Genomic DNA, 144,179 nt, shown 5'->3' on the forward strand with positions numbered 1-144,179 from the left:
GGGAGGCCCCGGGGCACAGCACGTTCAGGGAGAGGCAGGCAGAGCCCTGGCTGCCCCCAACCACGTCGCCTGGGGGCCTGCATATCACACCCTGTGGAGGAGAACTTTTCAATAGGAGGTATTCCTTGTACATATAGCACTTCAGCACCTGCAGATTATCTAAACAGCTGATAGGAATTCCTACTAGAAATGTCAATACTTACCCATTATAAACCCAAATTAATCCATGGCCAGGGCCCCTGGTTGGCTCAGCGGTTGACTGTCTGCCTTAGGCCCAGGTCATGACCCCAGGCGTCCCGGGATTGAGTTCTGTGTCAGGCTTCCTGCAGGGAGCCTGCTTCTCCCTCTGCCTGTGTCTCTGCCTCTCTCTCTCTCTGTGTGTCTCATGAATAAATAAAATCTTTTTTAAAAAGTCCATGACTTAAAACAAGGCAGGGTTAATGAAATGAAAAGGAAAACAGTGATTTTTTCGAATATCTTTTTTATTTTTTTACAAAGATACTCATTTATTTGAGAGAGAGAGTATAATAAGCAGGGGGGTGGCAGGCAGAGGGAGACAGCGGCTCCCAGCTGAGTGGGGAGTCTGACCTAAGGCTCCATCCCAGGACCTGGGATCATGATCTGAGCCTAGGTCAGACCCTAATGCACTGAGCCACCCAGGTGCCCAAAAAGTGATTTTTTTCAAAGTTACAGCCTATCTAAAGCTTATTAAATTGTTTAAAATCTTGATCATGCCACCACTGTATAGTTTCATCCATGCAGTTACCCTCTAAATTTGTCATAGTAAACATTAAATTTTCATGTCATATTCAAGAAGATGCATGTCCTCATTAAAACTCTCTTTCAGTCAATTTCTGTTGTGTCAACTCATGATTAGCCACACTAATGAACAGAAGCAATGGCACAGAAGATCCTACGTGGGGAAATACAAAGAAGTCTATTTTTGGCTTCAGTATGCTTTCCTTTATTATAAAGCAGATTTTGTCACACCGAAACAGTTGTACTTGAATTTATTTGAAACTATTATATTTTCCTAAAACTCTTACCATTTTACTGGAAAAACAAAAAAACCAAAACAATGCTGATATATTGTGATTTATGAAAAGTAACTCAGAAGAGGAAAAACTCTTCACAGGTAAACCACACGGTAGATAAGCTATATATGAACAATCAGTTGGGTCCTAGTCAGATAGAAGAAAGTTTATAGAGGCAAAGACGTGTGTGTCTACACATGTGTAAATGATGTATATGCTTACGTATGTACACTTGTCCATATTTATGCATATATGCAGAAATGGTTTGGTGATGAGAAATTGCACCATTTGTCATGAAACATTATTTTTTCCATTAGTAATATTTTAATTTCTGCATATTTCGTGGGCCATTCTGTAGAAAAGGAAGATATAATTCACATTGTGGATGGTTAAAATGGTGTAAATATCGGCATTAAAAAATGTTATGCTAAAAAAACGTTATGCTAAGGCAATATTTTTTTCATTTCTTTCAGAAATATGCAAATAGTCCCCAAGGGACTGGAGAAAATCAACTGATATTGATATGAGATATGGATGTCCACATACCATGAGAGTATATTAAAAATTATAAATACTTCTAAAAAGTCATAAATTATTTTATGTCCAAAAGTTCAGATTTTGAAAATGGAACTTAGCAAGATTCTTTCATCATAAAAACACAAGAAACATTACAAATCAGCAAATCTCAAGCCTCTTCTATCCAAATGATGCCCACCATCTATCTTAGTCAGAGACAGATGAGAAGAGGACAATTTGTCTCACCCCTCAGGGAGTAACCCAGGGTCCACCAGTGGGTTAATATGACTCAAAACCAAAACAAATATATGTATATCAATCAATCTAGTTTTTTGCATTTTTCTTTTTCTTTTTTTTTTCTTTTGATACAAAAAAAATAAACCCACTTCCCCATATATGTTTATCAACTATGCATGTTCAATCAATCAGAACCCTGGGCCTGAAAATCCAAAAAATATTCTTTTAAAATATAGAAACACAGCTACTAGATCTATTTCTAATGTTCACTCAAGCAAATACTCATTTTCAAAGCATAAACGTCAAAGTACCAGCAGGATGTCATTATTTCATTTTAATGCTATCGTGGGAGTGGCAGTGACACACAGGAAGTAGGGCTATTTCCTAGTTAGGAAATTGGGTTCAGGGGTCAGGTTGCCTGGACCCAAATCCTGACTCTGCCACTTTGTGGGACTATGAACTTGAGCAGGAGCTTAAGCCTCTTAAGTGCCTCACTTTCCTCCTCTACTTGACAGGGTTACTGCAGAGATTCAATGGACTCATATACTGAGTACTCAGAATAACGCCTGTAACCATTAGCTATTATTATGTTGGGAGCTTTTCTCTGCCCAATAAATAGGATATTTTTGACGACTTAGTAGATTAAAATCATCTTTGAAAAATTAAAGTAGGGATCCCTGGGTGGCGCAGCAGTTTGGCGCCTGCCTTTGGCCCAGGGCGCGATCCTGGAGACCCGGGATCGAATCCCACGTCAGGCTCCCGGTGCATGGAGCCTGCTTCTCCCTCTGCCTATGTCTCTGCCTCTCTCTCTCTGTGTGACTATCATAAATAAATAAAAAAAATTAAAAAAAAATTAAAGTAAATCAATCTCACCAGGGTTTGGAAGCCTCCTTATAACAATCTTTTCTTTCCTCTTTTTTTTTTTTCTTTTTTAAACAGGAGATAAAGAGTAATTCAACAAATTATCACACATACACGCACGCACACACACACACCACAAACAATCTTTATTGTAATTGGATGCATCCAGTATGCCAATTTAAGTGTTAAGATCCATTTCATAGATAATTCTGGTTTTCCAAGGTTTATGATTCCATCATAAATATTCATTCCCCATGAAAGTTTGCAAATGTATCTCAGTCTATATCTCATTATTTCTTTATTACCTGTCTTTTAGTACATTTGGCTTGGTTTACATATTGTTAGCAAGATCAAAAATACTTTTCAGAAGTATAAAATGCAGATTCCACAAACACTCTAGATATTACTAGAGAAATCGGGTGAAGTATAGCAGAGAGAAACTAATATTAATGAGGGGACTGGATGTGAGCGACTCTTTGAGAGTGCACACCAACATCAGTGTTGATGGGCGTCCCTAGCTAGGGCCGCTCAGGTTGGTCTCACGCGAGGTTGGCTGTTGTAGCCGACCTTGCGCATGTGAAGTCAAAAATTGGGAGACACAGCAAAACCCCTAAGATTCCTTTAATAACTTACAAGTCATACTTAAAAACTTCTATTTTTAATTGGTCCCACTTCAGGAAGTCCTATCTTCTGTAAGGTTTACCATAGTTAACGTAAAGTAGAAAATTCTTTTGTACTAGACTCTAGAAGGAGTCCCTGGTCCTAATGCTGCAGAATTTCACAAACAAGTGTGCTTAATTGTCCTTATCATTATGATTGCATTGTGCTGGATGTTTCTATTCTCATGTGCATCTTCCTTTCCCAAGCATCTTTTCTGCTTTCCCTTCTCAAGGGCAAACCATGTGTGGAGGTGAGAGAACTTCAGTTTCATCCACGACTTCTTCTTTGGGGTCTTACTAAGACCCCGACTGAGTCTAATTACCAGTCTGCGCTGTTTTAAATGAAAGCTTTGATTAACTGAAACACAGACTGCAAAGGCATTTGTTTTGAAATTTTGCACAAATAAGTCTATTTCTTAGTGAATGCGCTTGAGTGTATTTGAGAACTGGATGAAGTGATTCGTATCAGCTAATAAAAATGGGCAGGATGAAGCTCAGAAGCCCGGATCAGGCAACATAAGATATGTATCTAAATATGAAAGACGTCCTAACATAATCAAGGCATCTAATTCGTTTATTCCTGACTACATATTCTAGTAATGAAATAATTGTTGTATGAACCTTTCCATGATCTAAGCTCTCCTATTTAGTATCGGAAGAATCTAAAAAACAATAAATATCAACTTAAAGTATGGTGATTATAAACATGTAAGGATTTTTATTTAAAATAGATTCTTACCCTGATCGAAGGCCTTTCCTGGACTCCAAGTGTGGAAATAATCATCCTAAGGAGGAAAATAATGTGAATTGAGTGGATGTGAGTAATTCAATTCTAAAGATTCATATAGGGATCCCTGGGTGGCGCAGCGGTTTGGCGCCTGCCTTTGGCCCAGGGCGCGATCCTGGAGACCCGGGATCGAATCCCACGTCGGGCTCCTTGTGCATGGAGCCTGCTTCTCCCTCTGCCTACGTCTCTGCCTCTCTCTCTCTCTCTCTCTCTCTGTGACTATCATAAATAAATAAAAAGATAAAATAAGAAAATAAAGATTCATATAAAATCTAGAATGAAATATGAAATACAGAAGCCAAATACAAACTTCTACTTCCTTCGATGGCAAGCAGCAAATAAATAAATAAATAAATAAATAAATAATAAAAAAGGAACAAGAGAAAAACAGTAGTTATCAAAAGGGAACACGTTGTTTACATGTCATAGAAATGTTTTTCAAAAATGTGTTCATTTTCATTGCAAGTCAAAGTTTACTATGATAATTCAATTATATTTGGTTGCCACGTCACATAAATATCATAATGCAACACCTTCAACTGCAAATCAATGTGCAATAGAATATGCAGATAATTACCCTAAGCTAATAAGCTACGAAAGTATGTCACCAGTGTCTAGTTACACAACTTCATTTTCCACTAGTATGACACAGCAGCGAAATACCAAGGGGTCTGCACTAGCTGGTACAGAATATATAGACTTTGCAAATCAGTTACATGATAATTGAATATGTAAGTTCATCAAAATGCAATTGGAAGCTTGAAAAGAAAATACACACCTAATTAAATCTTGCCTGAAGCTTAACTCCTTAATATGGAAAAAATCATTACAATATACTTACTATGTATACACTTAATAAATATGAGTATAGGACACTACGGAGGGGCCATGTAAACTGAAAAGATTTTTTAGAAAGCAAAAAAAGAAAAAAAAAGTTTACTGACTATTGTATTTGCTATTTTACCTGCCAGGCTCCACAGGGAGGCTGCTCTGTTTCCCCCTTTCCCTCTCCCCCCTCCCCACTCCCAGGCTCCAGCCCTCTCCCCTCTGTCTCTCTCAGTCCCACCTCTCTCAAATAAATAAGTAGAGTCTTAAAGAAAAATACAATTATGTAGGCCTCAGATCCTGGACTGAAGTTGGGAAAAGAATACCTGTGCCTGTGAGCAAGGTGCCTGCGGTTAGTTGCAGAGTGTAGATGTGGTCTGGCCCACGTATGCACGAAGGGGCGGCCAAGGCCTCCCTGCTCCACAGAGGCACTGGCCAGGGAACCGCCGGTCAGCAAGTGCCCCCCAAAATACCCAACAGCAGGCACGTGAGCTCCCCGAAAGCTGACCACTCATCACTGGGGTCACTGTGAGGAGGCCAGGCCTCCGCTTCCAGCCGAGCCTCTCATGCAGCACGGCCGCACCGTTGCCCCGGCATCGGGCTCCCCGCACTCAGGTGTCAGCGGGAGGACAAGGAGCAGCGCTGAGCTCCTGGCACCTTCAGCACTTACGCTCAGCCATGGCGAAGCAACATGCTTAGGGGTTGTTTAGGATTTTATTATTCACTCAGGGGAGACCCAGAGAGAGAGGCAGAGACCCAGGCAGAAGGAGAAGCAGGCTCCCTGTGGAGAGCCAGATGCAGGACTCGATCCAGGACCTGGGGGCATGCCCTGGGCCCAAGGCAGGTGCTCAACTGAGCCCCCTGGGCGCCCCTGAAAGCAACATGTCTCATGCAACACACAGTGGTTGAAACACCAGCCTCCCACGTGGAGGGGGCTATGCGTCCCGGGAGCTGCTCGGAGGGACTCGGACAGAGGCTCCACGGAGGGGGCTGGGCCGCCAGGAGCACGACTCCAACAGCGCAGGCCCGGGAGCACAGGGCGCCGGGACAGAGCCCAGGATCCGACCTCCCCCGGGACAGGCAGAGGCCGGGAGGCCCCAGGACAGCGAGGAGGCTCCTGCCCCGAGCTGAGCAGATCAGCGGCCCTGCCCCGGAGCCTCCAGGCCCTGCAGACGGAGAGCCCCGGAGTTACTGCGGGAGCTGACTCCAGGGCTCCAGAGCTGGCCTGCGCCACTGGGGTTGTTCCTCCTGGGGCTTCACAGGGTAAAGAACCCCCACTGAGCCTCACAGTGGCCTCACAGGGTAAACAGCTTAAACATCTTTCAGTGAGCCCTGCACCAGGCAGGAGGCTGAGCGGCTCCCCCAAGTGCTAACACCTGAGAACCAGCACAGCAGGCCCCTCCCCCAGAAGACCAGCTACATGGACAGGGGAGAAACAAATTATTGACCAAGCAGCACTGGAAAGTTCCAGGGGAAGTGGAGGGATTTACAGTATACAGAATCAGATGATAGTCCCCCTTGTTTTTTGTTTTTTGTTTTCTGTTTGCTTCCCCCCTTTTTCTTCCCCTTTTTTTCCCTTTTTATTTCTTTTTCTTTTCTTCTTTTTATTTTCACTTTTTCTCCTTTTCCCAATACAACTTGTTTTTGGCCACTCTGCACTGAGTGGAGAAGGAGAACCCCACCTCAAAAGAAAGAATCAGTCCTCTCTGCCACAGAGTTACAAAATTTGGATTACAATTCAATGTCAGAAAGCCAATTCAGAAGCACTATTATAAAGCTACTGGCTGCTCTAGGAAAAGGCATAAAGGACTCAAGAGACTTCATGACTGCAGAATTTAGATCTAATCAGGCAGAAATTAAAAATCAATATATGTTATCCAAATACCCATATATTTGGGATCCCTGGGTGGCACAGCGGTTTGGCGCCTGCCTTCAGCCCAGGGCGGGATCCTGGAGACCCCGGATCGAATCCCACGTCGGGCTCCCTGGATGGAGTCTGCTTCTCCTTCTGCCTGTGTTTCTGCCTCTCTCTTTCTCTCTCATGAATAAATAAATAAAATATTTAAAAAAAAAACAAATACCCATATATTTTCCCATAGAGTTAAGAAAAAATTCCACATAAGACATTTTGAACATAGTGGTTTCTAAGTTTCACACTGATGCAGATAAGGTACCTGTATAAGATCTGATACTAGCCATGTGTTTAGGATGGATGCATCTGGAGCTTGACTCTCCATTGCCAGGGATACCTAAAACTACTTTGAAATGTAAAGTGCATGATGCTAAGAAATTGGAAGAACCTCTAAGCTCTCTTTCTCTCCACTTTGGTAAATTATCCAAAGGAACGTTTTTCAGCATGTGTTACTTAAAATGTTAGGGTCATTGGGTGTTTGTAAAACAACTGGTTAATTTTAACAGGTTTCTTTATTGCAAGCTTTCCTAGAACATTTGCTAAACTAATGTGCAGGCTCCCTGCGGGAGATATATGAAATATGTCAGCTCTCTAGGCTTATTTTCCCATAGAAGAAAGGTATTGTTCTTTTTCCTGAGCCCATTGTCCCTCAGAACACTGACTTCAACCTACTGCCACCCCTCATTTAGGGCAAGAAAGGGTCAATATGTGCGCAGCATAAAAAAGAGGATGGGGGTGGGGAAATTAGTGAAGGTAATAAAGGCAGGAAGAGGAAAAAGAAAATTTCCACAGGGCTAAAATTAAAGCCCCAGAAAATCAGGGCCATGTCTTTATTCAAATTGTTCAATTTACAGTGTGAGATAAATAACTTTTCTGAGCTGAGACCAGACTTGTTACTATTAGCTAGACTCATTCTGTTATAGTGTATAGCAGTATTTTTTTTTAGCAGTATGGTTTTTTGATGCACTAACTGATCAGGCTGTCCTGCCTGCCACAGCCCTCCTCAGTCTATGTGGGCCTCCCCCACGCTGACCCACCTGGAGGATCCCCACAAATCCCCACCGTCTCAGCAGATGGTCTTTACATAGGAAGTGGGAAAGGTGCCAGTGATTCAAAGACTTGATTTTCCAATTTCAGAAAAAAAAATTCCAGTTTCAAAAAACTATTCTGACCTAAGATAGTATCCCTTCTCAGGGACTAGACAGTTGGAGAGGGAGGGGTGAATCAGAATGGACATAAGAGATTTAAATTCTGTTGAGTCCTTTAAGAGGGCCTGGTGCTCTACTCCCCTCTAGTTTCCAAGGTCACAAAAACATTTTATAGGTTTGGCATACAAAAGTAGGAAGTTTCTAGGTGGCTTCTCTCTCCTGAAAGGGACATAGGAAACATTTCCAGTGTTTTCAGCATGGAAGGATGTGAGGCAGTGGTGTGAAGGGGCCACAGGTGTTTGTGGGATGGAGCCTTGAGGTGGTCTTGCCCAGCTTCCTGGAACCCAGAGGCAAGAGGCTGCAGTTCACTGAGTCAGAAAAACCCCAAAGGGAGGCTGAGAAGGAAGCAACTGCTTGCACCAGAGCTGAAGCAGGGGGATGAAAACAGCTGTGGCAAGGGGCTGGATGACCACCCTGAGTCTTTTCCCTTTCTTCATCCTTGTCGTTCAGGATTATTTCATCTACTTGCAGAAGAGAGAATCAAGGAATACAGAGAGTAGGTGTCCTAGGAAGGTTCACATAGGTTAATAAATGGCCCAACTGGAGCTCTATGAATCCAGATTTGATGCTCCTTGAACTACTTCATGGCAAATGGAAACACAGTTGGCTTAGGGAGAAAACAATGAATTGCATTTTTAAAAATTGTTTTTGTTTGAAATCCCAGTTAGAAATTTATTAGTTGGAAATTAAAGGCTCAATACCAGAAAGGAAGGCTTAGGGAAAGAAGCCAAGGTCTTGGTCATGGAGTAAGAGAATATGGTGAAGGGGAATGTTAGTGGTGGAGATGAAATGGAGGGCAGGCCTGGGGGGGAGGCCTGCAGGTTGGCAGCCAAGGAGGGGAAGAGCCCAGTTAGAAATAGAGGGTGAGAATGTGAAGATGATCCCACAGTCAAAGAATGTGTTTCCTACTCTCAGTTAAAAAGTTAATGGAGAGCCAATCACAACTGTTCTGGAGGCCTCCTATCAGAAGGACAATAATTAAATTTTGAGCAATGAATCCACAGGAAAACAAGTCATTTTCTCAGTCACTTACTATACACCCAATTCCTATAAATGTAGTTATAGAATTTCCTAATACTACACAGACAATTTGGAGGAGTAAATCAGGAGGAGTAGGAAACATTCTAGAATGAAAAGAAAGCATAGAATAGAATACGCAACATATAAAATCACGTCTATGCTAAAGAATGCAGAAAATTATTCAAAGAAGATCTAATACCCCCTAAAAAACAGCAATGGCAATAAGGGTATGGTAAGCAGCTTTACAGACTTCCATACTTCTGAATCCATTACCTAGAACACAAAGTTAAAAAAATCAAAGATATTTTGATTGATGTTCCGGAATCTGCATAAAAAATTTGCAATTAATGAGCTCTGGCAAAGAAATCACAAACGTACACAGTTTCTTTTAGAATAAATACTCCTCAGAAGTATCAGCTAAAGGAACATGTTAAATTAAAAGGAAGATTTATTTATGTGGAACAGTTTAATCCTAAGGTAATTCTTCATTTCCCCAGGGCTTTGGTCAGTCAGGATTCTTCTTTAGGCGATAGCAACATGACATAAATGTGTTTGACAAAGTATCCATGCACTTTAGTGTCTCCAGAGCTTGCCCTCTGGAGTTAGGCAGTTGGAGTTAGAACCCTGGATCTGATGTTCAAACTGTATGACTTTGTGCAGGGTTTCTGTGTCTCTCTGCCTCGGTTTCTTCATCACAAAATGGGAATAATAAATACATTATTTTGTGGGAATTCATATAAAATAGTGCCTGGGACACTGCAAGTTAACATACTCTATAACTTTGCCATTATTGTTTCATGCCGTGTGATTTCATTAATTACAGCTTTTGCGAGGTTTTTGGAAAATGCAGAGAGCAGAATAACCTTGGATAAATTTGATGAAACTATCCAGTAATAATTTCCCTTTACTGTGACTTATTCTGTAGAATATCTTCTCATATGTTTCAGTGTAACTACTTTTACTTGGCCTTAAGAAAAATAATCCAGAATATTATCATGATTGAAGAAAAAGAAAAGACCGCAGTATTCTAAATACCATATATGATGATCTTAGAGAAATGTCTCTTAAACTCCCCTGTCAAATCTGGATGTCTGCCCTAGGGAAACCAAATGAATATTAGACTTTTCCGGTTTTTTGTAGATTTACCAAGTTACTGTGTGAATGTCTGGACACAGGTATACAAAGGCTTATAAATTTGAGCTGTCCTGTACATAGATCAAATAATCCTATTGTGGATGGAGGTGGAGACAGATGGAGAGCACAGCTACTGCCCATAGGTATTAGTGATTACCTTCCCTTTTTTTTTTTTAGATTTTATTTACCTATTCATGGGAGACACAGAGAGAGAGAGACAGAGAGAGAGAGAGAGAGAGAGGCAGAGACACAGGCAGAGAAAGAAGTAGGCTCCATGCAGGGAGCCTGACATGGGACTCGATCCCAGGTCTCCAGAATCACGCCCTGGGCCAAAGGCAGGTGCTAAACCACTGGGCCACCGGGGCTGCCCAGTGACTACACTCCTATCGGGGTAGGGGGACTGCCAAGCTTTCAGAAAATAGACCCAATAGGAATTTTTTAACAATGTACATCTTTCCTTCTGGAAATAATACACCAGTCTGCAAATAATCTTGTTTGTCTTTCAGTTGTTGGAATTTAGACTACTTTGAGTTTTTGTCTCTGACAAGGATTACTTCCCAATGGACATGCTTATTGGGAGTTTATTCCTTTCTTTCTTGATGGCTCTTCTTCTTGGAAATTCACACCTGCTTTATATATAGACAGACATAGTTATGGACATAAAAATAGATATAGATTAACAAATCATTTCTTTTTGATTTTTGCTAACATTCTTTCAATTTTATTCTCACTCAAATAAAATTCTTGAAAAGACTCTTTTCATCATTTCAAGATGAAAACGGGGCTGCAAATAACCAGGTGAAAAAGTACCAATTGGAAGGAGGGGCAAGATGGCGGGAGAGTAGGGTCTCCAAGTCACCTGTCCCCTCAAATTACCTAGATAACCTGCAAATCATCCTGAAAATCTACGAATTCGGCCTGAGATTTAAAGAGAGAACAGCTGAAACGCTACAGTGAGAAGAGTTCGCGCTTCTATCAAGGTAGGAAGACGGGGAAAAAGAAATAAAGAAACAAAAGGCCTCCAAGGGGGAGGGGCCCCGCGAGGACCTGGGCTGAGGCCGGGGCGAGTGTCCCCAGGACAGGAGAGCCCCGGCCCGGAGAAGCAGGAGCTGCACCAACCTTCCCGGGCGGAAAGGGGCCCGCAGGGAGTTAGAGCAGGACCCAGGAGGGCGGGGATGCCCTCGGGCTCCCCAGGACACTAACAGGCACCTGCGGCGAGCAGTGCGCCGAGCTCCCTAAGGGCTGCAGCGCGCACGGCGGGACCCGGAGCAGCTCGGAGGGGCTCGGGCGGCGGCTCCGCTGAGGGGGCTGCGGGGCGGGAGCACGAATCCAACAGCGAAGACCCGGAGCACAGGGCGCCGGGACACATCCCAAGATCCGGCCTCCACAGGGGACAGGCAGAGGCCGGGAGGGCACAGGACAGCAAGGACGCTCCTGCCCCGAGCTGAGCAGATCAGAGCCCCCGCCCCAGAGCCTCCAGACCCTGCAGACAGAGAGCCCCGGAGTTACTGCGGAGGCTGACTCCAGGGCTCCAGAGCTGCCGCAGCCACTATACTTGTTCCTCCAGGGGCCTCATGGGGTAGACAACCCCCACTGAGCCCTGCACCAGGCAGGGGGCTGAGCAGCTCCCCCACGTGCTAACACCTGAAAAGCAGCACAACAGGCCCCTCCCCACATAGACTAGCTAGACAGACAAGTTCCAGGGGAAGTCAAGGGAAGTAAAGTATACAGAATCAGAGAATACTCTCCTGTGTTTTTGTTTTTGTTTTGTCGTGTTTTGTTTTGCTTTTTGATTTCTGTTTGCTTCCCCCATCCTTTTTTTCTTTCTCTTTTTCTTCTTCCTTTCTTCTTTTTCTCTTTTCTTTCCTTCTTTCTCTCCTCTCTTTTCCTCCTTTTCCCAATACAACTTGTTTTTGGCCACTCTGCACTGAGCAAAATGACAAGAAGGAACACCTCACCTCAAAAGAAAGAATCAGAAACAGTCCTCTCTCCCACAGAGTAACAAAATCTGGATTACAATTCAATGTCAGAAAGCTAACTCAGAAGCACTATTATACAGTTACTGGTGGCTCTAGAAAAAAGCATAAAGGACTCAAGAGACTTCATGACTGCAGGATTTAGATCCAATCAGGCAGAAATTAAAAATCAATCGAATGAGATGCAAACCAAACTAGAAGTCCTAACAATGAGGGTTAACGAGGTGGAAGAACGAGTGAGTGACATAGAAGACAAGTTGATGGCAAAGAGGGAACCTGAGGAAAAAAGAGACAAATAATTAAAAGACCATGAGGATAGATTAAGGAAAATAAATAACAGCCGGAGGAAGAAAAACCTACGTTTAATTTGGGTTCCCCAGGGTGCCAAAAGGGACAGAGGTCCAGAATATGTATTTGAACAAATCCTAGCTGAAAACTTTCCGAATCTGGGAAGGGAAACAGGCATTCAGATCCAGGAAAGAGAGAGCTCTCCCACTCAAAATCAATAAAAAGCCCTCCACACCACGACATTTAATAGTGAAGCTTGCAAATTCCAAAGATAAAGAGAAGATCCTTAAAGCAGCAAAAGACAAGAGATACCTAACTTATATGGGGAGAAATTTCAGATTAACAGCAGATCTCTCCACAGAGACTGGCAGGCCAGAAAGAGCTGGCAGGATATATTTAGGGTCCTAAATGAGAAAAACATGCAGCCAAGAATACTTTATCCAGGAAAGCTCTCATTCAGAATGGAAGGAGAGATAAAGATCTTCCAAGACAGGCAGGAACTGAAAGAATATGTGACCTCCAAACCAGCTCTGCAAGAAATTTTAAGGGGCACTCTCAAAATTCCCTTTAAGAAGAAGTCCAGTGGAACAATCCACAAAAACAAGCACTGAATAAATATCGTGATGACACTAAACTCATATCTGTCAATAGTAACTCTGAACGTGAAGGGCTTAATGACCCCATCAAAAGATGCAGGGTGTCAGACTGGATAAAAAACCAGGACCCATCTATTTGCTGTCTACAAGAGACTCATTTTAGACAGAAGGACACCTACAGCATGAAAATGAAAGGTTGGAGAACCATTTACCATTCAAATGCTCCTCAAAAGAAAGCAGGGGTAGCCATCCTTATATCAGATAAACTAAAATCTACTCCGAAGACTGTAGTGAGAGATGAAGAGGGACACTATATCATACTTAAAGGATCTATCCAACAAGAGGACTTAACAATCCTCAATATATATGCCCTGAATGTGGGAGCTGCCAAATATATCAATCAATTAATAACCAAAGTTAAGACATACTAAGATAATTATACACTTATACTTCAATCTAGCGCTTTCTACACTCGATAGGTCTTCTAAACACAACATCTCCAAAGAAATGAGAGCTTTAAATGATACAGTGGACCAGATGGATTTCACAGATATCTACAGAACTTTACATCCAAACTCAACTGAATACACATTCTTCTCAAGTTCACGTGGAACTTTCTCCAGAAGAGACCACATACTGGATCAGAAATCGGGTCAGAACCGATACCAAAAGATTGGGATGGTCCCCTGTGTATTCTCAGACCATAGTGCCTTGAAATTAGAACTAAATCACAACAAGAAGTTTGGAAGGACTTCAAACACGTGGAGTTAAAGGACCATCCTGCTAAAAGATGAAAGGGTCAACCAGTAAATTAAGGAAAATTAAAAAGATTCATGGAAACTAATGAGAATGAAGATACAACCATTCAAAATCTTCGTGATGCAGCAAAAGCATTCCTGAGGGGGAAATACATTGCAATACAAGAATCCATTCAAAAACTGGAAAGGACTCAAATACAAAAGCTAACCTTACACATAAAGGAGCTAGAGAAAAAACAGCAAATAGATCCTACACCCAGCAGAAGAAGAGAGTTAATAAGGATTCGAGCAGAACTCAACGAATTTGAGATAAGAAGAACTGTGGAACAGATCAACAAAACCAGGAGTTGGTTCTTTGAAAGAATTAATAATACAGATAAACCATTAGCCAGCCTTTTTAAAAAGAAGAGAGAGAAGACTCAAATTAATAAAATCATGAATGAGAAAGGAGAGGTAGATCACTACCAACACCAAGGAAATGCCAACGATTTTAAAAACATATTATGAACAGCTATATGCCAATAAATTAGGTAATCTAGAGAACTGGACATATTTCTGGAAAGCCACAAACTACCAAAACTGGAACAGGAAGAAATAGCAAACCTGAACAGGCCAATAACCAGGGAGGAAATTGAAGCGTCATCAAAAACCTCCCAAGACACAAAAGTCCAGGGCCAGATGGCTTCCCAGGGGGATTCTATCAAACGTTTAAAGAAGAAACCATACATATTATACTAAAGCTGTTTGGAAAGATAGAAAGAGATGGAGTACTTCCAAATTCGTTCTATGAGGCCAGCATCACCTTAATACCAAAGACAGACAAAGACCCCACGAAAAAGGAGAATTGCAGACCAATATCCCTGATGAACATGGATGCAAAAATTCTCAACAAGATAGTAGCCAATAGGATCCAAGAGTATATTAAGAAGATTATTCACCATGACCATGTAGGATTTATTCCTAGGACACAAGGCTGGTTCAACACTCATAAAACAATCAATGTGACTCATCATATCAGCAAGAGAAAACCATGAACCATATGATCCTCTCAATAGATGCAGAGAAAGCATTTGACAAAATACAGCATCCATTCCTGATCAAAACTCTTCAGAGTGTAGGGATAGAGGGAACATTCCTCAGCATCTTAAAAGCCATCTATGAAAAGCCCACGGCAAATATCATTCTCAATGGGGAAGCACTGGGAGCCTTTCCCCTAAGATCAGGAACAAGACAGGGATGTCCACTCTCACCACTGCTACTCAACATAGTACTAGAAGTTCTAGCCTCAGCAATCAGACAACAAAAATACATAAAAGGCATTCAAATTGGCAAAAAAGTAGTGAAACTCTCCCTCTTCACCGATGACATGATACTCTACATAGAAAACCCAAAAGACACCACCCCAAGATTGCTAGAAATCATACAGCAATTTGGCAGTGTGGCAGGATACAAAATCAATGCCCAGAAGTTAGTGGCATTTCTATCCACCAACAATGAGACTGAAGAAAGAGAAATTAAGTTGTCAATCCCATTTACAATTGCACCCAAAAGCATAAGATACCTAGGAATTAACCTAACTAAAGAGGTAAAGGATCTATACCCTAAAAACTATAGAACACTTCTGAAAGACGTTGAGGAAGACACAAAGAGACAGAAAAATATTCCATGCTCATGGATTGGCAGAATTAATATTGTGAAAATGTCAATGTTACCCAGGGCAATTTACACGTTTAAAGCTATCCCTATCAAAATACCATGGACTTTCTTCAGAGAGTTAGAACAAATAATTTAAAATTTGTGTGGAATCAGAAAAGACCCCGAATAGCCCGGGGGAATATATTAAAAGAAAACCATAGCTGGGGGCAGCACAATGCCAGATGTCAGGTTGGACTACAAAGCTGTGGTCATCAAGACAGTGTGGGACTGGCACAAAAACAGACACATAGAACAATGGACCAGAATAGAGAACCCAGAAGGGGACCCTGAACTTTATGGTCAACTAATATTCGATAAGGAGGAAAGACTATCCACTGGAAGAAAGCCAGTCTCTTCAATAAATGGTGCTGGGAAAATTGGACATCCACATGCAGAAGAATGAAACTAGACCACTCTTTTTCACCACACACAAAGATAAACTCAAAATGGATGAAAGATCTAATTGTGAGACAAGATTCCATCAAAATCCTAGAGGAGAACACAGGCAACACCCTTTTTGAACTCGGCCACAGAAATTTTTTGCAAGATACATCCACGAAGGTAAAAGAAACAAAAGCAAAAATTAACTATTGGGACTTCATCAAGATAAGAAGCTTTTGTACAGCAAAGGATACAGTCAACAAAACAAAAGACAACCTAGAGAATGGAAGAAGATATTTGCAAATGACATTATCAGACAAAGGGCTAGTTTCCTAGATCTATAAAGAACTTATTACACTCAACACCAAAGAAACAAACAATCCAATCATGAAATGGGCAAAAGACATGAAGAGAAATCTCACAGAGGAAGACATAGACATGGCCAACATGCACATGAGAAAATGCTCTGCATCACTGGTAATCAGGGAAATACAAATCAAAACCACAATGAGATCCCACCTCACACCAGTGAGAATGGGGAAAATTAACAAGGCAGGATACAATGAATGTTGGAGAGGATGTGGAGAAATAGGAACCCTCTTGCCCTGTTGGTGGGAATGTGAACTGGTGAAGCCACTCTGGAAAACTGTGTGGAGGTTCCTCAAGGAGTTTTAAAAATGGACCTGCCCTATGACCCAGCAATTGCACTGCTGGGGATTTTTCCCAAAGATACAGATGCAATGAAACACCGGGACACCTGCACCCCGATGTTTCTAGCAGCAATGTCCACAATAGCCAAACAGTGGAAGGAGCCTCGTGTCCATCGAAAGATGAATGGATAAAGAAGATGTGGTCTATGTATACAATGGAATATTACTCAGCCATTAGAAATGACAAATACCCACCATTTGCTTCGACGTGAATGGAACTGGAGGGTATTATGCTGAGTGCAGTAAGTCAATCCGAGAAGGACAAACATTATATGGTCTCATTCATTTGGGGAATATAAATTATAGCGAAAGGGAATAGATGGGAAGGGAGAAGAAATGGGTGGGAAATATCAGAAAGGGAGACAGAACATGGAAGACTGCTAACTCTGGGAAATAAACTAAGGGTTGTGGAAGGGGAGGAGAGCGGGGGTGGGGGTGAATGGGTGACGTGCACTGAGGGGTGCACTTGACGGGATGAGCACTGGGTGTTATTCTGTATGTTGTCAAATTGAACACCAATTAAAAATAAATTTATTATTAAAAAGTAGAAGATGTGGTTTATGTATACAATGGAATATTACTCAGCCATTAGAAATGACAAATACCCACCATTTGCTTCGACGTGGATTGAACTGGAGGGTATTATGCTGAATGAAATAAGTCAATCGGAGAAGGACAAACATTTTATGGTCTCATTCATTTGGGGAATATAAATTATAGTGAAAGGGAATAGAGGGGAAGGGAGAAGAAATGGGTGGGAAATATCAGAAAGCGAGACAGAACATGGAAGACTCCTAACTCTGGGAAATGAACTAGGGGTGGTGGAAGGGGAGGAGGGCGGAGGGTGGGGGTAACTTGGTGGCGGGCACTAGAGGGGGGCACTTGACAGGATGAGCACTGGGTGTTATTCTGTATATTGTCAAATTGGACACCAATTAAAAATAAATTTATTATTAAAAAGTAGAAGATGTGGTTTATGTATACAATGGAATATTACTCAGCCATTAGAAATGACAAATACCCACCATTTGCTTCGACGTGGATTGAACTGGAGGGTATTATGCTGAATGAAATAAGTCAATCGGAGAAGGACAAACATTTTATGGTCTCATTCATTTGGGGAATATAAATTATAGTGAAAGGGAATAGAGGGGAAGGGAGAAGAAATGGGTGGGAAATATCAGAAAGCGAGACAGAACATGGAAGACTCCTAACTCTGGGAAATGAACTAGGGGTGGTGGAAGGGGAGGAGGGCGGAGGGTGGGGGTAACTTGGTGGCGGGCACTAGAGGGGGGCACTTGACAGGATGAGCACTGGGTGTTATTCTGTATATTGTCAAATTGGACACCAATTAAAAATAAATTTATTATTAAAAAGTAGAAGATGTGGTTTATGTATACAATGGAATATTACTCAGCCATTAGAAATGACAAATACCCACCATTTGCTTCGACGTGGATTGAACTGGAGGGTATTATGCTGAATGAAATAAGTCAATCGGAGAAGGACAAACATTTTATGGTCTCATTCATTTGGGGAATATAAATTATAGTGAAAGGGAATAGAGGGGAAGGGAGAAGAAATGGGTGGGAAATATCAGAAAGCGAGACAGAACATGGAAGACTCCTAACTCTGGGAAATGAACTAGGGGTGGTGGAAGGGGAGGAGGGCGGAGGGTGGGGGTAACTTGGTGGCGGGCACTAGAGGGGGGCACTTGACAGGATGAGCACTGGGTGTTATTCTGTATATTGTCAAATTGGACACCAATTAAAAATAAATTTATTATTAATAAAATAAAAATAAACAAAACAAAACAAAACAAACTTTAAAATTGAAAAAAGAAAAAAAGAGTTAGCTGTGAAGGGTGACCTAATGTGCATTTATATGATTCAAGTGCAAAGGAAATGGATGTTGCACGCATACATAGAAATGTGTGAGTTTTACAGGCTCTCTCCTTTTACCCACGATTTTTTAATTGAGCCACTTTTCATTCTGATCCCTTTGGTTAAAAAAAAAGCCTCCTGGGCACATCAAATTACCAGCTCAGTAGAACATCAGAATTAATCACTGAAGATGGAGGACACTGCATATCATTATTGCAAAGGACAAAAGCGAGGAGTGGGAGTGACTGGGAAATGGGAGACTCCTCTCTCACACAAACTGGCAACCCTGAACTCTCTAACCTATCAAAAATAATTAAAAGTGCCATCTTCTTAGTAATTTTAACCTTACTAACAGGTGACCTGCACAGAGAAGTTGCATGTGTCAGCTCGCATCTTGGTTTAGGAAGCATTTTCCCCCCAAGGATATAGAACTAGCAAATTACATGCTCAAAACAAAAGAAAGAAGCAACCTTACTATTTATAAATCTAGGCAGAGTAAAAATACATAAAATAAGTAGCTGGAAAAGTTTTATTTATTTATTTATTTTTTTTTTTTTTGGAAAAGTTTTAAATAACAGCTCATTCTTCTTTTCTTGTATCTCTCACTAAAGAAGTTCCAAGGAGCTAGGTCAATTATTTGGGGAAAAAAGAACAACTTTATGTTAATGAATCTACTAAAATCACATTTATAGTGCTATGAGCAATGATTTGCATAAAAATACTGAAGTGGCATTTTGGGGTCTTTTGATGTTTGTAAGTCCCATAGATGTATTTGTTTGTTTATTTCTGGCCATGAGTAGAATTGCAGTGTTGCGATAAAACATTTCAGGATTTCAGGATAAAGAGACACATCTTAAATCTGTTCTTAAATTATCAAGCAATCCTTCCTTACCAAATGGAAATTACTAAAGTTGTTTTCCACCTCATATTTTAGGGGAAAAAATGATGTGATATCTGTCTTCATGGAAACTACAGTATCTGCAACACATGATAAATGAGGTCATATATTTGATTACAGTGGCCCTAGTCGAGACCCTGGTTATTGACACTAGCAGCATTTTCTGCTCTTTCCACCACCTTTCCCCACAAAGTGATGTAAGTTAGATCTCAATAAAACTGTTCAATCTATGTGGCTAGAAGTTTTACATCTATGAACGTGTGTCAGTGTCTGTGTGCATGCGTACTTGTGTGTCAATGAGGACTAGTAAAGCATGATATTGGATATTGAGCCCTTGTTTTTGAAATGATTACCGATTCTCAAAATGGTCTGTGCGTTTAACACATGGGAATGTTAACATTTAGTGTAAAATTGATTGTTCCTAGATGGTTTTGTGCTGTGAATTCTTTTTGTGCTACATTCTCGATCATATGTCATTAGAGGAATGTGATTTTGGCAGTTCTCATGTCAGCGACTGTTATTTGGTGCAAGTGTTTAAATGTTTAATGGACGGGGACCTCCTCCGAAGTCTCTTAATAATTTCTTAGATTAGCAGATCATGTGAAGTTCTTTTAAATGAGCTCATAAAAATGATCTCCCAGTATTCTTGTAAAGAGATTTTCCTGCCATCTTCTGATATAGAAGTATAAATACAAGACCAACATATAAAGACTAAATGTGATTATACAAGTTATGTCAGTAAATTCTGACAGTATGGTCCTTCAGGTAAAAGAGGGTTATTATGGGTGACAATGCATGATTCATAATAATCACATTTTCTTTCCCTTGCCTTTGTCAAAGAACTAAAGAACAGTTTGGTGCATATAATGTTTCAAAGAAGTTTCCTGGAGTGTTGGGATTGATCTTCATGCCTCCAGATCTTGGTCCTTGCAAGTTTGTCCCAAGCCTGAGACACACATCTACTCATTAGGTGCAGCAAAAGCTGATTTCTGAACTCTCAAGAATGTAGGACGTAACCTGGGCTGCAGAGAATCCAATACCGTGATCCTGTTAAATCAATGATACTGCTTCAGAACGAGAGAGTAGGTACAGAACAAAGAGTGTTTTTATTCCTTTTCGAGTCCTCTTTTAGTCCACTGCAAACATTTAGTCAGGAAGCCATGCTTTGTTAAAGAACAAATGTTTTTCAATTTCAAAAGCTTCTCTTTACAATTGAAGGTGGTGGCCTTGATTCATTTAATTTCTATAGTATTGCATTTATAAGAAAACATAGTATAAAGAACAGAGACCATATTGCAAACAAAGTTTCCTTACAACAGGAAGGAAAGTTTCCTTTACTAAGAAGCATAGGATTTGGAAAGGAGAGAAAGAGGAGAAGAGTATAGGTATTAGTGACCTACCCACCTACTTGGGAACTAATGCTCCAGGGAGAGGGAAGAGGGAATGCTGTACACTCCTTTGCAAAGCCTTATATTATGCCTTTTGTTGGTGTTATATAATCCCTGGGCAGAGAAGCAATGTCTGAGGAAGTATCTGAAGCCTGCCTCTTTCAAAGAATTCTGCATACTGTGGCATGATGAGGAAAATCAGTGATAGCTTTTGGGTCTCCAGCAAGAATCACAGATTTGAGACAATCAGAAAAATGTGAAAGAGCCACTGTGGGGTCATGACAAGATCCAGAGGCATTAACAGACATGACACCACAGAATAAGCCAGACCAGTCATACCTCAGTAGGCACTCCAGTGGGCCATCCAGTGATGAGAGAAGGAAAGGAAAATTCCAGAAGACAGAATGTGGACCTCTTTATACCCACCATGCTGGCATGCACCCAGAAGCCAGTTGTACAGGAAAGAAAGTTAGAGAAGACTCTGTAGAGGGGAGAAACAGTTGTGACTAGCGTTTAATAGATTTTTTCCCCCATAGTATTTTGTTGTTTTTTTTTTAAATTTTTATTTACTTATGATAGTCACAGAGAGAGAGAGAGAGAGGCAGAGACACAGGCAGAGGGAGAAGCAGGCTCCATGCACCGGGAGCCCGATGTGGGATTCGATCCCGGGTCTCCAGGATCGCGCCCTGGGCCAAAGGCAGGCGCCAAACCGTTGCGCCACCCAGGGATCCCTCCCCAAAGTATTTTGAATTCAAGTTGAATTAATCTTATTTGGCCAGTGTTACTGTATTTTTTCCTGCTAGTAAAAGGACTCAGATTCTGGAAGACTTGTGAGATTAAATAACAAAGGCAGCTAACTTTTCTTTTAACAGCTGAATTTACATTTAGTTCTATTATGTTCATGTCCGAGACAGGAAATTTCAGGATTTTCTAAAACCAACCTTCCTGCTAAATGTTGTGAGAATTTGGCCACACACAAGAGACAAGGATTTCAATTACCCTCCATCCATAAACAACTAGAAAACTGGACATAGTTTAGGAAGTAACTACTTTAAGAAACTTGATGGTAGGCAGTATAGGAGAATAATCTTGGAGGAAAGAGAAAGGAATGAGGTGAACTCTACCTTTGTCTAGACCTTCTGCCTAGAAGAATTTCTACTGAAGTTCAGGAAGGGGAATTCTAACAAAACTTGTGTATATGAATGAATTGAGGAGATAGAAATCATCATTTGGGGAAGCCAAGGCAATTAGAATTTGTGAGGCAGACTACCTAAGAGGAGGGAGCTATGCAGAAGTGCTCAGGATATTTTCATGGAAGTTGCATCAAGTCTTTGGCTGAAAATGAATTTGCAAACCCATCACTGGATATGAATAATTTCAGAGAACAGAACAGTTACCAGTGAGCTGAACAATTAATTCCTGGAGATTGTAAAGGTCTGAGAATCATTCAAGTTCCCATAAACCCAAGCAAAGAGACCTTCATGAATACATGGTACATTTAGTGGAGAGCCCAGAGAAGCCTCATCTTAAAAGTGGGGCTAAATGAGCATTAAAGGTATTCTAAATTCACCCAAAAAGATGTAACAAATGCAGTACTCAAGAACATAAAACCATGATGTCACACATCACTAAAATCACTGCATATATGAAGAAGCAGAAAAATGTGACCCATAACTTGGAGAAAAGTCAATCAATGAAACAGACCCAAAATTAAACATATAATATATAAAAATATATAAAAATATAATCTTGATTAACAGACAAGAACTTTAAAACAGCACAAATCCAATATGTATATTGGATAGTGATAGAAATGCGAGAACGAAGCCCAGAAAACTAACAAAGGCTGAAGAAAAATTAGTCTTTAGTGACCTTCTGAGACAATAACAAATGATTTGACACTTGTGCAACTGGAATTTCAGTAGGTAAGGAAAGGAAGAGAAAAAAATACTTGATGACATAATAGTACAACTTTTTTTTCAAATTTAATAAGTTATAAACTTTCAGAACCAAAAGACAAAATGAAGCCTAAGTAAAATAAACATAAATCAAATCTCTCCAAGTTTTATTGTAATCAAACTGCCAAAAAAGTGTTAAAGAGGGAATCCTAAAAGCATCAAGAAAACAGACACATTGCACGCAGAGACACAAAGTTAAACAAAACAGCAGACTTTTTGTCAGAAATCATTCAAACCACAGAAAAGAGGCTTATCTCTCTAAAATGCTGACAGAAAAAAATAAAAAATAAAAATAAAATGTTGACAGAAAAAAATTCTAAATTCTATATTCAGCAAAATATCTTTCATAAATGAGAGTAAAGAGAAATTGACAAACTTAATATATAACTGATAGGGAAATTCAAGTGATCTAGAATTTGCAAATGATTTTTAAAACTAATAAAGTTGGAGGATTTATACCATTTGATTTCAAGATTACAAAGTTAAAGTACCAAGGCACTATAGTAATGGCAGAGAATAGACAGATAAATGGAACAGAAATGACAATGCAGAAATACATCAATTATATAACCAATTGATTTTTCAACAAAGATGTCAAAAATTTACGGCTGGGGGAAAGATTGTCTTTTTAGTAAACTATGCTAGAATAATGGATATATATATATATGTATGTATATATATATATATGTATGTATATATGTACGTATACACACACACACACACACACACAAATGGATCTCAGCCTTCTCATTACACCATACCTGAAAAATAATTCAAAATAAACATAGGAGCTAAATCTTTTAAAAGAAAATATAAAGGAAGATCTTTATAACCTTGATTTAGGCAGAGATTTCTTAGGCAAGACATAATCATAAGCCCATAAATGAAGATTTTGTTAATTGGACTCCACCAAAACCAAAAATTTTACTTGTCAAAGGACACTATTGAAAATGAAAAGGCAGCCACAAAATGAGAGAAAATATTTGCAAAACATACATCTGTCTAAGGTAGATCCAGACACATAGCACAAAATATACAAAGAACTTGTATAACACAATAACAAGAGAAACTTTTCAATTAAGAAATGAGCAAAAGAAAGACACTTCATAAAAGAAGACACTCTGGCTAACAAGCTCCTGGAAAGATACTCAACATCATCAAGCATTAAGAAAATGCAAACCAAAATTATAAAATACCAGTATAGAACCATTAAAAAGCTTGAAATAAAAAGGCTGACAAATGCAATTATCGACAAGGACATAGAGAACACTGGAAGTCTCCTATATCTCTGGTAGGAATGCAAAACACTGCAATCACTTTGTATAATAGTCTGGCAATTTCTTTCTTTTTTTTAAATTTATGATAGTCACACAGAGAGAGAGAGAGAGAGAGGCAGAGACAGAAGCAGGCTCCATGCACTGGGAGCCCGATGTGGGATTCGACCCCGAGTCTCCAGGATCACGCCCTGGGCCAAAGGCAGGCGCCAAACCGCTGGGCCACCCAGGGATCCCTAGTCTGGCGATTTCTTTAAAAGTTAAACATAGGGCACCCCGGGCGGCTCAGTCCTTTAAACATCTGCCTTCCACTCAGGTCATGATACAGGGGCCCTGGGATTCAGCCCGCATCTGACTTGTGGGCAGGTGCTCTCGCTCCCTCCCTCTCAAATAAATAAATAAACTCTTAAAGGAAAAAAAAAAAACCATACAGTTAACCATGTGTCTACAGAAACAATAGTAAAAAATCTTTAAAAATAAATAATAGTAATGTTTGCCAGTGTTTTTTTAAACATATGTAGAAGTAAACCGTATGCAAATTTTGGCACAAAGAATGAGACAGGGAAATGGAAAATCCACCTATGTGGATTAGCATAATACGGTTTGAAGAGGATGATAATTTATTTTATTTTTTGAAGATTTTATTTATTCATTCAGGAGAGGCAAGAGAGAGAGAGAGAGAGAGAGAGAGAGAGAGAGGCAGAGGCACAGGCAGAGGGAGAAGCCGGCTCCAGGCAGGGAGCCCGTGCCGGGCTCGATCCCGGGTCTCCAGGGTCACACCCCGGGCTGCAGGCGGCGCTAAACCGCTGGGCCCCCGGGCTGCCCTGAAGGAGATGAGCATCTAAAACCACAGCCCCTACGGACCCGTCGTGTTTCCTTTCTGGCTCCAAGAATCGTTTCATTTGTCAGCTGAGAAAGCTTTTCCTAGGCTGCTGCTGCAGGCTCCTCCGGGCCTTGGGGCGCCTGCACAGCCGCCCCGCGCGCTGGGGTGACCACCGGCTTCCGCCCCCCGCCCGCCAGGCTGGACGGCGCCTTCTGGGGCACGGCAGGTGGGGCAGCAAGTTCTCCTCCTTTCCTCCTGCTCTCCTGGGCCTCTGTCCGAGCTGCCTTCGAGGGTCCCGGGGAGCCGGACGGCCAGTTAAGGGGGTCCTGGCAGGGAGACCCCCGGACTGCGAGCTCTTCCCCGCGCGGCCGCCCCCGCGAGAGCGGCTGGGCTGTGGAACGGCACGTGAACCCCACGTCTAGGCCTCGGCCGCACCGACCCAGATCTGCGTACAGGCAGAGGCTTCTGGCCGCAGGCAGGAAAGCGCCGGCTTCGAGCTTGCTTTCTACCGCACGTCAACGGCGAGCGCGGCTGCAGGCTTCGCGGGACCAGCTCCAGGCCCGGGGACGCCTGCCTGAGAGGAAGCAGCTCCGCTCCCACAGGCCTCGGGTGCTCCGGCGTCCGCTGGCTCTGAGGAGCGACTGCGCACGCGCAGGTGAGAGGCGGGCGGGAGGCCGTTGGGCGCCTGCAGTTGCCAGCACATGCGCGGTGCGGCGGCAGGGACTCCCCAAGGGAGACCAGGGTTTCGGGGCGCATCCGAGAGTCCGGGCCGCCGAGCTGGAAGCCTGCCTGAAAACACCCCGCAAGGTGCGCTCTCCCGCCGCGGCCCTGCCCGGCCACTGTCCGGGCGCCCTTGGCCGCACCGCGGAGGACGGCTCTCTGTGGAGGGCACGCGGGCTCCCGGGCCGCCGCCCCCCTCACCGGCAGGGCCTCCGCGAGGTACGTGCGCCCCCCGGGCCTGCCTTTCTGAGGGCGGGACGGGGGAAAGGGATCGGATGCGTCTTTGCAGCCCGGGGAGGAGAGGATTTTCATGCAATTTGATGACCGGATGTTCTGCGGGAGGTGGCGGAGGGTACAGCGATGGCGGTTTGTTTTTGGCGGAAGACTTTTTAAAAGTTCAGGCTAGAAGAATGAATCGAGACAGGGCATTCGTATTTAGATGGAATAAATTCACCTGCCAAATCCATCACATTAAAGAAAAAATGTGGGCAGCCCGGGTGGCTCACGGTTTAGCGGGCCTGCAGCCCAGGGCCTGATCCTAGATACTCGGGATCGAGTCCCGCTTCGGGCCCCCTGCCTGGAGCCTGCTTCTGCCCCTGCCCCTGTCTCTGCTTCTGTCTCTGTGTGTCTCATGAATAACTAAATAAAATCCTTAAAAGAAAAAACGTTAATGGTCTTTAGGGGAAGAGGAGGGAAAACTGAATTTCTGGCCAAACACCAGTCGGTCATTACTGCTGAGCTTTACCAGACAACTGTGTGTTCTGCTCTACCCTTGGTTTCAGTGCCCTCAAATACCATCACAAGTCAGGGGGTGGGCTGCAGCTCTGGGAGTGTCCCTAACAATTCCCCTGTCTTTTAGGAGTTGGATGTCTTTCAGGATTTTCCTTTTTGTCGTTTAAAGCCGCTCATGAGATGCAATGGGTGGTGGGTTAAGTGGGGAAGTCAGATTAGTGTGGCCAAATGTGGAGAAAATTCCTAAAGACAGGATGATCAACAACAAGAGAAGACACCTGGGTGACCAGTTGGTTAAGCGTTTGCCTTTGGCTCAGGTCATGATCCCAGGGTCCTGAAATGGAGCCCCGCATCAGGCTCCTTGCTCAGTGGGGAGTCTGCTTCTCCCTCTCCTCCTGAGCTTGTGCTGTCACTGTCTCTGTGTCTCTCTCAAATAAATAAAAGCCCTAAATAAAAACAGACAACAAACCACAAAAGCAAGACCGGGTCCCAGAGATTATTCGAAAGAGCAGCACAAAAGTCCCATTTATCTGAAGGGTGTCTTCTTATCAAATAATTTGAATTTGCTGTGGTCAGGGTCTGTGGAAGTCTTCATGGGATTATGGAGTACACAGAACTGGAAGGGCCTTTAAGAAATAAAGTTGATATTGTACTGGAATTAAAAGAAAAAGAGTTAAGTGTTAACAGGGTACGATAAGGGTCTGATTTTCATCTAGATTTCACCTTCCACTCCAAAAAGTCCAAAGCCAAAGTGGCAAAAGTAACTGAGTAAAGCACACATATGAGGAATGCCTTTGCTCAATTTTTCCCTTGTTTTTAGGAAGACCAAAAGGATCTTTTGTACTCCAAGGTACTAACACTTGATATAGATGAAAATCTACATAAACCAACATGATATCTGTCTGCAACCGGTAGGTACTATTTAAATGTCTTTTAGGGAGAATGGATAAGGTCTGAAGCTTGGCCGTGTCTTTAGCGTCTTTCCCAATATCTAGGCTTTGCCATCCAGGAAAAATCCAGAGCAGTGTACTAAATCAAAGTAATTGATTGCTTTACCGAGTGGTATCTTGAAAGTTTAGAGAGTTAGACTTCTATGGTTATTGTTTGTATAAATAATGCTTTATGAACCATAGTGATATGTGATAAAATCTCATAAACACCTATAGATGTACTCAAATCACCTTAGATTAGGTAGTGGACTTTTAATAAATGTTCTGCAGTTTGCTTGTACATATCCTGGTTGATTTCTTAGAATCCTGGCAGCTTCTGAGCAAGTGTTTTTCTAAGACTCTGAGGCAGTAGTTATATTGTTTAAGAATCCAATCAGTAGTTTTATCCTTATTCTGGATACACTTCCATTATAAACAGTTGATGGAAATACACACACACATGCGTGTGTGTGTGTGTGTGCATATGCACACCCAGGTCCATACATAAAAGCCATTATCCCTCAAACGTTTTTCATCTTATTCATAAGCCAAAACTAAGTACTATTGAAGAGCATATGGTTCTTTAAAAATCTATTAAGGAAAAATTTGGATTTAAGGGAAATAATTATCCATTAAATTCTCAAAACATTCTCGAAGCATCTGCGTGGCTCAGTTGATTAAGTGTCTGACTCTTGGTATCAGCTCAAATCATGAGTTCAGGTTCTGCATTGGGCTCCATATAAATAATAATAAATAATATTAAAATAATAATAATAATAAAATAAAAGGAAATTCTTAGAACATTTTCGATCTAGACTTTACCCTTAAGTGGAAAGAATGGAGAAATTTAATATGTCCAATTTTTTATCATTTTCCCTCTGTTCTGTGCAAGAAAAACCAATAGAATTAATGTGGTTTTGGTGTTATTTTCTTATTCTAGTTAGCTTACTTTAATAATATCACTTAATATTTTCTTTGCTTTTATACTAAGTTTCTGAGTTTTCATGTACAATGAATGTATCTGTGTTGTGATTTCCTAGTTTCTTCATGGAATGTACTATTTTATTTCTGGATATCTGATCATATTTAAATGCCTTAAACTTTCCTGGTCAAAGAGTAACTTCTTTTCCCTTTAATATTCTGCAGAGGGATTAAGCAGATTCTTACAGGTTGAAATGTTTAAATACGTCTTCAGAACACTCATGGAAGAAAGAGTAGCTCTGTCACATTTTTAGCAACAACACACTTAAAAGAATAGCTGTCCAACGAAACTAAACCTGCTTGTGAAGTCCACTAGAGTTGATCCCATCCTAAATTACTTGGCTACATTAGTACATTCGTATAATAAAGAGCAAAACATAACAGGAAGGTAAGATAGCTGTGTCTGAAACGCATGAGGTACTGATATATATTAACAGACATCAGTTTCTTTTCTTTTTTTTTATAATAAATTTATTTTTTATTGGTGCTCAATTTCTAACTTGTGCTTTCAAATTATGAAGGGGAATTTGAGATGCTTTCTATCTCGTTTTTGGAAAATTTAAGATAATTTTAGAATAGGTTAGATTTAGAATAGGGTTTTTTTCTTAGTTTGAAGAAATAGTTGAAAAAGTAAATAGGAATTGTGTGCCATGGCCCCTCCTCCATCAACTGGGTCTCAGAAACAGTGTTCTCTTCCTCTTGGCTTACAGAAACCAAGTTTCTGTACTTGTGCTGCTAGGTGGACACTGTGGGTGAACAGGGAGGGACAGAAGGACCAGAATGCACAGACTTCTCTTTCCATTTCAGTTTTCTATCATCTATCGGCTATGAATGACCAAGCCTTGTTTCTGTCCACTTGCAGCCCCCTTAAATGAGGCTGTAAGAGAAGACCCCCTGCCCCGGCAGCATTCACAAATTGATAGCTTGTGGGTCACATTAGAATGTTTTAATTTTTTTAAATTCAACTTTGCTTTTTTTCTTTGCTTAAGGTACTTGTCATACTTGAATACAGAATGATACACAAATTAAAGTGTATTATATTAATTGGAACTGATCACATCATGGGGAAAGTTGGCTGGGGCCTGAGTGGCAGTTATAAATCCCAACTGCTTGAGTCCTTGATGAACATTGGTTTACTGAAAGGTGTTAGGACCAGGTTTTGCCAAATTCTAGAACTATTCTCAGATTGTGGTATGTGCCTTTATTCTGTAATTACATTGAGGCTGCTTCAGATCTTTATTACTCCAGTAATATAAAATTGTGTAGTCACAGAATCTCCCAGTTACTATTTCCTGCAAATTAATTGGCTACCTTCAAAGGCTGATGAACAGGATACCTCTTATTGATTGTAGTATTGAGTATTGTGTGACTACTGAGTAATAGCTCCTGCATCCCTCCCCACTTCTTTCTAATGCTGATTTTCATTCAGGTAATATAATCTTTCACATGACCATATGCTTTCCTAATCCAATTACGGTAATTTTTTTTTAAATTGTATTTAAGTTCTACTTAACATAGATTTGCAATATTGGTTTCAGGAGTAGAATTCAGTAATTCATCACTTACATACAACACCCAGTGCTCATCCTGACAAGTGTCCTCACCACCCATCTAGCCCATCCCTGCTCATCTCCCTCCAGCAGCCCTCAGTTTGTTCTCTGTCCTTAAGTCTCTTATGGTTTTTTCCTTCTCTCTTTTTTCCCCCTTTTCCCATATGTTCATCTGTTTTGTTTCTTAAATTCCACATATGAATGTGAAATCATATAGTATTTGTCTTTTTCTTACTGACTTATTTCACTTAGTGTAATGTGCTCTAGCTCCATCCACATTGTTGCAAATGGCAAGATTTCATTCTGAGTAATACTCCATTGTATATAAAAGAATGCATATTCTACTTTGGGATGAAATGTCCTGAATATACCTGTTAAGGCCATCTGGTCGAGTGTATCATTCAAACACTTCTTACTGTCTTTGTTTTAAAATCTAGTTTGATATAAGTTTGGCAACCCTGGCTTTGTTTTGCCATCCATTAGCATGATAAGTGGTGCTCCATCTCCTTAGTTTCAATATGGGGGTGTCTTTAGGTCTAAAATGAGTCTCTTGTAGGTAGCATATAGATGTGCCTTTTTAAAAAAATCTATTCTGATACCCAATGTATTTTGATTGGAAATTTAGTTCATATACATTCAGATTGCTTATTGAAAGATATGAATTTCATGGCACTGTGTTACCTATAAACTTGGTGTTTCTGGTGATGTTCCTTTCTAGTCTTTGTTGCTTTTTTTAGAAAAGATTTTTTATTTATTAATTCAGAGAGAGAGAGAAAGAGAGAGAGAAGGCAGGCAGAGAGGCAGAGACACAGGCAGAGGGAGAAGCAGACTCCATGCAGGGAGCCTGACATGGGACTTGATCCTGGATCTCCAGGATCACACCTTGGGCTGCAAGCAGTGCTAAACCACTGGGCCACCGGGGATGCCCGTCTTTGTTGCTTTTGATCTTTTTTCTCCCACTCAGTTCCTCTTAATATTTCTTGCAGGGCTGGCTTAGTGGTCTATGAACTCCTTTAGTTTTTGTTTGTGTGGGACACTCTTTATCTCTCTTCCTATTCTGAATGACAGGCTTGCCAGATAAAATATTCTTGGCTGCATATTTTCCCCATTCAGCACAATTATGGTAATCTCATTCTTCTTGGCTGCTCATATTTTAGAAACAGGTATGATGCATTTCTGGTCAATGAGCTATGAAGTGGAATATTGTGGGAGCTCAGGGAAAAACTTTGTCATAATTAAAGAGACACAAAAACAGCATTTTTACTGGATATCATTTTGTCACATATGGTGTAAGGTAGTTAACATAAGGATAAGCCTATATCCTGAATAATGCAATATTGAAAATTGGAAAGATCCTTGATGATGTTGTCGAGGCACTGAATTAAGCAACCGTGTAGCTGCCTAACTGCAGAATTTCTCTTATGAAATGATCAATTTCTTAAGACGTCAGCTAGTGAGGCCAGGATTTTCTGTTTCTTGTAGCTGAAATCTTCCTCATTAATACACTATGGGAACCATTTCATTATTGAATAATTTATAATTATAAGATTTATCAGGCTATGTAGAAAGGTTTTTATCTCAGCCTGTTTCGCAGAATAAATTATCCTTGAAAGGAGAGGGAAAATTGGATGATGGTAGAAAGATAAAACAGAGTAAGGTTAAACGACAAAAAAGATGTGATGGTAGCCGAGACCAGGGGTCAGAATGTATTCTAACACATTCATTTAGATTAAAATGTTATATATATATATATATCATAAGTCTATAGGTATATGTAAATCTTTCTTCTAAGATTGTGCAGATAGTTCATATAGTTTGTGCTTCTGATGAATCTTGAGTACTTTCATGTTTCTTAAATTGCTAAACCTAAATTATGAATGTTGTGTTTACTCAACAAAGTCCTCTTATCTACCATTTATTGAGCTTAGCTTCAATAAACTTTGAACATAAATTAAAGGTTTCTATGAACTAAGCTTCTCTTCTGAAACTGATTTATGATCTCAGTATAAGCAGGAACAAAGAATACTGGCTTAAGTAAAAGGCAGGTAGGGATCCCCTCCTCTAGCCATCTCTCACCAATGTGTCCCAGAGCCCTGAGAGTGGGGCAAAGCTCTTTTTTTTTTCTGATGGAGAACCCTCTCTGGCAGTTCCTTCTCAGTTGCTTGTGATCTACTAGCCTCTGGAAGGGGAAGGCAAGGGCAAGATGTGCAGACTTCCTATGTTACTTTCCAATAGCTTCAGACTACTTGAAGAGTCAAGGAGAAGGATATTGTGGATCAAATAGACACAAATCCTGAGTATATATTTAGAAATGCTCAGCATACTTGGTTTGAATTTAGAGACAAAGAGTTTTTCATTGTGATCAGGTTCCTATTCCTTTGGAGGCAGGTATCTTATCTGTCCACCTGTCTGTCTATTCACCTATAGCTTCCTAGTTCAGCCTCTCTGGTATGTTCTATTTAATCTGCCAAAGAAAAGGAAACAGTTACACCATCACATCATTTGATAGGAACTTTATATTACAAGTTAGAAGTCATAAAGGAGGAACAGAAATATTTTTTGGGATAAGTTAGATGAGTAGAAGATAACTTCTCTAAAGTCACATGTGCCAGAAAATACACATAGGTTTTTAGAGTCCTGGGGAGAGTATGGGAGGAGGGGTAACCTGCTGGCTAAACAGTGATGTGGCATTAGCCTAGATTAAGACTACTGACTCTGATCTACAGGCCAGATCCTACCTGCTGCCTGTTTTTTTTTTTTTTTAATGATTTTATTTATTTATTTATTTATTTATTTATTTATTTATTTATTTATTTATTTATTTATTTATTCTTGAGACACATAGAGAGGCAGAGACACAGGCAGAGAGAGAAGCAGGCCCCATGCAGGGAGCCTGATGTGGGACTCGATCCCGGGTCTCCAGGACCATGCCCCGGGCTGAAGGTGGCACTAAACCGCTGAGCCATCCGGGCTGCCCTGCTGCCTGTTTTTGTATGGTACACAAGCTAAGGGAAGGTTTCAACATTTTTAAATGGTTGAAAAAAATTAAAAGAATATTTTGTGATACATGAAAATTGTATAAAATTGAAACTTCAGGTTCCATACTTGGTTTTATTGGCATGGAACCGTGCCCATTTATTTACATATTTTTTTCTGGCTGCTTTTGAGATAGGAAGGCAGATTTGAACAGATATTATAGTCCTGCAACAAAGGCTTAAATATTTACTCTCTATCCCTTTACAGAAATTTTGTTAACCTCTGACCTAGACCACTGTTTCTCAACCCTTAATGTTTGTAAATCATTTGAAGATTTTGTGAAAATATATAGTTTCTGATTCAGTAGGTCAAGGGAGCCTACGTGTCTGTATTTCTTTTTTTTAAAGATTTTGTTTATTTCTACATGAGAGACACACAGAGAGAGGCAGAGACACAGGCAGCGGGAGAAGCAGGCTCCATGCAGGGAGCCTGATGCAGGAATTGATCCCCGGCCTCCAGGATCACGCTCTAGGCGGAAGGCAGGTGCTAAACCACTGAGCCACCCAGGGATCCCAGTGTCTGTATTTCTAATGAGCTGAGGACCACATAGTAAGTGGCGATGCTCTAGTGCAGGATTAACACACTTATTGTTTAAAGAGCCAAGTAATAAATGGTTCACAGTCTGCAGCCTATTCAGTCCTTTTGTTACAACTATGTACATCTGCTGGGTAATGTAGACATAGACAACATATAAAAGATCAGGAGTGGCTGTGTTCCAATAAACATTTACAGAAGTAGGCTTTGGGCTGGAATTGGCACGAAGATTTACTTTAGCATTCACTGGTCTCAGCTGTTCAGTGTGGGTGTCCATTAAGTAATAGGCACAGTCCTACCCTCAACTTGCTTACTAGTTTTATAACATATTCCAGTAATGATGATAAAGAGAGCAGTTAACTTGTATTGGGTAATTATCATATGCCAGGCTCTATGTGAAGTCCTATGAGCCATCTCTTATTTAATTACCACAACAAATCCTAGGAAGCAGATACCATCATTATCCTTGCTTACAGATGAGAATACTGAGCTTCAGAAAAAAAAATTAATCAAAGCTGCCAACAGCAAATCAGTGGTGAGCCTAGGGTAAGGCATAACTCATGATTATTGAATGACTGTTGGATTATAGATGACTGGATCAAATCTGTGCATTCTTGGGAGTTCCAGAAGCTGGAGAACCAGACTGTGACTATACTGACTTCCTTCATTGTGAGGCCTGGTTCTCAAGGACCTGAGCAGTGAAAGACAAGACATCTCTTTAGAGGCAACATTGAATGTAGGTGTCAGAAACTGGATGTTTGACTCATGCCAGAGCATTCTTTTTCTTGAAAGATTTATTTAGTACCTTCACTGCATGTTTTTGAAGTTAAGGCTCTTAGAGATCTCAGAAAGCACATTTTTCATAGTTTTGGGATTTTCCATGCTCCAAAAATGAAATTGCTTTACTTTATAATAACATGTTATTTTAGGCACCAAATAAGTATGGCATTTTGCCTTCCTTGTGTACTTTGGATTTTTTAATATAAATTTATTTTTTATTGGTGTTCAATTTGCAAACATATAGAATAAACCCAGTGCTCATCCCATCAAGTGCCCCCCTCAGTGCCTATCACCGAGTCACCCCCCCCCCGCCCACCTCACCTTCCACCCCCCGCCCAGTTTGTTCCCAGAGTTAGGAGTCTCTCATGTTCTGTCTCCCTTTCTGATGTTTCCCACTCATTTTTTCTCCTTTCCCCTTTATTCCCTTTCACTATTTTTTATATTCCCCAAATGAATGAGACCATTTAATGTTTGTCATTCTCCTATTGACTTATTTCAATCATACAATAAATGTCCCTTCTAACCACAGTGACTGAAATTACATTTCTCCTTCCAAATTCTATATTTTTTCCTTCCTTCTTAGCTGCAATTACTAACGTAAAGAGTAGATAGACCTTGATTCTGGCCTAAATATAAGACTACTTTTATCTGTCTTTACACTGTTATTTCCATGTAAATGAATGTTTTTAGGTAAGATGCCTATCAGTATAACTACATTATAATAAATTAATAGGTCCCTGAGAGCAAACATGTTGTTAATAAAAATGCTTTGGAAAAAACTTTCTGGAGTCTCAGACACAATCTCCTTGGACTATAGATACCATATAAAGATGAATAAGTATGCCATTTTTTATGAATCACCTGTTGAAAAACTTTTATGTCATTGCTCTGATGAATAAGACTAGGTTTCATTTTATAAGCAGTCAGTGTAGGTACAGGGCAAGGAGGAATATGTCAACATTTTCTAAGTCTTAAGTATCAATCTTGATATGCCTAGGTGGCTCAGTGATTTGGCACCTGCCTTTGGCCCAGGGCAAGATCCTGGAGACCCAGGATTGAGTCCCGCATCGGGCTCCCTGCATGGAGCCTTCTTCTCCCTCTGACTGTGTCTCTGCCTCTTTCTCTCTCTTTCAGTGTCTCTCTGAGGCAGAGACACAGGCAGAGGGAGAAGCAGGGTCCATGCAGGGAGCCCGATGCGGGACTCGATCCTGGGTCTCCAGGATCATGTCTTGGGCCAAAGGCAGATACTCAACCACTGAGTCACCCGGGGATCCCATGAATAAAAAAATCTTAAAAGAAAAAGCATCAATAACCTTAATTTTTTAGGTGGGCAAGGAAGTTAAATATGATACTTAAATAGGAAATCAGGTACTTACAGATTCTTAAAGCCAGAATTTAGGATGGTCTAATCTAGCCATCTCTGTACACTCCTATTTTTCTATGTAAGTCCCAATTGATTAAGTAAAATTCTTAAAGTCATTTGCTTCTTTAACACAAATATGTTAGTTTTTCCCCCTGAATCTGGGAACATGTATTGGTTTCCTCGGGCTGTTATAATGAAGTACCATAAGTTGCTGGCTTAAAACAACGGAAATTTATTATCTCGCAATTCTGTAGTTTAGAAGTCTGAAATCAATGTTTTGGTCGGGCCACAGTCCTTCTGAAGGATCTGGGGCAGAATTCTTTGCCTCTTCATAGGTTCTGATGAAGGCCAGCATTCTTAGCACTCTTTGGCTTGAGATATATATCACTCCAATCTCTGCCTCTGGCTTCATATGGTGCTTGTGACTCTGTGTCTTCACATTGCTGTCTTCTTAAAAGTATATCATTTGTTTTGGATTAGGACTCCACTCTACTCCAGTATGATCTTAACTAATGATATCTGCAACAACTCTGTTTTCAAATAGGTCACATTTTGAGGTACTGGGTATTAGGACTTTATTATATCTTTCTTGGGTGAGGGATGGTACAGTGTACCCATAACCGAGTATGGGGATGTCAAGATATTATTGTTTTCCATGCAGATCTTACACTATAGGAAGAACACATATATAGAGATTTATGAAGATGCAGGTTGTAATATACAATATTCACAAAATGCTGTAAGCGTATTGCAGTGGGGAAAGCTACCTTTTCCCAAGTGAAATGGTAAAGGAAGGCTTTCAAAGGCAGGTGCCATTTGAACTAATCTTTGAGGGACATATAGGAGTTCATTGAGAAAAGGATGCCAGATGGGAGGACACATCAGCCAGAAAGTTTGGAGTAAAGGCATGGATTAAGTGTTTGTTTGCTGTGATTATTACTAGCTACTCTTTCTTTCTTTTCTTTCTTTCTTTCATTCTTTCTTTCTTTCTTTCCTTTTCTTTTCTTTTTGTTCTTTTCTTTTCTTTCATAATAAATTTATTTTTTATTGGTATTCAATTTGCCAACATACAGAGTAACACCCAGTGCTCATCCCGTCAAGTGCCCCCCTCAGTGCCCGTCACCCACTAACCACCCCCCCTCCTCCTCCCCCTCCACATCCCCTAGTTCATTTCCCCGAGTTAGGAGTCTTCATGTTCTGTGCTACTCTTTATTTAATATTAGTGTGTGTCATTTAATTAACAACAACCTTTTGATCCCAATTGTACAGATGGGAAAACTGAAATTTCAAAAAATAAAGTATTTGGTCTCCCGCTAACACATTTTGAAGGTGATACTATTGAGATTAGAACCCAGGGAGCCTGATTATATAGTCTATAATTTGCCATTGTGATGAAAACTACAGTTTAGGATATTTGGGAGCGCATATGGATAGTTAGACATAAGGCCAAAGAGATAGGTTAGAGACAAATTGTGAAGAGGTTGGTTTATCAATTGATTTGCTTAACAGAAAATTGTTGACTTACTAGAGTTTGAACTTTAAGGGCTATTGACATTTGAACAATTTCCAAAGCTCTGTTAGGACAGGTGTCAAATGGCCACATTCCTATGGAGTGTAGGGTAGTTTGGAGGCCCAGATGCTAGAGAGGAGGTTACTGTCATGGACCATTTTAGAATTAATGAAGGTTGGAACTAAACAAGACAATGGAACCGGAGGGGTGATAAAGTCAGAGATACTTGTGAGTCAAGGTCAGTGAGGTGTTGAAGTCATTGCCTCTGTTGTGTGGCCATTCCTGATCCTTTGGCTCAAGTGCTGAAAGTAGAGCTGTCTCCACTAATGTGGTTAAAAACAATAATTTAATTCATACCCCTAACTTAGGAAGAGTCTAGTATGTGGAAGTGTGATGGTTGTATTAGTACACATATAAATGATTATATTAGAGAAGATATAAAAATGTCTTTAAAATTCCAAAGACTGAGTTGACATATTTTAAAACAAACTACATAAAAGTGGTAAAAAATATTTTGCCATGTGCTCTGATGAAATCTCATCTATCTGTATTTTTTTTAAAGATTTTATCTATTTATTCATGAGAGATTAATAGAAAGAGGCAGAGACATAGGCAGAGGGAGAAACAGGCTCCCTAAGGGGAACCTGATGCAGAACTCCATCCTAGGACCCCAGGATCATTACCTGATCCAAAGTCAGACACTCAACTACTGAGCCACCCAGATATCCCTCATCTATTTGTATTAAGTTGTAATTCCTTTAGGTTAAATTCATCCAAGTGTTATTGGAGTTATAGCCACACTTCAGCTCAGCTTATTCAACTAAAGCCTGGTTATTGTAAAAAATATATTATTTCTTTAAAATAGCTTAATTGATTCCTGGGTTAATGTAATAACATTTTGCATTAATTTGAAAGCAAGGCATTATTTAAGAGTCCCAAGTTGTCTTTGTGTGGGACAGAGGGAACCAAAACTGTGTCTCCCTGTTAATTATGGCCCTCGTGAGAAAAGCTGCCCAAACAATCATAAATATCCAGCAGGATATTTATGGTATTTCCTAAAAAGATAACAATTACTGGAGGAAAGTTAATTAAAAGAAGCTGCATTTCTCTTAAGTGAATTTTCTCTTATTTTGAGAATTTATTTTATGCAGGTATCTGGTGCCACCACAGATGGTGCATTGTGACTTGCTCATCTTTAGTGACTTTTGGCTTGTCTCTGTGTACTTGGCTGCTTTCCCCAAGTGTTGGCCAAGGCCTTCTGATATAACTGCCATTAATCAGGCAAAAGCAAATATAAGCAATGTGAATCTTTTTCCATTTTTAGCCCATAAGTTAAAAGTGTGGAAATGTTATGTCTTCTTGTGGTTGATTTTCAACTTGATACTTTGCATCATTGCAAGATTTAAAAAATTCCTGGAATGTTGATTTAGAATGTTGAGGCACTAAATTAGAATTCAGTTTTAAGATTTGAAACACACAGTGCAATTAAGGGGTTTAAAATTCTTGTACTTCATCTCTTGTAAGAGACCATTCTTTTATAAATTAGGATGTTTTGTAAAATAGCAGCCAAAGGACAGGGAGGTGGAAAAGGAAAATAGAAAAACAGGAAGAATTATCCTTCTTTGTTCCATTCAAAAACACACCCAAGAGAAATATTAAGTATAGATAGTGAGGGAAAAGGCTGACAGTGCCAACTTACTAGCATTGATTAAGCAGTTCAAATGTGTTAATATAGTGATTTTCAGATTACTGATAAAATATGTAACACAACAGGAGGAAAAAACCCACAACCGTATTCTCAGTATCCAAACTATTGCTGCCAACGTGAAGAAAGACTGTGCGTCATATAATGTTCTGCTGGACTTAACTGTTGTTTAGGTCTGTGGGGATATATCAATACCTAGAACTATATGCCAGCATGTGAAGTGAGATCAACTGTGAAGGGCTTCTTCCTTTGCTTAATAAAACTCCTGGAATCTAACAGGGAACCAACCTGGATTCAGATGCCTATGTGAGATTTGCAATGCCTTTTTCATAGTAAAGAATCTAAACATATCCAGAGAGTGATTATATAAATATGCAGTTCATATAGGTATATGGTCTACCCAGAGTTTCCTAGCAGTTTAAAAATGGTTCCGTAGATAAGAGGGATAGACCTAGAGTCTAGAACTAGAGCTGAAGCTGGAGCTGGAGTGCTTTCCAAGACCACCACCAGTTCTTCCATCCCTGGGAAAAAGGACAGAAAGGGGTGGTTCTGCTTGGCCCATTCAGAGATTTACTTGATTAGGATTCAGTCTGGACTAGACCACCTCATACTTTGACACTCTTAAGTTCTAGTGTTATAATACATGGCCTCAAATTATTCAGAATCAGTGGGACATGGTCAGGGAACCCTTGCATTTCTGTCCCTCCTGTAGAGAGAATTCAGCATTTGCCCAGTGCCCTCCAAGACAATAAAAAGTAGTGGACACAGCCAGATCCACACCAACCAGCTTATATCCTATTCTTATGGATTCTTAAGTGATGACACATTGATCAAGTTCATGAATATCACTGTTGCATGGAAACAGCAATATCTCTGATACCTGGTATGTTCTAAGAAAAAACATTGTCATTTTACTTTTCAGAGTTAAAGTCACTGAAGTAGGATTTTAATAAAGAAAATTAATCCTGATATAATGTCTACATTATACAGTTTTACAAAGATACTTGATTTCTTTAATACAAATTTAGAGAAAAACTATAAGTAATGGTGATGATGTGAATAAAAGAGATAAGAGTAACCGATCTGGAGGGCTTGCCCTGCCTGAACTAGAAGACTTTGTTCTTTTTCTTTTTTAAGATTCTATTTATTTATTCATGAGAGATAGAGAGGCAGAGACATAGGCAGAGGGAGAAGCAGGCTCCCTATGGGGAACCCAATGTGGGACTCAATCCCCGGACCCTGGATCATGACCTGAGCCATTGAGCCACCAAGGTGCCCCTGGAAGACTTTGTTCTTATGTGTTGTATGGATTGTAGACAAGTGATCTGGAGGGCTCGAGTCTGAATCTGCTGCCCTAAATTTGGTAGTAAGTTTAGAATATTTGTTTAAAGCAGTTATTTAAAATGAGACAACATTTACAAAGAGATATTAGAACTGTGGCTAAAGTTTCTGGAAAAACCATGGAATAAGACAATTTAATGAACAGAATAAGTAGTGGGGATTTGGAATGATCTTTACGAATCGATAACAAGTGGCAGAGAAAAATGAGTTACCAATTTTCCAGCTATGTGGAATGAAACTGCACTTTCTGGGATTCACATTTCATATCAGTATTGTTTAACTAGCAAAATGCTGAAATGAGTAAATATAAAACCATGAAGTTAAAGCTCGAGAAAACTTTGGTCAGAGATGTTTCTGGAATGAGCCTTCAGCTTTCGTAGTTGTTTCTGTTCTGTTGGTCAGTGATGAAATGTGCTCTAATCAACCTACTAAATTATCCACAATGGAAGGTTTACTTTGGTGTATATTTGTATACAGATACAGCCATCTGTATCTCCTTTCAGAGCTGTGATTCACAGAGCAGCGCATCCCTTAACAGCTCATTTCCTCAGGGATACTAAGCAAGATCCACACCCAGGAAAAGAGAAAAGTTTAAGATCTCTTCCCTTACTGTGAACCCTTTCCATGTTTAAACACAGATGGCTCTCTTATTTGCAGTCTGGCTTAAACTGAACACTGCCACAAAGGCGCTAAATACTTCCTGTGCAGAGACCCAGGGTCCATTTTTCACCAGGAAAATAAGAGCTGTCTTTACCAGCAGTGTGCTTTGCCCAGATGTGAAACTGAAGCCGAAATGAATGAAACAACTTTATTTTTCCTATGACAATTTAGATGGAGAACACTGTAATAAGTTGATATACAAACAGTTTATTTTTTTATTTTTTATTTTTTTAATTTTATTTATGATAGTCCCAGAGAGATAGAGAGGCAGAGGAAGAAGCAAGCTCCATGCACCAGGAGCCCGACGTGGGATTCGATCCCGGGTCTCCAGGATCGCGCCCTGGGCCAAAGGCAGGCGCCAAACCGCTGCGCCACTCAGGGATCCCTACAAACAGTTTAATATGTGTTGGTTGCCTGTTAGAAACTGCCAAGAGTTCAGGTCTTATTTAGTAAAGCATGGTGCTGATTTAGGTCTCAATCTGGTCCTTCCTCTGTCTTGGAAGTCCTCCCTGGCCATCACAGTAAACCAATAATGTTGGGCCTGGGAAGCTGTCTCCTCCTAAGGTTTTTTTACATTTTAATTGGTGTTTATTCTAATTTCTATTGATTTGACCATTGCCTTCTGACTTTTTTGTCTTACTTCAGCAGAGTAATGTCAAATGACTATGTAAACATACATATTTCATTTATATAGTTACTTATAAAATAATGTGTTGTTTGGATGTCCAATTGCTGTATCAGCAGAGTTAACTCCTCAAAACAGGTGGGACAGCAGGAAGAGACTACAGTGAATGGAGAAATTCACTAACTTACTGTGTCTGAGTAAAATGAATATATATCTTTGAAGGACATCATTTCCAACTTTAAAATCAAAACAGAGAAGCCTAATCTAATGTGATTTGACTGGCCCATATTTTTTAAGCTTAGTAGTACCAATTCTTGAAATTTTGAAATTATTAATACAAAAAATAAACATAAAATATTTTAGAAGGCATTTTGGTCAAAGTTGTATTATATAGTAGGCTTTATTTTCCTTGGCATATTATGAAAAAGTCAAAGAATAGCTCTGACCAACGGTGTACTTATACTTACTGGTAAATATTTATTAACTAGCTCTGGATATGGGGTTAGAGAAGTCCTGATTCGTAGCATTTGACAATTAACATGATGTAAATACTCCTACATGGGGCCAGTTTCAGACTACCCCTGGGATGTCAATTGGCTTGAAAACCTCTTGAAAGTTTAATAATTAATTCTTACAATGCATAATAAGTCCACTCCAGCATATTGGCCAAGGATGAATTTATACAAACCTTAAAATGATCTTCACAAGTTAAGAGTTTGTCAAATCAGTTATCTAATGGGGACATGGAACCTCAAATATCTGTCTTATGATCCTCCAAATACCTCTAGAAAAAAAGAATAAAAACATAATAGGGATAAGAATGGGAAAATTCTACTATATTTGCTATATTTAGAATCTTACATCAAATATATTGGAAAAGTGTATTAAATGGAATGAATAGTTCCTTAAGCCTTTGAGATAAATAAATGTTTCTCTAAAAATAAAGATTTTAGTATTACTTTAGCATGCTGTTGGAAGTATAGTATCAATAAATGGCCATGAATAAATGATTTACTGTCAGTCATGAAACCTTTTCCTCATATTACTTTTTAATTTATTTTCTTGCATTGTGTCTTCTTTGGTATCCCTTTTCCCTCAAATCAGTTTCTATGCATCAGTGCCGATTTATTTCACCAAAAAAAATATCCCTACAAAAGCTCTTTATTGTTTTTTTTATAATTTATTTTTTTTTTTGGTGTTCAATTTGCTAACATATAGCATACCACCCAGTGCTCATCCCATCAAGTGCGCCCCTTAGTGCCCATCACCCAGTCACCCCTACCCTCTGCCCACCTCACCTTCCACCACCCCTAGTTGGTTTCCCAGAAAAAAAAAAAACCTTTATTGAATTCTGTCTTTATTTTACATGATACTGGAAGCAATTTTGGGGTAGTTTTAAATTGTGAGGACAAAAAAATTGTACTTAAAATAATTATTTATTTTTCCTTAAAGTTCGAATGAATTTTTCAAACATATATTTCTGTATAGAGTCTCAGTTATGAAAATTTGTTCCAGGTCTTAGATAATATTATACATTTGTATGTAATTTTGCTATATAAACATTTTGTGTTAATTATACATAGTTAAATAATAAGACAAAATAAAAAAAACAAAAGCTCTTTATCAGCTAGACTGTTTACAATGCTTAATGATTTTATTCCCCCCTCCTTCCCACCATTATTTAAATTAAAAGAATTAGAAGGATGTTGCTAATCCTGTGCTAGAGTATGGGAATTATATGAAAAATAACCTCTGAATAATCCCACCTTACCTGGAAATATTAATAATTTAGGAAAAAGAGACTTAGTTGTTTAATCTGCCAGAATGAAAAGTTACAAGTAAAAGCTTCTTAACTTTATTCATTCCTTTCAGCATCTCAGGCCTGGGCTCAGAAGGTCTATGTTGATTAAATTCATTGCTGCTTGAGAATTTTTTTAATTGGCAGCTGATAAGGAGTGTTTTCAAATAAATGTATTCTAATGTGGTCCTTGGGTGTGATCTTTTCTTTTTAGGAATAGCCAAGAAATAGATTTACCAAAGAACATAATCCAATAATCTTTACTGAGTTGTCATCTTTTTTTTAAAGGGCTTATATCAGCACTGGGGGTTATATGCAACTGTGAATTATTAAAAACGACATCTGAAACTAATGTTGTACTATATGTTGGCAAATTGAAGTTAAGTAAAAATACATAGATAGATAGATAGACAGACAGACAGACTGATATTTTTAACTTGCCTAGTCCTCTCTCATCTGTTCTTGTTTGCTCAAATACAGGAGAAGCATAATGGCAATGCTCTAGAACAATGAAGAAGAAATTGTTCCAAAGTGTTTGATTTCATCAGGACCAGAATGAGATTAGGTGTTTGTAATACAGTTTGACTCACAGATTAGATCATCTTCTGACAGAAAGTGGTAAGAAAGTCATAGCTTTGAGATATGCCTGCAAACTAACACATCTGCTCATAAATAATAGTTTCTGGGAGAAGGAAGACCAAAACAAATGTAAAACAAAAGACATAACAATGTCAACAGCAACAGAAAATAAAAATTTGATATAAACCAGGAGTCAGATTTTGTAGCATACCAGTAAAATTCCCCTGAGTTACTAAGGGAAATGCTATTTCATCAGTTTTGAAATGACTTTCCACTAGACCATTGACAAGTACTTCCAATGCCGGCTTCCAGTCTAGCTTAGTGGAACATATTACTCTTCTGTGAAGGTTTGAGGGACTGTGTACAGCATTGCTGTTAATATTCCCATTTCATGTGTGAAACTGGGGTATGAAGGGTTAGTCTGTTTCTCTGGGCTTGCACAGCTCTCTGAAGCAAGAATATCCAGAGGAATTATAGAAGTATGATTATATTGAAGCTTATTTTAAAAATTGTATACTATTTTGAAACATAAGTTAATTGGAAAATTGGGCTGTAATCAATTATAATTTAACTTGAATGTCTGAAAATAGTTCATAAGTAGGCTTTACTTTCTATAATTGAGGTTTCCATGTAAAACATGTTTTATTTATAACATGCTGTACCTTATTTTTTTACATGGTTACTAACCATGTACCTTTTGAAATAGTTATGATTTTAAAAATGATAATTCTGAAAGGTCTATTTCTATGCCTAAGAAAATATTTGAATACTCTTGCTGTGTCATTTAATTTTGTATTGACTCCAGCTGCTGGTTGCAATCTATTTTCTTCCAGCCAGTGGCCATGAAGATGACTTTCTAAGGTGCCTCAAATCCATATTTTATTTAAGATGTATGCTTTCAAAGGTGATCATCCACTTTAAAAGTAAGAAACACCAAAAATAAATAAAGATACTAAGTCCTTTATTCCATTGAATATTCAAGCTAGAGGGAGTGTGTGAGGTCCTGCAGTCAGGGCTCCTCATCTTCTCTTTTTTAAAGATAAGGATACTAAGCCTAGTGAGATGGTGCAGCTTGCCAAGGCCACACAGCTAGTTAAGGAGGAGCCAGCACTGGAGCCCACATCTCTTGGCTTGCAGTTGAGACCTATTTCAAGGAGACCATATTTAGCAAAGATTAAAATGCTGAAATTTTGTCTCCACATCTGTATTTTTCAGTAAATCAATCTTGGACATGAATCATACTCACCATTTCCAGTATTTATCTGAAAAGTCCTAGAGCTCTGAACATTTTGGGGTTTGCCTTTCATTAGCTACAGTGAAAATAGTGAAAGAGCCAGTCCCACCTCCTGTCCTGAATATACTGTTCCTCTCTGATATATTGGGTTTGCAGCTACTTTTTGAGCCTCTCTCTTGAACACCATCCTCTTTACCTTATTGAAAAGTTATTGGGAATTTGGGAATCAAGTGAAATATTTCATAGTTTACAACAATGTAATTTAATGTTCACCATTAAAAATCACAAACATAATGATACTCATTTATAGTCTGCCTTCCCTCTGGCTATTATTAATAATTTAAATAATGTTAAGATAGTGTTTCAAAGGAATATTTCCATTTTCACCATATGTGACATTTAACATCTTAATGCATAGAAATAAATGCTTAGGGGTATCCCTGGGTGGCTCAGCGGTTGAGCGTCTGCCTTCAGCCCAGGATGTGATCCTGGAGACCTGGGATCGAGTCCTGCGTCGGGCTTCCTGCGTGGAGTCTGCTTCTGCATCTGCCTGTGTCTCTGCCTCTGTCTTCCTTTCTGTCTCTCATGAATACATAAATAGAAAGAGAGAGAGAAAGAAAGAAAGAAAGAAAGAAAGAAAGAGAAAAAGAAAGCTCGATTTGAGGAATTTTTTTTTTTAACTATAGGAAGTGCATTAACTGAAGTATTTGTATCTGCTTTACTTCCCTTGAGGACCAGAATAATAGTAATCACATTTTTCCTGAGTGCTTACAAGCTGTCAGTTCTGGGAATAAACACTTTATTTGCATCATCTTATTGAATTCTTATGGCTACCCTGTGAGATGGTTATTATGGACCCCATTTTAGAGATGAAGTAACTGAGGCTAAGGGATTAAGATCACAAAGTTGATAAATGGCAGAACTGTGGAAAAATCCAAGCAGTCTCAATTCAGTTCCCAGCTCTGTGCTAGAATATAAAACCCTCTGGAGAGGGGACAGCTTCCTAGGCCCAGCATTGTTTGGTTGCTTCTGTGAGCATGGAGGGCCTCTGGGAGTGGGAAATGATTGGGTTCAGACTGAAGAAACATCATGGAATAGTGGTTGAAAACCTGGGCTCTAGACAAACAGTGTGCTGAGGGTGGCATCCCTGCTTTGCTACCTACCAGGCTTTAATTACCCTGTCTGTATAATGAGGAAAATATTACTACACATGTCTGTAGGTCTGCTGTGAGCACGGGACAAGATAATCCATGGAAAATACTTTACACAATGCTGGGCATGTAATATACAGTCAGAAAAGTTTAGCTATACTTACACTTGACTGATAACAAAAAAAAAAAAAAAGAATTCCTAGACCATTGTCCATATCTCCAAACCATAAAAATACCCCATGAAAAAGGAAGATCTGAAGAGTGGTCTGGGGGCTCTGGGTGAGAACTTTCATTCTCCTTTGAATAGCTCAGATGTCATTAAGCCTTGCTCACAAGAAAGTAAAGCAGCCAGGCAGCAGTTATGATATGATAACAAGTGAAAACAAGACAAAACATCAACCAGACATGGCCCTAACCTTGGAAAAGTTGAAGAAGAGACTACGTAGCCAGGGATACTGTGAACAGAGGTGCACACGGGTATTACAAAGTGCACTGCTGTTGGGAGTGAGGCATGGGGTCTTTGTAGAGACTAAGGAAGTACTATATGATAGCATCCTAGAGATGATAAAGCCCTTGTTATGTGAAACACATGAGGCAGACCTGTTGTTGAGTCAAAGAGTTGTTCTCTGCACCTAGGATATTTAATTTGGCAAAATTTCTGGGATAGGAGTTGCAAAATAAACGCACAGATCCTTCCTAGCACCAATGAAGGTTTTTGGCTAAAGCATAGAATGGGATGGGAGTGGTTGGGCAGAGTAAAAACCTAGTGTGAAGAGTCCTAAAGAATGTGGTTTGAGTATGGTTTAGAGTCAAGGTAATTTGCAAACTACTAGAGGTTTAAAGAAGAAGAGTTTATGGACTGTGTTCCTCTTTCTCCCTCTTTCCCTCTGTCTCCCCCTCTACTCCACCACACTTCCTGGATTATGTATCTGGAATACCTCTCTATCCTTCCTCTCCCCATTCCCCTCCTGTTTGCTTAAACTAACTCCTGCAGTCTTCATGTCTCAGTTTAGGACTTTCTTAAAAAGCCATCCCTGACCATAGAGTGGTTAGGTCTATTCCTGCGTGTACTACTAATATCCTCCTCTTACCCGTCAAGTTTGTTTTCTTTATGTATTGCTTTGTAACATATCACCACAAATGTAGCAGCTTGAAACAAAATTTATTTTCTCACAGTTTTTGTGCCTTAGGTATCCTGGACACTCTGCTCAGGAACTAAGGCTAAGATCAGGATGTTGGCCAGCTGTGTCTTCATCTGGAGACTTGACCAGGGAAAATTAAGCTTCCAGGCTTCTGTAGCTTGTTGGAGGAATTTGTTTCCTTGCAGCTGTAGAACTGAGGTTCCTATTTCTTTAATAGCTGTAGGCGGGGACCTACTCTCAACTCAGGTCCTTACCATGTGACCCTCTCTACAACATGGTAGTCTGGCACTTCAGGGCCAGCAGGGAATCTGCTAAAATAGGAGCTTATGTAACATACATAATCATGGGAGTAACGTTCCCATCATATTCACAAATTCTGCCCATACTTAAGCGGGAGGGGATCATCCTGTTTGTGTATACCAAGGGTAGGGGATCTAGGGAGTCATCTCAACATTCTGCCATTTTTGCTTTATGACCGAGATATCAGTCATCTCAAAATATCCTTTATCACATTGCATTATAATTGCCAAATTGCTGAGATCCTAGAAGGATTATCTCTTGGTGGACCTGGCTTGTGCTTTGCATAGTGCTTGGCAGATATTGGACTCTCAATAAATACTTGCTCAGTCACTTAATAAATGTTGACAGTTGTGTTTGGGTGGTAGAAAGCATGGAGGCCAAAAGAGAAAAAAATCTTAATAATCAATACATTCAGTAGAGTCCTAGGTGAAAAAATGTTTCTGAATTGAATTGTTTCTGAATTGAATGAAGGACAGAGAAATTTTGAACTAAATCTGGAAACTACAGAATCTATTAATGAGGTGTTAGGGAGCAAGAATTTTCTGTTCCCTAGTAGGTCATTCTAGGTGGGCTAAAATCAAATTGACGTGAGACAGATTAATAGAAGAAAACAAAATTTAATTTCCTACATATGGAGAATCCACACACTCAGAAATACACCAAAGATAGTCAAACCAAGGGAGGTATATATATGTCATTCTGAACTAATAAAAAAGAGATAGGGATCTGGTACTTCAAAGGTAAGGAATGCAATTGTCAGGAAGACATAAAAGAATTAATGTTTGGTAAAATGTTGTTTACCACTCAGAAACAATGGGAGAGAAAGGACTTTGATCAAACAGGCCCTGCTATGTTCTTTCCTCTCTACCGTATCTAGTTTGTAGTGTACTATAGTTAGCTCTGATGATAGCTCTCTTCCTGGAGCAGGGTGTCTATCTAAACTATTTTTAGTCAGTTGTGGGGGAGATGAACTTTTCCTGAATCTTCTAAGTTTTGATTACTTTTTAACTCAAAGTAGCTATCCATCCTGGGGTGGTCTGCCTTTTGGCCCCTGAGAGGATGGTACCAGCATTGTGGTGATGGGGAAACTTGACACTGTATTTTTGGAGGTGGTGATTAAGTGATACTCAGTCAACACTGTTTGGTTGATTATGTTGCATGGGGTGTTGAATAAGTAAGAATGAACAGTTCCCACTAATTTGCTGACGTGTGGGAGGCTGTCCATGATAATCATTGCTTAAAAAAATATTTTAGCTTTTCCTCTGATTGAGGCACAAGGATAAATACTATAGGAGAGTTATCAGGGCTGAACCAAGAAAATATAGGAAATTTAAAGCAGGGAATTCGTTTACTCAGTGATGGGAATGCTGAGAAGACAAAGGAGGGACCGTGAGACTAACCAGAGATCAGTAGACCCAGGAAGCCTCTACCATCTAGGGTTCTAGGTCATTCTAGGGAGGAGGTGATCACATAGGAGCTTGGAGGTCAGGGTTAGGGAATTCATATGATAAAAGAAAACAAAACACAAAAAAGAGTCAATACTTATAATGTGCCTACCAAGTAAGAAAAAGACAACTAACCAAATAGAAAAGTACGCAAATGTATTAGCAATTCATGCAGCAAAGTAAGATAATATAGTTCAGTTTTTATAAAGCAAGACATTAAACAACAGTCCTCCATGGATGATTTCTGAAATGGAGAGAAATGTGAAAGGTTGCATAAATGGCTGGCTTCTTACATTGGTTACTGGAAAGGAGGAGTGTGGAGTGTGGGATGGAGGACTAGGGAACGGGAAAATTAAAGAAAAAATGAGTACACAAGAAAAGTTTAAAGAACACATTCAGCATATACCTAGTCCCATTCATGTAAAATTATTGAAGTATATGTCTATGTATAGGTCTGTGTATATACTACTTCCACTGCTCCCAACCAAGTCCAAACATCAGCTCTTCACCCGGATTCCCTTTAGAATCTTCTTTCTCATTTCCCTCTTCCATGCTTGCCTTCTTGCAGCACTCTGCACACAGCCAGAGTGATTATTTGAAAAGCTAAATCAGATCCTTCTCTGATGAGTACTGTCATGATAGTACTCTCTGAGTACATGATAGTACATGGTAGTACATGATAGTACTTTCCATCTCACTCAGAGTAGAATGTGGCCCCTGTAGCTTCTCTAACCTCAGGTCATTCTCTCCCTTCCCTCAGGACACTCCAGCTACACTTGTCTTCACTATTCCTCGGATGTGCTGAATACCATGTCACCTTACAAATTTAGTACTTTTGCAATCCCCTTTGCCATCTCCATCTTCCTGCCCTCTCCTCCATACTTCTGCTTAAATGTCACTTCTTTAAAAAGGATTTTCCTGACAACCCTACCCAAAATAACATCTCTGGCACTAATACCCTTCTTTACTTTTCTTTAGAGCATATTACCACCTGACATATGACTAGAATATAAACATCTTGAGGACATAAGCTTTGTGTCCCATGGCACACAGTAGGCACTCAAAAATTATTTGCTGAATGAATGAATAAATGGAGATATTTGGACAAGGATAGTCACCAAAATATTAACACTTATAGGTTTCATGTGCTTTTTGTTTCTTCTTTATAATATTCTCTATTGCTTGAGTAACAAAATTCTTTTTTTTATTTTTATTTATTTATGAGAGAGAGAGAGAGAGAGAGAGAGAGAGAGAGAGAGGCAGAGACATAGGCAGAGGGAGAAGCAGGCTCCATGCACCGGGAGCCCGACATGGGATTCGATCCCGGTTCTCCAGGATCGTGCCCTGGGCCAAAGGCAGGCGCTAAACTGCTGCGCCACCCAGGGATCCCGAGTAGCAAAATTCTTAAACATTATTTTTCCTCAGTGACAAATCAGAGGTTTGGCTTGTTTATAGGAGTCTCTGATAGTTTTAGATGAAGAAATCTTAAGGAAAAATGAACTTATTACTTATTATTATCAATAATAATCTCTGTAGCTTTCATTTTCCCACAGAACCTCAAGATGTTACTTAGCTATTGCCTTATTTTCTAGACATGAGTAGGAAGTCATATATTCAGGGTCCTAGTTCCTATACTAGTATATGTGCCTTGCATCTTCCTGCTTATTGTAGTGGAGATAAATGTATCTTGTCTGTGTCAAAAGCTACATCACTAGTGTTTGCTGTAGTACTTAAGAAAAAGGAGATTGGTGTTTCCATTTACTTTGAAGTTCATAAAGAAAGACCAAGATAGGGGATCCCTGGGTGGCTCAGTGGTTTAGCGCCTGCCTTCAGCCCAGGGTGTGATCCTGGAGTCCCAGGATCGAGTCCCACATCAAGCTCCCTGCATGGGGCCTGCTTCTCCCTCTGCCTGTGTCTCTGCCTCTCTCTCTCTCTCTCTCTCTCTCTCTCTGTGCGTCTGTCATGACTAAATAAATAAAATCTTAAAAAAAAAAAGAAAGACCAAGATGTATTAATGGATGGAGAGTTGGATAGATATAGAATGAAACAAGATAGTGAGATATTAATGTTAGAATCTAAGGGGTGAGGGATGCCTGGGTGGCTCAGTGGTTTGGTGCCTTCCTTCGGGCCAGGGCATGATCCTCGAGTGCCAGGATCGAGTCCCACATTGGGCTCTCTGCCTGGAGCCTTCTTTTCCCTCTGCCTATGTCCCTGCCTCTGTCTCTCTGTGTCTCTCATGAATAAATAAATAAAATCTAAAAAAAAAAAAGATTCTAAAGGGTGAGTATGTAGGTCTTCACAGTTTCACTGTGAAATTCTTTCAACTTATAAATATTTGAAAAATTTTATAATAGAATTTCTTTTTTCAATAATAAATTCATTTTTTATTGGTGTTCAATTTGCCAACATACAGAATAACACCCTGTGCTCATCCCGTCAAGTGCCCCCCTCAGTCCCCGTCACCCATTCACCCCCACCCCCCGCCCTTCTCCCCTTCCACCACCCGTAGTTTGTTTCCCAGCGTTAGGAGTCTTTATGTTCTGTCTCCCTTTCTGATAATAGAATTTCTGAAAAGTTAAATGACTAGATATAATGGAATGTAGTATAATATTATTTATTTCTTTTTGATGAGAGAACAAAATGAAATTTAGATACTCTGATGAAAGCATTTAACAATATTCTTAGAAATAATAAATATTATAGTCCATGTATTGTGTTACTGAGATTTATGGTCGTGTTAACTACATTTATTTCATTGGGAAAAGTCCATTTTGATCATTTGGTAATGTAGTTTCATCAAGCATCTTTGGTACTTTAAGCATGTATAGAAGAAGCAGTGAGAGTCTGGTCTTTTCCATTAATTAGGGCTTTCAGAAGCTTACTGAAAAACACCCTCTAAACATGACAAGCATTGAGAGCTGTTGCACTGAACTACAATTAGCACAGTTAATAATAGCTTTTCCAGGAAAAGAATTTAAGGACTGTGCAGAACCAAAAAATCTAAATTAAGCATCATTATGTATATCACTTCAGGGTGTTCTTTGCTTTTCATGTGATAAATAGGCAGAAAAGTTTGTCTCGATGCTAAATACTATTACCTTCTAAACCTCTAAAAACACATTCATTCATTTCAATGTGTCACGCTGTTCATTACACAGAAGCCATAGAGAGGCAGGGACAGAATTTCAACTCATGGTCTCCCCCTCCCTTTCCCCTGATCCTCTCTCTCTGTCTCCTTCTTGTTCTTTACCCTCTTCTCTCTTTTTTTTCCTCCCTCCCTCTTCCTTATCTCCTAGTCCTTCTTTTCCCCCTCCTGTCTCTTTCTTTTTCTGTTCCCTTTCTCCTTCTCCCTTAGGCTGCCAGAGAGAGGCAGTAGGCCATTTCTGCACACTCATTTCTCCTCTAATAAGACTATGCTGAGTTAGAGTGTGGAGAGATACTAGATTCTCTATTTAAGATATATAAGCTATGTATTTATAATTGTGGGTTATACTTTTCAAATTCTCTGTTTTTTTTTTTTCTGACTAGGGCTCTGATTTGAAAAGAGATGTATTTCAATTTCAAGCTGTAAATACATTTTTAGTCAGATTCCCCTTCTATTATAATAGTTTTTGCTTTATATGGTTAGCACCTGTGTTGACTGGTACATTCATACAGTGCATTCTTTTGTGCCTTTTATGAGGATATGACTTCCCTTTTTATCTAGTTTAGTGCTTTTCCCTGTCTATTGAATTTAATATAATACTTAAGTTATATATTGTCTGCTATTAACCTTGCTATTTGTCTTTTTTACTTTGCTTGGATTTACCTGGTATTTTTTTCCTATTTCTTTATTTTCAGTTTTCAAATTACTTTATATTTAATAATATTCTCTAATTTCTTCTTTTATTAATCCAATATGACTGACTTAATGGAAGCATATAGTCCATTAACACTGAGCATATTGACTGATCTGCTTTCCTTAATTTTTTTCTTATTTTACATTATTGTTTGCAATTTATTCTTATTTCTCTGGTTTATTCAAGTTACTATTCATTCTATTCCCCTTTACCTTTATGTACCCCTCTTCTGCTCTAAGTCAGACACACATTTCTCTCCTACTGTTTAAAAGCAAGATATATATATTTTTAAACCCATACTTAAAGGAACTATACTGATTCACAGAAGATGAAGTCCAAGAGGTATAGCAGGATGAAGAAATTCAAAACTTCACTAGACTTATTTTCTCTATCTTGTTCCTGCTCTCTTCCATTTTTTCAGTTTTATTGAGGTATAACTGACAATAAAATTGTGATATATTTAAAATGCACAATGTGATGATTTGATGTACATACTCATTGTGAAAAGAGAGAACAGTTGCCTCCCCACCACCCCCCCAACACCCTGGAGGCTTCCCTCCTAATTATCATAACACTCAAACCAATAAGATGAGTCCTTTAGCAAACTTTCACTTGCTGCTTTTCTGTGTTTCATCCCATCAGATGAGAGGTTTGGAATGTGGGGTTTTAAAAATCATTTTTTTATATATTCATTCATTCATTCATTCATTCATTCATTCATTCATTCATGAGAGACACAGAGAGAGAGGCAGAGACTCAGGCGGGGGAGAAGCGAGAAGTAGGTTACCTGTGGGGAGCCCCATATGGGACTGAATCCCAGAACTCTAGGATCATGTCCTGAGCCAAAGGCAGATCCTCAACCACTGAGCCACCCAGGTGCCCCAAGGAATGTTTTTATCACCTAATCACTCCACTCTAATCCAACCCTGCCACCATCTTCAACTTCTGGGTTTTGCTGAGATAATTAAATACTTTTATTCTAAACCAATTCCACTTTCATTTCAAGAATTCTTATTTAGTACTTTTAAAAACACATTCCCAGACAGTCTACCAATATCTACTTAGACTTAAATATATATTTAGATTGTGTGTGTGTGTACTCTACTAAAATGCTCTTCAAGTTTTTTGTACAACTTGTCATAAATCTGTCCAGCAGCACTATTTCACTGGATACCTATATCCTTTGATCTTGCTCTTTCTCTTTCAGATTCTTATTCTAAAAGGTTGTTATTTTTTTGATGTAGACCTGGGTACAAATATTGAAGGTTCCCTAAGTGATGGGAAGCAAAGCATCACCTGCCTAACTCCCTGGGGAATTGCATAGAAGGTAGACAGTTAGACTATCTAGACAGCAGAGAGTCTTCCTGTCCCTTTTCCTACTCATACCTTCCTGCCCTCAGAAAAAGGGATGTTTAGCCTTCTAGATATGCTTTTTCAGCTTTGTAGGGGTCAGACTAAGAGCCCTTCACAAGAGACCAAGTCATCCTTAGATGCTTGGAGTGTACAGAACTTTGAAGCTATCCCTAGTATTCATCAAATGCAAACTTAATCTTGAGTCTCTGAATTTGGCTTTCAAACTCATGCCTCACCCATGTTGGAAAAGGCCCCACATTTTCTCCTCTGCCAAGATCTTTTCATAACTCAACATCTTACTTATACTCAGTGGCTCACCACCACCAACTGCTGCTTGGCTCAAGGTAGACAAATATATTTAAGCCAGAAATGGATAGGAAATAAGACATTCAAATTTGATCACTGTTGTCCCAGAATTCTCTTAAAACAGATTCTAGCTTTTAACAATTAATTATTTTATACATCATTAGAATGCCTTCAGAATGGGGACGTAGAAATGAAAATGATCAGGATTTGGTCATGTATAGATTGTGATAGGAGTTTTTTTTTTTTAAATTTTTTATTTATTTATGATAGGCACACAGTGAGAGAGAGAGGCAGAGACACAGGCAGAGGGAGAAGCAGGCTCCATGCACCGGGAGCCCGACGTGGGATTCGATCCCGGGTCTCCAGGATCGCGCCCTGGGCCAAAGGCAGGCGCCAAACTGCTGCGCCACCCAGGGATCCCGTGATAGGAGTTTTTATTGACTGTGCAAAATTCCTCCAGGAACCACTACCCTTTCCCTCAGCCAGTTCATGCAGTTTCAGCCTTGGTAAATTGAACTATTAGTTAAGGATATTTGTTTTGCAAATAACAGAAAAATATAATAAGGCTTATGTAAAAATGGTATTTTTTTGCTAGTATAACTATCTTGAGATAAACAGACTTTGAGGAAATTAAATAGAGATATATTGAACTTTGGGTAGCTGGATAATTACTTCTGTCATCATCAACTGGTTTCTGCTTAGCTTCTATTCCTTCTGTGCCAAAACTGTTCTTTTTCAAGACTGAAGATGTCTGCTAACAATTCCCAGGGATAGCGATCTTGGTCACATCCAGTGGCAGAACGTATGTCTTTCCATTAGCTATCTGAGAAGCCCCCAGAAAATATCACGTTCCTTATTTGGATCATATGCAGTAATGGACAAAAATCTGCCTCAGTGGCTTGGACATAAATCATCAAAGTTACATACATGTGCTAACATAGAGACACAAACAGTGTCCACTAGCCTTCTCCTGTCAAGGTCACCAAAGATTTCTGTTTTTTTTTTTTCCTGCTAAATCCAGTGATCAATACTCAGTCTTCATTTTACTTGACTTATTAGTATCATTTGACTCAATCGATCATTCCTGAAACACTTTCCATTGCTCCCATGACTTTGTTCTCCTACTTTTGCTCCTACCTCACTGCTCCAATTTAGTCTCCTCTGTTGGTTCTTTCTCAAAATCCTAATATCTTATATGCCAGAAGACTCTTTAGACCTCTTCTCTTTTCTGTCTCTACTCCCTGCCTTCGTGGTCTCATCCAGTTCCATAGTTCTTCATATGAGCTATACAACTGTGTATAATCAATATCCTCATCTTCATTAGCAAAATATACCAAATTAGCATTATCATTCTTATCACTAAGTGTCAGAGAAATGTTATCTCATTTACTCCTGACAGAACTTCATGATGTAGATGAGTTACTATCTCCATTTCACAGGTGAGAAAACCGAGACTGAAGACCACCTCACTCTGGCACAGTCACAAAGTGGTATAGAGCCAGGCCTTGAATATGGATAGGTGATTCCAGAACTTTTTTTAAAGATTTATTTCTTTATTTTAGAGAGAGAGGAAGAGAGGGCAAGAGGATGTGATTGGGGGCAGGGAGAGAGAGAGAGAGAGAAAGAGAAAGAGAATCTTAAGCAGACTTCCTGCTAAACACAGAGCCCAGCTTGGGGCTACATCTCACGATCCATGAGATCATGACTTGAACTGAAACCATGAGCTGGATGTTTAACTGACTGAGCCACCAAGGCACCCGCAGAACCATTCTTCCGAGATCAGACGAGATCGGGCGTGTTCAGGGTGGTATGGCCGTAGACCGCAGAACCATTCTTAACCACCATGCATTACCGCCTCTACAGTGCCAATAGCTTTTTGATGTGTAGGATCTCTGAAAGACATTCCTTTGCTCTTTATGCCAGTATCTGACATTATGGTGCCCTGCTTTTAGAAGGTTGTTTCTCTGTTGCCAAGGATTTCCAAAATGTTAAAATTTCTGTTGTTTCAAATGACTTCAAATTTTTTAGTAGTGAATTTTCTGGCTACCAGGAAAATTTTAGAGGCCAAACTGCTAGTGATCCTATTTTCTTAAAAGGAAGACAATGAACTGACATTAAAAAGAAGTCTAACAGGGACGCCTGGGTGGCTCAGAGGCTGAGCATTTGCCTTTGGCTCAGGGTGTGATCCTGGGAGTCCAGGATTGAGTCCCCACATTGGGCTTCCTGCATGGAGCCTGTTTATCCCTCTGCCTATGTCTCTGACCCCCGCCCACGGTGTCTCTCATGAATAAATAAATAAATCTTAAAAAAAAAAGAAGTCTAACATACTCTTTGAAACTTTTTTTCCCCTGGCTAATGCCTTTTTTTATGTTTGTCTTCTCCACCATCTTTCTGGAATAATAGCTTTATAAAATAAAACATAAAAAATTGAATAAAATAAATAAAATAATAAATACATCACAAAATAAAAGAAAATACCTTTGTTTTATTGCCCTCCATTTGAAATCTGAATTCTAACTTCCCAATTCCAGTGAAATTACCACTGTGTTATTTTTACCTCAATTGCCAAATCCAATGAACATTTTTCAGTCACTATTTCACTTGGGTTTTCTGTGGTACTTAACAGTGTTGATTATTTCTTTCAACTATTTTCTCACTTGAGTTCCATGACAACATAGTCTGGATTTCTTTGTATTTCTGTGACCTCTTCTTTAGAGCACCCCTTACTTGAATGTATGATTAACTTTGTTTTTCTCCAGGGTTATTATTCCTCTTCTCATTATACTCTCTCCCTGGATAACATCATTTGTCTCTGGGTATAATTTAAAAACGGATAACCCTAAATATGTACCTTCAGCTGGAGGTCTTATAAGTCCCTTCGTCAACATCCCCAGAGTTTAGTAATGTGGTTCCTCTTTCTTTACTCTGAAACGATTCCACTTTTCTTGTCACTGTCTGCATTAGTGATATGGCACCACTGCTATCTGAAGTCCATAACATTCTAAGCTATCCAGTGCTTCCTTTCTTCTCTCACCTTCAATACCCATGTGCTCACTCAAGTGATCTGTCAGGCCTGTCTTCTCTGCAGCATCACCAGTAGCCTTGTGTTAGTTCAAGCACGTCACCTCCAGCCTGAATTATAATAATAGGCTGCTTTTTGGTCTTCCTGGTTTCCTTCTTGCCCATGCAGTTTTTTCTTTTTGTATGTTGTTACTGGAGTGACCTTTCCAAATTTCAAATCTGACTATATTGTTCTCCAGATGAATTCCTTCAGTGACTTCCTGATGCCTAAAAGAGGAGGTTCCAGCTCAACAAAATCCTTTCTAATCTGTTCCCAGCCTACTTCTCCAGCCTCCTTTCCTTCTACTTCTTTTTTTATTTTTTTAAAGATTTTATTTATTTATTCATGAGAGACACAGAGAGAGAGGCAGACACACAGGCAGAGGGAGAAGCAGGCTCCGTGCAGGGAGCCTTATGTGGGACTCGATCCCAGGACTCCAGGATCAAGCCCTGGGCTGAAGGCGGGCGCTAAACCGCTGAGCCACCCAGGGATCCCCTACTTTTTACTTCTTGCCTTCTTCCTTCTCTTTCTCTTTCTCCTTTTTTGATCATCTTCCCCTCCCCTTCTTTTTCTTCTTTTTCTCTCCATACCCTCCTTTTCTTCCTTTTAGCATTAAATTGTTTGTAGTTCTCTGAAGATGACAAGGTTGTTTTATAGGTCTGGGCCATTTGAAACACTTTCACCACCCATTGAACTGCTACTTATCCTACGAAGGCCAGTTTCCATATTATTCCTTCTAGTTTCTCCAAACTGAATTCATTATTGCCTTCTTTGTACTACTTTTGTAATTTGCCTTTACTTCAGTATACATAAAGCTCCCTAGTTACATCTGTTTAAATTCTGTGGCTCTGTCAGATTGAAAGTTTCTTAAAGGTAGTAATTCTGCTTTTATTATCTTTTTATCTCCTGTTAGAATGTTCAGCATATAACAGAGTGGCAGCATTTGTTGAGCTGGCTTAACTGAAACCATAGCTAGACAATTTCTCTTGGGATATTAATAATTCTATTAGAAATGATATTATATATTTTAATAACACCTTACTGTGTACTATGAATTTCTGTGCAACCTTCTATTAAGCCTAAGCAATTTTCACCATAAATTAAGCATATAAGGAATCACATCTGTTATTCCATGTCAGTAAGATAACCATTTATTATTTTTAACAAAATACATATGTTATTTTATGCTAAAAATCTGTAAAATTTTCCAAATGGAAAAATCATTTCTGTTTTCTCATAGAAATGACAGCAAAGGCAGTACCGTCTGGGATAACATTAATAGCTGAATCCAAATTGATTACATCATTCTCAAAGAGTTTAAGTCTCATATTCTTAAGTCATCTATTTTTGCAGTTTCAAATTTATGACACATATTGAGATAGATTATTTATTTTATTAAATTTATTTTTTATTTGTGTTCAATTTGCCAACATACAGAATAACACCCAGTGCTCATCCCTTCAAGTGCCCCCCTCAGTGCCCGTCAAACATTCACCCCCACCCCCCGCCCTCCTCCCTTTCCACTATCCCTAGTTCATTTCGCACAGTTAGGAGTCTTTATGTTCTGTCTCCCTTTCTGATATTTCCCACACATTTCTTCTCCCTTGCCTTATATTCCCTTTCACTATTATTTATATTCCCCAAATGAAAGAGAACATATAATGTTTGTCTTTCTCCGATTGACTTACTTCACTCAGCATAATACCCTCGAGTTCCATCCACGTCAAAGCATATGGTGGGTATTTGTCATTTCTAATGGCTGAGTAAATTCCATTGTATAAATAAACCATATCTTCTGTATCCATTCATCTTTCGATGGACACCGAGACTCCTTTCCAGATTGGCTATTGTGGACATTGCTGCTAGAAACATCGGGGTGCCAGGGTCCTGGCGTTTCAATGCATCTGCATATTTGGGGTAAATCCCCAGCAGTGCAATTGCGGGGTCGTAGGGCAGGTCTATTTTTAACTCTTTCAGGAACCTCCACAGAGTTTTCCAGAGTGGCTGCACCAGTTCACGTTGCCACCAGCAGTGTAAGAGGGTTCCCTTTTCTCCTCATCCTCTCCAACATTTGTGGTTTCCTGCCTTGTTAATTTTCCCCATTCTCACTGGTGTGAGGTGGTATCTCATTGTGGTTTTGATTTGTATTTCCCTGATGGCAAGTGATGCAGAGCATTTTCTCATGTGCGTGTTGGCCATGTCCATATCTTCCTCTGTGAGATGTCTGTTCATGTCTTTTGCCCATTTCATGATTGGATTGTTTCTTTGGTGTTGAGTTTAATAAATTCTTTATAGATTTTGGAAACTAGCCCTTTATCTGATATGTCATTTGCAAATATTTTCTCCCATTCTGTAGGTTGTCTTTGAGTTTTGTTGACTGTATCCTTTGCTGTGCAAAAGCTTCTTATCTTGATGAAGTCCCAATAGTTCATTTATGCTTTTGTTTCTTTTGCCTTCATGGATGTATCTTGCAAGAAGTTACTGTGGTCAAGTTCAAAAAGGGTGTTACCTGTGTTCCCCTCTAGGATTTTGATGGAATCTTGTCTCACATTTAGATCTCTCATCCATTTTTAGTTTACCTTTGTATATGGTGAAAGAGAGTGGTCTATTTTCATTCTTCTGCATGTGGATGTCCAATTTTCCCAACACCATTCATTGAAGAGACTGTCTTTCTTCCAATGGATAGTCTTTCCTCCTTTATCGAATATTAGATGACCATAAAGTTCAGGGTCTACTTCTGGATTGTCTATTCTGTTCCATTGATCTATGTGTCTGTTTTTGTGCCAGTACCACACTGTCTTGATGACCACAGCTTTAGAGTACACCTGAAATCTGGCATTGTGCTGCCCCCAGCTATGGTTTTCTTTTTTAAAATTCCCCTGGCTATTCGGGGTCTTTTCTGATTCCACACAAATCTTAAAATAATTTGTTCTAACTCTGAAGAAAGTCCATGGTATTTTGATAGGGATTGCATTAAACGTGTACATTGCCCTGGGTAACATTGACATTTTCACAATATTAATTCTGCCAATCCACGAGCATGGAATATTTTTCCATCTCTTTGTGTCTTCCTCAATTGCTTTCAGAAATGTTCTATACTTTTTAGGGTATAGATTCTTTACCTCTTTGGTTAGGTTTATTCCTAGGTATCTTATGCTTTGGGGTGCAAATTGTAAATGGGATGGACTCCTTAAATTCTCTTTCTTCAGTCTCATTGTTAGTGTATAGAAATGCCACTGACTTCTGGGCATTGATTTTGTCTCCTGTCACACTGCTGAATTTCTGTATGAGTTCTAGCAATCTTGGGGTGGAGGCTTTTGGGTTTTCTATGTAGAGTATCATGTCATCGGCGAAGAAGGAGAGTTTGACTTCTTCTTTGACAATTTGAATGCCTTTAATGTCTTTTTGTTGTCTGATTGCTGAGGCGAGGACTTCCAGTACTATGTTGAATAGCAGTGGTGAGAGTGGACATCCCTGTCTTGTTCCTGATCTTAGGGGAAAGGCTCCCAGTGCTTCCCCATGGAGAATGGTATCATGGTATCTGCTGTGGGCTTTTCGTAGATTGCTTTTAAGATGTTGAGGAATGTTCCCTCTATCTCTACACTCTGAAGAGTTTTGATCAGGAATGGATGCTGTATTTTGTCAAATCCTTTCTCTGCATCTAATGAGAGGATCATATGGTTCTTGGTTTTTCTCTTGCTGATATGATGAATCACATTAATTGTTTTACGAGTGTTGAACCACCCTTGTGTCCCAGGGATAAATCCTACTTGGTCATGGTGAAAAATTTTCTTAATGTCCTGTTGGATCCTATTGCCTAGTATCTTGTTGAGAACTTTTGCATCCATGTTCATCAGGGATATTGGTCTGTAATTCTCCTTTTTGGTGGGGTCTTTGTTTGGTTTCGGAATTAAGGTGATGCTGGCCTCATAGAACGAATTTGGAAGTACTCCATCTCTTTCTATCTTTCCAAACAGCTTTAGTGGGATAGGTATGGTTTCTTCTTTAAACATTTGATAGAATTCCCCTGGGAAGCCATCTGTCACTGAACTTTTGTGTCTTGGGAGGTTTTTGATGACTCCTTCAATTTCCTCCCTGGTTATTGGCTGTTCAGATTTTCAATTTCTTCCTGTTCCAGTTTTGGTAGTTTGTGGCTTTCGAGGAATGCGTCCATTTCTCTCAGATTGCCTAATTTATTGGTGTATAGCTGTTCATAATATGTTTTTAAAATCGTTTGTATTTCCTTGGTGTTGGTAGTGATCTCTCCTTTCTCATTCATGATTTTATTAATTTGAGTCTTCTCTCTCTTCTTTTTAATAAGGCTGGCTAATGGTTTATCTGTATTACTAATTCTTTCAAAGAACCAACTCCTGGTTTTGTTGATCTATTCCACAGTTCTTCTGGTCTCGATTTCATTGAGTTCTGCTCGAATCTTTATTAACTCTCTTCTTCTGCTGGGTGTAGGATCTATTTGCTGTTTTTTCTCTAGCTCCTTTATGTGTAAGGTTAGCCTTTGTATTTGAGTTCTTTCCAGTTTTTGAATGGATGCTTGTATTGCGATGTATTTCCCCCTTAGGACTGTGTTTGTTGTATCCCAAAGATTTTGAACGGTTGTATCTTCATTCTCATTAGTTTCCATGAATCTTTTTAACTCTTCCTTAATTTCCTGGTTGACCCTTTCATCTTTTAGCAAGATGGTCCTTAACCTCCACGTGTTTGAGGACCTTCCAAACTTCTTGTTGTGATTTAGTTCTAATTTCTAGGCATTAGGGTCTGAGAATACAGGGGACGATCCCTTTCTTTTCGTATCGGTTCAGACCCGATTGGTGTCCCAGTATGTGGTCTATTCTGGAGAAAGTTCCATGTGCACTTGAGAAGAATGTGTACTCAGTTGAGTTTGGATGTAAAGTTTTATAGATATCTGTGAAATCCATCTGGTCCAGTGTATCATTTAAAGCTCTCATTTCTTTGGAGATGTTGTGTTTAGAGGACCTATCGAGGGTAGAAAGAGCTAGATTGAAGTCACCAATGTAAGTGTATTATTATCTAAGTATTTCTTCACTTTGGTTATTAATTGATTTAAATATTTGGCAGCTCCCACATTGGGGGCATATATATTGAGGATTGTTTAGTCCTCTTGTTGGATAGATCCTTTAAGTATGATATAGTGTCCCTCTTCATCTCTCAGTACAGTCAACGAGGTAAATTTTAGTTTATATGATATAAGGATGGTACCCCTGCTTTCTTTTGAGGACCATTTGAATGGTAAATTGTTCTCCAACCTTTTATTTTCAGGCTGTAGGTGTCCTCCTGTCTAAAATGAGTCTCCTGTAGACAGCAAATAGATGGGTCCTGCTCTTTTATCCAGTCTGACACCCTGCCCCTTTTGATGGGGTCTTTAAGCCCGTTCACGTTCAGAGTTATATTGAAAGATAATGAGTTTAGTGTCATCATGATATCTGTTCAGTCCTTGTTTTTTGTGGATTGTTCCACTTAACTTCTTCTTAAAGGGGAATTTTAAGAGTCCCCCTTAAAATTGCTTTCGTAGCTGGTTTGGAGGCCACATATTCTTTCAGTTCCTGCCTGTCTTGGAAGCTCTTTATGTCTCCTTCCATTCTGAATGAGAGCCTTGCTGGATAAAGTATTCTTGGTTGCATGTTCTTCTCATTTAGGACCCTGAATATATCCTGCCAGCCCTTTCTGGCCTTCCAGGTGTCTGTGGAGAGGTCTGCTGTTACCCTAATACTTCTTCCCATAAAAGTCAGGGATTTCTTGTCTCTTGCTGCTTTAAGGATCTTCTCTTTATCTTTGGAATTTGCAAGCTTAACTATTAAATGTCGAGGTGTTGAACAGTTTTTATTGATTTTAGGGAGGGGGGGGGAATCTCTCTATTTCCTGGATCTGAATGCCTGTTTCCCTTCCCAGATTAGGAAAGTTTTCAGCTAGGATTTGTTCAAATACATATTCTGATCCTCTGGCCCTTTCGGCGCCCTCGGGAACCCCAATTAAACGTAGGTTTTTCTTCCTCAGGCTGTTGTTTATTTCCCTTAATGTATCTTCATGGTCTTTTAATTGTTTGTCGCTTTTTTCCTCAGTTTCCCTCTTTGCCATCAACTTGTCTTCTATGTCACTCACTCATTCTTCCACCTCGATAACCCTCTTCTTTAGGACTTCTAGTTTGGATTGCATCTCATTGAATTGATTTTTAATTTCTGCCTGATTGGATCTAAATTCTGCAGTCATGAAGTCTCTTGAGTCCTTTATGCTTTTTTCTAGAGCCACCAGTAGCTGTGTAATGGTGCTTCTGAATTGGCTTTCTGACATTGAACTGTAATCCAGAGTTTGTAACTCTGTGGGAGAGAGAACTGTTTCTGATTCTTTCTTTTGAGGTGAGGTTTTCCTTCTAGTCATTTTGCTCAGTGCAGAGTGGCGAAAAACAAGTTGTATTGGGAAAGGGAGAAAAAGAGAGGAGAGAAAGAAGGAAAGAAAAGAGAAAAAGAAAAAAAAGGAAGAAAAAAAAGAAAAAGAGAAAAAGAAAGAAAGTAAAAAAAGGGTGGGGAAAGCAAACAGACATTAAAAAGCAAAAAAAAAAAAAAACAGAAAAACACGGGGGAGTATCTTCTCTTTCTGTATACTTTAAGTCCCTTGTCTTCCCCTGAAGTTGTCAGTCTAGCTGGTCTTCTGGGGGAGGGGCCTGTTGTGCTGATTTTCAGGTGTTAGCACTTGGGTTTGCTGCTCTGCCCCCTGCCTGGTGCTGGGCTCAGTGGGGGTTGTTTACCCCGTGAGGCCCCTGGAGGAACAACCCTGGTGGTGGCGGCCAGCTCCAGAGCCCTGGATTCAACTCCCGCAGTAACTACGGAGCTCTCAGTCCGCAGGGTCTGATGCCCCGGGGCGGGGCCGGTGATCTGCTCAGCTTGGGTCAGAAGCGTCCTTGCTGTCCTGTGCCCTCCCGGCCTCTGCCTGTCCTGGGGGGAAGCCGGATCCTGGGCTGTGTCCCACACGCAGTGCTCCCGGGCCTGCGCTGTTGGATTCGTGCTCCTGGCCGCACAGCCCCCTCCGCGGAGCCGCCGCCTGAGCTTCTCCTACCTGCTCCCGGAGCCGTGCAGCCCCCTCTGCACGGAGACTCTTCCTCGCCCGAGCCCCTTCGAGGTGCTCCAGGTCCCGCCGTGCGCGCTGCAGCCCTTAGGGAGCTCGGCGCACTCTCCCGGGGCGCAGGTGTCTGTTAGTGTCCCAGGGAGCCCGAGGGCATCCCCGCCCTCCTGGGTCCTGCTCTAACTCCCTGCGGGCCCCTTTCTGCCCAGGAAGGTTGGTGCAGCTCTTGCTTCTCCGGGCCGGGGCTCTCCTGTCCTGGGGACACTCGCCCCAGCCTCAGCCCAGGTCCTCGCCGGGCCCCTCCCCCTTGGAGGCCTTTTGTTTCTTTATTTCTTTTTCCCCGTCTTCCTATCTTGAGAGAATCGAGAACTCTTCTCACTGTAGCGTTTCAGCTGTTCTCTCTTTAATCTCAGGCCGAATTCGTAGGTTTTCAGGATGATTTGAAGGTTATCTAGGTAATTTGTTGGGCTCAGGTGATTTGGGGACTCTACTCCTCCGCCATCTTGCCCCTCCCTCCCGGTATATAAACTTATTGTTAGTATCCCCATAACTTAGATGAAAACAGAGGCCAGTCATGTGGCTAATAAGTGGAAGTCCCCCAACTTAACCACCACTCTAAATTACTGACACTAAAAGAAAATTCTCCAGAAAAACATGTGAGATTTTTCCCAAAGTAGGAAAAAGAAGGGTAAACAAAAGAACATAGTCAAAGAAAAGGAGTTAAAATCACTGTAGCTGTTTTACAAAATTATCAGTATTATTGTGAGATTTTTATCTTATTTTACTTATATGGAGAAAAGAATAAAATAAAGATGAACTAAAATAAAGATGATTAATGTAAATTTATCACATTAAAATCAAGAAGAAACATAGTACTTAGTGTGCAAGTTCTCAATGTTTTGGTATTATCATTGAAACAATTTTTTAATTTTATGAGTCTCTAGAACAGGGCCATATACTAATGTGTATTTCATTAAATATAGCTTAATTAAATACATTTTTGCGTGTAAGATTGTATAAACCAAATATAACATTGCTTTCACCTTAGGACCAACAGTGACACATCCAAAATATTTACAAATTCAACTCCAAGAGCCTGGAAGAAAGATGCAGCCCTTCACAGACATTCTCAAGAAGCAGTTAAGAGACTTTACCCCCATATAACACAGTATTCCCTCAGTCCCATTTCACATGGCAGCTGCTGTTTCTATAATATTTCTTTTTGTCTCTTCTGCCTATTTTGGAAGAGACACCCTATGACCTTACTTATATAGGACTATTTACTTCCTCTTCTAGGCTTCCTCTGAATCGTGGCACATTTCTCCACCTGTATATTAAAGGCCCTTCCTATCTTCCCACGAAAGAAAGGACCTTCGTTCAAACAAAAGAATAGGGAGAAAGGCTGATAAAGGTCAAATGATAGCAATGCCATATTCTAGGCAAGTACTTACTTAATATAGCTTCATGAAAATGAAGTTTCCCATACATAGAAAACCCAAAAGACTCCACCCCAGGATTGCTAGAACTCATACAGCAATTCGGTAGTATGGCAGAATACAAAATGAATGCTCAGAAGTCAGAAGCATTTCTATACAATGAGACTAAAGAAAGAGAAATTAAGGAGTCAATCTCATTTACAATTGCACCCAAAAGCATAAAATACCCAGGAATAAACCTAACCAAAGAGGTAAAGGATCAATACCCTAAAAACTACAGAACATTTCTTGAAACAAATTGAGATAGACACAAAGAGATGGAAAAATATACCATGCGCATGGATTGGAAGAATTAATATTGTGAAAATGTCAATGTTACCCCGGGCAATTTATACGTTTAATGCAATCCCTATCAAAATACCATGGACTTTCTTCACAGAGTTGGAACAAATTATTTTAACATTTGTGTGGAATCAGAAAAGACCCCAAATAGCCAGGGGAATATTAAAAAAGAAAACCATATCTGGGGGCATCACAATGCCAGATTTCAGGTTGTACTACAAAGCTGTTGTAATCCAGACAGTGTGGTACTGGCACAGAAACAGACACATAGATCAGTGGAACAGAATAGAGAATCCAGAAGTGGACCCTGAACTTTATGGTCAACTAATATTCGACAAAGCAGGAAAGACTATCCACTGGAAAAAAGACAGTCTCTTCAATAAATGGTGCTGGGAAAATTGGACATCCACATGCAGAAGAATGAAACCGGACCATTCTCTTACACCGTACACAAAGATAAACTCAAAATGGATGAAAGATCTAAATGCAAGACAAGGTTCCATCAAAATCCTAGAGGAGAACACAGGCAACACCCTTTTTGAACTCAGCCACAGCAACTTCTTGCAAGATACATCCAAGAAGGCAAAAGAAACAAAGGCAAAAATGAATTATTGGGGCTTCATCAAGACAAGAAGCTTCTACACAGCAAAAAAACCAGTCAACAAAACAAAGGCAACCTACGGAATGGGAGATGATATTTGCAAATGACTTATCAGATAAAGGGCTAGCATCCAAGATCTATAAAGAACTTATTAAACTCAAAAGAAAAGAAACAATCCAACCATGAAATGGGCAAAAGACATGAACAGGAATCTCACAGAGGAAGACATAGATATGGCCAACAAGCACATGAGAAAATGCTCTGCATCACTTGCCATCAGGGAAATACAAAACCACAATGAGATACCACCTCACACCAGTCAGAATGGTGAAAATTAAAAAGGCAGGAAACAATGAATGTTGGAGAGGATGTGGAGAAAGGGGAACCCTCTTGCCCTGTTGGTGGGAATGTGAACTGGTGCAGCCACTCTGGAAAACTGTGTGGAGGTTCCTCAAAGGGTTAAAAATAGATCTGCCCTAACAACCCAGGAATTGCACTGCTGGGGATTTACCCCAAAGATACAGATGCAGTGAAATGCTGAAACACCTGAACCCCGATGTTTCTAGCAGCAATGTCCACAATAGCCAAACTGTGGAAGTAGCCTCGGTGTCCAGCAAAGGATGAATGGATAAAAGAGCTGTGGTATATGTATACAATGGAATATTACTCACCCATTAGAAACGGCAAATACCCACCATTTGCTTCGTCGTGAATGGAACTGGAGGGTGTTATGCTGAGTGAAATAAATCAATTGGAAAAGGACAAACATTATATGGTCTCCTTCATTTGGGAAATATAAAAAACAATGAAAGGGAATAAAGGGGAAAGGAGAGAAAATGAGTGAAAATATCAGTGACAGTGACAAAACATGAGAGAGACTTAACACTGGGAGATGAACAAGGGGTAGTGGAAGAGGAGGTGGGCGGAGGGTTGGGGTGACTGGGCGATGGGCACTGAGGGGGGCACTTGGTGGGATGAGCACTGGAGGTTATGCTATATGTTGGCAAATTGAACTCCAATAAAAAGTAAATTAATTAAAAAATGAAACTTCCCACCTTTGATAAATAATAAAAGAATTGGAGCAAAATCCTATTGATAATTTATTTTCCTATGGCAACATATGGCAAAAATAACAGTCACTGATTTCACAGATCTTTACTGTGAAACAGAGGCAGGAAAGTGAAAGATAAAGATAATGACTAAAAAGACATAAAGCAACAGCAATAGTTACATTTTTGTTAGCAGACCATGTGGAACTGGAAAGGCACTGCTGGAAATAGGAATTTAAAAGTAGAAGAAGAAACACAGTATTAAACTATTTAAACTTAGTAGTTTTTCCTTCAATTATTTATTTTACTGACAGCGTTGTGATGTTAGAGGAGGATAGAAGAGGAGGGAATTTGACAGTCACACTAATTTTGAAATGCTTATTGGACATACAAGTAGAGATGTGAAGTAAACTGTTGGATAAATGTAACTCAAACTCAGAGGAAAAGTCTAGACTTTAGATATAAATTTGGAGATCATCATGAAACAATGGTGTTAAGTCATGAAATTGGCTGGTATTACCTCAGAAGATGATAGAGAAAGAGAAGGAAAATTTATATTAGGGTAAGAGGAGAATAAAAAAAAAGAGGTAGAAAAATAAGTCAGTGAAATAAGAATAAATGGATGAGTGTGTGGTGCTGGGAAAACAAGGAAAAAGTCAGAGTGGTCAGATATGCTTAAGGTTAGATCATTTGGAAGAAAAATTTCACTGATTTGGCAATGTCAAAGTCAACGGTGAACTTAGCATGAGCAATTTCAGTGGAATGTGGAAAAAGAATCAGGATTGAAGTGGATGTAAATATTAAGGGGAAGTGATTGTGAGTAGAAAGAGCCTTCAAAAGAAAAGAAAAAAGAAAGAGCCTTCATAGGATAATTCCACTAAACTTCTTGTTATTCTCATCAGGCAAAACCCAACTTTAATTACTGCCCTCCTTACCTCTATGGTAGCATCGTCCAGTGATGCCCTCATTTTCTGTATGTTTGTTTATCTCTTATTTATCCCTCTACTTCATCTTACCTTTCAAAATTTCTTCACTGTGTCTCAGGGAATTCATTTTCTAAGGTAAAAAGACTCCCCTAATATCCTCAACCATATTTAAAATGTTATCTTGGGGACATCCGGGTGGTTCAGTGGTTAAGCTGAGCCTTTGGCTCAGGGCTTGATCCTGGAGTCCCGGGATCGAGTCCCACATTGGGCTCCCTGCATGGACCCTTCTTCTTCCCCTGCTTGTGTCTCTGCCTCCCTCTCTGTCTGTCTCATGAATAAATAAATAAAATCTTTTTAAAAAGTTATCTCAGCTTCCTTATTTTATTTTTGCCTTGACTGGAACATTGTTTGTCTCCCCTCACATGCTATAGTGGCCAGGAGTGGGAGCATTATTGTTGCTCACTTTTGCTATTTCCATGCAATACTCCTCCTCTCTTGAGAGTTTCCCCAAAAGGTTGAGTAGGCTTGTTAGTTATCTTTAAAGTAGGAAAGTTCTAAGACAGTATTACAAATAGCCTTTCTGTTGCTGATGACATCCAGGGCTCTTACTAGCGTTTGTTTATTCTCCATAATTATTATTTGGTGTCAGAATATAACTCAAAGAAATACTGTTTCAGTTATGTCAGAGGGCAAGGATTTTGATCATGAAGTTTTTAGCTGCTTTAACTCCCTCTGGATGTTATCTCTGAATAATAAGCTAACATATTTTTCGAAGTATAAAATACCAAAAATAGTCATGTGTGGAAGAATATTGTGAAATAATGTGAGTTGAGAAAACCCAGGAGCTAATACAGTGCACGAGAGAGTAGATAGAAACTTTGTTGTAACTGTATGATAATGAAAATATTCCATATGCTAATTTCCATTCTAATTTCAAAATTAGGTTATAAAATGCTTTGGCAAAGCAAGATTTTTCTCTGAGTGTATGATCCATTTTGTTTTCATGAAACGTTCATCAGCCTTTAACCCTAAGAAACATTTGAACCTAGGAAGATGATCTCTTTGGTGCAAGAATTTTCCTATTAAATGGCTCATTATTCAGTTTTTATTAACTGAATTTGATCAAAAAGATCAAGTGCCCAAGAAGTTGTATAATCTGTAATTTTAGATAATCTTTTAATAATCAAATACGTTTCTTTCATATGCTCATAATTAAACCCATGGTTCATTAAATGACATTAATTTTTAAATTTTCTATAACATTCACTCATCATCTCAAATCCCTTAAGTATTTCCTTAGTAAGGATAAATGATATATTGGATCATGACTAGTTTCATTGTTTAGCATAACAACTTGGAAATGAATCTACCTTCAGGATTATTTTCCACCTATGAATAGGCCTCAGTGGAGATAATAAACCCTTGGATACCAGAGAGATTAATTAGTGTGATGGTCTCCAGAGGTCCTCACTGTCAGTTCTCTGCTTTATCTTGGGATAAAGCCTTCTTAGTGAAAACTTTCCTCTGCTTTGTGAGTGTAATGTGGTTTTTCTTTTAGAAAGTGGTCACGTATCCCAAGAGTCTAATTTAATGTATTTGCTGGTCAGTTTGACTTTTCCTTCTCATAGTGTTCTCATAGAACATAGTTCAAGGTAGAGACTGAATTCTCTAGCTGAACTTTTCAAACTAGTGTTGCAATCATTAAAATAACAACAAATAGGAAATCTGTGGTTACATAGACTGTCAGTTCCTTGATTGCAGATAAAACATAACTGTGAATGTAGATTGCTTTCCAAATTTCTTAAGACAATTTTTTTTTGTAAAAACTCTTCCAATTGCCTATTCCCAGAAAATACCATTGACTCTGTCAAAACCATAGGTTAGTATTAAATACACACACCTGTAGATTTTTTTCACATAAAAAATATGTATATGTCATTTTGTTTTTGCTTCCTGTTTGTAGCAATCACACTGTTTTTCTTACACTGAATATGAAATGTTTTCCTTTTATGAATTAAACAATTACCAGTAGAGTACATTTGGAGATGTACAAAGTGATCTGATATGTTTATCTTTGAGTATAAGAGAGAATTTGCAAGTGAGAGCTAAGTATTATGCCTTACTTTACAAGTTCTTGGGGCTTAATTTACCTCATCTATGAAGTTAAAAACTTGTACTAAATTATAAATCCTTGAAGAGCTGAAGGGTTAGGAATTGTTAATAGATGGCCATGAGCCCGTCTAAGATTAAAAATTAAAAGTTGAACAATGGATATTTAATAATCATAAAAGAATTATTAAGCACTAAATTTATGCATGACATTTAATTTCTTCAAGAAAATGTAAAGAATAAAGTCTCTTGCCTTAAATTGGCTTATTTTATAAAGAAAGAATCACACAGGCAACCAGATACATTAAAGAAGACGTTCTATATATCTTGATTTTTTTTCTTCATCCAATCTATTTACTTAAGTCTCTTAGCTACACCTTGTGCAATGAACAGTGGATTGAAAGATGAATAAAACATAGCCTCTTACCTCAAGGAATTTGTAGTAAATATGTTTAAAAATCACAGCAAAGGGGCTGGGTGACTCAGTTCATTAAGGGTCTGACTTTGGCTGAGATCATGATCTCAGGGACCTGGGCTTGAGCCTCCCGTCAGGTTCCCCACTCAACGGAGAGTCTGTATCTCCCTCTACCTCTCTCTCTCTGCCCCTCCTTCTATTCATGCTCTTTGTTTCTCTCAAATAAATAAATAAAATATTTTTAAAAATCACAGCAAAAATATGACCATGGAAAAGGAAATATTAAATTTATAAATTTATAACTTAGGCTGTAGAATTTACCATTCCGAACTGATATGATTTCTTTATTAAATCAGTGGCTTTCAATGTAAGTGCTAAAGTCTTGAATTTTCCTAGTATGGCGTTTCTTAATGCCATATTTTTCCTAGAATAGTAAGCTTGATGAAATTAGGGATGTGTGTGTGTCTCTCTCTTTTTTTGTTTTTGTTCTTGTTTCTATACATAAGTTTATTTTAAAAAATGTATGGCCTTTTTACAAAATTTTTCCTTAAATTCCAGTTAGTTAACAGACAGTACAATACTGGTTTCAGGTGTAGAATTTAGTGATTCAACAGTTACAAACAACACCCGGTGCTTATCACAAGCGCACTTCTCGATCCCCATCACCTATTTAACCCATCCTGCTGGGCACCTCCCCTCTGGTAACCATCATTTTGTTCTCTATGGATAAGAGTCTGTTTCTTGGTTTTCCTCTCCCTCTCCCATGTTGTTTGCTTTTTTTCTTAAATTCCACACATGAATAAAATCATATGGTATTTGTCTTTTATTTAGAGTTGCGAGGCTAACACAGCATCATGGCTGGCATGAGAAGATGCTCAATGTGTTTACTGGAGTGAATTTAAGGGTGTAAGCATGAGTTGACGTTTCTTATCGTGGTAAGTTTTTACTGTCTACTTTGAAGTACAACACACAGAGAAGTGCACAAAATACTAATGTGCAGCTTGATGAGTTAGGGCAAAGTAACACGTGTATAATGACCACTAAGAAAAAAAGAAAGATCATCATCCTTTCTTAATCCTTACTCCCTCCTTCCTTCCAATAAGCCACTATTCTGAATTCTTACACTGTCTACTGTGGCCCCAAGGCTGTCAAAAGCACTGCTCATCTTCTAATCACCTTGAAGAGAATCAGGAGACACTACAATGGGAAATGCTAGACTCCCCTCCTGTGTTTCTTTTTTCTCCTGAATCTTGGTCCTTAACATTTGGTCTACCATAGCTGGAAATTCATGACAATACTTTAAATAAAGATTAGAGGTCATATTGAAAATTATGGCTGTTTTTTACAACAGAAATACAAATACACATGTTAATTTGTTGGTTTTCAAGTTATCTTTATTCCTATTTACCAATATTTGTTCTTCAGGTGTGATTCTTAGACTTAAATACGTAAATATTGTCACATACAAAGAATGTATTCTGTCAGATGCACATGAAGTAGGTAGAGTTGAATAGGTTTGAATGTGAAAGTAATACTTTTGAGGTGTATTTTCTATAGAATTAGCTTTTCTTCAAGCCAAGAGGACAATATAGAAGATACATATTTAATTGTATATTTACTTAGGTTCTAATTATAGGACAGTTTTCTCCTTTCATATTTATTCCAGGTAGTCCTAGAAAATTTTTATAATAATCTAATCACAGCTCAATATACATTATATATATTGAGGATATATATTATATTATCTTCTTCCAACAAATTAATTTATCATAGTTATTTAAGTGTTAGTTTCTTCATAGAATATTTAAATATGATTGAATTTGGGAAGAAGGTATTCACATATGCATTTTCAGGATCACAGACTTAGGAAAAACATACTCATATTTTATAATTGGACAGTAATTTCAATTATTATGTCCCTCACATTCCTGGAAATTTAATGGATACATACAGGAAGAGAACCTGGAATACACAGTATAACACTAAGACATGGATTAAATTCCTCTCAGGAATCCTTTTTGCCCTTATGAAGTCTGTCCTACTCTCTTTTCTGTCACTTCACTTTCTTGTTTGATTATCTGTATTTAAAATTGCAGTTAGTCAGTTGCCTTTTTGTTACAATTTACATGTGGCAAACCTCTTGCTCTCATCATAAAGAAGGGTCACTGAAAGTTAGGGAAAATCAGCACGTATCCACAATAATAGGCTGAAGTTCCTATTGTCTGATAGGCTTGTACTAGACACATTTTCCCATCCATTTCACAACACCTGATTTCTTGTCTCTGCCTGTCTATAGATGGAATGTTCTTTCAGCCAACCCTTGAATAGACCAATTCCTACTGAGAGTAGGGTAAGACTAGATTCAGATCTAATTTCTCCTACCTTCAAGCAGGCTGAGGTCTCTATGTATTTAATCCCATTCACTTTCCTCTATGTATTCAATCCCATTCACTTTCCTCATACCTATTTACTACACTGAGCTAAATAAATAGCTCTGTCAGTTTTCTGTGGACAAGGATGATTTCTTATTCGTTACATCCACTAACAATTATCCCAGGAGTAGTACATGGCAGATGCTCAATAATGTACGCATACTGAGTGCCTGATTTAAAATAGAGCTACTGAAAACTGACAAAATCTAGGTGATCTTGGAATGTCTAAAATTGGGGGAGGGTTTAGTGGTCTGCCTATCTATTTACCTACCTACCTATCAGTTTCCCTGCCCACTTATTTATGTATCACTGAAAACCTTCAATAGTATGATAACTAAAATTAATAAACAATTGCTCTAAGTCAATGGAATTGAAATGGGGGATGAAATCACCAAGTCACTGCAACCTTAAATAAATGTTTTACTTCACCTGTCATCAATTTCTTCATTTGTAAATTGAATGGCTTTAATCCCCTCTGAGGACTTCTTTTACTCATTTTGTGATTTAAAAAATTTTCAGTTCTGTCTACATTTTGATCCAGTTGTTAATTAACAGGGATATAACTAGTTAATAGAAAAAATCAGAAGGAAAATTTGGGAATTATCATAATCGACAAACAGGGAGATAAGTCCTTTAATAGTCAGTGATCTATGTAGTTTCTTATTAAGTCATTTTCATTCTGTTGATATTTCTATTTTCATGATTTCTTTGTTTTTATATTTCTGAGCAGATTTCAGTCATATAAAACTTTAGGGATTTTTCCAAGGAAGTATTGCAAATTCTTTTAATAAGTTGTTTGTGAAAAACAGCATTTAAAACTGGAATTATTAGAATTAATGTTAATCCTCTCTAGGTATATTTCTCAGCAGATGGGAGAATACTTAGGCTATTAAACCTAATTCATGAATCACTATCTAGGGTAATGAGACTTTAATATTCATTTCAATTTTTTCATTAATTCAAAGTGTCCAGGGCTTTCAGATAAGCCCGAATGAATAGATAAATAAAAATATTAAAAAACAAACAGTTTAATGTACCTTTATTTTATTATTTTTAAAGATTTTATTTATTTATTCATGAGAGAGAGAGAGAGAGAGGCAGGCACAGACACAGGCAGAGGGAGAAGCAGGCTCCATGCAGGGACCCCGATGTGGGACTTGATCCTGGGACTCTGGGATCATGCCCTGAGCCGAAGGCAGACACTCAACCCCTGAACCATTCAGGCATCCCTGAATGTACCTTTAAAAGGTGAACAAGTAGAATTATATCTCTGTTTCTTACCTGGCAATTATACAGTATGAATGGTTTCCAAAAATACAGCCAGAAGATTGAACGTAATTTTTTTCTGAGGATAAATTGACAATTGGTGGATTTGGTAAACTGAAATAGCCTCCCAATAAAAATTCCATAAAAAATTTGGAAACCATTTATCTGATAAAGGGTTAACAACCCTAATATATGAGAAACTCCCACAACTCAATAGCAAAACAAAAACAAGCAAAACAATCTGATTTAAAGATAGACAAGACAACTGAATATTTTTCCAAAGAAGACATACAGATAGCCAACAAGCCACATGAAAAGATGCTCAACATCACTAGTCATTAGATAAATGCAAATCAAAACCACAATGAGATATCATCTCATGTCTGTTATAATGGCTATTATCAAAAAGACAAGATATAATAAGTGCTGGCACAGATGTGGAGAAAAGGCAATGTTTGTGGCTATTGGTGGAAATGTAAATTGGTATAGCCACTATGGAAAACCCCCACTGTCGATGTTTCTTGAAAAATTAAAAATAAAACTACCATATCATCCAAGAAATCAACTTCTGGACATTTATCTGAAGAAAATGAAAGCAGCATATCTGCACTCTCATGTTTATCACAGCATTATTTATCGTAGCCAAGACATAGAAACATCCTAAATGTCTAACAATGGACAAATGAAAAAAGAAAATGTAGTGCATGTATATTGTGTATATATACACATTATATTCCATATATAATAATGCATTATTAATCAGCCATGAGAAAAACCAAAGAAAATCCTTCCCATTGTGACAGCGTTGATGAAATTGAAGGTATTATGCTAAGTGAAATAAATCAGAGAAAGACAAATACTATATATTACTTACATGTGGAATAAAAAAAAAGAATTCATAGGAGCAGAGAATATATGTATTTATTCATGAGAGACACAGAATGAAAGAGATAGAGGCAGAGACACAGGCAGAGGGAGAAGCAGGCTCCATGCAGGACTCCATCCCCGGTCTCCAGGATCATGCTCTGGGCTAAAGGCAGCGTTAAACCGCTGAGCCACCCGGGCTGCCCTAGGGTCTGTTTTCATCTATTTCACCGAACACCTATATTTTCACCCTAAATATCAAATAGAAGTGATACTGTAAGGTGATCTTTATGCCCATAATACCATACCATTGATCAATTGTCTGTTTTTGTCAATACCATACTGTTTTGATTATTACAGCTTTGTAATATATCTTGAAATCTGGGACTGTGATACCTCCAGTTTTTTTCTTTTTCAGATTGCTTTGGCTATTTGGGGTCTTTTGTGGTTCCATACATGCTTATGAATTACTTGTTTTAGTTCTGTGAAAAATACTACTGGTATTTAATAGGGATTCCATCAAATCTGTAGATTTTTTTTGAGCATGGGATATTTTATTAATACTTGTTCTCTCATCTATAAACATGGAATATTTTTTCATTTGGTCTTCAATTTTTTTTCATCAGTGTTTTATAGTTTTTCAGTATCTTTCACTTCCTTGTTTATGTTTATTCCTAGGTATCTTATTCTTTTTGGCGCAATTGTTAATGGAACTGTTTCTTAATTTCTCTTTTTGCTTCTTCATTATTAGTGTATAGAAATGCAGTGGATTTCTGTATATTGGTTTGTATCCTGTGACTTTCCTGAACTCATTTATCAGGTCTAGTCAATTTTTGGTAGAATCCTGAGGGTTTTCTACATATAGTATCATGGCACCTGCAAATAGTGAAAGTTTTACCTCTTCCTTACCCATTTGGATGCCATTTATTTCTTTTTCTTTTCTTATTGCTGGGGATAGGACTTCCAGTACTATGCTGAATAAAAGTAGTCAGGTGGAAATCCTTGTCTTGCTCTTGATCTTGGGGAAAAGCTCTCACTTTTTTCACCATTGAGTATGATATTAGCTGTTATTTTTTCATATATTGTCTTCATTCTGTTGAGTTATGTTCCCTCCAAACTTATTTTGTTGAGAGTTTTTATCATGAATGGATGTTGTACTTTTAAATGCTTTTCTGCATCCATTGAAGCAATCATGGTGTTTTACACTTCTCTTGTTGATGGGATGTATGATGTTAATTGATTTGTGAATATTGAATCACATTTGAATACTAAGAATAAATCCCACTTGATCATGGTAAATGATTTTTTTAGTGTATTTTTGGATTTGGTTGGCTAATATTTTGTTGAGGATTTTTGCATCTATGTTCATCAGAGACATGGGCCTGTAGTTCTCTCTCTCTCTCTTTCTCCCTCCCTCCCTCCCTCCCTCTCTGTAGTGTCTTTATCTGGTTTTGGTATCAGGGTGATGCTGGCCTCATAGAATACATAGGAGCTTTCCTTCTGTTTTTCAAGTAGTTTAAGATGAGTAGGTATTAACTCTTCTTTAAATGCTTGTTAAAAAGAAATATTTAAGAACTTATTTATTTATCCATGACAGAGAGAGACAGAGGCAGAGACACAGGCAGAAGGAGAAGCAGGCTGCATGCAAGGAGCCCAATGTAGGACTCGATCCCGGGACTCCAGGATCACACCCTGAGCTGAAAGCAGATGTTCAACCACTGAGCCACCCAGACATCCCCCCTCTTTCTCCTTTTTATGAGTCTGGCTAAATGTTTATCAATTTAGTTTATTTTTAAATTGGATTTCAATTTTCCAACATATAGCATACCACCCAGTCCTCATCCCACCAAGTTCCCCTCAATGCCCATCACACAGTCACCCCAACATCCCGCCCACTTCCCCTTCCACTGCCCCTTGTCCATTTCACAGAGTTAAATGTCTCTCATGTTTTGTCACCCTTACTGATGTTTTCACTCATTTTCTCTCCTTTCCCTTTATTAGCTTTCACTAATCTTTATATTCCTCGGATGAATGAGACCATATAATATTTCTCCCATTCCGATTGACTTACTTCACTCAGCACAATACCCTCCAGGTCCCTCCACATTGAAGCAAATGGGGCTATTTGTCTTTGCTAATGGCTGAGTAATATTCCATTGTATACATATAACACATCTTTTTTTTAAATTTTTTAAATTTATTTATAATAGTCACAGAGAGAGAGAGAGAGAGAGAGAGAGAGAGAGAGAGAGAGAGAGAGAGCAGAGACACAGGCAGAGGGAGAAGCAGGCTCCATGCACCGGGAGCCTGATGTGGGATTCGATCCCGGGTCTCCAGGATCGTGCCCTGGGCCAAAGGCAGGCGCTAAGCCGCTGCGCCACCCAGGGATCCCCCATATACCACATCTTTATCCATTCATCTTTCGATGGACACCGAGGCTCCTTCCACAGTTTGGCTATTGTGGATATTGCTGCTATAAACATTGGGGTTCAATTGCTGGGTCATAGGGCAGATCTATTTTTAACTGTTTGAGGAACCTCTACAGTTTTCCAGAGGGGCTGTACCAGTTCACATTCCCACAAACAGTGCAAGAGGGTTCCCCTTTCTCCACATTCTCTCCAACATTTGTTGTTTCCTGCCTTGTTAATTCTCCCCATTCTCACTGATGTTAGGTGGTATCTCATTGTGGTTTTGATTTGTATTTCCCTGGTGGCAAGTGATGCGGAGCATATTCTCAAGTGCTTGTTGGCTACACCTATGTCTTCCTCTGGGAAATTTCTGTTCATGTCTTTTGCCCATTTCATGATTGGATAGTTTATATCTTTGCTGTTGAGTTCAAATAAGTTCTTTATAGATTTTGGATACTAGCCCTTTATCTGATAAGTCATTTGCAAATATCTTCTCCCATTCTGTAGGTTGTCTTTTAGTTTTGTTGACTGTTTCTTTTGCTGTGCAGAAGCTTCTTATTTTGATGAAGTCCCAATAATTCTTTTTTGCCTTTGTTTCTCTTGCCTTCATGGATGTATCTTGCAAGAAGTTGCTGTGGCCAAGTTCAAAAAGGGTGTTGCTTGTGTTCTCCTCTAGGATTTTGATGGAATCTTGTCTCACATTTAGATCTTTCATCAATTTTGAGGTTGTGTGTGTGTGTGTGTGTGTGTGTGTGTGTGTATGGTGTAAGAGAATGGTCTAGTTTCATTCTTCTGCATGTGGATGTCCAATTTTCCCAGCACCATTTATTGAAGAGACTGTCTTTTTTCCAGGGGATAGTCTTTCCTCCTTTATCGAATATTAGTTGACCATAAAGTTGAGGGTCCACTTCTGGATTCTCTATTCTGTTCCACTGATCTATGTGTCTGTTTTTGTGCCAGTACCACATTGTCTTGACGACCACAGCTTTGTAGTACAACCTGAAATCTGGCATTGTGATGCCCCCAGCTATGATTTTCTTCTTTAGTATTCCCCTGGCTATTGGGGTCTTTTCGGATTCCACACAAATCTTAAAATAATTCATTCCAACTCTCTCAAGAAAATTCATGGTATTTTGATAGGGATTGCATTAAACGTGTAAATTGCCCTGGGTAACATTGACATTTTCACAATATTAATTCTTCCAATCCATGAGCATGGAATATTTTTCCATCTCTTTGTGTCTTCCTCAATTTCTTTCAGAAGTGTTCTGTAGTTTTTAGGGTGTAGATCCTTTACCTTTTGGTTAGGTTTATTCCTAGGTTTCTTTTTTTTAATTATTTTTCTTTTTTCATTCATTTTTTATTGAAGCTTGATTTGCCAACGTATAATATAATGCCCAGTTCTCATCCCATGAAATGCGCTCCTCAGTGCCTGTCACCCAGTCACCCCAACCCTCTGCCCACCTCCCCTTCCACCACCCCTAGTTCGTTTCCCAGAGTTAGGAGTCTTAGTTTTCTTATGATTTTGGGTGCAATTGTAAATGGGACTGACTCCTTAATTTCTCTTTCTTCAGTCTCATTGTTAGTGTATAGAAATGCCACTGACTGCCACACTGCTGAATTGCTGTATGTCTGGCACTCTTGGGGTAGAGTCTTTTGGGTTTTCTATGTACAGTATCCTGCCATCTGCGAAGAGGGAGAGTTTGAATTCTTTGCCAATTTGAATGCCTTTTATTTCTTTTTTGTTGCCTGATTGCTGAGGCTAGGCCTTCTAGTACTATGTTGAATAGCAGTGGTGAGAGTGGACATCCCTGTCTTCTTCCTGATCTTAGGGGAAAGGCTCCCAGTGCTTCCCCACTGAGAATGATATTTGTTGTGGGCTTTTCGTAGATGGCTTTTAAGATGCTGAGGAGTATTCCCTCTATCCCTACACTCTGAAGAGTTTTGATCAGGAATGGATGCTGTATTTTGTCAAATGCTTTCTCTGCATCTATTGAGAGGATCATATGGTTCTTGTTTTTTCTCTTGCTGATATGATAAATCACGTTGATTGCTTTACGAGTGTTGAACCAGCCTTGTATCCCGGGGATAAATCCTACTTGGTCATGGGGAATAATCTTCTTAATGTAATGTTGCATCCTATTGGCTAGTATCTTGTTGAGATTTTTTGCATCTGTGTTCATCAGGGATCCTAGTCTATAATTCTCCTTTTTGGTGGGGTCTCTGTCTGGCTTAGGAATTCAGGTGATGCTGGCCTCATAGAAGGAGTTTGGAAGTACTCCATGTCTTTCTATCTTTCCAAACAGCTTTAGTAGAAGAGGTATGGTTTCTTCTTTAAACGTTAGATAGAATTCCCCAGGGAAGCCATCTGGCCCTGGACTTTTGTGTCTTGGGAGGTTTTTGATGACTGCTTCAATTTCCTCCCTGGTTATTGGTCTGTTCAGGTTTTCATTTTCTTCCTGTTCTAGTTTTGGTTGTTTGTGGCTTTCCAGAAAAGCATCCGTTTCTTCTAGATTGCCTATTTTATTGGCATAAAGCTGATCGTTATACGTTTTTAAGATTGTTTGTATTTCCTTGGTATTGGTCATGATCTCTCCTATATTATTCATGATTTTTTAAATTTGAATCTTTTCTCTCTTCTTTTTAATAAGGCTGGCTAATGGTTTATCTATCTTAATTCTTTCAAAGAACCAACTCCTGGTTTTGTTAATCTGTTCCACAGTTCTTCTTGTCTCGATTTCATTGAGTTCTGCTCGAATATTTATTAACTCCCTTCTTCTGCTGTGTATAGGATCTATTTGCTGTTTTATTTCTCCAGCTCCTTCAGGTGCTAGGTTGGCTTTCATTTTTGAATTCCTTCCAGTTTTTGGATGGATGCTTGTATTGCTATGTATTTCCCCCTCCGGACTGCTTTTGCTGCATCCCAAAGATTTTGAACGGTTGTATCTTCATTCTCATTAGTTTCCATGAATCTTTTTAATTCTGCCCTAATTTCCTGGTTGACCCTTTCATCTTTTTGCAGTTTGGTCCTTTAACTCCTGGTGTTTGAAATCCTTCCAAATTTCTTATGATTTAGTTCTGATTTTAAAGCATTATGGTCTGAAAATATGCAGGGGACGATCCCAATCTTTTGGTACCAGATAAGACCTGATTTGTGACCCAATACGTCATCTATTCTGGAGAAAGTTCCATGTGCACTTGAGAAGAATGTGTATTCAGTTGCATTTGGATGTAAAGTTCTGTAAATATCTATGAAATCCATCTGGTCCAGTGTATCATTTAAAGCTCTTGTTTCTTTGGAGATGTTGTGCTTAGAATATCTGTCGATTGTAGAAAGCACTACATTGAAGTCACCAAGTATAAGTGTATTATTATCTAAGTATGACTTCACTTTGTTTATTAATTGACTGATATACTTAGCAGCTCCCACATTTGGGGCAAAAATATTCATGATCGTTAGGTCCTCTTGTTGGATAGATCCTTTTTATTTTTTTATTTTTTATTTTTTTGGATAGATCTTTTAAGTACGATATAGTGTCCCTCTTCATCTCTTACTACAGTCTATGGGATAAGCTTTATCTAATATAAGGATGGCTACCCCTGCTTTCTTTTGAGGACCATTTGAATGGTACATGGTTCTCCAACCTTTTATTTTCAGGCTGTAGGTGTCTTGGAGAGCTGGTTTGGTGGTTACATATTCTTTTTGTTCCTGCTTACCTTGGAAGCTCTTTATTTCTCCTATTCTGAATGAGAGCCTTGCTGGATAAAGTATTCTTGGCTGCATGTTCTTCTCATTTAGGACCCTGAATATACCCTGCCAGCCCTTTCTGGCCTGCCAGGTCTCTGTGGAGAGGTCTGCTGTTATCCTAATGCTTCTCCCCATAAAAGTTAAGGATTTCTTGTTTCTTGCTTCCTTAAGGATCTCTTTTTCTTTGGAATTTGCAAGTTTCACTATTAAAGGTCGAGGTTTTGAGCGGTTTTTTATTGACTTTAGAGGGGGGAGGGGATCTCTCTATCTCCTGGATCTGAATGCCTGTTCCCTTCCCAAGTTAGGGAAGTTCTCAGCTATGATTTGTTCAAATACACATTCTGGACCTCTGTCCTTTTCAGCGCCCTTGGGAACCCCAATTAAACGTATATTTTTCCTTCTGAGCCTGTCATTTGTTTTCCTTTCCCTTAACCTATCCTATGAGCTTTTAATTGTTTTTCTCTTTTTTTCCTCAGTTTCATTCCTTGCCATCAGCTTTTCTCCAGTGTCAGTCACTCACTCTTCTACCTCATTAAACCTCATTGTTATGACCTCCAGTTTGGATTGCACCTCATTTAATTGATTTTTAATTTCGGCCTGATTAGATCTAAATTCTGCAGTCATGAAGTCTCTTGAATCCTTTATGCTTTTTTCTAGAGCCACCAGTAGCTTTATAATTGTGCTTGTGAACTGGCTTTCTGATATTGAATTGTAATCCAAATTTTATAACTCTGTGGGTGAGAGGACTGTCTCTGATTCTTTCTTTAGAGGTGAGTTTTTCCTTCTAGTCATTTTGCTCAGTGCATCGTGGCCAAAAACAAGTTGTACTGGAAAAAGGAGAAAAAGAGAGAAAAAAAAGAAAAGAATAAAAGCGGGGGGGGGGGGGAACAAACGGAAAACAAAAATCAAGGGGGAGTGTCCTCTGATTCTATACACTGTAAATCCCTCGACTGCTCTTGAACTTTCTAGTGCTGCTTGGTCAATAACTTTATTTCCCCCTGTCCTTCTAGCTGTTCTTCACCTGGGGGAGGGGCCTGCTGGGCCTGCTGTGCTGATTCTCAGGTGTGTGCACCTGGTGGAGATGCCCAGCCCCCTGCCAGGTGCATTGCTCCATGGGAGCTGTTTATCCTGTGAGGCGCCTGCTCAGTCCGGGGTAAAAGGTGACACCAGTAGGAACAACAGTGGCAGCGGCCAGCTCTCCAGCCCTAGAGTCAAGTCCCGCAGTAATACCGGGAGCTCCCAGTCCACAGGGACCTGGATGCTCCCTGGGCAGGGGCACCAATCTGTACAGCTGGGGGCGGCAGCAGGAGCGTCCTTGCTCTCCTGTGTCCTCCCAGCCTCTGCCTGTCCTGGGGGGTGCCGGATCTTGGGCTGTGTCCCCTGTGCCCTGGGCTCTGGGGTCCTAACCGTTGGAATCCCGCTCCTGGGCTCGCAGCCACCTCCGTGCATCGCCGCCACCTGAACTGCTCCAGGGCCATAGTGGACGCATGCTCCAGGCCTTTAGGGAGCTCTACCTGGGGTGTGTGGCTCGCTCTCCCCCAGGGTGCACTTCCTCCATTACTGCACCTGGGAGCCTGAAGGCATCACCACCCCTCTTGGGATCCTGCCCGAGCTCCCTCCCAGCGCCTTGCCATCTGGAAAGTTTGGTAAAGCTCCCGCTTCTCCGGGCCTGTGCTTTCCTGTCTTGGGGGCACTTGCTGCGTGGCCTAAGCCTGGCTCCTCACGGGGCCCCTCCCGCTTGGCTGCTGTTTTCTTTATTTTTTGTTTCCATCTTCCTACCTTGATAGAAGTGCCAACTCTTCTCACTGTAGCATTCCAGCTGTTCTCTTTTTAAATCTCAGACTGAATTCATAGGTTTTCAGGATGATTTGAAAGTTATCTAGGTAAGTTGGTGGGGACAGGTGCCTTGGGGACCCTACTCTTCCGCCATCTTGCCCCGCCTGGCCACGCTCAAAATTTTTAATGATTCTTAGAACCTGGATATCCTGACTGATGCAGCAAGAGGGCAACAATCCGTGTATATTCAACTGTTGTCTTTCTTCCAGGGCAAAAGCCAAGTCAGAAGAGTTAGAGGCCATGCAGTCCCATTGTTTGAAGAACGGAGTCACCGACCTCTCCATGCCCAGGATTGGATGTGGTCTTGATGTCCAGAGCGTGTGAAGGATATCTGAGGCTCTCAGAACGCCTCTTCATCCAGGATGGACCGGCAGGGCCCCTTCTCTCCAGAGCAGCCTCCGGGAATTGCCCCACAGAGGGGAAGCGGTGAGTTGGGGGGCACGTCCAGCAGGGGCTGAGCAGGCGCCCACCTGCGGTCTTCACCAAGTGCACGATGCCTTCCCAGAGCCTGATAGTCCTTCCTTGGCTGGACGGCCAAAAGGAGTAGCCAAAAAGGACTATCAACGGGTTACAGCCTCTTTTCCCCCAACGGGCTGCTGAGGGGCAGCAGCACCGGGTGCCCACCCACCTGGGGGCATGGAGCCGCATGTGGCCCCTGCAGGCCCTTAGCCCCAAGGACAGCTCCCCGGGAGGGCCGGCAGTGGGGCAAGGCCAAGCTGGGGACCCTCTGCAGGGCTGCATCTGCCCAACAGTGGCTGACAGGGTCGGCCAGGGAGGGCGGCATGCAGGGCAGGAGGCAGAGGCTGCTGGGGCCCTGGTACAGGCTGGTTGATCTTCTTAAAGAACCAGCTCCTGGTTTCATTGATCTGTTCTATTGTTTTCTTAGTTTCTATTTCATTTATTTCTGCTCTATGCTTTATTATTTTCTTTCTTTTGCTAGTTTGGGGTTTTATTTGTTCTTCTTTTTCTAGCCTCTGTAGGTGTAAGTTTAGGTTGTTTATTTGATATTTTTCTTGCTTCTTGAGGTAGGGCTGGATTGCTCTAAACTTCCCTCTTAGAAAGGTTTCTGCTGGATTGCAAAGTTTTTGGACCACTGTGTTTTCATTTTCATTGGTCTGCAAGTGTCTTTAAATTGCTTCTTTGATTTCTTCTCTTACAATTTTAAATATTTGATTACATGTGTATATTGGAAAACATTATGTAATGTCAAGAGCATGAGGTCTGGAATCCCATTACGTAGTTTTAATCCTTCCTCATAATTTACTACCTACATGACACTGGATAGACTAGTTACACTTCTGAAGCCTCACTGTTGTCATTTATAAAATCAGGATGGTGATAAAAGCACCTGCTTCCAGAGAAGGATACAGTCAACAAAACTAAAAGACAACCTACAGAATGGGAGAAGATATTTGCAAATGACATATCAGATAAAGGGCCAGTTTCCAAGATCTATAAAGAACTTATTAAACTCCACAGCAAAGAAACAAACAATCCAATCATGAAACGGGCAAAAGACATGAACAGAAATCTCACAGAGGAAGACATAGACATGGCCAACATGCACATGAGAAAATGCTCTGCATCACTTGCCATCAGGGAAATACAAATCAAAACCACAATGAGATACCACCTCACACCAGTGAGAATGGGGAAAATTAACAAGGCAGGAAACCACAAATTTTGGAGAGGATATGGAGAAAAGGGAACCCTCTTACACTGTTGGTGGGAATGTGAACTGGTGCAGCCACTCTGGAAAACTGTGTGGAGGTTCCTGAAAGAGTTAAAAATAGACCTGCCCTACGACCCAGCAATTGCACTGCTGGGGATTTACCCCAAAGATACAGATGCAATGAAACGCTGGGACACCTGCACCCCGATGTTTCTAGCAGCAATGTCCACAATAGCCAAACTGTGGAAGGAGCCTCGGTGTCCATTGAAAGATGAAGGGATAAAGAAGATGTGGTTTATGTATACAATGGAATATTACTCAGGCATTAGAAATGACAAATACCCACCATTTGCTTCAACATGGATGGAACTGGAGGGTATTATGCTGAGTGAAGTAAATCAATCAGAGAAGGACAAACATTATATGGTCTCATTCATTTGGGGAATATAAATAATAGTGAAAGGGAATAGAGGGGACGGGAGAAGAAATGGGTAGGAAATATCAGAAAGGGAGACAGAACATGGAAGACTCCTAACTCTAGGAAATGAACTAGGGGTGGTGGAAGGGGAGGGGGGTGGGGTGGGGGCGACTGGGTAGTGGGCACTGAGGGGGGCACTTGATAGGATGAGCACTGGGTGTTATTCTGTATGTTGGCAAATTGAACACCAATAAAAAATAAATCTATTATTAAAAAAAAGCACCTGCTTCATCGGGTTGCTATGAGAATTAAATGAGATCATACTGCAGAAATCTTAGTAGGATACCTAATAGAGTAATCCAGAGGATGACTGCTGAGATTCCAAATACAGAATGAAAGAGCAGCTCAGATCCACTCTTACCTAGCCACACTCCATCAGTCTTGAAATATGTATCAGGTACAGTTTTAAAGACTTCATGAAAATTTACTGCTAGCAATAATGACACAAATGATACACCATCCATGATGTGAATTCAGTGGCAAATGTGTATTAACATTTTGAGATCAGCCTGCCACATATACATTTGCTGCTTTCACTCATTGTCTCTTCCACCAAACCTACTATGCAGGAAAACCTCTGATACACAAAGCTGTTGGGAATTTGGTCTTTGTGGCTAGAGAGAGCTCTTTGAACTCCTGATTAGTTCAGAGATTTTAGGTCTGTAGCAGATTGGAGACCCTTACAAGGCTCAAATCATACTGCATTTTATTTGGTCGAGTAAGGTAAAACTAAGTAGAGCAGAGTGAGGGAAAGAAGAAAACAGAGCCTAATAGGTAATGACACACAGTGATGGTTAATTTTATATGTTATTGTGGTTATGCTATGGTGGTTATGCTATGGTGCCCAATAATTTGTTCAAGAACTAGTGTAGACATTACTGTGAATATATTTTTTAGATGTGAATAACATTTAAATTAGTAGGCTTTGAGTTAGGCAGATTACATTCCGTAGTGTGGGTAGGCATCATCCAAACACTTGAAGGCCATTAGAGCAAAGACCAGTTTCCTTAGAAGGAATTCAGCCTCAAGACTGTGCCATAGAAACCTTGCCTGAATTTCTCATTTGCCTGTGCAATTTGGGATCAAGACTATAACATCAATTCTTACCTGAATTTCTAGCCTGCAAGCTTGCCCTATAGATTTGAGACTTGCCAGACTCCACAATTGTGTGAGCCCATTTCCTCTTTTGAAATAATGATTTGATTGATTGATTGATTGAGAGCATGCAAGAAAAGGGGCAGAGGGAGAAGTAACACGTTTCTAGATAAAAGTTGTGGTTGTTTTTCCCTCCAAATTCTAATCTTCTCTTAAGGATAATACTTTCCTCTTAAATTATAGCCATTTACAGATTTTCTTAAAATCCATTCATGTGCTTTGGAAAGAAATCTAAAATTTGTGGTCTGTAAAGAAATACTAATGCTATAAAATTCGTGTTCATTCTGGGAGGCCTGAGACACTTTTTTTTTTTTTTAAAGAAAATGTTAGAAGGGAACTAACATTTAGGAGATTGGCACAGAGTTGTTTGAAAAAATTAAGAGGTTGATCACTATGGATGTAGTCTGCATGTTTGCACACAATCCAATCAAGAATAAGCTGACCCAATTATCTAGACATAACTGTGCCAGTCTCTTTGGGTGCAGAAGCCTGTGTTCTCCTAAGAGAGACAAAGCTAAAACATACTACACATTTATAACAATATTTTTGGGTTCACAAAACTTTTTGCTCAGATCCATAAATAAAATAATAGAGCAAAAAGTATCAAAAAAAAAGAGTTGAGCTGCTTGTTCAAGGCTGTAGGAGTGACCAGGGCAAGGCTCCACTGGTTTGCTTAAATTTCACACTGCTCTAGCCCTGCTCTTGTAGGTGCCATGGAGAACCATCTGAGAACCATTCAGAACTCACATTTTCTATTTCCTCATATTCTAGAACCCGTGGATTACATGTGTGTTATCCATAAAAAGCATTTGAGGCTAGCCCTAGAATTGCTGAAAAGATATACATATATACATAGACAAAAGAGTAACATTGAAATTTCAATTTCAGAAAATGTTAAATTAAAAAAAGAAATGGGCATTAAAGACTACATGTCACAAAAATCACAGGAAAATGATTATAAGGCTACAGAAATTCACAAGAGAAAATGCCAACATGACTGAACAAATCAAGACAGACTGTTGGGAAGCTGACTCTATAGGTCAGACTTGGATGGGAAGAGGACAAGAAGGGAACTGTCTAGGGGCAGCAAGAGCATGAGTACAAGTGCTAGAGCAGAGATGACAAACTGAGAAATTCGGAAACTTGAGAATTTTCCACATCTTTGAGTCCTGACTTCTTTTTGCTTTATACCTTCTTCAACTCATTTCTCTCTTCTTGCATTTTAGTATAAGCAGTCAGGAGGACACAAGCTCCTTTAAAACTTTCCTGAGCAATCTACTCAGATAAATATCTGATTTTATTGTTTCCAAGTTCAAACTTCCACAAAATACTAGAACACTCGTTAAGCCAAGTTTCAGCCATTTTATGACAAGGTTCTCCTTTTTTATGGTTTCCAATAACATGTTCCTTATTTCCATTCTGAGATCTCACAGAAAGATCTTCAACATCCATGTTTCGAACAATCTGTTTCTGATTAGTTATGTATTCTCTAAGAAGATAGAGTCTCTCTCTGAAGTTCTTGCTTTTATTTCTGAACTCTTACCAGAATTACCTTCAGCATCTATTACTTCTACCAATAGTACCTTCACAGCAATGTGGGCTTTTCCCAGCATGGCCCTCCAAACTCCTACAGCCTTATTACCCCTTATCCAGTTCTAAAGCTGCTTTGACAGTTTTAGGTATTTGTCATAGTAGGACCCTACTTCTTGCTACCAAAATCAAAGGGGAAAATGAATGAAATGATCTTTTTAAAGATTTTTATTTAATTAAGAGGGAGCGAGAGAGAGCAGGGAAGGAGAGAGATAGACAAGGTATCCCAAGCAGACTCCCCACCCAGTGAGGAACCCCATGTGGGGCTCCATCTCATGACCTGAGCCGAAATCCAGAATTGTATACTCACCCGACTGAGCTACCCAGGTGCCCCTGAAATGATCTTTATTGAAAAAATATAAATTGTATGAAGAGGAAAAAGATCTGATTAGTAATCTCAGAAAATATATAGGTGTCAAAAAAAGAAAAAAAATATGAAAGTAAAAGAATAATCTCTAGAATGACCAAGGTTAAGGAATTAATAAACTGGAAAAAAGAACTGAGAATTTTACCCTGGATGCAGTATGAAGAGAAAAAGTGAAAAAGTTGTTCATATCGAGTGCTCTTTGAGAATCATTGTTTCTTAAAATTTTAGTGGATTCTCGTAAAAGATACTAGAGGAATATTGGAACAAAGTGGTCAAAGACCTAATAGCTGAGAAATTTTAATATAAATAAAAATTGACACAGAGGATACTAAAATAAGATTTATGAGTCTAACAAATCTTACTTAAGGAAGATAAAAGGAACCAGAAGAAATCTTTGATGAAACAAAAATGCAAAATATGGTGTGTCAGTATAACTCGAAATACACTATAATGACAGTAAATGTAATAGATTAAATCGCTTTAATAAATATCAGAAATTGTCAGTGTGGATATAAAAAAAAATCAATTATATGCTGCTTACAGGGGACACTGCTACACAAACAACCTAAAACAGAAAATATAAAAAGGAAGAAAAAAAAAAAAGAAATAGACTAAGCATATATGAAGCAAAAAAAAAAAATTGCTAGTGCAACAATATCTGTCAAAGTAGAATATGAAGGGGAATCCCTGGGTGGCTCATCAGTTTAGCGCCTGCCTTTGGCCCAGGGCGCGATTCTGGAGTCCTAGGATCGAGTCCCGTGTCAGGCTCCCAGCTTGGAGCCTGCTTCTCCCTCCTCCTGTGTCTCTGCCTCTCTCTCTCTCTCTCTCTCTCTCTCTCTCTCTCTCTCTCTCTCTGTCATAAATAAATAAATAAAATTTTTTAAAAAGTAGAATATGAAGTCAAAGCATTAATGTGAATAAAGCATATAAGCTATAATTCATGAAAAGGCTCTAGAAATTATAAATTTGTATGTGCCTAATAATATAGACTTAAACTATAAAATACCAAAAGCCAACAGCTACCAAAACTCAGAATTACAAAATAAAAGGGAAAAGCTCATAGAAGCATAATGGCAAAATTTAACACCTCTCTCAGAAGCTACACATTTGGAGAATATATAGAGAATTTGAGTAACATGTTTGACATAATTGTGAGTTTACATATCCTTGCACTCAAAAGAGAATACAACAGAAAATACACATTCTCCTAAAGCATGCATGCAACATTTTAAATATTTATAAAATTAACTGTATACTCTCAATCACAAAGAGTCATAGTTATTCAAACCGTATTATCTGATTACAATGCAGTTTAATTAGAAATTAACTATTACAACTAATAATTAAAATCCTACAGGTTAGAAAAATCTGAAAAAAAACACAAAAGCTTAAATAATGACTAGGTTAAAAAAGACTTCACAAGGAAAATCATAAACTGTAATGGTATTACCAACAAACTAAAATATGAAAAATAAATTTGTGAGGTATAGCTAAAGCCATACTTAGAAGTTATGAATAGTCTTCAATATATTTACTACAATGAGCTAGCATTTAATCCAAGCAGATAGATGAAGAAATCAAAAGAGTAAGAAAGTTGAAGCAACAGAATTATAAAAACAAAACACAAAGAGCCTAGGAAAAACATTTATGGAGATGATTTAAAAAATCAATTTCTTTGAAAGCTAATAAACTAGGTAAGCCTCTAGAAAGTTTGACTAGATGTGCCCACACATAAATGTATCATCATATAATGGAATACTACTGTTCAGCCACTTGGACTGAGTGAACCAGATCATCAATACAGAGGAATCACAGACAAAATTGCTGAATGATCAGAAATTCTGTTTTTTAGGGACCTCTGGGTGACTCAGCGATTGAACATCTGCCTGCCTTTGGCTCAGGATGTGATCCTGGTCTGGGGATCGAGTCCCGCATCTGGCTGCCTGTGAGGAGCCTGCTTCTCCCCCTGTCTGTGTCTCTGCCTCTCTATCGGTCTCTTATGAATAAATAGAAAATCTTAAAATTTCTGTCGTTTATTTACTTATTCATTAAACAGTGTTTTGTATGTTTACATATACAATTCAATGTGTGCGTTTGTGTGTGCATGGGTATGTGGTAGATATTTATATGATCAAGTTACCTACAACATGTTCTTCATTAGTATGAAGCACATGGTGAAGTGTAAGCATTTTGAAATCTTCCAAGAATTTAAATTGATGTATGTGTGCTTGGAGTTTCTTTCTTTCCCCTTTCTCCTAATCCTACTCTTTCCTTGCCCAGAGATAATTATTATCCTGAGGATGGTGTTGTTTTGTTTTGTTTTGTTTCCCAGCTAGTTTTATACTTTTACATTTTGGAAAACCTTCCATTCTAATAAAGCAGTTTCTCTTTATCCACTTTAAGAAATTACAATTTTCCTTTGGCAATTTGGTTTTTCTACTTGTTTCTTTTATTTGACAAAGGAATGACTTCATTCTTTAAAAGAGCAAGCCAACTAAATTAATACTGACATTGAGGCCCAAGACTATGAAGAAACTAATTTGTTCATAGCACCAGTTATGCAATGGGTGAGTAAAACAAAACAAAACTGGAAAATAGTCACCATCCACTATAAATCTTCAGAGTATGTATTGGCCCATTTGACTAGCATAGAAAGAATTACAGAAAAATATAAAATATAAAAGGCATTGTTCAGTGCTCTCTGAAAAAAAAGTTGGTTTCTTGTACTAAGATATATTTCATTCACCAAATTCTTACATGTTGCTCATATAAATAAAAATTGAGTGATATATATATATATATATATATATATATATATATATATATATATAATTTTATTCATCATGGTAATTGATCCAGACCAGCTATGAGAATTAGTTTCCTTATATTGGTAGCCTCAGAGTAACTTTCTTTCTGGAATAAAGTAAGATAGTCATTCTAAGTACCTTTATTTTACTTTTAGAAATGTTTAACCTTAACTGTATCACTAAGTGCGTATTAACTAATGATTACACACATCTTACTCCCAGGTATGGTAAAGGCCAATATGGGAACACCTAATTGCCTGTCATTCATTCTAGATTATGCAATTAGATCCTTTTGCAGTTTATCAGAGTTCTCAGGATCTTTTCCTCAAAAATAGGAAATGAATTGCTGTTCTCAGAGATATTATGCTTGAGTATCCTGAGGGAAAAACTAACACTTATTAACTATTTCCCTATGTGAGAAATCTCTTCTCTGAGTCACAGTTGACAAATTAGTTCAGTTTCAGCTTTTCTATGCCTCCTTGTATTTCTATATCCTCTTCAATTTCTTTCTTTCTTTCTTTCTTTCTTTCTTTCTTTCTTTCTTTCTTTCTTTCTTTCTTTTCTTCTTTCTCTTTCTATCTTTTTCTTTCTTTCTTTTCTTTCTTTCTTTCTTTCTTTCTTTCTTTCTTTCTTTCTTTCTTTCTTTCTTTCTTTCTTCAATATCTTCTTTGGTTTAAAAACTCATAGCTGCATTGCCCAGCTATGTTTTTTGCCCCTTTTATTCTGGATTGTTGATATTTAAAAGAAATTTCATACAAACTTGCAATCATTCCCAAATATATCACACCAATATCACTTTTTTTGGTATAATGAATGAAAATAGTATATCCAAGCACATGTGAATCAGCCTGTGAAGTCATATCTAAAACAATTACTCAAACCTATGTCTTATTGTCACCCCCTAAAATTTCATGTGCTGTGTTCTACCTCTTGTTTTAAAACTTGCAGTTTTTACCAGTATCTATAAAATCTCTATACTCGTAGGAAAGTGAACATATTCATCTGTACATTTTTTTGAGTAGACATTTAGCCAGGCTTTAAAAGTAGTATAAAACTAACACAAGATACAGTTGTTTACCACAGGAGTTTGGATTTTCTGGATAATGTATGAGCACATCAGCATAATTCCTGATGGTCAAAGCAGCATATCAGCCAATGTCTAGTAGGGTCAAGTGCTCATGTTTTATAAAGAACAATTAAATTGATATCCGAAAGGCTTTGTGAAATTTCTCGGAGTGGAGAGCCCAAATGGCTAGCCTACTTTGTGTGTGGCAATGCAGAGTCCAAGAAGAGGTGCGAATTATAGTAGAAAAGTGAGTGTGATTTGTTCAAGAGCCAAGGAAATGTCTGAACCAGTTAAGTAAAGGATCTGCACTGGGAAAGAGTGAAGACAATACTAATTACTAGAGCAGGCTGCATTGTGGAGGATCTTAAAGACGACATTTTTTTTTTTTCACGAAAAGAGGAAAAAAAACCAAAGATTTATTGAAATCCATTGATGGCTTCTTAGCAGGGAGTGGAATGTTAAACTATGACTTAAAATAAATTTAGAGAAATGTTTATTAATGTTTCAAGGCTCCTTAATTAACGGGGTCACTTCAAAAGGGTCAAATAATGACAAATAAATATGGGGAAAAACTGCGGCATTTGACTTCCAAAAGGAAAATATGAATTTCCCAAAACTATTTGACAAGGGAATCCTTTCAGGGAAAGGGAAAACAATGCATGGATCATATATTCTATATGCTCTGATACCAATCTCAGTCTATACACTGGGATATGTCAGAAATGTACAGTTCTGTAGTTCTAAGTAGCTCACTTGATGTCTAGTTTGATTCTCTGGTACTAGGAAATTGGTCGGTACTCCTGTTGCTGAGGCATCTCTCCATCTCAGTGGCTTTCTATTTCTTCCATACTATTCTGGGAATGATGGAAATACTTTTACTATCTGATCTGTCCATATTGAGGTATAAGAAACTGCGTGGACATAGAGGGCCCCATCTCTCTTAGACATGTCAGCTCGCTATTCTGTGAGGAATTTCTGCTTCCTGTTGGTTTCCATGCAGGAAAAGGTGCAGATATCCCATGTACCTACCTAGTGGTTTTGGGCTTTTCCCATGAGATTGCCACCTAAATCTTCGACTCTATGCCATGAATCATTTTTGTTTCCTAGAAAGCTAAATCTGTAAAACTCATAAGCAACAAAGAACTCCCTTTTCCTCCTATTCCCCTCTTGCTTCTATTCCATGAGGAGGAGATTTAGTTGCCTCTTAAGGCAGCTTAAGACAGGAAGAAGGATGAGGAAGGAATACCTGAGGTAAAAATGAGTTATTATTTCAAATATTTTTCCTACCGTACTTGGAATACCCTTTAGGAAATGCTAGAGTTCAGAACTGAGGATTAAAAGCCAGTGAAGAAGAGGATATGTGTAGTAGTGGTGCTGCCATGAGTTTTATGATGTGTGGTCTCAAGAAATAATGCCTCCTTGTCTTGTGAACCACCATCTTTGCACATCCTCTCCCACATTAACTCTTGAGAAGTCTCTCTTGCTTCTGGGAACTCTTCCTCCACCCTATGAAAGGAGGAGAAGCTACCTTATGGAAGACATGGGGACCAATTGAGAGCCAGCACCAATAGACAGACACCTAGGTTAACTCCAGATGAGCTGCAGGCTAACTGCAAGTGCACAAGTGACCTCAGCTGAGACCAGACCTGCTCAGATGAGCCTCCACTGAAGTGTTATATGAATCATAACCAAATGAAATGGTTGTCTAACTTACTGAGTTATGGAATGATTTTTATTATCCACATAAAAATATACAACACAACACAATACAAAAGTATGTAATATGATAGATATGGTAGGCATTGAAGATAGAGGAGATATTTTGTGGGGAAATATCCTCAATATGAATATATGGGACCCAGGAAAAAAACTTTAAATGGAAATAGCTGGGTCTTGGAAGGGGTTCATTTTTCATTCATTGGAAAAATAAAGAAAAAGGAAGTGTCAAGTGTCATTATGGAGATTCCAGTCTTCAGTGACTTAATAAACTGTAGACATGTAGGTGGATGGTCCCATGCCAGATGGGGACTTGGTATCATTCTGCAGGTGTGCCTTTTTGGAAATCACTATCACTCCCACTGGCTTGGATTCAACAGGTGATTTTTCTGTTACTGATGAAAAAAACAAACAAACCTGTGTCTTATATCAGAATACTATCAGACCTGACACTAGATTCATCTTAATTCATTAAGACATGAATTACACTATAGAAAAAAAATGAAGACATGTCAAAACTATGGAGGGTTGATGATATATGTCTCTAGGTTCTGAATCTAAACTCTGTTTTACAAAATTGGGTGTTGCCAGTTAGCTGCGATTAGCTAGACTCCAATAATACACTAGTCTCAGGGGAACTTCTCCTAGTTCTATTAACTGCTTTATTAGAAATGTATTTTACATCCATTATCTTATTTAATCTCTAGAACATTTCTAAGATTTAGACATTATTTTCATCCAAATTTTAGGGATGAATAAACTGATAGCAAGCTTGAGGTATAGGCCAAAGGTCATATAGCTGATAAATGGGGGGCACTGGAGTTTGTATTCTGGAGAGGTGGTTTGACATCAAGTCAAGTCCTTTTCTCTCAATGATGCTGATTCTTTTCAACTCATTTTTTTCTTTCCTTTTTAATAATACATTTATTTTTTATTGGTGTTCAATTTGCCAACATAAAGAATAACACCCAGTGCTCATCCCGTCAAGTGCCCCCCTCAGTGCCTGCCACCCAGTCACCCGCACCCCCTGCCCTCCTCCCTTTCCACCACCCCTAGTGCATTTCCCAGAGTTAGGAGTCTTCAACTCATTTTATTTTTTTTATAGTAAATTTATTTTTTATTGGTGTTCAATTTACCAACATACAGAATAACACCCAGTGCTCATCCTGTCAAGTGCCCCCCACAGTGCCCGTCACCCATTCACCCCCACCCCCCACCCTCCTCCCCTTCCACCACCCCTAGTGCGTTTCCCAGGGTTAGGAGTCTTTATGTTCTGTCTCACTTCAACTCATTTTAAAGAGCACTGGAATCCTGTGGTGCCTCAAGAGCCACTGAGCAAAAAGAGGAGGGAGGAGGAATAAAAGCCTCATGCTCGGGTTTCAACCAGAGCACATTTATATATTACAAATAGAAATTCATAATTATGTATTATATGCTTAACTACATATATAATATAATATATATGTGGGATCCATTTAAAATTGTGTTTGAAAATATTCCCCAAAATGGTATCATTCCATGCTATCTCCTAATACTGCTAGAAACCTCTTGAAGTCTATGCTTTTATTGGTCTCCAACAGTGTGAAACCTCCCTTGACCTGTGAGCCAGCCTTCGGAAGAAGGAGCAGCTGAGAATCATTGCCCTGGGGATGCCATGGGCTCCAGAACAGGGGTAAGTATCTGCCAGACCAATGGCAACCTTGCTGTCTGCTTCTGGCTAAAGCCAATTAAATTATTCACAGTACCTGCAGCCTTCTCATTGTTATCACAACTCATTGAATTCTCTCCCAAGAGAGAAGTGATGTCTACTCCAAATATCTTGAGGCAATTTTCAATCAAAAAGTGTACAAGACAAGCCTGTAATGCCAAAAGACCACAAAGGGGTGCTCTTTTTCATATGGCATAGCGATAAGTCACATTTTGTTTATAAATCTTGGATCTAACCATTAATATGAAAGACTTCTAAGAAGAATTCAGAGTTGATAAAATATAGAGAGACCAGAGTTCTCTAACAAAAATAACATAGAGTGATACTTTCTGGTGTACTTTGGGTACAGATTTGAAGTAATTATCATCAGTGGGCTATAGTTCTAACTTTTGGCCTATTTTTACAGCTAATATTGTGATACTAATAGTTACATCTTTAAAACTACAATAGTTTTCAAAGTAACCCAATTCATTAAAATTTACCTCTCTTTTAAAATTTTGTTTCCAGTAGATATTGGGTTGTAACCTCTGTATAATATCTTATTAAACTGTATAAAACATAGGCAAAACTTTATGAAATCCATTTCTTTTTTTAATAAATTAATTTTTATTGGTGTTCAATTTACCATCATACACAATAACACCCAGTTCTCATCCCATCAAGTGCCCCCCTCAGTGCCCGTCACCCATTACCCTCCACCCCCCGCCCTCCTCCCCTTCCACCACCCCTAGTTCGTTTCCCAGAGTTAGGAGTCTTTATGTTCTGTCTCCCTTCCTGATATTTCCCGGACATTTCTTCTCCCTTCCTTTATATTCCCTTTCACTATTATTCATATTCCCCAAATGAATGAGAACATACACTGTTTGTCCTTCTCCGATTAACCTACTGCACTCAGCATAATACACTCCAATTCCATCCACGTTGAAGCAAATGGTGGGTATTTGTCGTTTCTAATGACTGAGGAATATTCCATTGTATATATACATAAACCACATCTTCTTTATCCATTCATCTTTTGAGGGACACTGAGGCTCCTTCCACAGTTTGGCTATTGTGGACATTGCTGCTAGAAACATCGGGGTGCAGGTGTCCCAGCGTTTCATTGCATCTGTATCTTTGGGGTAAATCCCAGCAGTGCAATTGCTGGGTCGTAGGGCAGATCTATTTTTAACTCTTTGAGGAACCTCCACACAGTTTTCCAGAGTGGCTGCACCATTTCACATTCCCACCAACAGTGCAGGAGGGTCCCCCTTTCTCCACATCCTCTCCAACATTTGTGGTTTCCTGCTTTGTTAATTTTCCCCATTCTCACTGGTGTGAGGTGGTATCTCATTGTGGTTTTGATTTATCTTTCCCTGATGGCAAATGATACAGAGCACGTTCTCATCTGCATGTTTGCCATGTCTATGTCTTCCTAGGTGAGATTTCTGTTCATGTCTTTTACCCGTTTCATGATTGGATTGTTTGTTTCTTTGCTGTGGAGTTTAATAAGTTTTTTATAGATCTTGGAAACTAGCCCTTTATCTGATACATCATTTGCAAATATTTTCTCCCATTCTGTAGGTTGTCTTTTAGTTTTGTTGACTGTATCCTTTGCTGTGCAAAAGCTTCTTATCTTGATGAAGTCCCAATAGTTCATTTTTGCTTTTGTGTCCTTTGCCTTCATGGATACATCTTGCAAGAAGTTACTGTGGCCGACTTCAAAAAGGGTGTTGCCTGTGTTCTCTAGGATTTTGATGGACTCTTGTCTCACATTTAGATCTCTCATCCATTTTGAGTTTACCTTTGTGTATGGTGAAAGAGAGTGGTCTAGTTTCATTCTTCTGCATGTGGATGTCCAATTTTCCCAGCCCCATTTATTGAAGAGACTGTCTTTCTTCCAATGGATAGTCTTTCCTCCTTTATCGAATATTAGTTGACCATAAAGTTCAGGGTCCACTTCTGGATTGTCTATTCTGTTCCATTGATCTACGTGTCTGTTTCTGTGCCACTACCACACTGTCTTGATGACCACAGCTTTGTAGTCCAACCTGAAATCTGGAATTGTGATGCCCCCAGCTATGGTATTCTTTTTTACAATTCTCCTGGCTATTTGGGGTCTTTTCTGATTCCACACAAATCTTAAAATAATTTGTTCTAACTCTCTGAAGAAAGTCCATGGTATTTTGATAGGGATTGCATTAAACGTGTAAATTGCCCTGGGTAACATTGACATTTTGACAATATTAATTCTGCCAATCCATGAGCATGGACTATTTTTCATCTCTTTGTGCCTTACTCAATTTCTTTCAGATGTGTTCTATAGTTTTGAGAGTATAGATCCTTTACCTCTTTGGTTAGGTTAATTCCTAGGTATCTCATGCTTTTGGGTGCAATTGTAAATGGGTTTGACTCCTTAATTTCTCTTTCTTCAGTCTCATTGTTAGTGGATAGAAATGCCATTGATTTCTGGGCATTGATTTTGTATCCTGCCACACTACCAAATTCCTGTTTGAGTTCTAGCAATCTTGGGGTGGAGGCTTTTGGGTTTTCTATGTAGAGTATCATGTCATCGGCGAAGAGGGATAGTTTGACTTCTTCTTTGCCAATTTGTATGCCTTTAATGTCTTTTTGTTGTCTGATTGCTGAGGCGAGGACTTCCAGTACTATGTTCAATAGCAGTGGTGAGAGTGGACATCCCTGTCTTGTTGCTGATCTTAGGGGAAAGGTTCCCAGTGCTTCCCCATTGAGAATGATATTTGCTGTGGGCTTTTCGTAGATGGCTTTTAAGATGTCGAGGAAAGTTCCCTCTATCCCAACCCTCTGAAGTGTTTTGATCAGGAATGGACGCTGTATTTTGTCAAATGCTTTCTCTGCATCTAATGAGAGGATCATATGGTTCTTGGTTTTTCTCTTGCTGATATGATGAATCACATTGTTTGTTTTACAACTGTTGAACCAGCCTTGTGTCGCGGGGATAAATCCTACTTGGTCATGGTGAATAATTTTCTTAATGAACTATTGGCTAGTATCTTGTTGAGAATTTTTGCATCCACGTTCATCGGGGATATTGGTCTGTAATTCTCCTTTTTGGTGGGGTCTTTGTCTGGTTTCGGAATTAAGGTGATGCTGGCCTCATAGAACGAATTTGGAAGTACTCCATCTCCTTCTATCTTTCCAAAAAGCTTTAGTAGAATAGGTATGATTTCTTCTTTCAACGTTTGATAGAATTCCCCTGGGAAGCCATCTGGCCCTGGACTCTTGTGTCTTGGGAGGTTTTTGTTGACTGCTTCAATTTCCTCCCTGGTTATTGGCCTGTTCAGATTTTCTATTTCTTCCTGCTCCAGTTTTGGTAGTTTGTGGCTTTCCAGGAATGTGTCCATTTCTCCTAGATTGCTCAATTTACTGGCGTAGAGCTGTTCATAATATGTTTTTAAAATCGTTTGTATTTCCTTGGTGTTGGTAGTGACCTCTCCTTTCTCATTCATGATTTTATTAATTTGAGTCTTCTTTCTCTTCTTTTTAATAAGGCTGGCTAATGGTTTATCTATCTTATTAATTCCTTCAAAGAACCAACTCCTGGTTCTGTTGATCTGTTCCTCAGTTCTTTTGGTCTCGATTTCATTTAGTTCTGCTCTAATTTTAATTAACGCTTCTTCTGCAGGGCGTGGGGTCCATTTGCTGCTTTTTCTCTAGCTCCTTTATGTGTAAGGTGAGCTTTTGTATTTGAGTTATTTTCAGTTTTTGAATGGATGCTTGTGTTGTGATGTATTTCCCCCTCAGGGCTGCTTTTGCTGCATCCCAAAGATTTTGAACGGTTGTATCTTTATTCTCATTAGTTTCCATGAATCTTTTTAATTCTTCCTTAATTTCCTGGTTGACCTTTTCATCTTTTAGCAGGATGTTCCTTAACCTCCACGTGATTGTGGTCCTTCCAAACTTCTTGTTGTGATTAAGTTCTAATTTCAAGGCATTATGATCTGAGAATATACAGGGAACTATCCCGATCTTTTCGTATCGGTTCAGACCCGATTTGTGACCCAGTATGTGTCTATTCTGGAGAAAGTTCCATGTGCACTTGAGAAGAATGTGTATTCAGTTGAGTTTGGATGTAAAGTTCTATAGATATCTGTGAAATCCATCTGGTCCCATGTATCATTTAAAGCTCTCATTTCTTTGGAGATGTTGTGCTTAGAAGACCTATTGAGGGTAGAAAGAGCTAGATTGAAGTCACGAAGTTTAAGTGCATTATTATCTAAGTATTTCTTCACTTTGGTTATTAATTGATTTAAATATTTGGCAGCTCCCACATTCGGGGCATATATATTGAGGATTGTTAAGTCCTCTTGTTGGATAGATCCTTTGAGTATGATATAGGGTCCCTCTTCATCTCTCACTATAGTGTTCGGGGTAAATTTTAATTTATCTGATATGAGGATGGCTACCCGTGCTTTCTTTTGAGGAGCATTTGAATCGTAAATGGTTCTCCAACCTTTTATTTTCAGGTTGTAGGTGTCCTTCTGTCTAAAATGAGTCTCTTGTAGACAGCAAATAGACGGGTCCTGCTTCTTTATCCAGTCTGAAACCCTGCGCCTTTTAATGGGGTCATTAAGCCCGTTTACGTTCAGAGTTACTATTGACAGATATGAGTTTAGTGTCATCATGATATCTATTCAGTCCTTGTTTTTGTGGATTGTTCCACTGAACTTCTTCTTAAAGGGGAATATTAAGAGTCCCCTTTAAAATTTCCTGCAGAGCTGGTTTGGAGGTCACGTATTCTTTCAGTTCCTGCCTGTCTTGGAAGCTCTTTATCTCTCCTTCCATTTTGAATGAGAGCCTTGCTAGATGAAGTATTCTTGGTTGCATGTTCTTCTCATTTAGGACCCTGAATATATCCTGCCAGCCCTTTCTGGCCTTCCAGGTGTCTGTGGAGAGGTCTGCTGTCACCCTAATATTTCTTCCCATAAAAGTCAGGGATTTCTTGTCCCTTGCTGCTTTAAGGATCTTCTCTTTATCTTTGGAATTTGCAAGCTTAACTATTAAATGTCGAGGTGTTGAATGGTTTTTATTGATTTTAGCGGGGGGGGGGGTCTCTCTATTTCCTGGATCTGAATGCCTGTTTCCCTTCCCAGATTAGGAAAGTTTTCAGCTAGGATTTGTTCAAATACATATTCTGGACCTCTGTTCCTTATGGCGCCCTCGGGAATCCCAATTAAACGTAGGTTTTTCTTCCTCAGGCTGTTGTTTATTTCCCTTAATCTGTCTTCATGGTCTGTTAATTGTCTGTCTCTTTTTTCCTCAGTTTCCGTCTTTGCCATCATCTTGTCTTCTATGTCACTCACTCGTTCTTCCACTTCGTTAACCCTCGTCGTTAGGACTTCTAGCGTGGATTGCATCTCATTGAATTGATTTTTAATTTCTGCCTGATTGGATCTAAATTCTGCAGTCATGAAGTCTCTTGAGTCCTTTATGCTTTTTTCTAGAGCCACTAGTAGCTGTATAATAGTGCTTCTGAATTGGCTTTCTGACATTGAATTGTAATCCAGAGTTTGTAACTCTGTTGGAGAGAGGAGTGTTTCTGATTCTTTCTTTTGAGGTGAGGTTTTCCTTCTAGTCATTTTGCTCAGTGCAGACTGGCCAAAAACAAGTTGTATTGGGAAAAAGAGAAAAAGAGAGAGAGAGAGAAGGAAAAAAAAAGAGAAAAAGGAAAAAGAGAAAGGAGAAAAAAGGGGAAAAAAGAAAAAGAGAAAGAAAAAGAAAGAAAGGTGAAAAAAAGGGGTGGGGGAAGCAATCAGAAATCAAAAAGAGAGAAAAAAACACAAAACAAAACAAAAAATACAAAAAACACGGGGGAGTATCTTCTGATTCTGTATCCTTTAAGTCCCTTGACTTCCCCTGGAACTGGTCCTTCTAGCTGGTCTTCTGGGGGAGGGGCCTGTTGTGCTGATTTTCAGGTGTTAGCACTTGGGGGAGCTGCTCTGCCCCCTGCCTGGTGGAGGGCTCAGTGGGGGTTGTTTACCCGTGAGGCCCCAGGAGGAACAGCCACAGTGGGGTGGCAGCTCAGGATACCTGGATTCGGCCCCGCAGTAACTCCGGGGCTCTCTGTCTGCAGGGCCTGGAGGCCCCGGGGCAGGGCCGCTGATCTGCTCAGCTCCTGGCAGGAGCGTCCTTGCTCTCCTGGGCCCTCCCGGCCTCTTCCTGTCCCTGGGGGAGGCCGGATTCTGGGCTGTGTCCTGGCGCCCTGTGCTTTGGCGCCTGCGCCCTTGGATTCGTGCTCCAGGCCATGCAGCCCTCTCCACGGAGCCGCCCCCCGAGACCCTCTGAGCTGCTCCGGTCCCGCCGTGTTTGCTACAGCCCTTAGGGATCTCAGCGCACTCTCCTTGGTGCGCCGCAGGTGCCTGTTTGTGTCCCAGGGAGCCCGAGGGCATCCCCGCCTTCCTGGGTCCTGCTCTAACTCCCTAAGGGTGCCTTTCCACGGGGAAGGTTGGTGCAGCTCCTGCTTCTCCGGGACGGGGCTCTCCTGTCCTGGGGACAGTCGCCCTGGCCTCAGCCCGGCTGCTCGCAGGGCCCCTCCCTCTTGGAGGCCTTTTGTTTCTTTATTTCTTTTTCCCCGTCTTCCTACCTTGAGAGAAGCGTGAACTCTTCTCACTGTAGCATTCCAGCTGGTCTCTCTTTAAATCTCAGGCAGAATTCGTACATTTTCAGATTGATTTGAAGGTTATCTAGGTAATTTGGTGGGGACAGGATATTGGGGACCCTACTCTTCCGCCATCTTGCCCCTCCTCCATGAAATCCATTTCTTAAATGAGGAAGTATCTGAGTTGGAACGTGGAGAATCTTGTGGGGTTTTTTTCTATTTTGTTTTTTGTTTGTTTGTTTGTTTTTGTTTTTGAGGAAAAACTCACATGGCTGGAGAGAACTGGAGAGAAAACATGTCTGTCTGTATAACTGCAGTCCCTCCTTATGTCTTGCTTTGCCTAATGCTGGCTGTCGTCGTGAGCTTGGGGTAAAGCTGTCATCTTATTAGACAGTGTTATGACCAGAGGAGCTCATTGTGTTATGAGGAAGCCATGACTTTGCCTACGTTTACAAGCTCCACCCCCCATCACAGATCAGGTTGAGAGTTGAACCTTGGCTTGTCAAACTCCAGAGCCCTGGTTCTTTTCTATCTTATCACACCACTCTTCTCTCTCTTTTGTGTAGTCAGTCTAGTATGTAATCTCCTGGACGGGAAGAAAGCGACTCAACTGCTCTCTGTTTCACACTTTAACAACACCCCTTCCCATATTCCACCAGCGTAGGATAATGAACTCTGCCATTCCAAGGAAGCCTATGAGGATGCGCACTTTTCAGAACTGAACCAGTTTACTACTACACATTTCAGATTCAAAGCATGGATTCTAAACCCCAAGGGACACAAATGAGAACTCTCTTACCTTTTTTATAAAGTTGTTTATCAATTCAAAGCTGGAGGAATTAGGTGGACAAAGAATGCATGGGGCTCTACTCTCTGATAAATTAAAATCTGTCATCTGATTGGATGAGGATTGTTGCTCAATGTTGTATAACACTCCAAAAAGGCATCACAAGAGAACAGCATTCGCTTTTGGCAGCTGGGCTAGAAGCCTAAAGTCAGACAGATGCACTTTTGAATAAGGCAAGTCATTGCACTTAGGAAGCTGGAAGTATAGAGACGGAGAACAGAGAATATCATTCTAGATCTAGTACACAACGCGTTGTAGCAGAGTTCCAGGCATTAATGTATACAAAAAAAAGTTACACTGAATTCAATTTCTGAGCCAACCCACTCCGGTTAAAGGTTTGATAAGCTTATGGTTATACTTCTGGCTACTGATGCTCTAGCATCTCTCTTAGGCCACTGAGTTTTGTCTACTAGTTTCATATATTCAGATTGTGTACAATGGTAAAGGATTCTACATTAATAAGGTCAGGTGAAGAGCAAAAATAGCCATAACACATGCCTGTATTCTGAAACATGCCTCCATGGGTATGTAGAATTGAAACTCTTTGGCATTGATCATTATTTTAGTGGACAGAGTGGCAAAAATTAAGCCAATATTTTCCTAATAGTATATTGGCTATACTTCAGATACATGACCAGAGTCGAGTAATTATAGCATCATTACCTTTGGGCTACATTTATTTTCTCCTCCTCAGTCGATTCATCAATAACACCAAGCCATTTATCATAGAGGTCGAATGAAAACATACCTCCTTGGATATTTTGAAAAAAATCCTTATGGTTATAAAAAATATAAACACACAATAGAAAATATATGTTGGAAGTATTACAGAGAAAACAGTTGAAAACTTCAGTTAAGTCCCTACTTCCTTCATAGATACCCAAACTGTGTCCCACACGGAGCTCAGCTCTGACTCTCCATTGATGTGCACATTCGAAAGCAGGTGTAGATTTTCTCCAACAAAAACGAAAGCTTCAAAGCAGAGCCTAGGCTTTAGTGGAAATAAAGACAAAGCTCCGTTCTATCATATGGCACTTACTCTTTTGTGTGCTTTTTTGCAAACTACTACAAAAGCTGCTCTCATAATTGCCTCACTCTTCCTTTCCTTTACTGTATAAAATAGACAGTCTAATGGCAAACTCATGATGGTCCTGAGGATATATTAATTTCTAGTGGAGACCAATTATCCAGATAGTTTGACATGATACTATTCAGGCCAAGGTTGCAGAGACTGATTCTCCACAAAGATTAGACAGCTTTAAGAAGGGAAAACTTTAGAAAGGTCTAAGAACCTACGCACACGTGGACACCATATAATCTGTGCTTGTAACATGGAAATAGAAAGGACCCTACTAAGTCTTGGTAGAAAAGTCAATTCCATGTGTGCACATTAAAGAGGACAACACTTATCCTGCGATTCGGGTACGTAATGTATCATCATTCTTTCCCCTGTCTCTTGATGGCTATATATATTTTTTTACTGGTGTGTTTTACTGTTGCCCAGTGTAGTAGTGGTCAGGGACTATTGCTATTTATCATAGAGTTGAACAGTAATGGGGGACAAGGAAATTCCAAAGGTGAAAAAGAAGGATGAAATATGACCTTGATTCTAAGAGTGTCATCATTACTGCATTAACATCCCTTTGTTTAGAGCTGTTAGGTGCCAAGGTAGATGGATTAAATTGTCTGTTCTAATTCTCACTTCTTTCTCCATTTCCCTTTCAGAAATAGAGCTGGATATCTGTGATTTAGCTGTATAATTTCGAAACTAATCTATTTCTTGGTTGATCTATAGAATTTTCAGAATTCCAAACTACTTTTCTCTGTTGCACCTACTCCAAAAGTTAGACTTATCAAAAGAGGCATGTAGCAAGAGCTGGTTACCATGTTGTTATAACCTTGCGTGGTGGGCTAGACATCACAAATATTAACCAAAGGATGCTTAGGATGTGGTGAAAGGAGGCACAATTGGCAAAATCCTTCCTCCATGACTTACAAAGTATAAGGCATTAAGAGACAGGAGAGAATGATGGTTAAGAATGATTTGGTCACCTCACTGAGCCTTTTTGGATTCCTCATAAAGTAAACACTTGCTTACTATTGTAAACTTCTATACCAATTTTCAAATGTTTCATATTATTTTCCTTTTGGAAACTGCCTTCATTAGGAGGGTGGTGAGGAAGTCATCAAAAGCAGGATGTTTGCTTTGGTAAACATTATGTATGTGCCAGTGGATATTTTGAAATTTATTATTATTACTAGTAGTCATATTAGTATTAGTATTTTTAAGGGGTCTTCAGGTGGGCGGTGTGTGGTGAAAACAAAGTATTTCTAATCTATGTGGCTTTTAACCCCTACAGTATCTTCCTTAAATTTTCATTTCATGAAGTGTTTTCCAGTGTGTCAAGTTCTTAATCAGTTATGCCTATGATGGTTCTTGGGAAATCTTAATGAAAGACACCAATCAAACCTTGAGTTACTCATGTGTGGATAAGGCTAGAACTTTCCCGACCTTTAAAACAGATGCTACCACAATAACATTCACTGTCAAAGTTCACTCTGTCCCCAGAATTTAGTTTCCTTTATGATTCTGTATGAATTTATATGGGCTGATTTTCTGAAGATGCCTTCTGTGAGTGGTCCTTTCTGATTGATAAGAAAGCATATCCTGTAGGAAAAAAGAAGGGTATATGGCATGTCATATGCCAATCCCAGAGCAAAAGCTTGCTTCCTTTGGGAAAGAGGTAGGGAATGTGATGGTATACGGTTTTAGAGCTGGAAAGACTAAATTCAATTTAGATTCTTTAGTCAATGTCTCTCTATAGTTTCTACCCAAAAGTCCACCTTACACTCATACACTGAAACATTGTAATCACTTACTTTAATCAGATTTTTTCATTGAATTTACCCTTTTAAACAAACTTCCATGTTTCAAGGCCTTTATGGAATCCTCGCCTGTCCCCTACTTTGCCAGTCTTTTCTCCTTATTCCCTTCCATAGATGCTCTTCCCCCAAGTATGGAATACTTTTTGCCATACTCATTTCCCATTTGTTGATTCCCCTTAAGTGATTACATCCTCCATTCCTACTACCTCTATTTCCTTTCCTTTTCAAACCAAGCTCAAATGCTCTCTTATTCTCTTATTACATTCCCTTCATGAGTCTTTCACTGTCCTTTGATCTATCTTCATGTCCTCTCCCTGTGGTGTAGAACGATAATAAGGGCTGGAGTCAGAAAGACCAAGGGATTGGAAACCTATTATGCTTCTTATTGTGTGACCTGGGGCACATGCAAACTGTTCTGAATACCTTTCTAACTTTCTAACTCATTTGTAAAGTGTGGAGGACAGTAGTTCTAGCTACCCCCTAAAACTGCTGTGATGCAAGGACTGGGGTAGTAGGTAGCATGTAACTAACATGGTAAATTTCTCCACATCTAGCATAACATTCCCAAATCTAGTGTAGCCCTTGCAGAGGTACTGGGTATTCAGTAAATTTCCACACTAACAATTCAGTACACCAATTTGAGATAACACAGGCCAAACTCTGTGGCTTTCATTAAGCATATTCTGTTAGAATTAATGGACTCATATTTGCCACAGGATGCATCTTTATGCTTAGTTAAGATGTTTTCTAGTGTTAGATTAAGTAGACTCAGTTGAAGGAGACCTGAGACTACTGTGAATTCAGGAAGACAATGGCAGAATGTGAAGATGATTCATGCACACAGAGTCCATTTTGACTGATCTTAACAGGCCTACATGGGTCTCTGTGCAAACAAGTGGAATGGACAAAAAGTTGTCCTGCTGTATTGGCCTCATGACTCTGCAGTGGCTAAATCAAATGACACTATCAATGCTCCTCAGCCACAGCCAGGGGCTGTCTAATAATTTCCACATTTGAGGGTAGGTTTGTATGAAAACACTTGGCCTCTCCAAGTTCCTTCTCCTCAGGAAGGCAATAAAAGACCAAACTGAGACCTACCAGAATTGGAAAGGGCAAGTTGTCATTATCACAGATATCTGTGAGGGAAAATCCAAAGAGCTGTCCTGGTTTTGCAGATGGTGCAGTTGTGCACTGGTTGTTCTTGCAAGTGCCAGCACACCGCCAAAATGCCGAGTTTCTGAAAGCACTGCTTTTCATGGTCTTGTGGCCTGTATCTAAGGAAGAAGGTTGATTAGTGTATTTTAATTCACTTAGCCTTATTTTCACCATGGCCATTATACAGCATGTCATCTAGTGTAAATGTCCCCAGGATGATTAATTAATGGGGTCACTTCAAAAGGGTCAAGTAATGTCAAATAAATATGGAAAAAAATTGGGGCATTTGACTTTCAAAGGGAAAGTATGAATTTTCCAAACCTATTTGACAGGGGAACTCTTTCTGGGAATGGGAAAACAATCCTTGGATCGTATATTCTATATGCACTGATAGCAATCTCTGTCTATACACTGGCATATGTAAGAAATGTACAATTCTGTAGTTCTAAATAGCTCACTTGATGTCTAGTTTGATAATCTGTTCCAAGATTGCTGGAGATTTAGGATTTCTTAATTGCCCTCATGAGTGTGTCTATGTTCTAGAGTCTTTTGGTGCTGTGGAGGCTATAAAATAGTGAAGTGGCACTTATCTGGTTGCTCTGTGTCATTGATGTATACTAATAGCCGCTGAGGTGTCCAAACTGCTATCTGACCATGGGAAATTGGTCTGTGTGACTGTTGCTGAGGCATGTCTTTCAATCGCAGTGGCTCTCTATTTCTTCCATACTATTCTGGGACTGATCGAAATACATTTACTAACTGATCTGTTCCATGTTGAGGTATAAGGAATTCTGCATGGACATAGAGGGCCATCTTTCTTAGACATGTCAGCTCGCTATTCTGTGAGGAATTTCTGCTTCCTTTTGGTTTCCATCCAGGAAATGGTGCAGATATCCCATGTACCTAACCTAGTGGGTTTGGGCTTTTCCTGTGAGATTGCCACAGAAACCTTTTACTCTATGCCATGATCATTTTTGTTTCCTAGAAAGTTAATCTGTAAAACTGATAAGCAACATGGACCTCCCTTTTCCTAATATTCTCCTGTTGCTTTATTCCCTGAGAATGTGATTAGTTGCCTAAGGCAGCTTAAGACAGGAAGATGGATGAGGGAAAGACCTGCGGTAAGAAATGAGTTTTTATTTCTAAGACATTTCCAACCATACTTGGAATATCCCTTAGGAAATTCTGGGGTACAGAACTGAGGATTAAAAGGCAGTAAAGGAAAGGATATGTGTAGTAGTGGTGCTGCCGTGAGTTTTATGATGTGTGCTCTTAAGTAATAATGCCTCCTTGTCTTGTGAACCACCATCTTTGGCATGGTCCTTTGCACATCCTCTCCCACATTAACTCTTGAGAAGTCTCTCTTGCTTCTGGGAGCTCTTCCTCCACCTTATGAAAAGAGGAAAAGCTACCTTATGGAAGACATAGGGACCAATTGAGTTCCAGCACCAATAGACAGACACCTACGTTAGCTCCAGATGAGCTCCAGGCTAACTGCAAGTGCACAAGTGACCTCAACTGAGACCAGAACTGCTCAGATGAGCCTCCACTGAAGTGTTATATGAATCAGAACCAAATTAAATGGTTGTCTTACCTACTGAGTTACGGAATCATTTTTATTATCCATGTAAAAATATACAGCACAACACAAAACAGTACAATACAGTACAATACAATACAATACAAAAAGTATGTAATAGGATATGGTAGGCATTGAAGATAGAGAAGATATTTTGTGGGAAGTTTTCCTCAATATCAACATATGGGACCAAGGAAAAAAATTTAAATGGAAATAGCAGGGTCTTGGAAGGGGCTCGTTTATCATCACTGGAAAAATAAAGAAAGAGGAAGTGTCAAGTGCCGTTATGGAGTATCCAGTCTTCAGTGACTTAGTAAACTGTAGACATATAGGTGGATGGACCCATGCCAGATCGGGATTTGGTATCATTGGGCAGTTGTGCCTTTTTGAAATTTACTGTTCTTCTTACTGGCTGGATTCAACAGTTTGTGTTTCTGTCACAGATGAAATGAAAAACAAACACTTGATTTATACCAGCGAATTCTCAGACATGACACTAGACTCATCTTAATTCCTGATGACATGGATTACCCTAAAGATTACCTCAACACAATGTGGTATATGTCGTAAAAAGAAGACATATCAAAACTATGGAGGAATCGATGATATGGGTCTCCAGGTTCTGAATCTAAACTCTGTTTTATAAATGTGGTGTTGCCAGTGAGCTGTGTTTAACTAGGCTCCAATAATACTAACACTAGTCTCAGGGGAACTTCTCCTAGTTCTATTAGTTGGCTTTTTAGAAATGTGTTTTACATCCTTTATCTTATTGAATCTTGACAAAATTTCTAAGATTTGGACATTATGTTTTTCCACATTTTGGGCATAAATAAAGTGATACTGAGCTGGACTAATTGGCCAAAGGTCATATAGCTGACAAATGGGGGCACTGGAGTTTGTACTCTGTAGAGGTGGTTTGACATCAAGTCAAGTCCTTTTCTATCAGTGTTGCTGGTTCTTTTCAACTCATTTTAAAGAGCACTGAATTTCTGAATGCCTCATGAGCCACTGAGGAAAAAGAGGAGGGAGGAGGAATAAAAGCCCCATGCTCTGGTTTCAACCAGAGCACATTTATATATTATAAATTGAAATACACAGTTATGTATTATATGCTTAACAACATATATAATATAATATATATGTGGGATCCATTTAAAATTGTGCTCAAAAAAATTCCCTAAAACTGTATCATTCCATGCTATCTCCTAATACTGCTAGAAACTTCTTGAAGTTTCTATGCTTTTATTTTTCTCCAACAGTGTGAAACCTCCCTTGACCTGTGAGCCAGCCTTCGGAAGAAGGAGCAGCTGAGAATCATTGCCCTGGGGATGCCCTGGGCTCCAGAACAGGGGTAAGTATCTGCCAGACCAATGGCAACCTTGCTGTCTGCTTCTGGCTAAAGCCAATTAAATTATTCACAGTACCTGCGGCCTTCTCATTGTTATCACAACCCATTGAATTCTCTCCCAAGAGAGAAGTGATGTCTACTCCAAATATCTTGAGGCAATTTTCAATCAAAAAGTGTACAAGAGAAACCTGTAATGAAAAGGACCACAAAGGGGTGTTCTTTTTCATATGGCATAGCTATAAGTCATAATAGTCATAGCTATTAAACTAGGCCACAAATTATAACTTTAGCCCACTGACTAGTACTATTTTAAAATCTATACCCAAAGTACAACGGAAAGTATCACTCTATGTTATTTTTCTTTGGGAACTCTGCTTTCTGTATATTTTTATTAACACATCACAATTAACATTGTGATACCTATGGTTACATCATTAAAACTAAGATAGTTTTTGAAGTAACCTAATTTGTTAAACTTTACTTATTTTTTTAAATTTTGTTTCCAATACATATTGGGTTATAACTTCTGTATAATATCTAATTAAAATGTATAAAGCATAGAGAAAAACTTATGAAATCAATTTCTTAAATGAGGAAGTATCTTAGTGGAATTTGGAGATTCCTGAGGGTTTCTTTGTATTTGTTTTTTGTTTTTTGTTTTTTGTTTTTTTTTTTTTTGAGGAAAAACTCACATGGCTGGAGAGAAAACATGTCTGTCTGTATAACTGCAGTCCCTCCTCATGTCTTCCTTTGTCTAATGCTGTCTCTCGGCATGTGCTTGGGGAAAAGCAGTCATCTTATTAGACATCTGTGGCTCCATTAGGATGTTCTGGAATATTCTAGTAGTTTCTGTCTGATGTAACAGAGGCAAAACAGTAGCCATGTATTTTTCTAAATGAGCCACAACTTACAGAGGAAGGTCAATGTGTTTGGAGCCATGGGTACTCATAGTGCCCGATCCACCTAGGATGTGCCAGTACTGACTAGAGGACCTAGGTGTTGTTACCATTGTGTTATCAGGAATCCATGGCTTTGCCCAAAATCCATGGCTTTTGCCTTTACAAGCTCCCCCACCCCTCAAAGATCAGGCTGAGAGTTTAACCTTGGCATGTCAAACTCCAAAGCCCAGGTTCTTTTCAATCATATCACACCACTCTTCTCTCTTGTTTATTTAGGTAGTGTAGTATTGAACCTCCTGGATGGGAAGAAAGCGACTCAACTGCTCTGCGTTTCACACTTTAACAACATCCCTTCCCATATTCCACCAGAGTAGGATAACGAACTCTGCCATTCCAAGGAAGCCTATGAAGTTGTGCACATTTAAGAACTGATCCATCCAGTTCACTACTACACATTTCAGATTCAAAGCATGGATTCTAAACCTCAAGGGACAGAAATGAGAGCTCTCTTACCTTTTTTATAAAGTTGTTTATCAATTCAAAGCTGGAGGAATAAGGTGGACAAAGAATGCATGGCGCTATACTCTCTGATAAATTATAAACTGTCATCTGATTGGATGAGGATTGTTGCTCAATATTGTATAACACTCCAAAAAGGCATCACAAGAGAACAGCATTCGCTTTTGGCAGCTGGGCTAGAAGCCTAAAGTCAGAAAGATGCACTTTTGAATAAGGCAAGTCTTTGCACTTAGGAAGCTGGAAGTATAGAGATGGAGAACAGAGGACATCTTTCTAGATCTAGTTCACAACCTGCTGTAGCAGAGTTCCAGGCATGAATGTATACAAAAATGTTTCACCGAATTCGATTTCTGAGCTAACCCACTCTCGTTAAATGTTTGACAAATGTAAGATTATACCACGGGCTGTTGATGCTCTAGGATCTCTCTTAGGCCACTGAATTTTGTCTACCAGTTTCATATATTCAGAAGGTGTACAATGGCTAAGGAGTCCACATTAATAATGCTCTTCAGGCGAAGAGCATTAATAGCCATAAGGCATGCCTGTATTCTGAAACATGCGTCCATGGGTCTGAAGAATTGAAACTCTTTGGCTTTGATCATTACTGTAGTGAACAAAGTGGCAAATGTAAGCCAATATTTTCCTAAAAGTATATTGCCTGTATTTCTGAGACATGACCAGAGTAGAGTAATTATTGCATCATTACCTCTGGGCTGCATTTATTTTCTCCTCCTCAGTCACTTCATCAAAAACACCAAGCCATTTATCCTAGAGGTCAGATAAAAGTAAACTTCCTTGGATATTTAGAAGAAAATACTATGTAGATAACAAAAATACACACACACACACACACACACACACACACACATTGGAAATATTACAGAGAAAACACTTAGTTGAAAACTTCAGTTAAGTCCCTACTTCTTTCATAGATACCCAAACTGTGACCCACACGGAGCTCAGCTCTGACTCTCCATCGATGTGCACATGCGAAAGAAGGTGTGTGGATTTTCTCCAACAAAAACGAAAGCTTCAAAGCAGAGCCTAAGCTTTAGTGGAAATGAAGACAAAGCTCCGTTCTATCATATGGCACTTACTCTTTTGTGTGCTTTTTTGCAAACTACTAAAAAAATACTCTCATAATTGCATCATTCTTCCTTTCAATCACTGTATCAAATAGTCTAATGGCAAACTCATGATGGTCCTGAGGATATATTAATTTCTAGTGTAGGCCAATTCTCCAGATAGTTTGACATGATACTATTCAGGCCAAGGTTGCAGAGTCTGATTCTCCACAAAGATTAGTCAACTTTAGGAAGGGAAAACTTTAGAAATGTCTAAGAACTCTACACACACTTGGTCACCATCTTCCTAGTCTGTGCTTATAACACAGAAATAGAAAAGACCTGACTAAGTCTTGCTAGAAAAGTCAATTCCATGTGTGCACCTTAAAGAGGGCAACACTTACCATGCTATGCAAGTACTTAATGTATCATCATTCTTTCCCCTTTCTCTTGGTGTCTATACATATATTTACTGGTGTGTTTTATTATAGCCCAGTGTAGTAGTGGTCAGAGACTATTGCTATCTATCATAGAGTTAAACAGTAATGGGGGACAAGGAAGGACCAAATATGACCTTGGTTCTAAGAGTGTCATCATTATTGCCTTAACATAGTTTTGTTCAGAGTTGTTAGCAAGTGCCAAGGTAGATGGATTAAATTGTTTGTTCTAGTTCTCACTTCTTTCTCCATTTCCCTTTTAGGAATATAACTGGATATCTGTGAATTAGCTGTATAATTTCAAAAACCTATTGTTTTAGTCAATCTTTTGAATTTTAAGAATCGAAACTATTTTTGTATGTTGTGCCTACTCCAAAAGTTAGCTTTATCAAAAGAGGCATGTAGCCAGAGCTTGTTACCATGTCGTTATAACCTTGGATGGTGGGATAGACATCTCAAATATTAATAAAAGGATGCTTAGGATGTGGTGAAAGGAGACACAAATGGCAAAATCCTTCCTCCATGACTTATAAAGTAAAAGGCATTAAGAGACAGGAGAAAATGATGCTTAAGAATGATTGCCTCACTGAGCCTTTTTGGATTCCTCATAAAGTAAACACTTGCGTACTATTGTAAACTTCTATACCTATTTTCAAATGTTTCATATGATTTTTCTTTTGGAAACTGCCTGCATTAGGAGGGTGGTGAGGATGTAATCAAAAGCGGGATGTTTGCTTTGGTAAACATTATGTATGTGCCAGTGGATATTTTGAAATTTATTTTTACTAGTAGTCATATTAGCATTAGTATTTTGCATGGGGTCTTCAGGCGGGCGGTGAATGGTGAAAACAGAACGTATTTCTAATGTATGGGGCTTTTAACTCCTACAGTATCTTCCTTAAATTTTGATTTCATGAAGTGTTTTCCAGTGTGTCAAGTTCTTAATCAGTTATGCCTATGATGGTTCCTGGGCAATCATAATGAAAGACAACAATCAAACCTTGAGTTGTTCATGTGTGGATAAAGCTAGAACTTTGCCCAGCTTTAAAACAGATGCTACCACAAGAACAGATTCACTGTCAAAGTTACTCTGTCCCCAGAATTTAGTTTCTCCTTTATGATTCCGTATGAATTTATATGGGCTGATTTTCTGAAGATGCCTTCTGTGAGTGGTCCTTTCTGATTGATAAAGGAATGCATATCCTGTAGGGAAAAAAAAGAAAGAGTATATAGCATTTCATATCCCAAGCCCAGAGCAAAAGCTTTCTTCCTTTTGGAAAGAGGTAGGGATGTGATGGTATACATTTTAGAGCTGGAAGTACTAAAGTCAATTTAGATTCTTTAGTCAATGACTCTCTATAGTTTCTAACCAAAAAATCCACCTTACAGTCATACACTGAAATATTGTAATCACTTATTTTAATAAGATTTTTTCATTGAATTTATCCTTTTAAACAAACTTCCATGTTTCAAGGCCTTTGTGGAATCCTCGCCTGTCTCCTACTTTACCAGTCTTTTCTCCTTATTCCCTTACATAGATGCTCTTCCCCCAAGTATGGAATACTTTTTGCCATACTCATTTCCCATTCATTGATTCCTCTTTAAGTGATTGCATCCTCCATTCCTACTATCTCTATTTCATTTCCTCTTTTCAAATCAAGCTCAAATGCTCTCTTCTTATTCTCTTATTACATTCCCTTCATGAGTCTTTCACTGTCCTTTGCTCTATCTTCATGTCCTCTCCCTGCAGTGTAGAAAGATAATAAGGGCTGGAGTGAGATAGACCAAGGGACCAGAAACTTATTATGCTTCTGATCTATTGTGGGACCTTGGGCACATGCAAACTGTACTGAGAACTTTCTAATTCATTTGTAAATTGTGGAGGATGATAGTTTTAGCTACCCCCTAAAATTGCCATGATGTAAGGACTGGGGTAGTAGCTAGCAAGTAAGTAATGTGGTAAATTTCTTCACACATAGCATAACATTCCCAAATCTAGTGCAGTGCTTGCAGAGGTCCTGGGTACTCAGTGAATTTCCACACTGAAAATTCAGTACACCAATTTCAGATAACACATAACCAAACTCTTTGGCTGTCATTTAACATATTCTGGTAGGATTAATGGATTCATATTTGCCACAAGATGAGTCTTTATGCTTAGGTAAGATGTTTTCTAGTGTTAGATTAAGTAGACTCAGTTGAAGGAGACCTGAAACTACTGTGAGTTCCGGAAGACAATGGCAGACTGTGAAGATGATTCATGCACACAGAGTCCATTTTGACTGATCTGAACAGCACTACGTAGGTCTCTGTGGAAACAAGTGGAATGGACAAAAAGTTGTCCTATTGTATTAGCCTCATGACTCTGCAGTACCTAAATCAAATGACACTACGAAAGCTTCTCAGCCACAGCAGGGGCTGTCCAATGATTTCTCCATTTGGGTGTAGGTTTACATGAAAACACTTGGCCTCTCCAAGGTCCCCCTCCTCAGGAAGGCAATAAAAGACCAAACTGAGACCTACCAGAATTGGGAAGGGCAAGTTGTCATTATCACAGATATCAATGAGGGAAAATGGAAAGAGCTGTCTGGGTTTTGCAGAAGGTGCAGGTGTGCACTGGTTATTTTTGCAAGTGCCAGCGCACCGCCAAAAGGCCAAGTTTCTGAAAACACTAATTTTAATGGTCTTCTGGCCTGAATCTAAGGAAGAAGGGAGATTAGTGTATTTTAATTCACTTAGCCTTATTTTCACCATTGCTATTATACAGCGTGTTCATTGTAGTGGCTAGACGAGGGAAACTGAGTCATTTGTTGTATAGAATTCTGCACGTTCTGATGTTGGCTAATACCATCCTCTTGGTGTTGAAGACTTCTTGCCCATATCCTTCAGACTGATGGTTAAGCCTAGAGACTCGATCACACTCAAGGTCAGTATTTCCTGTGCCATCAGTTACTGTCGATTACACTGCATCAGGAGACACTGAACCTGTAGACGTTTGTTTTCTACTGGTGTGATCAGTGGGTTCAGGTGTCGGATCTCATTTTAAAAGCTAGAAGGATTTATATTCAAATCACGTGGAGTTTGCTAATCATAGGCTTTCCCAGCCCTTCTCCCCTCAGCCTCAGATATCCTCTTTGGTTTTCTCAGTGCTCAAGTTTCTCCCATGCAGAGGATCTGCCTCTTGTGACACAATTTGCCTGAGCCCTACTTCTCTGGTTCCTCTGCTCTGGGTCATCTTCAAGGACGACTTTCTGCAGTCAGGGTCCTTGGGAAGTTGTCATCACATGCTGGCTATGTGGTGGCTGTGTTTTCTTGTCATACCCCACCAACCCACCCAGAGATGATGTTTTTGTTTAAATATGTTTAACATTTACTGAAAAGAGCCTAAACCACAATGAACTGTGGAAACACACTTCCTCATACACACACTCAAACATACATGTATATATACATCTACACACAAGTACAAGGCTTGAGAAAACATAGAAAAAGCAAAACAATGAGAGGTTATAAATGCATTTATTTACCACCAGTTTCCAGAGATGATTTTTAATTACTCAACATTCCCTATCAAAGGAAGAGCTTTCCAAAGAAAAGGTGATCAGCAGTGAAAAGCTGAATTCAGTGTTTCGAGTGGTCAGCTATGAATGTTTTCCTTTGAAGATACCTTAACATTGCTTAAATAAGTGAATTCCTTAAAAGTCAACAGATGAGCCAAGCTGTTGAAGGATAAAGAGATGAGCAACATTTCACCAAATGACCTTAAACACCTGGCCTCTTGGCTTTTCTGGAATGTAGTGAGTACATCACCACCTCCACTGATGTGGGTGCCAGCACTCCACCAGAAGCATCCTGGTTCTGCCACTTAGGAAGCTCAGCATTTTAAAGCTTCGGTTTGCTCAACTTTAACATAAATGATGCTGCCTACAACTCTTAAACTAAATATATAATATTCTACTCAGCACAAGGCAATAAATGTCCCCAGGATGATTAATTTTCGGGGTCACTTCAAAAAGGTCAAATAATGACAAATAAATGTGGCAAAATTTGGGGCATTTGACTTTCAAAATAAAAATATGAATTTTCCAAAGCAATTTGACAATGGAACATTTCTGGGAATGGGAAAACAATGCACGGATCATATATTCTATATGCACAGATACCAATCTCTGTCTATACACTGGCATATGTAAGAAACCTACAGTTCTGTAGTTCTAAATAGCTCACTTGATGTCTAGTTTGGTTCTCTGTTCCAAGACTGCTAGAGTTTTAGGATTCCTTAATTGCCCCCATGAGTGTGTCTATTATCTGGAGTCTTCTAGTGCCAGGGAGGCTGTAAAATGGTGAAGTGGCACTTATCTGGTTGCTCTGTGTCATTGATGTTCACTAATGGCCATTGAGGTGTCAGCACTGCTCTCTTGACCTGGGAAATTGGTCTGTGTGCCTGTTGATGAGGCATGTCTTTCAAACCCAGTGGATTTCTATTTCTTCCATACTATTCTGTGACTGATGGAGATACTTTTACTAACCGATCTGTTCCATGTTGAGGTATAAGAAACTCTGCGTGACCATAGAGGGCCATATTTCTTAGACATGTCAGCTCGCTATTCTGTGAGGAATATCTGCTTCCTTTTGGTTTCCATGCAGGAAATGGTGCAGATATCCCATGGACCTGCCTAGTGGTTTTGAGGTTTTCCCATGAGATTGCCACCAAAATCTTCTACTCTATGCCATGAATCATTTTTGTTTCCTAGAAAGCTAAATCTTTAAGACTCATAAGCAACAAAGAGCTCCCTTTTCCTCATATTCTCCTCTTGCTTCTATTCCCTGAGGAGGTGATTTAGTTGCCTCTTAAGGCAGCTTAAGATGGGAAGAAGGATGAGGGACAAAATACCTGAGGTAAAAAAATGAGTTAGTACTTCAAAGATACTTCCTACCATACTTGGAATACCCCTTAGGAAATGCTGTTGTAGAGAACTGAGGATTAAAAGCCAGTGAAGAAGAGGATATGTGTAGTAGTGGTGCTGCCATGAGTTTTATGATGTGTGGTCTCAAGAAATAATGCCTCCTCATCTTGTAAACCACCATCTTGGGCGTGGTCCTTTGCACAGTCCTCTCCCACATTAACTCTTGAAAAGTCTCTTTTGGTTCTGGGAACTCTTCCTCCACCCTATGAAAGGAGGAGAAGCTACCTTATGGAAGACATGAGGACCAATTGAGAGCCAGCTCCAACAGACAGACACCTAGGTTAGCTCCAGATGAGCTGCAGGCTAACTGCAAGTGCACAAGTGACCTCAGATGAGCCTCCACTGAAGTGTTATGTGAATCATAACCAAGTTAAAAAGTTGTCTAACCTACTGAGTTATGGAATGATTTTTATTATCCATATAAAAACATACAACACAACACAATACAGTACAGTACAATACAATACATTAAAATACAATACAAAAAGTATGTAATAGGATATGGTAGGCATTGAAGAAAAAGGAGATATATTGTGGGAAGATTTCCTCAATATGAATATATGGGACCAAGGGAAAAAAATTAAATGGAAATAGCTGGGTCTTGGAAGGGGTTCATTTCTCATTCACGGGAAAAATAAAGAAAGAGGAAAAGTCAAGCGTCATTATGGAGATTCCAGTCTTCAGGACTTAGTAAACTGTAGACATGTAGATGGATGGACCCGTGCCAGATGGGTACTTTGTAGCATTCTACAGTTTTGCCTTTTTGGAAATCACTATCACTCTCAGTGGCTTATTTTCAGGAGTTTGTTTTTATGTCACTGATGAAAAACAAACAATTGTCTTATACCAGCATATTCTCAGACATGACACTAGACTAATCTTAATTCCTAATGACGTGGGTTACCCTAAAGATTTCCTCAACACAATGAGGTATATGTCGTAAAAATGCAGACATGTCAAAACTATGGAGAGATTTATGATATGTGTCTCTAGGTTCTGAATCTAAACTCTGTTTTACAAAATGGGGTGTTGCCAGAGAGCTGTGGTCAGCTAGGCTCCAATAATACTCGCTCTAGTCTCAGGGGGAACTTCTAGTTCCATTAGTTGCTTTATTAGAAATGTATTTTACATACATTATTTTATTTAATCTTTACAGCATATCTGAGATTTAGACATTATTTTTATCCACATATTAGGGATCAATAAACTGATACTGAGCTTGAGTAATAGGTCAAATGTCATATAGCTGATTAATGGGAGCACTGGAGTTTGTACTCTGGAGAGGTGGTTTGAAGTCAAGTCAAGTCCTTTTTTACTCAATGATGTTGGTTCTTTTCAACTCATTTCAAAGAGCACTGGAATCCTATGGTACCTCAAGACCACTGAGCAAAACGAGGAGGGAGGAGGAATAAAGCCTTGCACTCTGGTTTCAAACAGAACACATTTATATATTACAAATAGAAATACAAAATTATGCATTATATGCTTAACTACATATATAATATAATATATATGTGGGATCCATTTAAAACTGTGTTTAAAAAAAAATTCCCAAACACTCTATCATACCATGCTATCTCCTAATACTGCTAGAAACTTCTTGAAGTTTCTATGCTTTCTTTGTTCTCCAACAGTATGAAACCTCCCTTGAACTGTGAGCTAGCCTTCGGAAAAAGGAGCAGCTGGGAATCATTGCCCTGGGGATGCTCGGGGCTCCAAAACGGGGCGAAGTATCTACCATGACCCCCGGCAACCTTGCTGTCTGCATCTGGCCAAAGCCAATTAAATTATTCACAGTACCTGCGGCCTTCTCATTGTTATCACAACTCATTGAATTCTCTCCCAAGAGAGAAGTGATGTCTTCTCCAAATATCTTGAGGCAATTTTCAATCAAAAAGTGTACAAGACAAGCCTGTAATGCAAAAAGACCACAAAGGGGTGCTCTTTTTTATATGGCATAGCTATAAGTCACATTTTGTTTATAAATCTTGGATCTAACCAATAATGTGAAAGACTTCTAAGAAGAATTCAGAGTTGATAAAAATATAGAGAAACCTGAGTTCTCTAAGAAAAATAACATAGAGTGATACTTTACAGTGTACTTTGGGTACAGATTTTAAAATACTACTAGTCAGTGGGCTAAAGTTCTAATTTGTCGCCTAGTTTAATAGCTAACATTGTGATATCAATGGTTACATTTTTTAAACTAGCATGGTTTTCAAAGTAACCTACTTTATTAAACTTTACTTATTTTTCAAAATCTCATTTCCAGTTTATATTGGATTGTAACTTATGTATAATATCTTATTTAAATGCGTAAACCATAGACAAAAACTTATGAAATCCATTTCTTAAAAGAGGAAGTATCTTAGTTGGAACGTGGAGATTCTCGTGGGTTTTTTTGTTTGTTCATTTGTCTGTTTTTTGAGGAAAATCTCACATGGCTGGAGAGAAAACATGTCTGTCTGTCTAACTGCAGTCCCTTCTCATGTCTTGCTTTACCTAATGCTGGCTCTAGACATGGGCTGGGAAAAATCTGTCATCTTATTAGGTAGGTGTGACTACATTAGGAATTCCTAAATACTCTAGAGGTTTCTGTCTGATGTAGCAGAGGCAAAACAGTAGCCAAGTATTTTTCTAAATGAGCCACAACTTGCAGAGCAAGGCCAATGTATTTGGAGCCATGGGTGCTCATAGTGCCCGAGCCAACTAGAATGTGCCTTAATGACCAGAGGAGCTGGGTGTTGTTACCACTGTGTCATGAGGAGCCATGGCTTTGCCCAAGGTTCCAAGCTCCCCCCTCAAGGATCAGGTTGAGAGTTGAAGCTTGGCATGTCAAACTCCGGAGCCCAGGTTCTTTTCTACCATATCACCCCACTCTATCTCTTTTGTTTAGTCAGTCTAGTATTGAATCTCCTGGATAGGAAAGGAGCTACTCAACTGCTCTGCATTTCCCACTTTAACAACACCCCTTCCCATATTCCACCCGAGTAGGATAACAAACTCTGCCATTCCAAGGAAGCCTATGAAGATGTGCTCTTTTCAGTACTGATGCATCCGATTTACTACTATGGATTCTAAACCCCAGAGGACACAAATGAGAGCTCTCTCTACCTTTTTTAGGAAGTTGTCTTACAATTCCAAGCTGCAGGAATTAGACGGACAAAGAATGCTTGGGGCTATACGCAGTGATAAAATAAAAGCTGTCATCTGATTGGATGAGGTTCATTGCTCAATGTTGTATAACACTCCAAAACGGCATCACAAGAGAACAACATTCGCTTTTGGCAGCTGGGCTAGAAGCCTAAAGTCAGAAAGATGCACTTTTGAATAAGGCAAGTCATTGCATTTAGGAAGCTGGAAGCATAGAGACGGAGAACAGAGGACATCTTTTTAGATCTAGTACACAACCCGCTGTAGCAGAGTTCCAGGCATGAACGTATACAAAAATGTTTCACCGAATTCGATTTCTGAGGTAACCCACTCTGGTTAAATGTTTCACAAACGTAAGGTTATACCATGGGCTGTTGATGCTCTAGGATATCTCTTAGGCCACTGAATTTTGTCTACCAGTTTCATATATTCAGAAGGTGTACAATGGCTAAGGAATCTACATTAATAAGGTCAAGTGAAGAGCAATAATAGCCATAACACATGCCTGTATTCTGAAACATGCCTCCACGGGTATGTAGAATTGAAACTCTTTGGCATTGATCGGTATTTTAGTGGACAAAGTGGCAAAAAGTAAGACAATATTTTCCTAATAGTATATTGGCTGTATTTCTGAGAAATGACCAGACAAGAGCAATTATTGTATCATTACATTTGGGCTGCATTTATTTTCTCCTCCTCACTCGATTCATCAATAACACCAAGGCATTTATCATAAAGGTAGAATGAAAATATACATCCTTGGATATTTCGAAGAAAATCCTTATGTAGATTAAAAAATATAAATATATGCACATATATATGTATATATAATATAAAATATTTATTGGAAATATTACAGAGAAAACACTTAGTTGAAGCTTCTCTCAGTCCCTACTTCCTTCATAGATACCCAAACTGTGACCCACGTGGAGCTCAGCTCTGACTATCCATTGACTTGCACATGCAAAAGCAGGTGTGTGGATTTTCTCCAACAAAAATGAAAGCATCAAAGCAGAGCCTAGGGTTCAGTGGAAAGGAAGACAAAGCTCCCTTCCATCATATCGCACTTACTCTTTTGTGTACTTTTTTGCAAACTATTACAAAAGCTACTCTCATAATTGCTTCATTCTTCCTTTCCTTAACTGTATAAAAGTAGATGGTCTAATGACAACCTCATGTTGGCCCTGAGGATATATTCATTTCTAGTGTAGGCCAATTCTCCAGATAGTTTGACATGATACTATTCAGGCCAAGGTTGCAGAGTCTGATTCTCCACAAAGATTAGTCAACTTTAGGAAGGGAAAACTTTAGAAATGTCTAAGAACTCTATGCACACGTGGTCACCATCTTCCTAGTCTGTGCTTATAACATGGAAATAGAAAAGACCCTACTAAGTCTTCTAGAAACATGAATTCCATGTGTGCACCTTAAAGAGGGCAACACTTATCATGTTATCTGAGTACCTAATGTATCATCATTCTTTCCCCTGTCTCTTGATGCCTATATATATATATATATATATATATATATATATATATATATATATTTAGTGCTGTGTTTTACTGTAGCCCAGTGTAGTAGTGGTCAGGGACTATTGCGATTTATCATAGAGTTGAACAGTAATGGACCAAATATGACCTTGATTCTAAGAGTGTCATCATTATTGCCTTAACATAGTTTTGTTCAGAGCTTTTAGCAAGTGCCAAGGTAGATGGATTAAATTCTTTGTTTTCGTTTTCACTTCTTTCTCAATTTCCCTTTTAGAAATAGAACTGGATATCTGTGATTTAGCTGTATAACTTCAAAATTAATCTATTTCTTGAGTCGATCTATTGAATTTTCAGAATTCCAACTACTTGAAGACATGGGGACCAATAAGAGCCAGCACCAATAGACAGACACCTAGGTTAGCTCCAGATGAGCTGCAGGCTAACTGCAATTGCATAAGTGACCTCAGCTGCGGCCAGAACTGCTCAGGTGAGCCTCCACTGAAGTGTTCTGTGAATCATAAACAAATGAAATGGTTGTCTAACCTACTGAGTTATGGAATGATTTTTAGTATCCATATAAAAACATACAACACAATACAATACCATACAGTACAATACAGTACGATTCCAAAAATATGTCATAGGATATGGTAGGCATTGAAGATAGAGGAGATAATTTGTGGGAAGATTTCCTCAATATGAATGTAAGGGACCAAGGAAAAAGCTTTAAATGGAAATAGCTTGGTCTTGGAAGGGGTTCATTTCTCATTCATTGGAAAAATAAAGAAAGAGGAAGTGTCAAGGGTCATTATGGAGATTCCAGTCTTTTGTGACTTAGTAAACTGTAGACATGTAGGTGGATGGACCCATGCCAGATAGGGACTTGGTAGCATTCTGCAGTTGTGCTCTTTTGGAAATCATTATCACTCTCAGTGGCTTGGATTCAGTAGTTTGTTTTTCTGTCACTGATGAAATGAAAAACAGACACTTGTCTTATCCAGCATATTCTCAGACATGACACTAGACTCATCTTAATTCCTGATGACACGGATTACCCTAAAGATTCCCTCAACACAATGAGGTATATGTCATAAAGCGAAGACATGTCAAAAGTAGGGAGGGATTTATGATATGTGTCTCCAGGTTCTGAATCTAAACTCTGTTTTACAAAATGGGGTGTTGCCAGTGAGCTGTGGTCAGCTAGGCTCCAATAACACTCGCACTAGTCTCAGGGGGAACTTCTCCTAGTTCTATTAATTGCTTTATTAGAAATGTATTTTACATCATTATCTTATTTAATTTTTACATCATTTCTAAGATTGATACATTATTTTTATCCAAATTTTAGAGATGAATAAACTGTTACTGAGCTAGAGTAATTGGCCAAAGGTCATATAGCTGATAAATGGGGGCACTGGAGTTTGTACTCTGGAGAGGTAGTTTGACATCAAGTCAAGTCCTTTGTACTCAATGATGCTGGTTCCCTTCAACTCATTTTAAAGAAAACTGGAATCCTGTGGTGCCTCAAGAGCACTGAGCAAAACAAGGAGGAAGAATGAATAAAAGCCTCATGCTCTGGTTTCAACCAGAACACATTTATATATTATAAATAGATTTACATAATTGCATATTATATGCCTAACTGCATATATAATATAATATAATATAATATAATATAATATAATATAGATATGGGATCAATTTAAAATTTTGTTAGAAAAAATTGCCAAACGCTCTATCATACCATGCTATCTCCTAATACTGCTAGAAACTTGTTGAAGTTTCTATGCTTTCTTTGGTCTCCAGCAGTGTGAAACTTCCCTTGACCTCTGAGCCAGCCTTTGGAAGAAGGAGCAGCTGGCAATCGATCATTGCCCTGGGGATGCTCTGGGCTCCAGAACAGGGCTAAGTATCTACCATGAACTCTGGCAACCTTGCTGTCTATATCTGGCCAAAGCCAATTAAGTTATTCACAGTACCTGCAGCCTTCTCATTGTTATCACAACTCTTTTTTAATTCTCTCCCAAGAGAGAAGTGATGTCTTCTCCAAATATCTTGAGGCCATTATCAATCAAAAAGTGTACAAGACAAGCCTGTAATGCAAAAAGACCACAAAGCGGTGCTCTTTATCATATAGTATAGCTATAAGTCACATTTTGTTTAAAATCTTGGATCTAACCAATAATGTGAAAGACTTCTAAGAAGAATTCAGAGTTGATAAAAATAGAGAGAGACCAGAGTTCTCTAAGAAAAATAACATAGAGTGATACTTTACAGTGAACTTTGGGTACAGATTTTAAAATACTACTAGTCAGTGGGCTAAAGTTCTAATTTGTGGCCTAGTTTAATAGCTAACATTGTGATATCAATGGTTACATTTTTAAAACTAGGATGGTTTTCAAAGTAACCTAATTTATTAAACTACTTATTTTTCAAAATTTTGTTTCCACTTTATATTGGGTTGTAACTTATGTATAACATCTTATTTAAATGCATAAAGCATAGACAAAAACTGATGAAATCCATTTCTTAAATGAGGAAGTATCTTAGTGGAATTTGGAGATTCCTGTGGGCTTATTTTTGTTTGTTTGTTTTTGTTTTGTTTTTTGAGGAAAAACTCACATGGCTGGAGAGAAAACGTGTGTCTAACTGCAGGGCAGTCCCCTTCTCATGTCTTGCTTTGCCTAATGCGGACTCTAGACATGAGCTTGCGGAAAAGCTATCATCGTATTAGGCATTGTGGCTCCATTAGGATGTCCTGGAATACTCTAGTAGTTTCTGTCTGATGTAGCAGAGGCAAAACAGTAGCCAAGTATTTTTCTAAATGAGCCACAACTTGCAGAGCAAGGCCAATGTGTTTGGAGCCATGGGTGCTCATAGTGCCCAAGCCACCTAGGATGTGCCAGTAACAACCAGAGGAGCTAGGTATTGTTACCACTGTGTCATGAGGAGCCATGGCTTTGCCCAAGGTTCCAAGCTCCCCCCTCAAGGATCAGGTTGAGAGTTGAAGCTTGGCATGTCAAACTCTGGAGCCCAGGTTCTTTTCTACCATATCACACCACTCTTCTCTCTCTTTTGTTTAGTCAGTCTAGTATTGAATCTCCTGGATAGGAAAGGAGCTACTCAACTGCTCTGCATTTCCCACTTTAACAACACCCCTTCCCACATTCCACCCGAGTAGGATAACAAACTCTGCCATTCCAAGGAAGCCTATAAGATTGCTCTTTTCAGTACTGATCCATCCGATTTACTACTACACATTTCACATTCAAAGCATGGATTCTAAACCCCAGAGGACACAAATGAGAGCTCTCTCTACCTTTTTTAGGAAGTTGTCTTACAATTCCAAGCTGCAGGAATTAGACAGACAAAGAATGCTTGGGGCTATATGCAGTGATAAAATAAAAGCTGTCATCTGATTGGATGAGGTTCGTTGCTCAATGTTGTATAACACTCCAAAACGGCATCACAAGAGAACAAGATTCGCTTTTGGCAGCTGGGCTAGAAGCCTAAAGTCAGAAAGATGCACTTTTGAATAAGGCAAGTCATTGCACTTAGGAAGCTGGAAGCATAGAGACGGAGAACAGAGGACATCTTTTTAGATCTAGTACACAACCCGCTGTAGCAGAGTTCCAGGCATGAATGTATACAAAAATGTTTCACTGAATTCGATTTCTGAGGTAACCCACTCTGGTAATGTTTGACAAACTTAAGGTTATACCACTGGCTGTTGATGCTCTAGTATCTCTCGTAGGCCACTGAATTTTGTCTACCAGCTTCACATATTCAGAAGGTGTACAATGGCTAAGGAGTCCACATTAATAATGCTCTTCAGGCGAAGAGCATTAATAGCCATAAGGCATGCCTGTATTCTGAAACTGGCCTCCATGGGTGTGAAGAATTAAAACTCTTTGGCATTGATTGTTATTTTGGAGGACAAAGTGGCAAAATATAAGCCAATATTTTCCTAATAGTATATTTGCTGTATTTCAGAGACATGACCAGAATAGAGTAATTATTGTATCATCACCTTTGGGCTACATTTATTTTCTCCTCCTCAGTCAATTCATCAATAACACCAAGCCATTTATCATAGAGGTCGAATGAAAATATACTTCCCTGGATATCTTGAAAAAAATCCTTATGTAGATTAAAAAAGATATATACAAACAAACATAGATATAAAATAGAAAATATATATTGGAAGTTTTACAGAGAAAACACTGAGTTGAAACTTCACTTTGGTCCCTACTTCCTTCATAGATACCCAAACTGTGACCCACACGGAGCTCAGCTCTGACTATCCATTTACTTGCACGTGCAAAAGCAGGAGAGTGGATTTTCTCCAACAAAAAAATGAAAGCATCAAAGCAGAGCCTAGGCTTCAGTGGAAAGGAAGACAAAGCTCCCTTCCATCATATCGCACTTACTCTTTTGTGTATTTTTGCAAACTATTACAAAAGCTACTCTCATAATTGCTTCATTCTTCCTTTCCTTAACTGTATAAAAGTAGACGGTCTAATGGCAAACTCATGTTGGTCCTGAGGATATATTCATTTCTAGTGTAGGCCAGTTCTCCAGATAGTTTGATATGATACTATTCAGGCCAAGGTTGCAGAGTCTGATTCTCCACAAAGATTAGTCAACTTTAGGAAGGGAAAACTTTAGAAATGTCTAAGAACTCTATGCACACGTGGTCACCATCTTCCTAGTCTGTGCTTATAACACAGAAATAGAAAAGACCTGACTAAGTCTTGCTAGAAAAGTCAATTCCATGTGTGCACCTTAAAGAGGGCTACACTTATCATGTTATCTGTGTACCTAATGTATCATCATTCTTTCCCCTGTCGCTTGATATATACATTGTGGTGTGTTTTACTGTAGCCCAGTGTAGTAGTGGTTAGGGAGTATTGCTATTATTGTATAGTTGAACAGTAATGGGGTAGAAGGAAAGACCAAATGTGACAAGGAAGGACCAAATATGACCTTGATTCTAAGAGTGTCATCATTACTGCATTACCATAGTTTTGTTTAGAGGTGTTAGCATGTACCAAGGTAGATGGATTAAATTCTTTGTTCTAGTTCTCACTTCTTTCTCTATTACCATTTTAGCAATACAATGCGATATCTGTGATTTAGGGTGTATAATTTCAAAATTAATCTATTTCTTAGTCGATCTATTGAATTTTCAGAATTCCAAACTACTTTTGTCCATTGCACCTACTTCAAAAGTTAGATTTATCAAAAGAGGCATGTAGCAAGAGCTGGTTGCCATGTTGTTATCACTTTGGATGGTGGGCTAGACATCACAAATATTAACAAAAGGATGCTTAGGATGTGGTAAAAAGAGACACAAATGGCAAAATATTTCCTCCATGACTTATAAAGTAAAAGGCACTAAGAAACAGGAGACAATGATGCTTAAGAATGATTTGGTCACCTCACTGAGCCTTTTTGGATTCCTCATAAAGTAAACATTTGCTTACTATTGTGAACTTCTATGTCTATTCTCAAATGTATCATATGATTTTTCTTTTGGAAACTGCCTTCATTAGGGTGGTGAGGACGTCATCAAAAGCAGGTGTTTGCTTTGGTAAACATCATGTATGTGCCAGTGGATATTTTGAAATTTATTATTATTACTAGTAGTCATATTAGCATTAGTATTCTGCATGGAGTCTTCAGGTGGGCGGTGTGTGGTAAAAACAAAGTATTTCTAATGTTTGGGGCTTTTAACTCCTACAGTATCTTCCTTAAATTTTGATTTGATGAAGTTTTTTCCAGTGTGTCAAGTTCTTAATCAGTTATGCCTATGATGGTTCTTGGAAAATCATGATTGAAAGACACCAATCACCACTTGAGCTACTCATGTGTGGATAAAGCTAGAACTTTCCCCACCTTTAAAACCGATGCTACCACAAGGACAGATTCGCTGTCCAAGTTCACTCTGTCCCCAATATTTAGTTTCTCCTTTAGGATTCTGCATGATTTTCTACTTCCTGATTTTCTGAAGATGTCTTTCGTGAGTGGTCCTTTCTGATTGATAAATGAAAGCATATTCTGTAGGAAAAGAAGAATAGTATATGGCATTTCATATCCCAATCCCAGAGCAAAAGCTTGCTTCCTTTATGAAAGACCTAGGGAATGTGACAATATGTGGTTTTACAGCTGGGGAGACTAAAGTCAATTTAGATTCTTTAGTCAATGTCTCTCTATAGTTTCTACCCAAAAATCCACCTTACAGTCATACACTGAAACATTGTAATCACTTATTTTAATTTGATTTTTTTCATTGCATTTACCCTTTTAAATCAAACTCCATGTTTCAAGGCCTTTGTGGAATCCTTGCCTGTCTCCTACTTTACCAGTCTTTTCTCCTTATTCCCTTCCATAGATGCTCTTCCCCCAAGTATGGAAATTTTTTTGCCGTACTCATTTCCCATTTGTTGATTCCTCTTTAAGTGATTGCATGCTGCATTCGTACTACCTCTATTTCATTTCCTCTATTAAAATCAAGCTCAAATGCTCTCTTCTTATTCTCCAATTACATTCCCTTCATGAGTCTTTCACTGTCCTTTGATCTATCTTCATGTCCTCTTCCTGCAGTGTAGAAAGATAATAAGGGCTGAAGTCAGAAAGACCAAGGGATCGGAAATCTATTATCCTTCTATTCTATTGTGTGACCTGGGGCACATGTTAACTGTACTGAAACATTTCTAATTCATTTGTAAATTGTGGAGGATGATAGTTCTACCTACCCCCAAAAATTGCCGTGATACAAGTACCGGGGTAGTAGCTAGCATGTAACTAACGTGGTATATGTCTTCACACCTAGCATACATTCCCAAATCTAGTGTAGTGCTTGCAGAGGTACTGGGTACTTAGTAAATTTGCACAGCAACAATTCAGTAGACCGATTTGAGATAACACAGGCCAAACTAGTGGCTGTCATTTAACATATTCTGTTAGGATTAATGGATTCATATTTGCTGCAGGGTGAGTCTTTATGCTTAGGTAAGATGTTTTCTGTTTTTAGATTAAGTAGACTCAGTTTAAGGAGACTGGAGTCTACTGTAAGTTCAGAAAACACTGGGAAAATGTGAAGATGATTCATGCACACAGAGTCCATTTTGACTGATCTGAACAGGCCTACATGGGTCTCTATGGAAACAAGTGGAATGGACAAAAAGTTTTGCTGCTGTATTGGCCTCATGACTCTGCAGTGGCTAAATCAAATGACACTACCAAGGCTTCTCAGCCACAGCCAGGGGCTGTCTAATAATTTCCACATTTGGGGGTAGGTTTGTATGAAAACACTTGGCCTCTCCAAGTTCCTTCTCCTCAGGAAGGCAATAAAAGACCAAACTGAGACCTACCAGAATTGGGAAGGGCAAGTTGTCATTATCACAGATATCTGTGAGGGAAACTCCAAAGAGCTGTCCTGGTTTTGCAGATGGTGCAGTTGTGCACTGGTTGTTCTGACAAGTGCCAGCGCACCACCAAAATGCCAAGTTCTGAAAGCACTGCTTTTCATGGTCTTGTGGCCTGTATCTAAGGAAGAAGGTTGATTAGTGTATTTTAATTCACTTAGCCTTATTTTCACCATGGCCAATATACAGCATGTTCATGTAGTGTAAATGTCCCCAGGATGATTAATTAATGGGGTCACTTCAAAAGGGTCAAGTAATGTCAAATAAATATGGAAAAAAATTGGGGCATTTGACTTTCAAAGGGAAAGTATGAATTTTCCAAACCTATTTGACAGGGGAACCTTCTCTGGAAATGGGAAAACAATGCATGGATCATATATTCTATATGCACTGATAGCAATCTCTGTCTATACACTGGCATATGTAAGAAATGTACAATTCTGTAGTTCTATTTTTTTTAATTTTTTTTAAATTTATGATAGTCACAGAGAGAGAGAGAGAGAGGCAGAGACACAGGCAGAGGGAGAAGCAGGCTCCATGCACCGGGAGCCCGATGTGGGATTCGATCCCGGGTCTCCAGGATCGCGCCCTGGGCCAAAGACAGGCGCCAAACCGCTGCGCCACCCAGGGATCCCAATTCTGTAGTTCTAAATAGCTCACTTGATGTCTAGTTTGATTCTCTGTTCCAAGACTGCCAGAGATTTAGGATTTCTTAATTGCCCTCATGAGTGTGTCTATGTTCTAGAGTCTTTTGGTGCTGTAGAGGCTGTAAAATGGTGAAGTGGCACTTATCTGGTTGCTCTGTGTCATTGATGTATACTAATAGCCACTGAGGTGTCCAAACTGCTATCTGACCATGGGAAATTGGTCTGTACGCCTGTTGCTGAGGCACGTCTTTCAATCGCAGTGGCTCTCTATTTCTTCCATACTATTCTGGTACTGATCGAAAGACATTTACTAACTGATCTGTTCCATGTTGAGGTATAAGCAACTCTGCATGGACATAGAAGGCCCCTTCTTTCTTAGACTTGTCAGCTCATTATTCTGTGAGGAATTTCTGCTTCCTTTTGGTTTCCATCCAGGAAATGGTGCAGATATCTCATGTACCTACCCAGTGGTTTGGGGCTTTTCCCATGGGATTGCCACCGAAATCTTTGACTCTATGCCATGAATCATTTTGTTTCCTAGAAAGCTAAATCTTGAAGGCTCATAAGCAACAAGATTTATTCATTCATTCATTCATTCATGAAAAACACAGAGAGGGGCAGAGACATAGGCAGAGGGAGAAGCAGGCTCCAGGCAAAGAGCCTGATGTGGGACTCGATCCAGGAACTCGGGGATCATGCCCTGAGCCAAGGCAGACGTTCAACAGCTGAGCCACCCAGGTGTCCCTTAAAAATATTTTAAAACTTTTCCAAATTCACATGGTAAATAATCTAGAATAGGACTGAAATTCAGGGCTGTGCGATTAAAAAAATCAATGTTCATAACTAAGATTCTATGTTCTTATTTTAGTCCCAGTGCCTTCTTTTTGACAACTCTGGTCCATAAATTATGTTAACAGTTAATGCACTTAATTCTTATTACACCTATAGGTTATTTTTCTCTGAAACACATGGATACCATACATTTCTTCTGCTTGAAAAAACTAGAATTTTCCCATTTGCCTTCCAGATAAAACCTTGTATTTGTTAGTGTGGTATTCAGAAAGTAAAAGTAAATTAGGGAGATCAGAGTGAAGAAACAGGGGACTCAAGATGAGTTAAAGTTCAGAGTGATTAATGTACTTAATTGTATTTACTTATTTATGTTTTTTTAATTATCTATCGAAGAAAATATCCATTGGATTTCTGATATTTTTCCTAAGATACATTTAAAACTACCATCATGGGGTGCCTGGGTGATTCAGTCAGTTAAGTGGCAAACTCTCAATTGCGACTTGGAACCAAAGTACCACTACCCCCAGCCCATTTTTTGAGGTGGCACGTTGAAACTGACCTCTAAACTTTCCTATTTGCAATATGTAAAGAGTAGTTCATTCTGTCATGTCATGGCAAAATCCTTTTTTTTTTTTTTAAAGAATGACGAAGTTTTTTTTTTTAATTTTTTTTTTATTTATTTATGATAGTCACACACACACAGAGAGAGAGGCAGAGACATAGGCAGAGGGAGAAGCAGGCTCCATGCACCGGGAGCCCGACGTGGGATTCGATCCGGGGTCTCCAGGATCGTGCCCTGGGCCAAAGGCAGGTGCCAAACTGCTGCGCCACCCAGGGATCCTGGCAAAATCCTTTAAAAAAAAAAGATTTTATATATTTATTCATAAGACACACATAGAGAGAGAGGCAGAGACAGAGGCCAAGGGAGAAGCAGGCTCCTCACAGGGAGCCTGATGCAGGACTTGATCCCAGGGCCCTGGGATCATGCCCTGAGCCAAAGGCAGATGCTCAAACACCGAGCCACCCAGGCACCCATCAGCATGGCAACATCTTAGCCATTTTTCAATATGTTATACATTTGTGCACACCACTGTGGATCTTTGCCACAAAATCTTTTTACCTCAAGGTAGTGTCCCCTAAAGGTAAGAGGTGATCACAGCTGCAGAAAAATTTAGAGGACTCTAAAGAATAGAGAAGTCAAAAAAGGACTGTCCCTGTTCCCACTGGGACTCCTAGGAGGTAGTTGAGTGTGTCTAAGCAGAGAGGGTTGGGATGATCCCAGAGTCATCTGTACCATGGAAGCAGTGTGGAAGAGGTCCAGGAGTAGGGATGAAGAGGACAATAAATGAAGGACTGCTGAGGGAGACCATGGGGGAATTTCTGACGTCTTAGTAGATGCTAATGAGTTATGATGCCATTGCCCAAAAACTATGAAACCAAGCCTGTACCAATTTTTTTTAATGTATGCCTGATATTTGGATTGAAAACATTGTGACTGCTACCTAAGTCATGGGATCAAATATTTTTTCCCTCAGCCTTCTCTATTAAGAAATTATCTCTGTCTTCTATATGTCTACTCCATGTTTAAATCATTCCCGTGACACCTTTGTGGGGGAGATTATAGTAGAGTAACTAATGCTACATGTCCTGTTTTCTTTATGAGATTGTAATTTGGGCAGCCCAGGTGGCTTAGCGGTTTAGCGCCGCCTTCGGCCCAGGGCCTGATCCTGGAGACCCAGGATCGAGTCCCATGTCGGGCTCCCTGCGTGGAGCCTGCTTCTCCCTCTGCCTGTGTCTCTGCCTCTCTCTCTGTGTGTGTCTCACATGAATAAATAAATAAAATCTTAAAAAAAAGAGATTGTAATTTTGCTGGATTAAGTCGTATTTATCTTGTTATATCCCATCCCTTGTAGGGTCAAACACAGGGTCTTATACTTCTCACATAGTAGGTACTTCGTATATAATATGTAATATGTTATGAAATGAACTGAATTGTAAAGAAAATACCATTGAGTTTGTATTCCAGAAAAGACCCTTTCATATACTGCATTGTAGGACAAAGTAGCATCACACAGTTCTTTATCACATACATTAATGAGTTCTTACATAAATAAGTGAAGGGACAAAAATATTAGCAAAATGCTGTCAGTTACATAATAAGAGTTTTGCAGAGAATTTACTCTGAGTTCTCTAAAGCAGATAATTCAGTCCTGTGGCTCCAAATAGGCATTTATTATGTCTCCAGAATGCCCCTTTCTTTATTCCATCATTATAGAAGCTCTAATCATAGGGCACAATTTTAGAGAATATGTAAGTTAACATGAAAATTCAGATTTCCACTTATGGAAAATTGCATGTGGAAAAACCCCAGCTGTGATTCCTAAATAAACATCAAGAAAATGAACAGAAAAAACCTTAGTGTGAAACATTTCCCTTGAAGAATTTTCTTCTTACTCTGATACTGGCTTGATTACAGGAGGCTGTTGGAGTAATAGTTATATTTCCTTTGTGATTTTTTATTTTATGCCATTCTTGTAAAAACTGAATTTGTCTGATTTATTAATTTCTGTTTTGAGACATGAAAAATCACTGATCTCTAAATTTTCTTTGTATTGATTACCAACATCTCCATGAATCTGTATGAGACTGCCCCAGAAGACGACTTACCTCATTGTGAGAAGATGAGATATTGACTATTTCATGCATATAGCAAAATGTTAGAATAGTGTCTTGTAATTAAAAGTAACTGTATCTATAAGGATATGATTATGAAATAAACATTGGAAAATCTGGTTGAGAAAAAAGAAACTACTCACCCTATTAAAAATAATTTTTAAGGGTGCCTGGCTGGTTCAGTCAGTGGAGCATGTGACTTTTGACCTTGGGGTTGTTTATAAGTTTGAGTCCCACGTTGGGTCTAGAGATTACCTAAAAAAAGTTTTTATATGTCTCAAATTCTGAAACACTCATGATGAACATGACACCCAAAGTGCATTTTTACAATAAATGTGTTACTTTGAGAAGAAATATCTTTGTGTCTAACTAAAGAATATGACAGACCTGAACTTTTATATTCTAGAACTAAAAGTCTTACTGTTTGACATTTTTATGTTCATTTATACATTTTATATAAATATAGACATTTCTAGAAATATAAATATTTTCACATTTCCCCCTATACATATGCTTACATATTTATATTTCATTTCTAAGGTATTTATATTTTTTGACCTACCTCATACTTTAGAGATAGTGATGGTTAACTCATTAAACACCCAAACCAAGTAAATGGGACAACAGCACAATTGTTAGACTCTATAGTGGTGCAGGCCATTTATGTGACCTTAACATGGATCTCTTAACATGGATCCCACAGCATCATGGTAAACAAGACAAATACTTTGGATAGAACAAATGCCTTTGTGATGTTCTTACAAATTTATATTCCCATTAATGGTGATATACCAAGAATAGAGTATATTTTTAATTTCTTTTAGGACCACAGCTATGTTTTCCTTCTCACAGCAAATGGTAAGATATCATCACTATTGGGAATTGAAGTCCACAAAAGAGAAAAAATACTTCTTCAATGACCAAATGTGATTTTCAGAAGTCATGTTTAGTGAGTAACATGATTAATCTTGCATTTAAAAAGGAGTCAGAAATGATAAAAGGAAGAACATCTTCCTTCTTTTGAACTACATTTCACTCCACAAATACTAATACACAAAGAGTAGAGAGTCATGTGAAAAACCTATAAAGGATAATTCAATACAGGAACTTGCATAGAATTATTTTCCATGAACTAATCAGAACCTGCATTAATGTAAATGAAATCTACTTTAGCTTCCAGGAATGCCATTGATTCTTTAAGGGACCTAAAAGAATAAAGAATGAATGTATAAGAATAGTAATATGATGGTAATGTGTAATAATTATACATCTACCTAATTGCAGAATATAGTGCAAAGTGTAATCATTACTGTTGTTGTGCCCAAGATAGGGAATCCGAGAAACCACCGAGGAGCTGACAACGATGCAAGCACACGAGGGTTTATTAGCAAGCTCGAGCTTGGGTCCAAGTATACCCGACACAGCGGAACAAGGACTTGGACCCCGAAGTGGGTTACAGCTGGGTTTTTATGGGCTGGTCTAGGGGATTTTCAGAAGGGATGGAGGAATTTCTCAAGTTCTGTTTACATTCTGATATGGGGCTTTCAAGGGCATTGAGCTCTGTTCTTATTCTAATAGGGGCTTCCTGCCCTTGGCTTGGGGTCTGTTCTTGTTCTAATATGGGACTTTCTACCATGGGCATGGGCTCTGTTGTCTTTCTGATATGGGATTACCTGCCGAGGACACTGAGGACATTCTGCAGTTTTCCCATAAAGTTCAGCTCTTATTCACAGGGGCCTAAAATGGCTGTACTTGTGCTAACGCTAAACTTGAGGTGGAAAGGCTTTGATTTTTCTTGGCCTCCACACTGTGAAGAGCAATTTAGTAATCATTAATAATTCTCAGGTGTTTCCCTCATAGTCCAGTGATACAAAGCAATTGTTGTACATTTTCTGCCGATATCAGCCATCACTTTAAAATTGGTTTTGTTTATCTTTACTGAGTACAAAAATTGGCTGTTTTTTAATTTCGAATACATTTTAAATATGAAAATATTTTGATACTATATTACATATGTTGTACTTAAATTACATGCTGTAGCCTTCCACAACTCACCCTGATACTTTTGGTTTTCTTACATGCAAACTGAAACGTCCTTTGAAAAAAATCCTCATTAGCTGATAGGTCTCCTTTTGTTGACATATCCTAGAGATATGATAATTCCAGAAAGAGGATAAGGAGACAAGAATTTTAATCACTAAATCACAAAATCTTTTGTAAAATTGAATAACCTCCAGATGCTATCCTTTTTAGCCTTGTAAACTAATGGAAACATATTTCAAACTGTAGATTTTTCTTCCCTTTAATGAGGTCACTTGTACCTTTTAGTGGTCTACAAATAGCAAGCTAAATAAAAGAATGTCTTCTTTTTTTATACTCTGATAGCACTAAAAATGAACAAAAGCATCTCTGCTAAGCTTGTCTACTGTTATCTCCAGCCTCGTAGGCATTTTTCATTTAAATTATTCCTTGTCTTTCATGAACATACACATTTGGTCTTGGCATGTAGCTGGGCCAGTGGCCATTTTTAACGTTGCAGCATAATAGACCCATGGGAGGAGAAAATAGTGTTCTATTTGTTAGTACTTCTCAAAGTACTTTGGATTGCATACAAAATTACCTGGGGATCTTGGTAAAATATAGCTTCTGACTCAGGAGGGCTGGGGTAAAGCCTGATGATTCACATTTCTAATAAATCTCAGGTGACCCAGTGCCGCTGGTCCACTAACCCTCACTTTGTTTGCTAGGTATGATCAAAGTGATGTATTTTCATCTTTTCTCTTGAATTGAGTGCAAGCTTGGGGGAAGGGACCTAACCTATCTTTATCTATTCTTCAGCAGGGCCAAGCACAGCACTCGGCATCTGGTGTGCGCTCAATAAACATATGTTGCATACCAGACGATAACCAAGAGTAAAGACTCCCTGTTCTCTGGTGCCCTAAATTTTGTTTTCTCTCAGAATGTATAACAACAAGAGACCCTTTTCTCACCTAGTCACGTGATCTGGTTACAAGTCAGAGTAGTAAATTGAAATTATAAGGTTGCACTCACTAGAAGTCACAGAACCAGGATGACAATTTTACAACTTCTTTTATCACCTCTTCCCAGCTTTCCTTTGTCTAGCTAGAACATATTCTAGGAGTGGTGCCCTCTTCAACTCCTCGTGGTCCAAAGTGCTGAAGTATTAAGCCTCTTAGAGGGAAAGTAAGGGAGGAGCACAGGAGGCTGAGGGTAACACCTTGAAAGTTCTTTTTAATTTGAGAATATCAACAGAGGGTCACCCGGACTTACACATGCATTGCTTTGACCTTCTTCTAAGATGTAAAATTGTTTGTTCTTGAGGTTATTTATCCACAGTTGTTGTTGTTGTTTTTTTTTGTTTTGTTTTGTTTGTTTTTTTTAGTTAGAATTGCTCCTAAGCATTTTTGGAAACTGAAGAGGTCACTGGTGTGTGGCTGTTGCATTTTGCCCTAGATCATTAGGCATCCACCTTCAATAGTGTACAGTGAAGCCATCCTGTGGGGTGCTTGGGCAGCTTGCCTTCTTCGTGTGATGGACGTGTAGACAGTCTTATACCCACTCTGTGCTTAGAAAATCAGTGTTAACAAAAAGACATTAAAGGCATTCAAATTGGCAAAGAAGAAGTCAAACCCTCCCTCTTCGCCGATGACAAGATACTCTACATAGAAAACCCAAAAGCTTACACCCCAAGATTGCTAGAACTCATAGAGCAATTTGGTAGCGTGGCAGGATACAAAATCAATGCCCAGAAATCAATGGCATTTCTATACACTAACAATGTGACTGAAGAAAGAGAAATTAAGGAGTCCATCCCATTTACAATTGCACCCAAAAGCATAAGATGTCTAGGAATAAACCTAACCAAAGAGGTAAAGGATCTATACCCTAAAAACTATAGAACACTTCTGAAAGAAATTGAGGAAGACACAAAGAGATGGAAAAATATTCCATGCTCATGGATTGGCAGAATTAATATTGTCAAAATGTCAATGTTACCCAGGGCAATTTACACGTTTAATGTATTCCCTATCAAAATACCATGGACTTTCTTCAGAGAGTTAGAACAAATTATTTTAAGATTTGTGTGGAATCAGAAAAGATCCCGAAGAGCCAGGGGAAGTTTAAAAAAGGAAACCATAGCTGGGGCCATCACAATGCCAGATTTCAGGTTGTACTACAAAGCTGTGGTCATCAAGACAGTGTGGTACTGGCACAAAAACAGACACATAGATCAATGGAACAGAATAGAGAACCCAGAAGTAGACCCTCAACTTTATGGTCAACTAATATTCGATAAAGGAGGAAAGACTATCCACTGGAAGAAAGCCAGTCTCTTCAATAAATGGTGCTAGGAAAATTGGACATCCACATGCAGAAGAATGAAACTAGACCACTCTCTTTCACCACACACAAAGATAAACTCAAAATTGATGAAAGATCTAAATGTGAGACAAGACTCCATCAAAATCCTAGAGGGGAACACAGGCAACACCCTTTTTGAACTCGGCCACAGTAACTTCTTGCAAGATACATCCACAAAGACAAAAGAAACAAAAGCAAAAATGAACTATTGGGACTTCATCAAGATAAGAAGCTTTTGCACAGCAAAGGATACAGTTAACAAAACTCGAAGACAACCTACAGAATGGGAGAAAATATTTGCAAATGACGTATCAGATAAAGGGCTAGTTTCCAAGATCTATAAAGAACTTATTACACTCAACACCAAAGAAACAAACAATCCAATCATGAAATGGGCAAAAGACATGAAGAGGAATCTCACAGAGGAAGACATAGACATGGCCAACATGCACATGAGAAAGTGCTCTGCATCACTTGCCATTAGGGAAATACAAATCAAAACCACAATGAGATACCACCTCACACCAGTGAGAGAGGGGAAAATTAATAAGGCAGGAAACCACAAATATTGGAGAGGATGCGGAGAAAAGGGAACCCTCTTACACTGTTGGTGGGAATGTGAACTGGCGCAGCCACTCTGGAAAACTGTGTGGAGGTTCCTCAAAGAATTAAAAATAGATCTGCCCTACGACCCAGCAATTGCACTGTGGGGATTTACCCCAAAGATTCAGATGCAATGAAACGCCGGGACACCTGCACCCCAATGTTTATAGCAGCAATGTCCACAATACCAAACTATGGAAGGAGCCTTGGTGTCCATCGAAAGATGAATGGATAAAGGAGATGTGGTTTATGTATAAAATGGAATATTACTCAGCCATTAGAAACGACAAATACCCACCATTTGCTTCGATGTGGATGGAACTGGAGGGTATTATGCTGAGTGAAGTGAGTCAATCGTAGAAGGACAAACAGTGTATGTTCTCATTCATTTTGGAAAAATAAATAATAGTGAAAGGGAATAAAGGGGAAAGGAGAAGAAATGTGTGGGAAATATCAGAAAGGGAGACAGAACATAAAGACTCCTAACTCTGGGAAACGAACTAGGTGTGGTGGAAGGGGAGGAGGGTGGGGGGTGGGGGTGACTGGGTGATGGGCACTGAGGGGGGCACTTGACGGGATGAGCACTGGGTATTATTCTGTATGTTGGTAAATTGAACACCAATAAAAAATAAATTTATTAAATAAAAAAATTAAAAAAGTAAATTCTAGAATCTCCAAAATTATACCAACAATTATTTACATATTCAGAAAAATGAAACCGAAGAAAATATTTCGTTACGTGCTCAGTATCAATATAAAATTCCTCAGAAAGAGAAACAATTTTTATTTGTAGTAAGCTGAGCATGTGGCTCTACCAGTATAATGCCCGAGTTCTGCCTCTAAATTCCTGGTGGAAGTAGTGAAAAGATGGTGATTTAAACACACCTGTGTGTATACACAGGAACAAAAGATTGAAGGGTGTACGGAAAATATTTTAGGGCTACTTGGCCTATTAGGTATGTTTCAAACTGATCAAAATCTGATAACACTGTCATAGGCAGCATTCTAAGATGGCAGAAAAATCCTCTAAGGAGCACATTTTATTTATTTTTTATTTTTTTAAAGGAATCTTTTCAATTTATTATTATTTTTTTATGATAGTCATACAGAGAGAGAGAGAGGGGGACAAGGCAGAGATACAGGCAGAGGGAGAAGCAGGCTCCATGCACCGGGAGCCCGATGTGGGATTCGATCCCGGGTCTCCAGGATCACGCCCTGGGCCAAAGGCAGGCGCCAAACCGCTGCGCCACCCAGGGATCCCCCAAGGAGCACATTTTAGATACTCTCCTCATTTTGAGTGTGGCCAGAGCCTGTGAATATGATAGGATTCACTTCCCGGATTAAATTCATCAAAGGTAAAAAAAAAAAAAATTTAGCTAAGGGTAAATTAACTGACTAGGTCTAACCCAGTTAGATGAATCCTTAAAAGGGATCTCCATGAAGTCAGACTCGCAGTATGAGAAAGTCTATGGAAGAGCCATCTGGCAAAGGCACAAGACTCCCCTCTGGCCAAGGAGCAAAACAACAGTAACCCCAGTCCAAGGTTATTAATTCTGCCAACAGCCAAGGGGCTTGGAAGAGAACCCTGGGTCTTCTGGGTTGATGGATGCAAATGGATGAGATTGCACTTGCAGAGACACCTGTATTTCAACTGCGTGAGACTCTTGAGTAGAGCATCCAGCTGTGTCACAGCAACCCCTGATGTACCAGATGGCGATAATAAATGCGTGTTATCTTCAGCCATCAATTTGCGGTAATTTGTCATGCAATCATAGACAGTAAGACACTAAGGCATTTCTCATATAATCAAGTAGGATAGCATGTCTGGTGCGTAGTTTTTGAGACTTGATTTTTACAAATAATGTTTCTAGCTGCTTCAAGGACTACAGTGTTTTTGCAATTGACACGGATTGTGCGCTCTCTTTCAAACTTCTCATCCTAACATAACATAGTGAATTCGTGGGTCAGAATTCCCTGACAACTTCTTCCGCGTGTCTGGGCCTGATTGGGGGGGAACTTATTCCCGAGGAACTTATTCCCGCGCGCAGAGGCAGCCCCTGCGGCTCCCCGCTGACAGCACAGGACAGGAGCTGCGGCTCACCCCTTTAACCCCAACCCAATTCCCTTGTTTTTGAAGAATTTATTTATTCATGATAGACACACAGAGAAAGAGAGCGAGGCAGAGACCCAGGCGGATGCAGAAGCAGGCTCCATGCAGGGAGCCACACGCGGGACTCCACCCCAGGGCTCCAGGGTCAGGCCCAGGCTGAAGGCGCCTCAACCGCTGGGCCACCCCGGCCGCACCCAATTTCTTAAAAGCTGCGCCCGGATCCAGTCACCAGGCCCTCTCAAGCTGCAGCTGGGCAGCCACGCAGGCGGGTTCTTCACTGACTCCGGAAGCATCTAAGCAGAACTTTGGGGAGGTGGCGGGGGTCCCTGGGGCCACGTTAAGAGGCAACCCGCGCGGTTCACATCACTTTGAAAATGGCTTTGAAAAAAAAAAAAAAGAAACAATCGCTTTGGCACTGACGAGCTGGGATCCTGGGCCGCTCAGTCCGCAGGCCTCGGGAGCGGGCGTCAAAGCAGGTTTTGCAGTCCTCTCGCCTCAGCTGCTGCCCGCGACCACAATTACAGGGGCCTGCCAGGACCCTTTGGAGCCCGACAACCCGGAAGTGCCTGACCACGCCTACCCACTGCGCCTGCGCGAGGCGCCCCCCCTCTGGCGAGCAGGGAGACTGGCGCTGGGCGGGCTGAGAGGCTCGTCGCGCCTGCGCGGAAGGCCCCGGGGAGCAGCGTCGTTACTTTCCAAACGAGTGGCGGGAACCGTTGGAGCCCGTGTGGTCGCCGCCTGCCGGGTAGCAGCGCGCTCCCTCGTCCCTAGGCCTGGTCATGGCGCTGCAGCTGTCCCGCGAGCAAGGCATCGCCCTGCGCGGGAGCGCGGACATCGTGGCCGAGTTCTTCTGCAAGTCCCGCTCCCGCAGGCCAGAGGGCGGGGAGAGCTGAGGCCCGGCGGCCCTGGAGGCCCTGGGCCACGGAGGCGGGGGCGGGGGCGGAGGTGGGGGCGGCTCTGCTCCAGCGCCCGCCTGGCTGGAGAATCTAATCTAGGCGCCTTGCTCCTGGGGCAGCGGGAAGCCCAGGTGCTGCCCAGGCCTGCCTCGCGCCGGCCCCTCCCCAGCAGCCTTGCTTTAAACTGCGGATCCCACAGGCTTCCCAGCCCGGCCGGCCGACACCGCCCCGAGAGGGTGGAGCCCCAGTACATTTTGCACAGCCCATCCACCAAGCTTTGATTCCGGCACTGAGGGCGATGGACTGGATTTAGGAAACTCTGTCCTGGACCAGGCCATGTTTGCACCCTCTGATAGACTCTGGCAGGAGAAGAGGAGGGAAAAGTGAGGGAGAGGCTTGCTCTGGAGCATTGGACCGGTTAATCAGTCAATTGCTAATCCAGACGCAAAAGCCTATTTGGACACCCTGTGATCACATAACCTGAATTGGGGCTTGCATTACCGTGAGCTTGTAGTTCTACTTTGACGCTAGGTTAATGCAGTTTGGCATTTTTATTTCCGCATAAAAGCACGTATCGTGTTCTTTTGATTTAGAAGCAACATTTTTAAGGATTTTCAGTGGCACTTTTCACCTACTCTGCTTTCAGCGAGACACCCACAAACGCACATTAGGCTTTTTCAGTTTGATGCCATGAATGAAACCGCAGCCACATCTAAATAGGTTTTATTTTCCAGAGTTACAAAGTGGAAATAACTTTAACATTCCTTTTGTTTTCAGCATTTGGCGTCAACAGCATTTTATATCAGCGTGGCATATATCCACCTGAAACCTCTACCAGAGTGCAGAAATACGCATTCACCTTGCTTATAACAACAGATCCTGAGCTCATAAAGTAACTCAGTAATGTAGTGGAACAAGTGAAAGGTATTTAATTGTTGAAAACCAATTTGAGTTTCGCAGGCCTTCTTGGACCCGTACTTTCTGGCATCTTGGTGTTCATTTTTCAGCTCTATACAAAGAGGTGTAAAACACTGCAATCTCAAATAAAGCGATTCTCCATCGGAAGGAAGCAAATAATAAAGTGAAAGAAACTCCACTCTTCCCTAC

General features: G+C 39.5%; 2 long non-coding RNA genes across 2 annotated transcripts in view; both read left to right on the plus strand.

Moving 5' to 3' along the window:
- Positions 1 to 27,117: 27,117 nt before the first annotated feature.
- LOC140598446 (uncharacterized) lies at positions 27,118 to 91,268 on the plus strand. The gene is made up of 4 exons (XR_012000877.1): positions 27,118 to 27,184; positions 72,297 to 72,400; positions 84,229 to 84,445; positions 91,134 to 91,268. It is a non-coding gene; the product is annotated as an uncharacterized lncRNA (long non-coding RNA).
- A 51,997-nt stretch (positions 91,269 to 143,265) lies between these two features.
- The window catches only part of LOC140598559 (uncharacterized), an 11,335-nt gene continuing 10,421 nt past the window's right edge, over positions 143,266 to 144,179 (plus strand). Inside the window, exon 1 of the long non-coding RNA XR_012001002.1 lies at positions 143,266 to 143,996. This is a non-coding gene — a long non-coding RNA (uncharacterized lncRNA). The remainder of the gene's footprint in view (positions 143,997 to 144,179) is intronic.

Source organism: Vulpes vulpes, chromosome 4, assembly GCF_048418805.1.
Source record: "Vulpes vulpes isolate BD-2025 chromosome 4, VulVul3, whole genome shotgun sequence".
NCBI lineage: Eukaryota > Metazoa > Chordata > Mammalia > Carnivora > Canidae > Vulpes > Vulpes vulpes.